This window comes from Lissotriton helveticus, chromosome 12 (assembly GCF_964261635.1).
Source record: "Lissotriton helveticus chromosome 12, aLisHel1.1, whole genome shotgun sequence".
Lineage (NCBI taxonomy): Eukaryota > Metazoa > Chordata > Amphibia > Caudata > Salamandridae > Lissotriton > Lissotriton helveticus.
In genome coordinates this window covers 260,853,401-260,997,579 of record NC_136073.1, presented here as the reverse complement: position 1 = coordinate 260,997,579, position 144,179 = coordinate 260,853,401, and the positions used below count along the sequence as shown (strand labels likewise).

The 144,179-nt window shown below is 47.8% G+C and overlaps 1 long non-coding RNA gene across 1 annotated transcript; it reads left to right on the top strand.

The window, feature by feature from the left end:
- The first annotated feature begins 8,782 nt into the window (after positions 1–8,782).
- LOC144797715 (uncharacterized) lies at positions 8,783–10,928 on the top strand. The gene is made up of 2 exons (XR_013603449.1): positions 8,783–8,886; positions 10,741–10,928. It is a non-coding gene; the product is annotated as an uncharacterized LOC144797715 (long non-coding RNA).
- The last annotated feature ends 133,251 nt before the right edge of the window (positions 10,929–144,179 follow it).

Here is a 144,179-nt window from a genome sequence, read left to right as displayed (position 1 = left end):
AACTACCTACAGTGCACACCCTAAGTTATACAGTATAACATGTGTTTTAGTGATGGAACGCCTCTCCATCGCTGAGCCTTTTCTATACATGTGTGGTTTTTTTTTGCTTCTCTTTTTCTCAGAATGAAAATCAAGTTGACAGCTGCAATTTGAACAAACTGCGGGTGGTAAACCAACATGGAGCTTTAGTTATCTCATGCAGTAATTACTAAGGCTTCGATCACTGTGAAACATAGGTTACTGCAAATTAGGGGCAGGGATGGACTGAGATGCCAGAGCTTAAAAAGAACCTCCTGAATGATTCTGCAGCTCTGCTCAGTCAAGCTCAAGTCAGGGTCTTGCTCGGAAAGAGAAGTTCACAAAGTCAGTAACAATGGAGCTTCATAGATACAATAAATTATGTAATGGATATCAAACCATCAACAGACACTGAGAAGCCTATTCACAAACTGCATTTGCAGTATTCAGTAGTACTACAAAAGTACTACTAAACACTCAAAACACTATTCACAAACCTACGAGTGTAAATCTCCACTTCCACCTCTCATTTTTTCTATGGGACAGCCTCATACAATTGATGAACTCAAAATAGGTTAAAATATTGTATAATTAAATAAATATGTTTTACATTTAGATTTTGGTACATTAAATTGCGTTTATTTATATTTTAAATTATTTAATTTAGCAATAATTATTACTTGGTTTTATTTTAAGTCTGTACCGTCATTATTTTTATGGGAGGGTTTTACTGTACCAAAGGTTGGCCATCTATGGTGCTGGATTTACTACTGCTTAAACTCATCCACTGGTAATTACTCTGGGTGCCATTCCGGTAAACTGATTATTTGCTCTCTGTGTCATAACAGAGACCAACTATATGCAAATCAGTATTGTTTTTCCTCCAAAAAGGATCATTTATGTTCTGTCTAAACAAGAACAAAAGAAATCCCAAAGCAGTTTCTGTATTTATGGGCCTCAACAGTGGCATGTATCTGGAGTCCTATTGCACAGCAATCACGGGACTCACGTCTGGATATACGTTATGTTATGTTATACGCACTTGTAGAGCACATGGCTGACCCAGCAACAGGATGTCCCAGCTTTAAATCAAACAGAGAAGACAGGCGAGGAAACTAAAGGTTGGAGAAAAGCCATGTCTTCATCATTTTCCTGAAGGCCCAATGGTCTTGACTGCTGCGGGCAGCAAGAGGAATGGAATTCCAAAGGGCAGGTGTGAGTGCCCTAAACGAGCGCCCCCCTGCTCTTGTCCTGTGCACCCGAGGGACACAGGCCAAACGCAGATCTGCGGAGCGCAAGGCTCGGGCCGGGACATACAGCAAGCACAGCTTGCTCTAAATTTGCGGACCTAGGCCATACAGGACCTTGTGTGTCGTACACAGAGTCTTAAAGTAGACTCTCTGCTATGTAGGCAGCCAGTGGAGCCAGTGAAGAAGGTCTGAGACATGGCAATACTTAGGTAGTGCAAAGAGCATGCAGGCAGCCTCGTTCTGTGCCTGTTGAAGTCTTCTGTTCAAAACTTTAAGAACGCCAAGTAGTAACCTGTTGCAGTAATCTAGCCGAGACAGCACAGTGGATTGGACAATCATCTGTCAGGTGGGTGCGCCAAAAAATCCCAAAATGTGTTTCAGGCTGCGTGAGAGACCAAAGAAAGTACCCGCCATTGTCTTAGCGTGACCTCAAACAAGTGGGCGCCGCCCACCAATACTCCCAGGTTCTCGACCACGGATTTCGGTTGGGGGGATTCCAAGGGCCCCGGTATTGCCCCATAGATGGGTATCTCGGCCCACCAGGAGCACTTCTGACTTGGTGAAATTCAGTTGCAAATAGTTATATGCCATCCATTCAGAGATGGCCATAAGGTCGACTTGGAATTTTGCCTGATCCTCCTTAGAGTTGCTGGAAAAGCTGAACACCAAATGGGTATCATCAGCGTATGATACCAAGGCAATGTTCCGGGCTTCAGGCAAAAGGGCCAGAGGGCGGACATAAATAATAAATAGAGTGGGGCTCAGGGCAGATCCCTGAGGAATGGCACAGCAGAGAGGGTGAGCATTGGAGGTAAAAGGGGGAGCAGAGACCTGGAAAGACCGATTGGCCAAGAAGGACGAGAACCAGGCAAGGGCCTTGCCATCTACCCCGATCTCCTCAAGCCAATGTAGCAGGATCCTATGGGAGACCGTGTCGAAGGCCTCACGAATATCCAGCAGGATCAGTGCTGAGGTTCTGCCCTCATCCAAGGCGGACCGTAACGTCTCTGTGACTGCAAGTAGTGCAGATTCTGTGCTATGTCTAGGGGGGAAGTCGTTTTGTGACATGTCTAGGATCGAATTTGCTTCCAGGTATTGAGTCAAGATGGTGTTGACATATGACTCCCTGATTTTAGCAAGGTACGGGAGCAGAGATATTGGACTGAAGTTTTCCAGCAGAGACGCAGCCAGCGTTGTATTTTTTTAACAGCGGGATAACTTTGGCATGTTTCCAGGACTTGGGGATCACCGCCACTGACAGTGACCTATTAAACACCTCCCGGCCCTCCGTTAGGAGGCAGTTATGTAATTTTTAAGCATGGGCGTAAAATCCGTTACGCTCGCGGATTTTTCGTATTTTCGGGGAATCCGCAATCCGCGAACTCTCGCGGATGCGGCGAGAATACGCAAATCCGCGTGAAGCGGATTTTTTGTTTGTGTTCGCACTGCTCGCGCTGCTCGCGGTCCGCGGCGCGGGCAGGAACAATCTCGCACTAGCGAAAGTACAAAAATTACTTAGTAAAGGAAGTGGCCCAGTCTCCAACTTCCTGTTCCTGTCCAGCAAGCTCCTCCCATAGGGGTGGGGTGAAGGAAGTGCCCCAGTCTCCAACTTCCTGTTCCTGTCCAGCAAGCTCCTCCATTTCCTGGCCACTTTTCGATCATTCTTGACTGGGAAGGATTACTTTTTGTGGTTGCTGCTGGATATTTGGATTTGAGGCCTTTTGGATTACTTTTGGATTCGAATTTTGATTTCACAAAGAAGTAAGTTGATGTTGTTTGTTTGTGGTGATTTTTGTGTGTGTTGTTTTTTTTTCGACTTTTTGGGGGGGAAAATCTGCAAGTTCGCGAGCTGAGGATGTTTTTGCTTGTGTTCGCACTGCTCGTGTCCCGCGCAGCAACAATCTCGCACTCGCGAAATTGTAAAAATTACAATTCTGCTGCACATGAATTGAAAACCACCAGGCTTATTTATGGGTGCATGGATGATACAACTGTTTTGTTGAAATTATTTTTGTTAACATGATTCTGGCCAGGGCATGGATGACATTGGATTGTGCTGATTTTGTGTGTTTTAGGACTTTTTGGGGTGGTGTTGGGGGCTTGCTATGGGGGTGGGGGCCATTTTATTGTCTGGTCCCGTGTGGGTGGGGGTCTAGGGGCCATTTGTAAGTTGTGTGCTTTGTGCCATAGGCCTGCACCCACTGTGCTCTGATGTCATCCATTATGCCCAGGGGGGCCCAGAATCGGTCTGTTCGCGGTTTTTGCGGGTTTTTGCCACGTTCGCGCCGTGAAGCAACAATCTCGCACTCGCGAAATTGTAAAAACTGCAATTTTGCACCGGAAAACCACCAGCAGGCAGCATAAGCCTTCTGAAAATGGATGGATGGCATTGGATTGTGGTGATTTGATTTGTGTTGTGTGTTTTCACTTTTTGGAGTAGGGGTTGGGTGCTGGCTATGTTGGTGGTGGCCATTTTGAGGCATGGTCCTGGCCATGTGGATGGGGGGGTCAAGCGGCCATTTTGAAGGCAGGCAGTGAGCTTTGAGACATAGGCCTGCACCCATTGTGCCTTGCTTTCACCCATTGTGCCCAGGCGGAGTCAGGGGTACATGAAAGCACAACCCTCTGTGTGTGTGCTCTCTTGGATCAATGTTAAATTCCTGTTTCCCAAAAATTTAGCAAATCCTAATTTTGAAAATTCCATATTGTGTGGTGTGCACGTGTGTATTCATAAATGCCTACTTGCTAACTGTTTATTCAAGCGCTACATATGCAACATTTATATTTACTGATGTTCCTCTGTCTTCGTTTGCGTTTAGGTGCACAAAACTACGCATCATCGTTGAGCATCAGTGCCAGGAAGAAGTGCTGCTGTGGCCTGTTGTTCCGACATCTGAAGAAGATGGCTCCAAAAAGAGGTGCCCGTAGGTCCTCTTCCAAGAAAGATGTCTCTACTAAGGAGAAGAAGAAGCAAGTGGCACCACTTACCAAGGCGACTGGTTGCTCAACCAAGAAATTTTTTGGGCAACAACAACAAAAAAAACAAAGGCCCACCAAGAGTGCTGCACAGGTAGCCTGTTTAGTTGTTGAATCACCAACGACCAGTGATGTTGGATCATCGCAAGAAAGTAGCAGCACGCCATCAACACAGGTTTTAACTCATCTCACAAGTACTATTCAACAACCAAAGCCGCAACAACAACTGCATGGGCTACTAGTACAAGCAGAAGTACATGCGCAAGGAGCTGTCCAAGAAGGAGCTGTCCGAGAAGGAGCTGTCCGAGAAGGAGCTGTCCGAGAAGGAGAAGGCCGAGAAGGAGAAGGCCGAGAAGGAGAAGGCCGAGAAGGAGAAGGCCGAGAAGGAGAGGTCCATGGAGACTTGCAAGTAGAGGTCAGTGAAGATGGCCATGGAGCGGTGCAAGTGCCCACAATGGTTGTTCTTCCAGAAGTAGGGGCACAGGAGGAAATTGACTTTGGAGCCGGGGTATCATGTCAGGAAGACGAAGCCACTCCTCCTGATGATTCATTTTCTCCCAGCTCCCCAGCAAGGAAAAGATCAAGGAGGGTGTGTAGAAGTTCCTCTTCAAGCCCCGCTCCATCAGATGATGATGTGGATCTAGATTGGCAAGCATCTCTGACGTCTGAGAGGGAGGCACACCATGAGCTGCGAAAGGTATCACATGGTAAAAGGAAGGGCCCCGGAAAGCTCATACTTATGGATCCGAACGTCGGACTTGATGAAGTGGTGCATTCTGATGTTGTTGAAGAGGATGACAGCAATGACCTAGTCATCACACATGTCAGTCCAGCCACACCGGCCATGCAGCAGACAGACATTTACACCCTATCCCGACGTCATGCTGAGCGTGACCCTGGCGACGTGCCACTGGTAGCACCACCAACGCAGTCAAGTAGTACCACAAGTTCAACAAAACCTACAGCTCCCATATTTTCTCCCCAGAGGGGGACTCCATCCAGCTCGACTCCCTCAAGTAAGGTTGCTGCAATAATTGCACAACCCAGTAGATGTCTGCAAGGCTCATCCACCACTGCTTCATCTGGCATTGGCAGCAGTATCACCTCGTGCGGCAAAACCAGAAGTTTCCAGTCCCCAGTTTGGAACTTTTTTAGTGTCCATGAAAAATATGATAACATAGCCGTTTGTTGCATTTGTAAGACTAGCGTTAGCCGTGGTAAGACTGGTACCAACTATGGAACCGGAGGCCAGATAGGTCATCTTGAAAGAAAGCACGCTGTCGAATGGTTTCCGCACCTAGCAAACGTCAAGGGAAAGCGATCCCAAAGGGCAAGTGGCCAAAATATACCCATAGTAGGTGTTTCATCTGAAGATGATGGGGAGGTAGAAGAAGCGTCAGACATGTGTCCGGTTGCACCCAGTACCCCTTGCAGCACCACACCCTCCGTAACACATAGCAGGCACACTGAGAGTCTGGGAGACACACCAATGCGGAAAATGTCAACACTGATCAGAAGTGGGTCGAAGAAGGCATCAGCATCATCCCGTAAATTTGTCCAGCGCACCATTTCAGCCATGTTCTCCTCAGATGCGCAATTTCAACGCAACCACCCAACTGTACGCCTCTATAACACTAAGCTGGCAAAAATGCTAGCGGTGGACCTTCTCCCTTTTTCGTTTGTCGAAGGTGTGGGTTTCCTTGAACTCGTGGCAACATTGGCCCCTAAATGGAAGGTTCCTAGCCGGTACTATTTTGCCAGGGTTGCTGTTCCAGCACTACACAAAGAGGTGCTTGAGTTGGTGGGGGCAGCTTTGCAGAAGAGTGCTGTTCACACTATACACCTGACAACAGACATGTGGACCAGTTGCCAAGCCCTTGATTACATGTGCATCACTGCACACTGGGTCTCTTTTTCAGGGGTTATTAAACAGATAAATGCAGGTGGTGACTTGGTCGAGATTTTTAAGGGTGCTCGTAAACATGCAACATTAGCCATGTTTGGCATGGAGAAAAGTCATACTGCAGTCAACATTTTGGCTGACTTTAACAAAAAGGTCTTGAAATGGCTGCGCCCAAGACATTGCAAGGTTGGTTATGTTTCTACAGATAATGGCAGGAATGTAGTTAAGGCCATGGAGGACGGTTTCTATTTCAGAGTGCCGTGTTTGGCGCACTGTATCAACCTTGTTGTGCAAAATTTTTTGAAAAAAGAACTTGCAGTCGACAAAACACTGACCATCTGCAGAAGAATATGCACACATTTCAACCATTCTTTTAAGGCCCGGAAGGAGCTGAGGCGCAAGCAAAATGAACGTAGAATGCCAGTGAAAGCACTTATCCAGGAGGTGGCAACACGTTGGAACTCAACCTTCTACATGCTTGAGCGTCTGCATGAGCTGTTTCCAGTAGTCAATGAGTATTTCTACAACCTGGGTGGTGATACGACAGGAATGATGCTAGCGGTGGAGCAATGGCAGCTAGTTAAAAGCCTGACAGACATGCTTCGGCCTTTTGAGGTCTTCACGCGTGACGTGAGCAGGGAGGACTGTTCTTTGAGCAAAGCTATCCCACTGTTGCTGAAGCTCGAGCACCAAGTCAAGGTGGTGTCTTCACAATTAAAGGACGTTGGAAAGAACGAAGCACATGAGTTGGCGCAGAGATTATTACAACGCCTAGTTAGCAATGAACGGCTTGTAAATATCAAGAAACAACAGCACTACATTTGTGCTACTATTCTGGATCCACGTTACAAAAAGCCATTGTTTGGCAAAGTAATAATTCCTTTTGAAACATCGGATGTTACAGAGTACAAAGGTTGGCTAGCTCAGTCAGCCATTCGTTTTGAAATAGAGCGGAAGGAAACTGTAGGAGAAGACAGTACTACTAGTGAATCAGCAGGCGATCAGGCGTCCCAAAAAAGCACTTCACCATCTGTGCCTGTGGCAGAAGTGAGTGACTTTCCCTCTGAGCCGTTAACCACACCAGCAACCGTATCATCTGCACCAGGCGCATGCGATATGTCTGAAGCGAGTTGGCTAACTCAACTGGGGTTTCCTGGTCCTAGAAAGGACACAGAAGTGCAAAGTACAGGAATCCGGGAGGACATTCTTTCAATGGTGCAGGCCTATCTGGATGACTCAACAGAGGTCAATATTACAGAGGACCCATTGGCGTATTGGCATGGGAAAAGAAAAATATGGCGAGAGCTCACCAACCTGGCTATCAATTACTTGTCTTGCCCACTCGCAAGCGTGTCTTCAGAACGTGTTTTTAGTTCTGCTGGTGGCATTGTGACTTCCAAAAGGTCCCGCCTCTTGCCCGCAAATGTGGAGCGGCTCACCTTGATAAAGATGAACCAGCACTTCATACCACCAGATTACAGAGTACGAGAATGCACGCAGGAAGAAGAGGACACCGCCCTACCCGAGGAAAGTTCTCCTCAGTTACCAGAAGTAACCCCGACTGATGATTTAGCAGAGTATGAGGACGAGTTCTGCTTCCCTGACAGCGAGTTCTGAAAATGACTCAATCATTCATTCATTAATTGTAAATAGTCCTCCTTATTCACTTTTATTCCTGTGTGTCTGTCTTTCTTTAGCAAGTGCTTCATCACATTCCCAACAAAACTGTAATCAAATCAACCAATAAAACAACAAGCCCATCAACAGAACTGTCTTGATTTTGATGCCGCAGCATTCCTCAGGTTCACAACAGTTAGTTGACACGAACTCAGTCCTGGTCGTCTATCCTGAGTCCTCCTCCTCCAGACTCACCCTATCCATTACCCATAATGCTGATGCCTGGATTCTGCACAATGAAGAAACTTACTTAACGTTGACGAGTCCCCCACTGTGAATTCCAGGTGGAGCCAGCCCTCAAACACAAATTACAGGTAAGATAAGCGTTTGGATGGGAGGTAGTATAATGGAGTATTTGGAGAGGCGAGAGAGTGACAGTGGTACTAGCAGCAAAGTCCTAGGGCTCTTGAATTAACAAACTCTGTGACAGGCATTTACTTAGGAAAACATTTGGCCTATTGCACGTGAACGTGTAGGCGTTATATTGCTCGCTTGCCTGTCTCAGGGGTGCTGTCTCTGGGGCTTCTAGGTTTTAGGGTTGTGTCAGCACCGCTACCACATTTCTAATGTTGATTGCTTTTGATTTGCAGAAAATCCACGCCGGGAAACTCCAGTTGTGGCCCTGCTGCAGAACGCGTTAGGACTCTGTGAATTCCAGGTGGAGCCAGCCCTCAAACACAAATTACAGGTAAGATAAGCGTTTGGATGGGAGGTAGTATAATGGAGTATTTGAAGAGGCGAGAGAGTGACAGTGGTACTAGCAGCAAAGTCCTAGGGCTCTTGAATTAACAAACTCTGTGACAGGCATTTACTTAGGAAAACATTTGGCCTATTGCACGTGAACGTGTAGGCGTTATATTGCTCGCTTGCCTGTCTCAGGGGTGCTGTCTCTGGGGCTTCTAGGTTTTGGGGTTGTGTCAGCACCGCTACCACATTTCTAATGTTGATTGCTTTTGATTTGCAGAAAATCCACGCCGGGAAACTCCAGTTGTGGCCCTGCTGCAGAACGCGTTAGGACTCTGTGAATTCCAGGTGGAGCCAGCCCTCAAACACAAATTACAGGTAAGATAAGCGTTTGGATGGGAGGTAGTATAATGGAGTATTCGGAGAGGCGAGAGAGTGACAGTGGTACTAGCAGCAAAGTCCTAGGGCTCTTGAATTAACAAACTCTGTGACAGGCATTTACTTTGGAAAACATTTGGCCTATTGCACGTGAACCAACACGATGACAGTGTTCAGTTAAATGAAATTACTGCAAAACCACCACCCACCCAGCTCAAAAGTAGTAAAAAAACAGGTATGCTCAGATAAAGTTTGAAAAAGTATATTTATATCCCTAACAAAATAATCTCCCGCAAGACCCTCCCTAACCCCAACAAATAAATAGTCCTCAAAAGTCCCCAAAAAACCCAACTCCCAATTCCCACCCCCCAAAAGTCTCAAAAACAGGGGCAAGGGACACTCTATGGATGCAAGCTGTTAAGTTTGGCCTCCAGGGCATCATGCTTTAGGGCCAGGGCATCATATTTTTCTTGGAGGATGGCTTGATCTAGGCGGAGGCCCTCCACCACATTCTGATATTTGGTCCATTTCTGGACCTCCGCCTCTAGGTCGGACACTCTGCGGAGTGCACGGCGCAAGCGACCTTTAACAGTGCTGCGAGGTGCAGCTTTTGCTGCTCGGCGGTGGCGTCTTCCGGCACGGCTCCGGTTTGCTGGAGCACTGTGCTTACCGGTAGAACGTGGGGTAACAGAGGAGGATGTAGATGTTGTTAGGTTTGATGCACTGGAGTGCGTGTCGTCCCCCTCTAGTTCCACCAGTCGCCGATATTCAGCAACAGTTGCTTCCAGCCTCCGTTGCCGGGCCAGTACAGCCAGCATACTCCTCGTTGGTTTGGAGGTTTTAGTATTGCCAACTACATGAAGAAAGAAAGACATAATCTGTAACCAATGCTCTTTAAGAATATGATTAACACAAAATGATTCAGCAGGAAGTTGTGTCACAGTACAACTAGCAACTAGCCAGGGCAGTACAAAACTATTCAGGCCAGTATCATGGGCGTCCGCAGGGAGGGGCGCTTGAATCACCATTTCCCTTCCCACAACTCACTTGTATCCTTGGTTTGGTGCTCTTTCATATGAAAGAGATCTGGCAGAAGTGAGTGATTTTTCCTCTGAGCCGTTAACCACACCAGCAACCGTATCATCTGCACCAGGCCCAGGCGATATGTCTGTTTCCCTCCCTCTCTCTCTCTCTCTCTCTCTCTCTCTCTCTCTCTCTCTGTCTCACTCTTTCTGTCTCCCTTTGTCTCCCTCTACCTCGCTGTCTCTCTCTCTCTGTCTCCCTCCCTCACCATCCCTCTGGCTCCCTCCCTCTCTCTCTCTCTCCTTCTGTCTTCCTCTCTCTCTGTCTCTGCCTCCATCTGTCTGTCGGTCCCAGCCTGCTGTAATTACCATATTGTAATTTGTCACTGGGCCACCACTGAATACACATCATATCCTATCTAAGAGTCAGATAGTACCTCCATGATCCAGCTTACCTGTACTCGCCACCGCCACCGTCTCCTTCCTCACAGTCTGTACTTCTTGCTCTTGGTCCGACTCCTCTAGCGCCGCCTCCTCCCCAGATTGACCCTCGGACTCCGAGTCACTGATGACCACCACATCTGAGCTGGCCCCGCCACCAGATGTTCCACCTACAAAGTAGATTTAAGAATGTTAGATTACACCACTCCACTAGTATTTGGTCTATGAATGAAAAAATGTGAAAACAACAGAAAAATTAATTGACTGTCTACTCTAGTCTAAAGTAAAAATGTCCCTCCTTCCAGGGAAAGCTGTTGTCTTGCTTCATTTTTTTTGTCACAATTGTTGAATGCTTGCTTAATTTTAACACACACTATTTTTCTCTGAACAGACAGAAACTGGACTTCTAAGGACAAGAGGAACATCAACTTCAAACCAGGTGAAAGCTCGGCTCGACCACAAGAAATGTGTACCAATCCAGTACTCATCAACTCAGCACCAAGCACTTTTCCATTTCCAACTAACTTTATTTTCATATATGTGTTTACTTAAACTTTTAATAAAGCTTTTAAACTTGAATTGACTCTGTGGTTTTTAGTCCTCCAGAGAGTCCAGTCTAGAGTGACTGAGCGAAAAGTTTTGCAATTTTTGCAAGGAGGAGTCTGTGCTGCTGACACTACCAGGTTTATTTATACAGTGTGCCAAACACGCCACTCTGAAATATTATTACTCTGGTCTTTGCTGTCCATAGTTCGGTTTGTGGAGAATTGTCCCTGCAACAGTTGGATTATTGATTTTGCTCCTATCTAAACCCTATTTCGAAACAATTAAATTAGGAATGCTTGGACAACAATAGGTCCTCTATATTTAAATGAAAACTTACTGGGGCCAGCAAAGGAGCACTCGCCGCCCTGGCCTGCATCCTCCTCCTTTGGAGCCACTGCTGCATCAGATTTTTCGGTCCGCTTGCCCCTGGGCGGACCTGACGTACAACATGAAAGAAATAACAGAAAACATTGATGATTGCTGCTTGCCGATGTCCTTGTCAACCAAATCAAACATTTAGAAAGAACAAGAACCTACTATTTCATCCAAAAAGAGGGCTACAAAGGAAGGACTGCACCTGAGCCTCTACTCTAGGGGCAGATTTACAAGCCCCTTGCAGCTCTTTTGCTCCATTCTTGCGTCAATTTTGTGACGCAGCGCCACAAGAGAGGCGCCATGGTGTGGCGTATATTAACAACGTGACGCATATGGGAGATGCATCCCATTCTAAAACCCTGCGCCATTAGGGAGCATTCCATCGCAAGGGAGGGCGTTCCTGCGCAGGAACGCATGCTAAAAGTGGCTATGGGGAATATATAAAATTTCAATCAGTCATTTAGGACAATGATGCGTCACTGAAACCCTGCGCCTGCATGAAGCAGACTTACGGCTTGACGCAGCATTGCTGGAGCTGCGCCATCGTTGCAACGCAACTCCATCAAAGAGCCGCCTTTACGGCACCGATGCGTAACGCTTCGGTGACGTTTTGGGACCATGGTGTGCCGCATTGTAAATACGGCGCACCATGGGTGGTGCTGCCGTGCCACACACTTTGCAGGGATGCGCAGGTAATTGCTAATCTGACACTTACGGGCATACTTACGAGTTCTGAGCTGGACACCTCCAGATGTGCACCAGAACAAATACGTAACGCAAAACTAACCTTGCGTCACGGCAGATGCGCCGCTATTACAATGCGGCAAACCCTGGCGCAAGGGTAGGCAGATGCGTGACGCATCTCGTGACGAAATAGGGGCGCATCTCTAGAGTCGCGTCGCGGGCGCAATGCAACTATAGCAGTGCTCAGGGCTGCCCAATACTCTACATACCGCATCAGTCCTTACGCCTGCTTCAAGCAAGCAAGCAGGCATAAAGAATTGACATAGCAGCATCGCGGAAGTGCCTGCGTTAAATCTTGTAGATTTCACGCAGGCACTTTTGCGAGGCACACATCTGCCTGACCGGCACCCCCCACCCCCCACTCCCCCCCTGCGTGGGAACGCACCCATTGAGGCGCAGGCCCAGGCATTCACGTGGCGCATCTCCTTAGATGCATCACGTTGTACATGACTCACAGGGATGCGCCACGTTTACGTCGCTGTGCGTCAGGTAAGGCAGTGTAAACGTGGAACAAGGGGCTTGTAAATCTGCCCCTTTGTGTCTAGCATTACGCAGTTCTGTAAAATACACTCATACTCAGCCCAATTAAATGAACACAAAATAGATAACAAATAAGCAGTGGCACCGGCACAGAGAAGGAGAACAGTGCACCTGAAATGCACAGAAGATTTTGAAATATTAATGAAAAAATTGCTACTACTACTCACCAAGACCGGGGACCTCCACTCCCAGCACGTCTAGCAGGTCACGCTCTCGGTCAAGGATGTCGGTCCAGCGGTGGGTGACCTGATTGTAGGTGCGCTGGACCCCCGTGATCTTAAAAAGGGCCCGGCACACCTGCCCCCACCGCTTCCGTCGCTCCTGGCTGTTGGTGTAACCAGCAGCAATCCTGCCGCCTGCCGCGATGGTCCTGGGGAGACGGCGCTGCACGTAAAAAACAAGTGCGCCCACCTCCTCAGGGCTGAAAATCTCCCGGGGCACCACCATTTCCGCCCTCAATCGACCACACGGGAGCCGGGCACGGGCTGCGGTGCCCGTCTTGGGCAGCTTCACAGCTGTCTTGACCATGTTCTGGGCAGGTGTGAGCAGTAAAGAAGAGACAAAATGAAAAAGAATAAGAGTAGGGAAGAAGGAAAGTAAAAGTTTAAAAAAGTAGTTCAAAAGTAAACAAAAGTAGCCTAAAACACTAAAATATAGATCTAGAAAAATACAGGGATAGAAAATAAGTTAAATAGATCAAAAAAATATTAAAACAAGCAAAGGATGGCAGAGATATAGAGAGGATAGAAACACCATACCCAGACACATAGGAATGAATGAAAAACAAGATGGCGGCCCGATCACGTGCGCGTAAGTAAGTTCGCACGCGATTTCTCTCGCGAACTCGTGCGAACTTGTATTCGCACGGCGCGAGTCGCGCGAGATTACACTTAGCGGGCGGAAACGGAAATACGTCACGCAAACAAAATGGCGGCGCCCATACTCAACCTTGAGGTAACTCGCACGAGTTTGCGGCCTCCACGGGCCAGTTCGCACTACGACGCGCCCCGCGAATAGGGCGAAATTACCGAAAAACGAGTTTTGCAAAAGCAAAACGAACGAGCAGGTGCAAAAGTTCGAGCTCATCATTTGTAACCATTTACCTGTAGTGCTTCCTGAAGGGGCCCTCCAGAATCCGGTTGCCTACTTGCAACTATTGTGTGACCCTGCTCTGACAGTCACAGAATAGTTACAAGTATGCCATTGCATCCTGTTAAAAAAAATTATTTACATTGCATTTGCAACAAAAAGGAAAGGGAGCAGACAAGCAGGTGCCAGCCTTCATTAATGTCAGTTGGGGCAGGGCAGGTGTTGTTGTTTGCAAAACTTAAAGCACTTAGCAGGTGTTTGTTCACTCAGTGGTCAATCAGAGGGTGTTGTGATGACACTGAGGGTGGCATGGGTGTGCCAGCCAGAGGGTGGCATGGGTGAACCAGAGTGCCAGTGTTGACAGAGGATGGCAGTGCTTTGCTTTGCCCCAATAATGTACACTGGTGAACTAGAGGGTGATGTGATGACACAGAGGGTGACATGGGTGAGCCAGAGGGTGGCATGGGTGACCAAAGAGAGTGCCAGTGGTGACAGAGGGTGGCAGTGATGAAGAAAGCTTAGCAAACAGGCTGGGCACGTAGAAACAACAAGTTCGCTAAACTGGCAACCCGACAAGTAAGTTCGCAATTTGCGAAATAGTACAAAACCCTCGCGAACTTGCAGAAACCCGTGCGAACACACACACCCCCAAAAAATCCGCTAATCCGCGAGAATTCGTGGATTTCGCGTATTTTCGCAATCCGCGAATACGCAAATCCGCAAATTCGCGGATTGCGAATCCGCAAAATCCGCCCATGCTTAGTAATTTTCTAAAGAGGTCTGGTTTCAAAGGGTCATCAGGGGATCCTGATTTCACTGTAGCAGACAGGGCCTCCATGTCTTTAGGGGACATGGGCAGGAGATCCTGTAAGGAGAGAGATGTAGCGTCCGTGAGTGGATTTTCCCAGAAACCAGAGGAAGCCTTCCCCGGGCACAATGGCTGTAGCTGGGTTCCACCTTGCTAATAAAGAATTTAGCCAGAGTCTCGCATTGTGAGTTGGAGGATATGAGGCCATTGGCAGCAGGCGGGAGTTTTACCATTTCTTTTGTGAGGGAAAAAATGGTTTTGGTTGGATTGCTGCTAGTAGTGATCGTGTTAGCATAGAACATTGCCTTGGTCTTCCAGACCAGTTTATGGTATACTTTAACTGCATTCCTATAGATTGTCTTTGCTGTAAGATCATAGGAACTTCTCCAGGACTTCTCCAGGCCTTCTAGGATCGTACATTTTTTCTTTTCCTTAATCAGGGACTCCGCATACCATTTATGGGGTTGAATACCCTTGCATTGGGTCATTCCTTTGTTGCCAGGATACAGCAATCTAATGCTTTATTGACCCATTCCCAGAAAGCAGCGTCAGCTGCCTCTATAGCTGATGGCCATTCTGGGCGATTAGAGTTTAGAGTGGCTGTAAAGATGGTTTGGTCTCATTTGTGCCACAGGCGCTTCATTGAAGGAGGGCAAATAGATTGCAGTGGGGTGCCTTCTAAACAAAATCATAGGGAGATGAGGGAATGGATCACTCCAGACCATAGGGAGGGGGGGGGGCTTAGTTTCCAGAATTTGGAGATTCGAAAATACGGGGTCAAGGAGGTGGCCTGCTACATGTGTTAGCTGGCACGCAGCCATATCTCCCAGGAAATTGATGATCTCCTGGCACTCTTGGAGTTCCAGGTGTAAGTTAAGGTCCCCTATGATGCTAAAGTTGGCTGCTTCTAGGATTAGCGTGGATGCAGTGTTAGTTAGGACTTCTTAAAAGTCTTTCGAGGGCGCCGGTGGGCGATAAATAAGCAGCCCAGATAGTGTAAAGGTTTGCATACCCCTCTCACTTAGCACATCCCAATGATAAAACAGTAATTAAGGTGATTACACATTGTTCTATTCACTGTAACACTACAGAGACCACCAGCCTTCTGCAAATTAAGGTTAGTCCTACTCAGGTAAGAACAGTCCAGTCCCCTTTAAAACAAGAACAAAAGTTACCCCAGATATGCAGTGTGCTCACTCACTATCTGAATTACTGTGACAAACCAAGGATTGCCCTCACTGATCCTAAACTCTAGTGCTGTGCTTTTCAAAGAGCCAATAAAAAAGTATGTCTTGTCATTCAGATGTTCCCTTTCCCCCCAACAAAGTACTTTGTTGCAATCTGAGACTGTCTTGTGGCTATTTTGTGGTGGTTCTGTAAGGCAGCTGCCTACTGCCTACTACGGCTTTGTAAAGTACAGACCATACTGACACAAACTTGTGCATGGGGTATACCCAAGATATGGGGCTAGATGTAGGTAAAAAGGTTTTACCGATTCTAAAATACTGAATTTTACCGATTCGGTATTTTACCTATGTAGGTAATTATACGGTATTTTTTACCGAATCGTTAAGATTCTGTAATTACCGAATCGGTATTTACCGATTCGGTAATTGCCATTCATTCCTATGGGTCTGGAGGCCTATAGGAATGAATGTCAATTACCGAATCGGTAAATACCGATTCGGTAAAATTGTGAAATAGTCATGGGTGGCAGGGTGTCACTTTGACACCCTGTTGCACCCCGGATTAGTGCTTGTGTGCCATGTGGCACACATACATGCCCTTAGGCACAGGTGTAAATGCACATATTTGCATTTACATAGGAATTCGTTATTTACCACCAACTAATAGTTGGTGGTAAATAACGAATCCTTAAAGCCCTCATTTCAAAATACAGATTCGGTAATTTTACCGAATCGGTAAATTTACCGATTCGGTAAAATTACCGATTCGGTAAAATTACCGAATCTGTATTTTTTCATGCCCTACATCTCAGTATCCAAATACAGGTCGGTAACGGCCGAAAATCTGTATTTTCGGCCGTTACCGACCGGTATTTGGATACCTACATCTGGCCCTTAGTTACATATTATCATTATGGTATCATACCATCAAAATACTCTCTAGTTTATCTAGCCATCAACAGGATAAAAACAAGAAAAGCATCAAGGGGATGATAACTTTGGGCATTGATTTGCTGTAAAAACTGCAACATAACATCAGGCATCCTTCTTAATTCCAAGAATTAGTGGAGAGTTAGCCAAGCCTCAATGACACTATGCTACATCTTTGGGATATCAGAAAGCATCACCCACATCTTGTCTTAAGACTGGGGGATCAGTTTCCCCCATTCTCCATACAGGGTACCACTATGCCTCACTAACAATGAATTACGTGGTCCTCAATGACACACTGGACTACCTATGGGATGTCAGGACTTCACTAACACTCTAAATTACGTTTTGAATATGCTATATCAACAGTTGTATTGTGCATATTATTGCAGGACTTCGCCATACTGTCCGGGCTAAAGGTAAATATTGATAAGTCCTGCATATACTCGTTCAGCTAAGGGAACCACGATCCGGGCCTTACTTTCAATGATAGAAGAGTGCAGTGGAGAGAAGACACGTTTCGCTATCTGGGTATCCGGATCTACCCCCAGCCAAGAGATCTATTTGATGGGAACCTAGGTAGGGCATTGACGGCAATCAGGTCACAGATGCAGTTCTGGGGCACACTTACACTTGCCGTAATGGGCAGAGTGGCACTTGCCAAAATGGTAATCCTCCCAATGCTCTTATACTATTTCACAAACCTACCTGTATATATCCCAGCTTCCTTCTTCGCCACATTAGAGAAGCAGGTAAGAGACTTCATCTGGGGCAACACTAGACACGAGTGACACTAAAACAGCTGACTTACCAACAGACGAGGGGGGTTTAGCAGCTCCTTGCTTCAAACACTACTGCCTAGCCGCTCAGCTGCAGTGGATAGCACGGTGGCTGTCAGACCGGCATCGTGTGGACACAGCGACCACACAGTCGCTCTACCTCACCATGCAATACTTACATGTTATGGAACAGGGTAGACACCTTACACTTTGGTTCACAGCTCGCTCAGAACCCATGCGGCGGTAAGTCTGGATTTGCGCTGCCACAACTGGGAGCAAGACCTAGGCTGCCAGTTCGCAGACACGGAGTGGGCTTGGGTGCTAGAGAGTCCGACACGTATCCTCAGGAACATGCGGTTTCGACAAATACAGTTATACGTAATTCACAGGGCTTAGCTCACGCCTGCCAAAATCAATCAGTATTTCAATTGCGAGGATGCAGCATGACCGAGATGCGCTAACCCGGTTCGGCACATATTGGAGCGAGGTAGCCACTTTATGACGCACATGTACAGGACGTGAGTTGCCTTTCAAGTGGCCAACGTACTTACTACACAAATTCTGTAGAAAACCCAATACCAAAGTAACATCCAGGTTCCTGGACTTAGGAATGGTGGTAGCCAAGAGGTCGATAACCAAAAGGTGGAAAGCACCAGATTCCCCACATGCACAGGCATGGCGTCAATCATTGCTAGCGTGGGCCAAAGTAGAAAGCCTCGCCATCGGGTGTGAAGAAACCTTCGGTCTGCATCCTGGTACCATTGCAATATATTGGGACGCACTCTTGGCTGAGCTGCAGCGGAGTGTGGATGGGGTCGTAGGGACTCCTCTTCTGAACAGCCCAAAGGAAGGCACCCCAAACACATTCCACAATCGCGTATCCACCGCCGACACTTTGAAGCAACCCACAAGACCAATGTAGGGAAGTGGGGGGGGGGGTAACCCAGGCTGAGCTAATGTTTCAAATCTTCTTTTTTTTTCTTTGTTTATCTATTAGTACCGATTGGACACTCGCACTACCCTGTGTTTTTTTCTTCTATATTTAAACATAACCAACTGTAAGTAGCATTTGGTATGCAATGATAAGTATTGTTTAAATGATGGTAACGTTTCTATACTCGTAGCAGCTGTCTAGACACGCAGGGTAAATGTACAACGATCTAGGATCAGAATAACGGTTATATTACCACCTGTAGCGTACCTGTGACTTGTGTATATGTAACATACCAAAAGGGTTTGCTAAAAGAATAGCAATGTCTGTACATGCAAATTCTAAAAAAAAAACTTCAAAATTCAATAAAATAGATTTTTTTTAAAACTGATGTATAGTTTGTGGATGTGCAACTTTTGTGCAATCAACATTTATGGCACTCAGTTACCCGTTGGATATCAAAACATTCTGGAAAATTGGAAATATTTGTGGGACAGCAAAACCTCATTAACACCTATTAACTGTGGTACATTATAGCTTCATCTGCACTTTACTATGTAGGAAGACTGGAGGGAAGAAAGAAGATCCACAAAGATACTCACAGTTTCTCGTCATGCGTCAGAGGTATTCAGAAAGACAGGTGTGAAATAAGTGTCTCACTGTCACTCTGTATCAAAAGGGGTACCAAGCAGTGCTGAAATTGTCCAGGTGGTGTGCACAAGCACATCAATTTTGTGAACTGCAACTTATTTTTCATCATCAGACCATGACCTAGTGAGAAAGGGGGGAGGACTATTAAGATATAGGAAGTGTTGTGGGTGTTAGAAAAAAAAGATGCATAAGGCAGAATAAAGAATATAAAGACGTGGTCTTCAGCAACCCCAGGATTAAAATGGTGGAATTAAAACATTGGGCCCCTGCACTTTTCCTTTAAACAAATTAAGCACTAGGTACCAAAGAGTCTCACAGACACTCTTAAATTACCTGTGGTAAATCAATGATCCCAAGTAAACGCCTGATACCTTGTGGGACATCATAGTCTCCTAGTTACTTTCAATGACTTGCTTATTAGGGACCATCGCTGATATACAACAGTTCTCTTTACCCAGGCACGAGTTGCTAATAAATCACCAATAATAGGCACTTCTGCGTGAGCTTTGAGACGTATAGCAATATCGTTCACTGGATGGCACCAATAGGATCTTTAGGAGCCAATAGATTTCACGTGGGATATTCAGAAGCTTCACAGATACTCTAGGTTATATTTTAGGGCATCACTGATAGTATTGAATAACCTTGAGGATATCAGAGCCTTATTAGTTGCCTTAAATAAAGGCACAAAAAATCAGAATTACCAACTCGACTTTTTAGTCTCAATAAAATGTGCATATTGGTCACCCTGCTTTACCTGTGTCTTGATGTCCCCAAAGAGTATATACAGTCCAGTTTGTTTATCCACACACTTACTAGCTGCTTATAGAGTCACTGTAAATACTCTCAACTTTGTCAAAAAAGGAGTTATACATTCAGAAAGCGATTGCCCGAGAGCACACAATTTGGCCAAATGGGGAGGCTATAATTAAAAATAAATGGCATTGTCATTTACAATGCCAATAGCTTAACCTCTTGCAAATGCAAGATCTATTGCATTTGCACACACACACACACACACACACACACACACACAGCCACACACACACAGAGACACACACACAGAGCCACACACACACAGAGAGCCACACACAAACATACACAGAGCCACACACACACACACACACAGCCACACACACACACACAGCCACACACACACACACACACAGAGCCACACACACACAGCCACACACACAGCCACACACACAGAGACACACACAAACACACACACAGAGCCACACACACACAAAGCCACACACACACAGCCACACACACACAGCCGAAAGCTGGCATCCCTAAACCTACACACAAACACCCTTAATGCATTGCACTGAGCAGTAGATTAAAGTGTTGAATAACTGTAAAGCACCCACAGCTATTCCATTGCTGGGCGCTATATAAAACATGTTAAATATATAAATAAAAATAGTTAACCGCTGCAAACAGGTCACTTTCTTTTTTGGGGGGTATTTCTCAACGCCTGCTTCTGAGTTTAGACAAAGGCACGCATTTTCTTGCATTCTCCAGTCTTAAAATTCCAGGCTCCCTGCCTCCATACCCCCTGGGGCCAGGAGTGGTTGGGGGGCTTCCTTAGTCAATTGTACAGGACACTGAAACATCCCACGCGCAAAACGTGCACCGCAGCACGGGTGTGAGAAAGGGCAGTGTGTTCCTGCTCTCTACACCTGGGTTATAGCTGCAAAAGACATGCCTTTGTTTCATAACTACAGGCAGGAGACCTGACAAGCAGGAGCCGGGCAGATGTGTAGCAGCTCGCAAGGAATTCTGGAAAATCAAACACCAGAAGCCCAGGGCTGATAATCACAATGTGCACTAAACACACACAAACACACTGAAGGTGACTCCTAGATTGTGCTGCCCTAAGCAGGGACCAGCAACAAATGTCTCAGGAGCCAAACACACAAAAAGAAAGGGCAGCGCCTGATATGGAGGCTAAGTCCCCAACTATGCACTGCCACAACCCCAATTTTTGAGAGCCGAGTGAGGCGAGGGGTTGGCCTCAAGTTACACAGTGCATGTCAAACTTACTTTCCACAGACGTTTTATGGGCTGGTGGACTCAATCTGGAAATCTAATCCTTCGTTCCTTCTCATGAGACCACCGAATCACAAAATGAGCAGATAAAAATGATGTAAAATACAATGTGGACTTTGCAGTCTCTCGCCTATACTTGTTGATTTTACAGGGGTTTTCCAATCGCCCCCCACGTGAGTCACAACATTACAGTGCCCCTCTCATCACCTTTTAACTGGCAGTGTGGCGCACTGGCTCATTCTCTGAAAACACTGCATGAACCGGAGGGGGTGCACTAGGAAAGGGTGGAAAAGCTTAAAATTATTTCCAGGGGCTCCCTCTGGAAAACCGCTAGGCCGCCCATACTCCTAAACTTTCCCATCCTGCTGCCAACTCAGCCCGGAGTTGCACCTCGGTTTCACGCACCATGGAGGCTTCCTGGCGCCCCTTCTTCTCCTCTCATACCCCAGAGCAGCAGCAGAGAGCGTGTCCCGGGGCTCCGAGGCCCTCTCCTGGCCCCGCTCCCTAGGCAGCGCCATGTTGTGGTCCCCTCAGCTCCCCCTGACTCACCTTGGCAATGGCCTTTCTGTACCTGGTCACCGCCTGCTGGAATAGGCTGGAGACCTGTAGGTTGCCGTCCCCCCAGGGCACCACCACCCGGGTCTTCACGAAGCACACAGGGACTTTTATGCTGCCGGTGCCGCTCCCCGGAGCAGCGCGGGGCCGGCTCAGCGCCACCTCCAGACGCGGCTCAGCAGGGCACCCGCCCTGGGCACCGGCATGCACGGCCAGCCCGAGTCCCCAGCCGCAGCCAGGGAAGGAAAACAACGGAGATCCGATGAAAGTGCTGCAGTAGCGCGGCCCGGTCCCTCCCGCGTGCAGACTCGACTCCTGGCCGGCCTCCGGAGGCTCCACCATAATGTAACGCAGGTTACAAGACGGGGGACCTTCTCCCCGTTTTTTGGAAAGGTGTGGTGTCAAAAGGCCATGCATATTTGTGCCTTCTTTAGCTTCTATCACATAAAAGAGCAGGGCACAGTATAGATCAGGTGAATGATGCCTTCTGAGCAAGAAGTTTGCAAAAACCGACTAAGTAAGACTTGGAAACAAGTGCTCGCCGTGTCTGTAAGCCCCGTCCTTTTGCGATTGGGGGAGTGTTTTTCTTTCTCCCTTCTCCATTGGCTGGAATGTAAACAACCGGCGTGTTTAGGACTGTTGTTGTGACATTTCAGCCAATGGAGAAGAATGAGAAAGAAACGAAAAAACACACCACTCAATCCGAAAAAGACGGGGCTTAGCTGGAAAAAATGACGTCACTAAAACCTCTTCTCCAATGGCTGGCCTCCGTTTAGGAAGCCAGCCAATGGAGAAGAGGGGCGGGGTTTACTCTCGCTACTAAGAAACATAAAATCTTGCCAGCGAGACTGCGCATGCGCAGCCTACGCTAGCCGAGACCTAAAACCATGTGTTCTAGTTACACGGTTTTCAACTGCCTCACTAGACCACAGCTGGGGTGGCAATGATTTTGGTGGCAAAGTGAATGGGCCTTCCTTTTTCAGGTAAATGTCACTACGCTGTTGGCCCTGCTAGGAATAGTGTTTATTTGCAGCACATTTTGGGGAAGCGATAAAGTCAAGATCGAATGTCAAGTGTCTAACTTCCATCCTTAAAACACACCCATAGTGGCCAAATCGAATTCTGTTGACTTGCCACTTTGCTACGAGTCCTTTCAATAATTTTTTTTATAGCACTCAATCGATTACTTCTATGCTCTCTCAAAATTTTCATAAATAGGAAAAGGGGCATCACTAGTTTGCAAGACCTTTTCGCTGGATCCTGTGGCAGTAGGTGTTATTTTGAAGTATAAGTGGTAGACATGGGAAGGCTTAAAACCATGCTCTGGTTCACTCCAGGCATGTAAGAAAACCTCACAAATTTAAAAGTCCCCGAATAGTGCCGAGATTTGCTAGAGTATGTCTGCTGTTTTTTTTTGTTTTATTCAGGAACAATTCTAATAATCTGGCAATGTTAAATTAACACAACGGTAAAAGAGGCATCGTTTCACACACGTGCCGCGGAGCAGGACAAGAAAACGGACAGTAAATCTTTGCCCTCCTCAAACATTCTACAGCGAAGCTGGAGAGGGGCATATTTCAACTTCAGAGGGCAACGACTCACCTGTGACGCAGTTCACATAAAATGGCGGTGCTTGAAAACTTCCCTAGTCATCTCTGTGGTACAAGCAGACATGCCAACACTCCCGATTCAGGCGTGAGACTACCGATTTCAGGGCTAGTCTCCCGCCTCCCGATTCCTGCAACCAAAAACCCGATTCCTCGGAGTTTCAGCTGACAGCGCTTGGTATTGTGTAAAGTGCCAATTCTTCCAGCAATAGTCAGAGTGACCATGCAGGGGCTCTAGAAGGAGTGAAAAATCAACAAAGCGTCATTAACAAGTGAATGGTCTTTTAAAGACCTGTGAAGTAGGGGGGGGGGGCGGCCGTGTGTGTGCACAGGAAGCTGTTTCAGCCCAGGCTGTCACAGGGGGGGGGGGGAGGGGGGAGCATGCACTGCCAGGCCAGTGCACAACACTTGCATCACCCTCTCTCTGCCTGCCATTGCGCTGCATGCTTCGGAAAGGTAAAAAAATACGTGCATTTTGGGTTTCAAATGTCCAATCCTGCAGCAGCACACTTCCAAAGCCCATACATGCCAGTAACCCGATTCAAGGCCCCATTCTCCCGATTTTTTTTTTAATCTCCCTATTTGCTCTTCTGAAATGTTGGCATGTATGGGTACAAGCAGTGTATATGCCCTACTTTGACCTCCGCAGGACACGCAGATCTCACATATGACGTGCTTGACGTTTGTTTTCTCTCCCTTCCTCGGCTACCTGATTACCTGCAGCTGGCGGACCTCTGTGTCAGCACAGCGGCGGGTTGGAATAGAAGCCTCAGTTTTATATTCCTCTTACCATTAAATTGCTTCCCGAGTAATGGTTTCCATGGAGATGAGGCCTGAGGCTGGCTCGATGCTGTTCAATGTATGTCTATAAAAAAAAATCCTTAAAAATTATATAAAAATTAAGGTAGGCCAGAGGAGTTTTATTTGTAGGAATGAGGTGCCAAGAGATTATAGAAAATTACCCGAAAGTGTTTTTTGCAGATTTCAGCTTGCATGGACACAGTTGAGTCAAACGCAATGAAACAAGCATTGGCAATAGCAATAGGTGAGGCTCGAAAGGAATATTGCACGGTAATGTGAAGTATTACAAGTAAATAGCATGGAAATAGGTATGTATTTACGTGGAAGCAAAGAACTGTAAAATAATATTGTGTAGATTAAAAGGTAATTTGACAAATGCTCTCTCGACATAAAAATCCATCTAGGTTAATCACTGCCCTCCTACCATTTATGCGGCTGCCAGGGAAAACAATATAAATAATTTCGTTATCTAAGACACTTTAACATGCATGCTAACATTTTAGAAGAGGACAGTGTGAGTTTTTAAGACAATAATGAGGAGAATGTATTTCCCCCATTGACTTCATAGCTGCCAAGGTTTCAAATGGATATATGTGTGACATTTTGATAATTTCAGTGTAAATATGAGTGACATTTCAACAACTATGAGTGACACTTTCTCACGAGCAAAAGCAAGCAATGTGATGGAAACATATAAATATTCGAAATTACATCCAAATGAGCAACGAGAAATTCTATGAAGATCTTAAAACTGCTTCAAAGCACCAGAAATGGAAGGGCACTAACCGGAGACAGACTGTGTGACTGCAGTTCTCAGTAACAGAGGGCAGACAGGCACTGCAGCTGCTCAGAAGAACTCATTGATCTGACCATTCATGACTGCATGCTAGCCTAAAAAGCTAATTTTATAGCTTAGAATAGCAAGTGCAACTAGGAGATTAAACCATCACTCAGTCCCAGGCATAATAAGGTGCTAATGCAATAAGGTAAAAAACATATATACGGTTTCCACCTTTTGTCCCTAAGTTGTAAATGTGTACATTTCCACTGAGATGAGACAATCTTCTAGCTTTGTCATTTATAGGATGACCACTCCCATGATAATTGTACTTGTTACAATCACTGCCTCTCTGCTTGACAAAGAAAACATAAATGCTGTGTGCTCCTGTTTACCATCTGCGCGGAGTGCTAATGGAATGCTTCCTCCTATCGCTTCTCCCGCACTCTTGTGAGCAAAATCAAGCTACGCAGTACTTGGAAAAAGAATATATCAGAATTTACACCCATTTGAGCAATGAGAAACTCTACGAAGATCTTGAAACTGGTGCAAAGCGCCTAATCTTTGCAACATGTGTGAGAAGTTGGCCTGGCATATGCTGTCCACTATTCTAGTGGGCACCTTGCACCAGTCCAAACGACCCTTATTGATGGTAGGTTTAAAGACAACCTTTATAGAAAGCTATCCTATGGTAGCTGTGGAGAGCAGCTTCAGGCTAAGTCTTGAAGGAGTGTAAAGCAGCTTGTTTTACCAGTCTATAATCTCGTGAATGACCAAATGAAAAGAGAACCACACCAGGTATATAAAAAATATATATGTATTTATGGAGAAGTGTGGCTCACTGGTTAGAGGAGGCAGACCTGGAAGCAGAGGTCAGCCCAGGACCAGGGTTCAATTCCCGGCTCGGCGGGGTCTTGAGTCCTAAAATGTCCATGGACTCGACAATTCTCGCTCCGGTGCCTACTCGATTCATGGGTTCACACTCTGCGACTCTGGGCAATAGCTTGCTTAATCTCCACAACGGCCCCTCGCGGCGGGATGCCTGGCTTTCACCTTGCGGATACCCTGCCGGGGTTATCTCACAGGGGAATACCAGGACGGGTTCCCTAAGCAAGCACTTAGAAACCGCTTGGTGATTTGCGCTATATAAATTCCTGTACATTTATTCTAAACACACCCCTCTAGTCTCTTTATGAGGCTAGAGGTAAAAGTACACAAGTTAAACTTAAGTAGCACACAGTAAATTAGTACAGTATACGTTTTGCCCTAGGGGCCTCACAAACCATATACTAAGAAAGTGGTATAAGTACGGCTGTGAACATAGAGACAAGGCCTAGGGCCTGTAGAACCGCTGGGGCAACCAAGGTAGGGACGCAGGAGACCCACGAGGGACGTGTGCAGTGTCAAAACACAGCCTCGAATCACCATTGACTTCTATGGATAAAGTTACGGTTAGATTTTTAAAGAATAAGGACACTTAGGAGTGGACTAGGAACAACACCTTCAGTACTGAACAGTTTGAGAGTCAAGACCCACGGGAGCACCGAAGTACTCGTGTTACCTCACCCAGGGAAGCCGGGTGCATAGGTGTCTTTTCGTGTCGGGTTTCGTCATCGTTTCCTATGGAGAGCTGCAAAGAAGTGCTGCAGGGGACCAGATGAAAAGTGTCTGGATGGATCCAAGGGTGGATCGAAGATCTGAAGAACCTGAAAGCAGAGGGGATAGAGTCTGGGTCACTAGCCAGTGAACAGGAAGGCGACAAGATGATGCCAGCCGATGTTGGGTGATTTCAGGTGATGCAGGTGAAGCTTGACTCTTCAGCCACGAGGTCCAAGAGGCGTCAACGACAACCAGGAGTTGGATTCAAGCTGTCCCACATTGGATGTTGAATGCTGCAGTGTCGGTATCCGGATTGGACCCAACAAGCCTTGGCAACAGCAACCCACACAGAATGCAAAGATTGGCTTCGGAGCAGACAAGCAAGGTCTGAGGGACTCACCACTTGGAGGGGAGTCAGGGCACGTCTGGAGCAACCAGTGAAGCCCAAGAAACAAAAGAGTTTCCTTCGTAGGGACCCACCAGTCGACAGACCAGGGATGGTGAAGGGGCCTCGAGCAGAAATGCAGGAAGTGGGCCCACGGAACACTTGTGGAGTGTAGGCCCTCAAACTTCGGTGCAAAAGGTGCTCAGGGCTTGGACTACAAGTAGCCCCATGCACAACTTCGGGAAAGCTCGGGAAGTTGATTCACTAGCAAATGTGCTGGTTGTCCAGGAGTTCCGGTCCCACGTCTCTCGTGATGGCTACAGGTCTCAGCTCTGCTGAGATCTCCTGTTGGCTTCGGGGATGTTTGGAAGTCCATGTCCTGTGTCGCAGATTCTTTGGGATCTGGCAGGAGCCTCGAAAATGCAGACCGGCCAGATGCTTCTTAGGTGCCTGTTTGAACAGGGGAGTCACTCCTTGACCCCAAAGGAGATCCTTCCATCTTCTGGTCAAAATAGAATGTCGAAGTTCCAGGATATATGTTCCAGGAAGATGGCCGCCTGGTAGAAGCCCTACACCGGAGCTCCCAGTGCTGGGGATCCCTGTATGAATTATCCCAGATAGCACGCATCGCCATCGTGAGAAAACAAGTAACTGGAGTATGAAGAGTAACTGGTTTAACAAAAAAGTAACTGGAGTGTGAACTGGAACTGGGTTTCTCACCTACCTGAACTGTTGGCAAGCGCCGGCGACTGGACACCTACAATCTTCACCGGAGCTGTGGCGGAGCCCTGGACAGTGGGACACCTACAATCTTCACCGGAGCCGTGGCGGAGCCCTGGACAGTGGGACTCCTACAATCCTCACCGGAGCTGTGGCGGAGCCCTGGACAGTGGGTGAGAGCCTGCCGTGGATGCAGGCGTAACTGCACGACGCGACCGACTTTGAATTTCCGACTGCCGGCCAGAGTTCAGGGGAGAAAACGCTGCCTTCCTCTGCCCGAGCACACCGCTCGCGGGGCGGGCGCCTCGAGACCGTCTGAAGGGGCTGCGAGCTCGGACGTGCAGCAATGAAGACATTGTGAGGCGCTGCCTGCTGGCTTGCCGATGCCGGTGGGCTCCGTGAGACGAGGCTGAGCGGAGCGGCCGGGAGCAGCTGACCCAGCCCCTGAGTTGGAGAGCTGGGTCGAGACGGCTCGAGACGGAGCTGCAACTGGCTTCCCCCTCTCGCAGAGAGCCGGATAGGCTAGGTGACAGCGGAGCAACCGGGAGCCCCGGGGCTTGAGGGAGAAGAAGGGCGGAGGGTCGGCTGGGGGCCCCTGGATCAATCGCGCTGTGACGGCGCCAGGAAGAATAGGAGTTTACTAGCCCCGCCCCCCCCCCAGGATAAGCTCGAAATAAAAAGACAAACAATCACCCATCATTGGAGCTTCATCGTGTTTAATAAACAATCAACGGGAATAGTGGATTTGACTCAGTATAATTGGGTATAATGAGTCTGATTTGGACAGCCTCATTGCAGCCTGACTATCCTGAAGGTATTTACAGGCACACTTTTTAATCTCTATCTTGAGCATGCCGGCGCTACACTCTCTGCCCTAAAAGATACAAAGCTGTGGTCTGCTTACAAGCTATTTCAATACACAAAAGGGGGGGTCCCAGGGAATGTTTAACGACCTTCCAATGCTACAACCCTGATACTGAATTATTTACCAACCTAAGAATAGCAAGGGGTCACAAAAATATAATTGAAGTGTGTGTGCCTTAATCACTAAAGAAAAGTGTTGTCATCAGATCAACTCGCAACATCTGTCAAAGGGTCTCTCCAAATATTCAAAGAGTTCCCATCAGACTCCCATCCTGTACCGCCCTACATCATTTGGGAACCTTCAAAAATGCATCTGGGAGATTGAGCACCCAGTGCCAGATTTGGCAAGACTCAACCAAATCACTCACATCAGTTCCAAACTTGTTGTATTCAATAGTAGGTATCAGGAAGTAGTTGAAAAGCAGTGCTCCCACAGACAGCCCAGAAGGACGTCTGGAGTACCGACGGACAGAGCGGTGCTCCGTGTTACCTGAGCTGTGGCCAGGTGAGGGGGGCGACATTCTCCTACAGATTGGGAGAATTCTCAGGTGATATTTACTTTGATTATCACTTTTTCGTATGATTTAATTCACATCATCACTTTTAGCAGTAGCGCAATTAGGTCCTGATGAAGCAGCAAGGTGACCCATGGGCCCAATGATAGTCTGCAGAAACATGTCGACCATTTTTTCATCTGTGTAGTTATTTGTTAAAACTACCGTTTGCACTGTTTTTAATATTGAGGACAGGGAGGTATCCATTAAACATATTTTCCTCCTCTTACTCAATTTTAGCCACCACACCTCACACATTTTTTGGTTTACTTTAATGAGCACTGTTTTTCAACTACTTCCTAATACCTACTATTGAATACAACAAGTTTGGAACTGATGTGAGTGATTTGGTTGAGTCTTGCCAAATCTGGCACTGGGTGCTCAATCTCCCAGATGCATTTTTGAAGGTTCCCAAATGATGTAGGGCGGTACAGGATGGGAGTCTGATGGGAACTCTTTGAATATTTGGAGAGACCCTTTGACAGATGTTGCGAGTTGATCTGATGACAACACTTTTCTTCTGCTTACAAGCTATTCACGCGGCATGGCGATCCTCTTACTTATCTCACTCTCCTTTACCTAAAATGGCGGGGGCCATATACCGGAGCCATAAATCGCCTCCACTGCCCACCGAATGACCGTGAAGCTGCATACCAACGTGGTCGCAGGTCACCATAACAGAGATAAGGCTCCCTCCTCGCCTCCTGAACAGCTTGAAACCTAATCTCTCTCCTCCCCTCCTAACAACACAGAGGATGGACTAACTCGACCTGCCCCGGAAAGGGAAACTATCTCTCTAAGGCACATCAACAATAGAGAAAGGACTACTTCTGGCTCCCTATACGCTTCCCTGGTGGCCATCTTTGAATAGTTCTCCACTGGAGGGGCCATCTTAGACTAGTCATCCATACCTACTGCCCACACTATACCACTTAGACTTAATGCCCCGCAACCACACAAATCCCTCCACCTCTTCTACCCACGCCTCTTCCGCCATGGAACGCTTGGGCGAGCACACCTACAAAATCATATACCCACCTGAGCTCACCAAAAAAAACGCCAAACGCTACAAACACAATTTTCTGAAGGCACACCCCGAATTACCGTGTGTGGACACTTATTTTTCACTGACCAACGGAGACACAAACAACGATATCATCTTTTACACTCCACGTAGAGCACAATGGAGGAAAGCGTTCCTCTCCACTCTCACTATACACACCACCAATAAATCCGCTCATGGCCTAACTCTTTCTATCACACCATCCCTAGTCTTCCCAGGCAGAGCCACAATCACCATCTACAACAATGGGACCATTCTACTCCAAGCCACTGACAGGAACCTTGACCGACTAGACAACCTATTCCCTACCTTCTTAGAACACATCGCCAAACGGCGGACCTCCACTCCGCACACATCAAGCTGCACAACTCCCCCCAACACTAATCCTCAAAATAACCCGCCTTGCCCATTGCAACACCACCCCTCCCATCCCCCCAGTGTTATAGTTAGTCTCACACCTGACGCTACCCCCCCACTCGCCTCATCCACAGACGAAGATCATTCCCCCTCATACATCCAACTTACCCCCACCCACCCTTCCCCCCATCTCACACCTCATACGAATACAGCTGAATGCAATACCACCCGGAGTATATCTCCCTCCCCCCGCGGCAGATCCTCTTTCCTCTCTACCCCCCCCACTCTCACCCCCCACTCCCCCACACTCCCAACTAGCACCCCAGAACTTGCTTCCCCATACAACAACATCCCACCTCCTCTCTCCCCCATTACTCAGCCCCCGCTTCCTTCTTACCACCCCGATTATCTTCGACCTTCACTCATCCCTCAACTCACCGACACAACACAAATATATGTTGTAGAGTTTCGTCCAGGGTAATCTGAAGTCCTAGGGCCTGGGTTCCTATACTTATACTAAGTTTAGGGGATGGACTAACTCTAAGGTCCCACCTATGGGAGGACCTGGGGAGGGGGTGGTTACACCACTTCCCCTTTGTCCAGTTTCGCACCAGAGCTGGGGCTGAGTGCCCCAGCAACCGGTTTGAACTGGGGTATGCACAGGGACACCTTGTGTGCCACAGGCACTGTCTGAAAAGCATTCTCTGAATGCACCCACCCTGCCCCAATACACTAAAGCCTGTCTGGGGAGGTGGTTACATCTTCCTGGACAGGAAACCTATTGTCCAGGCCTCCCCTGCTGGAGTTTCATCCAGCAGCAGGAGGTCAGACTCGTGTCTGTGGCAGCAGCATCCATTTTGTGATGCTGGGGTTCTTTCTAACTATTACCGGTCAGGTAAGTGTGTACATGTCTTCTCCCTCTAGAAGGGTGGAATGCTACCCCCGCCGGGGGGGGGTAGTATTCCAAAGTGTTCAACACTAAACACAACATGTTTTTGATGCAGCCATTCCAAAGTTGGCATTAACCGCGTGGTTATAATGCACTTAAGAGTATATGGTATGGCTGTATCACAGAACAGCTATAAGGAAGGGATTCCGAAAGCTGCAGAGGGACTCAGCTCATGCTTGGGCACCCTCTCACACAAAACCAAGCACTCTGCCTTCAGGGTTGTCAAGGCCTGCTTATAGGTTTTGAATGTGTCTGTATATATAGGTAGATATAGGTATCCTATATCTAAGTAAGGGGTACAAGTACCACCTTACCCAGGCTGCAAAAGCAGACCTGTGGTGCCATTTTTGAAGGCTTCCCAGAGGTGGCATAATACATGCTTCAGCCCCTGGCAGGCCTCTGGAGTATCTATGCCCTTGGTACCTAAGGTACCATATACTAGGGACTCACAAGGTAACTCAGTAACCAATGAGGAGTGTACCTAATGTAATTGCAATCAGTTTAGAGAGGAAGCAGCTAGGCTGGGGTCCTGGTTAGCAGGGCCCCAGCCAGACAAAAGTCGATAAATCAGTGAAACACAGCAAAAAGTGGGGGTAACCATAGTAAGCAGATCCTACTCTCCTACACCCCCCCCAACGTAGGGACATTAAACTAACCATGATCAGTTGAGTCTTCATTTTCTAAGTGGAAATATCTGGAGAGTCCATCTGCATTGGCATGGTTACTCCCAGGTCTATGTTCCACTGTATAGTCCATCCCCTGTAGGGAAATGGACCACCTCAAAAGTTTGGGGTTTTCACCCTTCATTTGTTTTAGCCATAAGAGGGGCTTATGGTCTGTCTGAACCGTGAAGTGAGTGTCAAACAAGTATGGCCTCAGCTTCTTCAGAGCCCAAACCACAGCAAAGGCCTCCCTTTAAATAGCTGGCCAACGTTTCTCTCCAGGGGTCAGCGTTCTGCTAATAAAAGCTCCTGGCTAGTCCTGACCTTCATCATTCAATTGTGACAGCACAGCCCCTACCCCCAACTCGGATGCATGTGTTTGGACAATGAATTTTTTGGAGTAGTTAGGACTTTGCAGAATTGGTGCAGTGCACATTGGCCTGCTTCAGGTCATCAAATGCCTTTTGACAGCTGACTGTCCACTGAACTGTCTAGACATTCTTTTAGAAGTTAAGTAAATGTCTTTTGACAGCTGACTGTCCACTGAACTTTCTTAGGAATTCTTTTACAAGTTAAGTCATTCAGGGGTGTCACAATGGATCCATACCCCTTGACAAATCTTCTATAGTACCCAGTCAGGCCCAAGAAAGCTCTGACCTGAGTCTGGGTAGTGGGAGCAACCCAGTCCATGATGGTCTGGATTTTACGCTGCAATGGTTGAACTTGGCATCCACCTACAAGGAGGCCCAAGTATACAACCTGACTCTGCCCTATCTGGCACTTAGTAGCCTTGATAGTTAGGCCTACCTTTTGCAGGGCCTCCAAAACATTTCTTAGGTGGACCAGGTGATCCTCCCAGGTGGAGCTAAAGACAGCAATATCATCCAGATAAGCTGCACTATAGTTTTCGAGGCCTGTTAAGACTTTGTTCACCAACCTTTGAAATATGGCAGGTGCATTAATCAGACCAAAGGGCATTACCACAAATTGATAATGTCCAGTAGGGATTGAGAATGCCGTTTTTGGCTTTGCATCATCAGCTAGTCTGATCTGCCAATTGCCAGCTGTTAGATCAGATGTGCTCAGAAATTTGGCAGAGGCCAGCATGTCTATGAGCTCATCTGCTCTGGGAATTGGATGGGCATCAGTCCTAGTGACTGCATTGAGACACCTGTTGTCTACACAAAACCTCATCTCTCTCTTACCACCCTGGGTGTGAGGTTTGGGTACCAAGACTACTGGACTAGCCCAAGGGCTATCTGAGGGTGTAATACCTCCCAGCTCCAACATATTCTGGACTTCAGTCCTGATACAGTCCATGACATGATCAGGTTGCCTGTAAATCTTATTTTTAACAGACTGTCCCCAGTGTCCACTTCATGAGTGCACCAGGTAGTCTGACTTGGAGTCAGTGCAAACATATGTCTAAACTGATTTAGAACTTGTCTGCAATCAGTTTACTGCTGGTCAGTGAGGCTGCCTTCCAAGGCTACTCAATCAACTGATCTATCAGCAGGGTTCTGTGAGAGCAGGTCTGGGAGAGGGTCACTCTCTCCCTCCTGTCCTTCATCAGTAGCCATGAGCAAGCCCAAGTCTGCCCTGTCAACATATGGTTTCAATCTGTTGACATGAAGCACCCTATGGGGCTCCTGGGAGTTCCAAGATGTACCAAATAGGTGACTTCTCCCTTTTGTTCAACAATAGTGTGGGATCCACTCCACTTGTCTTGGAGAGCTGCTGGGGCCACAGGCTCCAACACCCCTACTTTCTGTCCTGGCTGGTAAACAGTCAGTACAGACCTTTGGTCATGCCCGGCTTTCTGTAATTCCTGACTAGCCTCAAGGTTTTTAGTTGCCTTTTTCATGTACTCAGCCATCCTGCAGCGGAGACCAAGCACATAGTCCACAATATCCTGTTTAGGGGGTTTGAGAGGTAACTCCCATCCCTCCTTCACCAGACAAAGTGGTCCTCTGACAGAGTGTCCAAACAGAAGTTCAAATGGGCTGTAGCCAACCCCCTTCTGAGGAACCTCCCTGTATGCAAACAAAAGGCAGGGTAGCAGGATGTCCCATCTCCGCCTGAGCTTTTCTGGGAGACCCTTATTCATACCCTTTAAGGTTTTGTTGAATCTTTCAACTAAACCATTGCACTGTGGATGATAGGGTGTGGTAAATTTATAGTTCACTCCATATTCCTTCCACATTACAGTCAAGTAGCTGGACATAAAGTTTGCACCTCTGTCAGATACTACCTCCTTAGGAAACCCCACTCTTGAGAACACTCCCAAGAGGGCTCTTGCCACAACAGGTGCTGTAGTGGTCCTAAGTGGAATAGCTTCTGGGTACCTAGTGGCATGGTTCACCACCACTAGGATAAACCTGTGCCCAGATGCTGTCTGAGGATCCATTGGTCCAACAATGTCAATCCCCACTCTTTCAAAGTGAACACCCACCACAGGTAGTGGTATCTAGGACGCCTTTGTAGTGCCACTTGCCTTACCACTGGCTTGACAGGTTACACAGGAGCGACCAAACTCCTTTGTGTCTTGTGGGGCCAGTGAAAATGAGGGACACCTCTGTCCCATGTCTTGTTCTGGCCCAGGTGTCCTGCTAAAGGAATATCATGGGTTAGTGAAAATATGAAGCCACCGAACTTCAGAGGTATAACCAACCTCCTGGCTGCACCAGGCTTGGGGTCTCTACTCTCTGAGTACAGGAGTCCATCATCCCAATAAATCTTATGGGTGCCACTAGCATTCCCAGCAGCCTCAGCAGCAGCTTGCTGTCGTCTGAGGGGTTCAAGAGAAGTGCAGCTCAGTTGTTCTTGACTCAGATCTGCCCTGGAAGGGCCCCCTGTCCCCAAGAACTCCACCTGATCAGCCTCAAGCTCCTCTGGGACAGTTCCTTCTTCAGGCTCACAATCATCTCCCTCAAGAGACTGATCATCACTCTGAGGAGTCAGGGGGGAAGGCACTGCCTTAACCCTACTGATCCTTTTCTTGGAAGGCACCTGGTCCATTATTCCGGAATCCAGGGCCTGTCCTGTGTTTGACTTTTTGACTTGTGACCTAGTCACTGCAAGGACATGTGCTGAGATTCCTAACATTCTTTCATGTGTCCTAAACTCCACTTCAGACCAGGCTGAAGTCTCAAGGTCATTTCCAAGCAAGCATTCAACAGGGAGGTCTGCACTTACCACAACCTTCTTGAGGCCAGTTACCACTCCCCAGGAGAAATTAACAACTGCCAGGGCATGGGTGGTCCTGACATTGCTAGCATTGATCACTTGGCAAGTCTTACCAAGTATAACTTGTCCAGGGTCCAAAAAAGTCTGGTGTCACCATTGTGACACTTGCCCCTGTGTCCCTGTAGGCCAAAGCCTCTTTCACATTGATTAAAGGTGTTTGTCTGTACTTGCCCAGATTACTGGGACTCACAGAGGAGGACATATCCATGCCTCCATCACAGACTAAAACAGCTTGAGTTGGAACTCTGACTAGGCCAGAGCCCATCTCACATCCCAGGGCCAACCCTACTACACCCTTCTGCTGAGAACCACCATTTGTAGCTGAATTAGGGGGGGACAGTTGCCTTAGGGACAATGGTGGTGGGTGCTGCAACTTTCTTGGTGCAGTCACTGGTCCAATGGCTTTTCTATTTACAGACTTTCCACCATGGTTTTCTTGGGCCTTCTTTCCTTTTCGAAGATTGGGAATTCCCACCATTAGAAGCTTTTTGGAGACCTTGTAAAGACTTCTGGTCTTTACCCTTCTCCCCACCTTTTTGATCTTGCTTCTTTTAGTCACCACCTTGGTTCTGTACCTTCTGCTTCACCCTGGTTCTGACCCACTTGTCTGCCTTCTTTCCCAATTCTTGGGATGAAGTCAGATCAGAGTCTACCAGGTGCTGATGCAACAGCTGATTTTGACAGTTATTAAGGATCTGCTCCCTCATGATCAGATTATAGAATCCTGTATAGTCACACACTTTACTGCCCAATAATCAGTCTGCCAGAGCCTTAGTAGCACAATCTACAAAGTCAACCCAGTCCTGAGTCTGTGTCTTCTGAGTATCTCTGAACTGTATTCTATACTGCTCAGTGGTTAAGCCAAACCCATCTATTCACCTCTGTTTCCAAACACCTGGCTCAACTGCACTGGCTCCCGGTTAGGAGTCGAACCAAGTTTAAGTCCTTATGCATTGTGTATAAGGCAGTAAATAACATAGGACCAAAATTTCTCAGTGACTTCCTCAAGCCTCTTCCAACCCCCAGAACCTTACGTTCGAATACTGCTCACCTGATTCAAATCCCCAGAACAAGGAAAGTTAACTGGGGAGACAGACGTTTCATCATTGCAGCTGCAAAGCTATGGAATTCTCTCCCTCTTAAAATAAAAACTAGTCCTACACTGATCATCTTCAGAAAACAACTAAAGACATGGTTGTTTTCTCAGTGACTCATTAGCTACGGCTAACATAAAATTACTGCATCAAAATCTTTAAAATACTGGGACTAGACTTAGCTCACAGCGCCGAGACACCCATGGGTAATTGCAGCGCTTTAAAAATTGCACAAATAAATAAATAAATAAATAAATCTATTAGAGCACTCTTCTGGACCATGTAATCATCAGCATCCTCTTCTCTGACAGTGAGGCGCATGTCTCTACCTTTGTCTGCAAAGGAGAGCCACACGACTGCTGCCCACTGCTCCTGGGGTACCTTCTGTACTTTGCAGACCCTCTACAGGGCAGTAATCCATTTGTGGATGTCATCCCCATCCTGATAGGGAGGGACAATCTTGTTAAGGTTTCTATGGTCATAAGACCTATCCCTACCACTAGGGAAATTGCTCTTTCAAGCTGTAGGGATTCCCTCTCTAAGGCTACTCTGTCTCCTTATTCTCAGTTGAGCTTCTTCCATTCTCACCTGATGCTCTCTCTATTCCTGGGAGGTACCACTCCTATGAGAAGAGACAGAGGACCCTATAGATGTCCCAGAATTATTAGATTCCACTGAAGGTGATCTTGGTCTTCTGGGCCCACCACCAACTCTTCCTGGGGGGACAAAGATTGGGCCATCTTGGCCTTCCTCATCTCCAGTAGGAGCTGGGTTTTCCAGGTCTAGGTCATTGTCACCTGCCTGGTTTTCATCAGTGTCTGAGTCTTGGTGAGGTAACCCACCAGGGTTCTCTTCCTCTGATGTACCCACACCATTGCCTACCCTTACAGGCTCTGTAGCCTGTCTAAAGTCATCAAGCAATAATGCATCTATGAGGCGTTGAGTATTGGATTCTGTCCTGTCTACAGTTTTCTCATGGCACACAGAGCCCTTAAGTCTTGGAAAGGGAATGAGTGACACTTAAATGTCTGCACTTGGCAGATATCTGGCAGAGACCCACTATGTCCAGGCCTTGAAGACATGGCTAGTGAGGTGTGGTGTATGCACTACCTACATTATTTGTTTACTTACTAAACCTCTCTTGAGTTGTAGAGAGGGTGTGCTAAGCCCTTGACACACAACTCTAGGTTCAGTAGAACTTACTGTATTTTAAGCTTGTATTATATGTACTTATGGTACCTTTATTGGTTTTTCAAATGATCAACACTTGAGATTATCTGGTAAAACAATGCAAGCTGGAATCCCACACCCGCACACCAATGTGAGAAGTTGGCCTGGCATTTGCTGTCCACTATTCTAGTGGGCACCTTGCACCAGTCTAAACTACCCTTATTGATGGTAGGTTTAAAGACAACATTTATAGAAAGCTATCCTAGTGGTAGCTGTGGAGAGCAGCCTACAGGCTAAGTCTTGAAGGAATGTAAAGCAGCTTGTTTTACCAGTCTATAATCTCATGAATGACCAAATGAAAAGAGAACCAGGCCAGTATATATAAAATATATATGTATTTATTCTAAACACACCCCTCTAGTCTCTTTATGAGGCTAGAGGTATAAGTACACAAGTTAAACTTAAGTAGCACACAGTAAATTAGTACAGTATACGTTTTGCCCTAGGGGCCTCACAAACCATATACTAAGAAAGTGGTATAAGTACCGCTGTGAACATAGAGACAAGGCCTAGGGCCTGTAGAACCGCTGGGGCAACCAGGAACCACCCAAGGTAGGGACGCAGGAGACCCACGGGGGACGCTTGCAGTGTCTAAACACAGCCGCGAATCACCATTGACTTCTATGGAGAAAGTTACGGTTAGACTATCAAAGAATAAGGACACTTAGGAGTGGACTAGGAACAAACCCCTTCAGTACTGGACAGTTCGAGAGTCAAGTCCCACGGGAGCCCCGAAGTACTCGTGTTACCTCACCCAAGGAAGCCGGGTGCATAGGTGTCTTTTCGTGTCGGGTTTCGTCATCGTTTCCTATGGAGAGCTGCAAAGAAGTGCTGCAGGCGACCAGATGAAAAGTGTCTGGATGGATCCATGGGTGGATCGAAGATTTGAAGAACCTGAAAGCAGAGGGGACAGAGTCTGGGTCACTAGCCAGTGACCAGGAAGGCAACAAGACAATGCCAGCCGATGTCGGGTGATTTCAGGTGATGCTGGTGAAGCTTGACTCTTCAGCCACAAGGTCCAGGAGGCGTCGACAACAACCAGGAGCTGGTTTTGAGCTGTCTTATATCGGATGTCGAGGGCTGCAGCGTCTGTATCCGGATTGGACCCAACAAGCCTTGGCAACAGCAACCCACGCAGAATGCAAAGATTGGCTTCAGAGCAGACCAGCAAGGTCTGAGAGACTCACCCTTAGGAGGGGAGTCAGGGCACATATGGACCAATAGGGTAGCCCAAGAAACAAAAAAGTTTCCTTCGGGGGGGACCCACCAGTCGACAGACCAGGGATCGCAAAGGTACCTCGAGCAGAAATGCAGGAAGCGGGCACACGGAACACTCGTGGAGTGTAGGCCCACAAGCTTCGGTGCAAAAGGTGCTTAGAGCTTGAACTAAAAGTAGCCCAATGCACAACTTCGGGAAAGCTCGGGAAGTTGAGGCACTAGCAAATGTTAAGGATGTCCAGAAGTTCCGGTCCCAAGTCTCTCGTGATGGCTACAGGTCTCAGCTCTGCTGAGATCTCGTGTCGGCCTCGGAGACGTCTGGAAGTCCATGTCCTGTGTTGCAGATTCTTAGGGATCCAGCGGGAGCCTCGAAAATGCAGACACCTTGTGTGCCCCAGGCACTGTCTGAAAAGCATTCTCTGAATGCACCCACCCTGCCCCAATACACTAAAGCCTGTCTGGGGAGGTGGTTACATCTTCCTGGACAGAAACCTATTGTCCAGGCCTCCCCTGCCGGAGTTTCATCCAGCAGGAGGAGGTCAGACTCGTGTCTGTGGCAGCAGCATCCATTTTGTGATGCTGGGGCTCTTTCTACCTATTACCGGTCAGGTAAGTGTGTACATGTCTTCTCAAACAGCCATTCCAAAGTTGGCATTAACCGCGAGGTTATAACCCACTTAAGAGTATATGGTATGGCTGTATCACAGAACAACAATAAGGAAGGGATTCCGAAAGCTGCAGAGGGGCTTAGCTCATGCTTGGGCACCCTCTCACACAAAACCAAGCACTCTGCCTTCAGGATTGTCAAGGCCTGCCATAGGAGTGACTTATAGGTGTATATGTGTCTGTATATATAGGTAGATAAAGGTATCCTACATCTAAGTAAGGGGTACAAGCACCACCTTACCCAGGCTGCAATAGCAGACCTGTGGTGCCATTTTGGAAGGCTTCCCAGGGGTGGCATAATACATGTTTTAGCTCCTGGTAGGACTTTGGGATACCTATGCCCTTGGTACCTTAGGTACCATATACTAGAGACTCACAAGGGTAACCCAATAACCAATCTGGAGTGTACCTAATGTACATGCAATCAGTTTAGAGAGGCAGCAGCTAGGCTGGGGTCCTGGTTAGCAGGGTCACAGCCAGACTAAAGTCGATAAATCAGTGAAACACAGCAAAAAGTGGGGGTAACCATAGTAAGCAGATCCTATTCTCCTACAGAATGCATTTTAACCCTTGGTGCTACTTTATGGTGATTCAAAACTGCTACTAGGCAAAACTCTGATCTTTCTCCAACAGGAACATTATCAGTTAACTTTGATGTTTTTATTGTTGTGGGAAAACCGCTGGACCTACAAGTAACTCTTCAGCAGGAGGTTTCACACCCATAAGTTATGTCTAAGCAAAGCACCTCTTTCCCCAGGTGCAGCTGAACCATAACTAACAAAAAGATCTCTGTGGCAGAACCAATAACCCACTGAGCTATCTACATAAAATACAGTTTGGTTCTTTGCTGCAGACATGTTAACCCTCTGCACTACTATATGATGAGTCAGTTCAAAACTGCCACTAGAAAAAACTCTGATCTCTCTCCAGTAGGTCTTTGACTTACTAAGAATTACTATCAAACTAAAATTATCCGGTGTATGCAAATCCTCTAGAAGCAACAGCACCTTGTTACTGAAACCACATAAATTCCATTCAAAGAAAATTCGCAACAGAGGCTTCTCGGGTATTGCCTCAAAAATTTGGAACCCCCTTCCACCTGAGATCAGAATGATTCCCTAAACTGCATTTTTCAAAAATGAAGTTAAATCACTTCTTATGAATCAATTCCTGCCCTGTGTAATACAATTTGACTCAAGATCTACACTCATGACTACCACCAGACTGCCAGACCATATCTACAGTTTCATTAACTTGTCCTAGAAGTGTTACTTCACACAATTCGTTAACTTACAAAGCTGATTTCTCTCCTGATTGTTTTGTTGTTTGCTTGCCTGTGTTTTGCTTCCTTTGTCCGAGAGATATCACCCACCGCAACTCGTTAACTCACACAGTTGCTACCTCTCTTGATTATGTCGTTGCTTGCTTTCCTGTTTTCCCTGTTTCCAATAATTTGTAAAGTGGTCAGATACCCTCACAGGTCATGTTTGCGCTATATAAAACCTTATAAATACTAAATCAGTGCCGGGAAAATGCTTGCTGCCTCAGGCTTATACCAGTCTATGGAATCACAATATCCTGGGCTAAAACAGACACTGTGTCCATAGGCACTGCCTTCTTGGCTGAGACGGTAGAGCCCCAGCCCCCAACCTGCATAAAGAGACCCTGGAAAAACAGTGGGACACTGACACATCTTGCCACTCATGAACATTGAAGATGACTTAAAAATGGATCGTGACTACATAAATGTTTGAATATTAATTCAATTGTACTCGAATGTTAGGCTTGTAACATAATAAAACTCACTTCAATAAGGAAAACTATCAAAAATCAACTTTTATAGAATTATTGTCTATTGTGTCATACTATTAAAGCAGCTCTCCTTTTTCATAATGAAACCCTTACGCTTGTATGAATTTAAAAAAAAAATCTTTTTATTAAAATAACAGGCTCTAAAAACCAGTTGCATACTGTAAAGCATCGGATAGTATGTGGACATACAGAAAGCAGGTTCATGCATAATACAATTCCGACCATTACGATCTGCATACAAAGACAGAGATACATACATATCATTAGCAGGTTTCGGAGACAGGCTGGGTTTCCAATAAATCCCCCCTGTACATTCTCCACGCCGCCATATTTTCTCCTATTTCTTGGGACACCCTCTACTTTTATATATCACTTTTTCAGCACTCTGGCACCAATCTAGGTCCTTTTCCCAGTCTTCCACCGTTGGTAAAACATTACTACCCCAAAGTTTCGCTATATTTCTTTTGGCAACCATACTCGCTAATGCCAGCCAGATCTTTTCCCACTTAGGCCATGTAATGTCACTCGTAACACCTAAGATGTGCCATCGGGCCTCCAGTGTAACCTCAGTGCCAACCACTTCAGACATTATGTTCGCCAGTCTGGACCAGTATGTCCGGATCCTGGCGCAGTCCCACAAAATATGGAAGAAGGTTCCCTCCTCTCCACAGCCCCTCAGACAGAACTCCGAGTCAACGTACCCTATGCGGTATTGTGTCGTGCATGGGGTGTAGGAGCGGTGCAGGTTGCGCAGCTGGACAAGCCTAAACCAGGCGCGGATTGCCACTTCCCTGGGACTCTGTAGGGCCTCCCTCAAGTCTTCCTCCAACAACCCAACCTCGGACTCCCATTTTTCACGCAGAGGCCCCAGGGGATCCTCTATATTATTGATTAGCTTTTTGTACGTGAGGTAAATGGCTTTATCTATCATGGGATCAAGCAATAATCTATCTTCCAGTGGGGCATATTCTGGTAGTTGTTCCCCGTGGTGCAGATGTTGGTATAGGGAATGTCAGAGCTGCTGATAGTAAAGGAACTCCCCCTTTCCCATTTGGAATTCTGCCTGCAGGGTAGTAAACTCTAGCATGTCCCCTCTTTTCCAGACATCGCCCAACACATCGATGCCAATTAGGCTCCACTTGCGAAGGCCCTTCAATTTAGCAACCTCAGGCAGATAATTTCCAGCCCATAGTGGGGTTTGTGCTGTAAGCTTCGCTTCCCAACCCAGCAGTTTAGTCGCCCGCCTCCACGTCTCCACAACTGCGGCCATTTGAGGTAGCAGAGGTGGACCACGTCTACCTTTGCGGTAAAGAGCGGCCAAGTAGGTATCTTCCCCAAAGACCATGCGGTCCACCTTATACGCCGGCTCATCCATCGGAGCGAACACCCACCCATTAATGTTGACTAACTGTGCTGCCCAGTAGGAGTGCCTAATGTCTGGGATGGTGAGCCACCCCTCGTACATCCCAGCTGAAGCTTCTTCAGTGCAATTCTCGGGCATCCCCCTCCCCAAAGAAGTGTGCGCTGCTCTGATTCGATCGCCCGGAAGATCTTCTCCGGAACTGGAAAGGGAGCACTTTGCAGAGCATAGAGAAAGCGAGGAAGGGCCATCATTTTGAAGAGGACGGCGCGTCCCATCAAGGAGATCGGGAGAGTTCTCCAATGCTCGACGTCCCCTCGTAGCCTCTCCACTTGAGCGTACACATTCAAACGCATGAACTCCTCCTTTGATTTTGTGATCCAGATACCTAGGTAGCGGAAGGGCTCTTTCCAGACCAGCCCCCGACATCCCTCGGATAAGTTCGGCGGAGGTCCTACCATCAGATGACCTAGAGACTTGTCCCAATTAATGCGATAGCCGGATTACTCGCCAAACGTGCGCAGGATCTGCATGAGTCTATGGATAGAGTCAGCCGGTCTTTGGACATAGAGTAGAACATCATCAGCGTATAAAGATATACGCTCTTCCCAGCCGCCCCCTAGGTCAATACCCCACACTGTGGGATCCGTCCTTATCCAGGCCGCCAATGGCTCCAAGGCCAAGGCGAACAACGTCGGGGAGAGCGGACAGCCCTGCCTCGTGCCCCGCCATAATTGAACCTCCCTAGAGAGGGTACCGTTGACACGGACCCTCGCAAGCGGTGCAGTGTACAACAACCTCACCCATGCTCGAAAGTTATCACCAAAACCCAGTTTGGCCAAGACCGTATATATATAGTGCCATTCAATACTGTCAAAGGTCATATGGGCATCCAGTGACAGTAGGGCCGCTGGTACGTTCGGGTGGTTATACACCGTTTGAAGCACCCCAAACACGCGTCGTAGATTAAGCCTAGTGTTTCTGTGCGGAATAAAGGCCGATTGTAACATTTTCTTCCATTACGAGACAAAATAGGGGGTTGTGTATAGCATCTGAAAATATGACATGTTTTTCCTAGACGTCACAACATCTGATGCGACACAGATGACCACTAGTGCTGGGGCCAGCAGTGCGGAGGGGTCCACTCTGGATGCGGCGGCGCCAACAGGAGGAGCTGGGGGGGAAGACTCAGCGGCGGCGGACGGTGGTAAGTTATTATACTCCTTACTTATTGAAATTTTTTTGAGTAGGATTGAATGACCGCCCCCAGTGTGGTAGCTAGGATTTTGGCAAGGACTAAGCATGGGCGGAATCTGCGAAATCGCGGTCCGATTGTGCGAAAGCGAATTCGCAATCCGCATAATTCGCGAATTCGTGTGAAATTGCGAATTTTGGGTTTTTTGCGTGTTCGCGGGGCTTTTTGCATGTTTGCAGGGCTTTTTACGTGTTCGCGGGCCGCTTGCACGGCGAAGTTACCCATGCGGTCGTGTATGGGCACAGCACCCTCTGGTTCACCACTGCCACCCTCTGGTTCAGCACTGTCACCCTCTGGTTCACCACTGCCACTCTCTGGTTCACCACTGCCACCCTCTGGTTCATCACTGACACCCTCTGGTTCATCACAACACCCTCTGGTTCACCACTGCCCCCCTCTGGTTCACCCCTGTCACCCTCTGGTTCAGCACTGTCACCCTCTGGTTCAGCACTGTCACCCTCTGGTTCACCACTGCCACTCTCTGGTTCACCACTGCCACCCTCTGGTTCATCACAGCACCCTCTGGTTCACCACTGCCACCCTCTGGTTCACCCCTGCCACGCTCTGGTTCAGCACTGTCACCCTCTGGTTCAGCACTGTCACCCTCTGGTTCAGCACTGTCACCCTCTGGTTCACCACTGCCACTCTCTGATTCACCACTGCCACCCTCTGGTTCATCACTGCCGCCCTCTGGTTCATCCCAGCACCCTCTGGTTCACCCCTGCTGCCACCCTCTGGTTCAGCACTCACCGCTGCCACCCTCTGGTTCATCACAGCACCCTCTGGTTCACCACTGTCACCCTCTGGTTCACCACTACCACCCTCTTGTTCACCACTGCCAACCTCAGGATCATCACTGCCACCCTCTGGTTCATCACTGCCACCCTCTAGTTTGCCACTGCCACCCTCTGGATCATCACTGCCCCCCTCTGGTTCATCACTGCCACCCTCTGGTTCATCACTGCCACCCTATGGTTTGCCACTGCCACCCTCTGGATCATCAATGTCCCCCTCTGGTTCATCACTGCCACCCTCTGGTTCATCACAGCACCCTCTGGTTCACCAGTGCCACCCTCTGGTTCATCACTGCCACCCTCTGGTTCACCACTGCCACCCTCTGGTTCATCACTGCCACCCTTTGGTTCATCACTGCCACCCTCTGGTCCACCACTGCCACCCTCTGGTTCGCCACTGCCACCCTCAGGATCATCACTGCCACCCTCTGGTTCATCACTGCCACCCTCTGGTTCATCACTACCACCCTCTGGTTCACCACCGCCACCCTCTGGTTCATCACAGCACCCTCTGGTTCACCACTGACACCCTCTGGTTCACCCCTGCCACCCTCAGGTTCAGCACTCACCACTGCCACCCTCTGGTTCACCACTGTCACCCTCTGGTTCACCACTACCACCCGTCTTGTTCATCACTGTAGATTATGGGGGGAAGGCACACCTGCCCAGCCTCAACTGAGATGAATTAATTTAGGGCTGGTTAATGTGTCACTGAATTTGTGCTTCAAGTCTGGCACCTGCTTCCTTAGCTGTAAGTGCTTCCTGTTGCAGTTATTTTTTTTACAGGAGCATTGTGCCATACTTGTAACTATTCTCTGACCCTGCTTTGAGGGTCAGAGCAGGGTCAGAGAATAGTTGCAAGTAGGCAACTGAACTCTGGAGGGGCCTCTCAGGAAGCACTACAGGGAATGGTTACAAATTAGCTTGAACTTTTGCACCTGCTAAGTGCTTTCTGTTGTGCAAAATTCTTTTTTCTGCAATTTCGCGAGATTCGCGGGGCGCGAAATCGAACTCGCAATCCGCAAATTCGTGCGAATTTGCGGATAGTTTTTTTTGCGTGTTCGCGGGTTTTTTTGCGTCTTCGCGGGCCGCTTGCAGCGCAACGACCGCGAAGTTACCCATGCGGTCGTACATGGGCGCGGCCATCTTGTGCGCGTTGCGTATTTCCGGTTCTGGGTGCTTGCTGCGTGCTCGCGTTGTACGCGTGGCGCGTTTATGGGTTCGCAGGCGTTTTTGCGTGCTCGCGGGAGAAATATCGCGCGAACTTACCCACACGGTCCTCTAGGGGCGCGGCCATCTTGTTTTTCATTCATTGCTATTGTTTTTGGGCATGCTACCTTTCTATCCATCTTACATCTTTGTAATCCTATGTTTTTCGGAACTTTTTTTTGCTTTTTTTTGCTTATTATCTATCTCTACAATTTCCTACATCTATATTTTGTGTTTTTTTTTACTTTTTGTTACTTTATTTTTTTCGCTCTCTCTCTTATTTTTTTTCACACCTATTCTTCTTTCCTTCTTCTTGTGCCCAGGACCATGGCTAAGGGAGCGGACAAGGGCAAGGGGAAGGGCCCAGCACCCCGTACCCGGCTCCCTTGCGGGCGTTTGAGGGGGAGGAAGTCCAGGCCAGGGAGATCTTCTCTGCGGTGGAGGTGGCCGCCTTGATTGTTTTTGTTCAAGTCCACCTCCCTAAGACCGTGGCAGCGGGTGGGCGGATTGCTTCCGGTTACGCCCTCCGGGAGCGTCTCCAACTGTGGGAGAAGGTGTGCCGGCGCATGTGAAAGGAGTCTGGGGTCCGGCGCACCTACCAGCAAGTGACGCACCGGTGGAGTGACATCCTGGACAAGGAGCATGACATGCTCGACCTGCTAGGATTGGAGATCCCTGGCCTTGGTAAGTAGCTATTTAATAACTACTTTTTTTCCTTCTGCTCTGTTATATTGCTAATCTATTTTTTCCTGAAGAGTACGAATGCTGCTGATTTGATTACATTGCAGGTAAATTAATGTTTAAATAGCATCTGTCATTGCAGGTGCTCGCCTGGTTATTGGCGTTGCTACTATGCTTACTTGTTTGCAACTTTTTAGTCATTTGAGAGCATTACTGCGTAATGCTAGAGACAGTAGACTCAAGTCTAGTCCTTCTTTGTACTCCTACTGCTGCCACTTTGAAGAGATAGTGGTGGATTGATAGGTTGAGTATATTATTTATTACTTGTTATAGGACATTTGTTAGTGGTCTGCAATCATGATGACGGACTGTGTCTGTCACGCGACGTCTTGTGCTGCTGAGTGATGGCAGTTGTAGTAGAACCTTTTTGTTGTTGATGTAGTTAGTGAATTACATACCTTTCCTATTAGACGGTCTGCAAATCCTGCAATACTGTACTACTATCCTCCTAGTTGACTAGATCAGATGCAATTGTTGTTAATTTGTTTCCCCAACATAATTTTAGATTGTGTTCAAAGAAATCAAATATTTCCAAAAAAACATTCATCCAAGTTGTGTTTCTTTATTTCATGATCACCAGCAACTCCCAGGGGCAAGGCGCCAGCGGCGACTGAGACTCCGGTGGCAGAAGGTGGACAGGATCAGTCCCTTGCAGGCTCTTCTGCTGGCCCCAGTAAGTTGTTCTATTCTTATATTAATACTTATACTTCCCTAACTTTTACAGCTCCTATTCATTACAAACTGTTTCCTAATAATTCTATGTTTTACAAAATAGTCTTTGATCTTCTTCTAATGTAGACTACTTTCTACATTCTTATCCGCCTCTACCATCACTCTCTGTGCTACTACTATTTATGATTATGAGTCGGTCTGTGTAGGTAGCTAAGCTTGCCCATTCGGCAAACGGTGTGAAACAAAACTCTGACACAGCAATAGCTCTAGGCACTGAGTACAGTCCTCTGGGTTGCCCTTGCTGTCTGTTCCAGTCTTCTTAATGTAAGTGCTTTGACAATTTCCAACAACAAAATGTCATTGTTTACACAAAGTAAAAGGTAGCAGTTGTCTTTTTGATTTGAGAGGAGCACATCCCATACTGCTAGTGTTTCAGGGACTAATTTGCACACAAAGAAGTATGGACAAGATAAATAGGACATTGTTGATGATAGGTGTAGTTCGACTTTAGACATACCTCAGACCGAACAGAAGTTGAACCCCTAATCCCCTGACCGACTATCTAGTGTGTCTGACCAATGATTTTACGACCCAGAAGAACAGAAGAAGACTACCGCCGAGTCCCGGCCTATCTGAGTCACTGAAAGAAACATGACTGCCAAGTGCAGTAGTTCAAACCTTTCTGCTCACTCACTCGTGAACAAAAACCACACAGTGTTTGTTAGTTTTAAAGTTTTATTTTCAATTAAGAAATGAAAACGTTATTTCTTTATTTTTAATTGCGTAGTATTCTGAGCGAGCAATGGTGGTGGATGAAGATGATGTTAAAGTTCAAACAACATTCCCATGAATGAAATTAGTATGACTCAAACTTAATATTAGTTAACAGACACATGACATTATTAGAATAACTGTGCAGGAGCCCCCATCTTCTTTAAAGTACTTAAAGTACTGCTGGTGATGACTTACTAGTAGTTGGTGAATCGTCTGGCAGAAGGGCAATGGAATCTTCTTTCTGTAATGAGAAAAATGGTGCACGTTAAGCAAGCATTCATCAGTTGTCATAAGAAGAAGTGTAGCATTTAATGGAATAAGCATATAAAAGGTTAACACCCTCCCCAAAACCGTTACTTTTTTTCAATCCCAGTAATAAAAAATGTGTTATGTAACATTTTCTTCCATTACGAGACAAAATAGGGGGTTGTGTATAGCATCTGAAAATATGACATGTTTTTCCTAGACGTCACAACATCTGATGCGGCACAGATGACCACCAGTGCCGGGGCCAGCAGTGCGGAGGGGTCCACTCTGGATGCGGCGGCGCCAACAGGAGGAGCTGGGGGGAAGACTCAGCGGCGGCGGACGGTGGTAAGTTATTATACTCCTTACTTATTGAAATTTTTTTGAGTAGGCTCGCAAAGGAGTGTATGATGTACTGTACAGTAGTACACAGTACACTAGTATAAGTACACTGTACTGTTAAGAACATTTACTAATTTAGAACTACTTTTTGGGCTATCACGGAAAAGACAGTCAACCTTGACTTGTAATAGCAATAGCGGCGGTACTTCTCTGGTAACCAATGGCCCCCTCTATTTCACTTCAACTCAGCTGGCAAATTTTTATTGTGAAGCCAAGGCATATCAGATGTAGTTTAGGGATGCGAAGAACGAAAAGTTAAAGAAGGGTGAAACGAAGGACGAGCAAGTGTTAATATTTATGACTGTAAAGAATGGTTTTGTTGAATGCAATTCAACATAAGAAGACAGCGGTTTCCAAAATATAATGAAATGGGTGTTAGTTGGTTGTTGACAAAAAGACATTTTGGTACATTTGAGACATTAAGAAGAATCATAGACGTACTTTGGAAGCCTGGATGTTGTCTTCTTTATCCTCCTCGTCGATAGCAGAGGTGTATGATGTAGTAGAGCAGACGCTCAGTGGATGAAGTATGGCCAGTGGCAGTGCCACCCCTATAGAAAAGTAAGAGATTCCTATCTCCACCTGCATGTACTGCTTAAAGTACTGCGAGTCTGCATCATTATGGCCTGTGTCTGTATTTATTGGGTAAAAGCTGAGTGAGCTGCCATTATGGCTGCTACCACAAGTTCACGTACCAGTAATTTCTTTTGCAAAACAAGAGAAAAAAAGTTAAAAAGGCCTTTTTTTAGTAATCTCTGACTATGTATGTAGTAGTGAGTCCACCCATAGTGCTGCTAGTGGAATTCCTGAAACTCACAGTAATGTCACAGGCTTACAAAGACGGCGGAAAGATACATGCCAAAATGTTATACTGTGTTTGCTACTTGCTGGTGTTACTGAGTGTCAACTTTCCGTTGAATTATTTTGACTTTATGTTAAAGACTATTGGCTACAGTATTTTTCTTTCTTTCTTCATAGATGCTACTCCCAAAAAGCTCACCCGCAAGGAGATGGCTGTCCGGGCCACAGCCCGTAAGCTGGAGGCTATTTGTGCCGAGTATCGGTGGTTGTGGGCTCAGTTAATGAGGAGACATCAACCTCTACATCCTCCTCCACTGCCCCCGGGTCCACCAGCCAGAAGCCTCCAGCCAAACGGAGCCGTGGCCCGACAGCCTCCCGCCGCCGCCGCACAGCAGCACCAAAATCAGCACCCCCCCCCCCCCCCCCCAGGTCCTGGATGGTTCGTGTGCGCTGGCTACGTAGAAGAGTGGACTACCTGGAGCGGTTGGCCGAAAAACATCAGCTCCAGCTCCGGGTCCTCTGCAAAGAGCAGCGGGACATGCAGCAACAGCTTGCCAAACTACGCCACCGGAGGAAGTGACTGTCCCTTGTCCCTTTTTTAAAGACTGTTGAGGGGGTGGGAAAGGGGACTTCTGGACTTTTTGACATTGGTTGGGTTAGGGAGGGGGGTGAGTTCGGGTAATTAATTTTATTGTTGTGCTGAAAACAACACAAATATATATTTCTTAATAATTATTTTTCTTACAAAAAACACAGTATACGTGTTCATATATTATTTTGTGTGGGGGTTGGCGGTGGTTACTGGACGTTTGTTTTCTTCAAACTTACCAGCATGAATGAAACATCTAGTCCTGAAATGTACCAAAATGCAAGTAACTGAGTTAGTAAATTTAGTAGCCCTACTACTGTACTTTACTAGTAGTACTGTCAGTCTCTGCTCTCTTCCCAACTTAGTCCTCCTAGCCCATTATTCTACTACCTCTCCAATATGCTTATCTTACCTGTGATTTGTGTTTGAGAATCGGGGTAGCCCCAGGGCTGGCTGCATTGCAAATGGTGATTAAGGTTGGTTGTTGACTTGAATCCTCGACGGATGCAATATCATTGTTGTGCTGGTAGCAGTAGTGGTACACACTGGCAGTATCACCATATGAAAAAAGAGGAAATTAAACATTGAGTGGCCTGAGCGTAGCATTAGAAACAGTACAATAGATAGTACGGTACAGAACAGTGCCCTAAATTGTAGCCTAAGCAGTGCCAACGTAAGGTAAGCATTAAGCATTTGATTGTTCACGTCGTGTAGGAGGAGGATGTTCTTATCATTCCACGATGGCGCACATGAACTTCTGGTTGCTTTTACCTTATCCTCCCCAGCAAGTGTGTGGAATTTATTGTTGTTGTCAGTCACACCTCAATGAAATACCACACAGCCCGGGGGAAGAGGGTTAGGGTTTGAAAATTGGATGGGAATGGGGGTTTTTGGGAAAGTTTGGTAGAGAGGAAAAAAAACACAGCATGGACAGCCAAACAACAAATGAAGAGAAACAAATCTTTGGATTTGAAGATATTGATAAATCTTTAAAGGGACATAAAGGGAGTGCACTACTGCATGCCAGAAGTTGTTTACTAAATGGATGGCTAGGTTACTGTAAAGTAGTACTACTACTTACTGCAACTTACTAGTAACTAAGAAGAAACAAGTTGACAGTACAGGGCTGCAGTCATTACGCAATTTCACTTGCCTCTCTGCCCTCAGAGAGAATATACACTTAGAACATTAAATTAGTGTTAAACATAGCAAAGAGGTATCAAATAGCTGGAGGGATGAATTTGAAGCAGAGATCAAACAAACCCAAGTCACACTCGTAGAAGTAAGTTCAAGTTCACAAAAATATAATTTAAAAGATAAGGAGAATTTTGGATACTGTTACTGTTTTTTGTAGTTGTCCCGTTGAATTTGTGAAGTTGATGCATCCAGCCATTCCTCTTATTCGCGGTACTCCTTCATTCCATCTGATGCTCCGTCGATCAATCTTGGTGACCAGACACACTGTCCACTGCCTGCCTGATGCGGATTTGCGGATCGCTAATTGTAAGCCTGAGTAGTACATCGATGGCACAGGGTAAAAGCCTGCCTGTAATTGATGATGGAAAAACACAACAGTAAGTGATAAATACACCTCGGAGAAAAAAATATATAAGGCACGCTGTGTAGTGCAAAAATTATACTTTCACTTTCAGAGATGACAATCCCCAAAATCTAGAACACCCCATATTACCCTCCCAAAAACGTGCAGAATACTGCTGCTACCTCGCAGAGGCCTAATTTCAAATCGTGCCAAAACGCACTCAGAAAGTATGCTCAAAACCCCCCTTTCCCACCATGGATTTTCTTCAAACCACTTGCAATCAAAATTAGACATTCCAACAAGTGTTCCAAGACCCCAACCAGTCGTAAAAATCCAGAACACCCCCAAACACATGCAATACAATACTGCTAACCCTAACGAGCCCTAAGTTAAGAATAGTGCCAAACGCTTTCTTTAACTAGGCCAAATCCCCCCTTTCCCACCATGGATTTTCTTCAAACCACTTGCAACCAAAATTACACATTCCCACGAGAAACCAGTTGCAAAAATCTAGAACACCCCCAAACACATGCAATACTGCTGCTAACCCAAACGAGCCCTAAGTTAAAAAAAAGTACCAAAACGCTTTTCACCATGGATTTTCTCCTAACCACTTTTATCCGGTATTAGACCTTCCCAGCAATGCCCCAAGACCCACCAACCCCACCCGCAAAAAAGCAGAACACCCCCAAACAGGCAAAAAGCAAAAATGGAAAATCTCATACTTGGAATATTTTCGGCCTTCATTCAATTCTGTCCAAATGCGCTGTGCAGTTAGGCCCTAACTCCTCTTTTCCACCATGGATTTCCTGAAAAACAAATGCAATCAACATTAGACTGTGCCAGCAGTGCTCCCAGACCCCAAAACCCACCCACAAAAACCTAGAAGCCCCCCAAACAGCACTCCAAAGACAAGCAAGTGAGCAAAAAGGTTTTCACCTCCGATTTTCTCCAAACCACTTTTACCCGGTATTAGACCTTCCCAGCAATGCCCCCAGACCCGTCAACCCAGGCGAAAACAAGTAGAAGACCCCCAAACAGCCAAAAAGCAAAAATACAAAAATGGGGACTTAGAAATTTTTAGGTACATTTCCAAAATCACTCCACGCGCGCTCTGCAGCTAGGCCCTGACTCCCCTTTGCCACCATGGATTTTCTTCAAACCACTTGCAATCAAAACTATCCATACCCAGCGTTGCTCCAAGCCCCCCCCAAACCCCCAAACACCAGGAACCCCCCCAAGCAGGCCCCAGAAAACACGAAAGTGAGCAAAAACTCTGTAAAGTGAAAAACTTTTACACCACGGATTTTCTCCAAAACACTTTTATCCGGTATTAGACCTTCCCAGCAATGCCCCCAGACCCGTCAACCCAGGTGAAAAAAAGTAGAAGACCCCCAAACAGGCAAAAAGCAGAAATACAAAAACGGGCACTTAGAATTATTTTGGCCTCATTCGAAAATCACTCCATGCGAGCTCTGCAGCTAGGCCTTAACTCCCCTTTGCCACCATGGATTTTCTTCAAACCACTTGCAATCAAAACTACCCATACACACCGTTGCTATAAGACCCCCCAACCCACCCCCAAACACCAGGAACCCCCCAAACAGCACCCCAAAAACAGGCAAGTGAGCAAAAACGGAAAAAAAATTTCACCATGGATTTAGTCCAAACCACTTTTATCCGGTATTAGACCTTCCCAGCAATGCCCCCAGACCAGCCAACCCAGGAGTAAAAAAGTAGAAGACCCCCAAACAGGCAAAAAGCAAAACCGGAAAAACTCACACTTATAAATATTTAGGCCTCATTCCAAAATCACTCCATGCGAGCTCTGCAGCTAGGCCCTAACTCCCCTTTTCAACCATGGATTTCCTGAAAAACAAATGTAATCAAAATTAGACTGTGCCAGCAGTGCTCCCAGACCCCCGACCCAGCACCGCAAATCTAGAACACTCCCAAAGAAACCCACAAAAACCTGCAATACTGTTATATTCAAAACATGGCAAATTGCGCTGTTCACAAAAAACAAACAGCAATTGGTTTCAACAGAGACAGACAGCCATTCCTGCCCACTGCATGCCATCTTCTCATTATTCATTACCTGTTCTACTTTTTGTCCGCATCTTCTTCGGAAAGTGAGGGCCCACAGGGCAGCCTCTCCTGTAAATTTCAGAAGTAGGTCTGTCAACATTCAGCAAGCATGTAGTCAGTCAGGTATTTCAGTCCCACTTGAGGGGACTCGTCTGCGAAGACAAAGTTTGTTTTTTCTCCATAATCCATCCGCCTTGAGGGAAATGGATAGGGGGAGTCTGGAGGAGGAGGATAGAGGAGCATGATTGAGTTGTGAACTTGTAAACATCAGGAATGCAGACTGCGGCACCTTCAAATCAATAAGGAAAATAAGATGAAGACAGTGCTGATGATGGACTTGTTGTGATTAGGTGATTAGAGTTTTGTTATGGTAAAAGTAGCAAAACAAAGAAAGACACACAGGAATAAAAGTGAATAGGGCTAGCAGATGGCGGCCGCGATGAAGCGGTGGAGATGAGCGAGCAACCCTGGTTCTGGCTGGAAATGCTGTGTGGAAACCTGCACAAATCGGCAATTTATGTTTAATCTCCACACAAAAGTTTGCTAAAAGCTTTCTTCTGCGGGGGCCAGTACGCTAGGCTGAAGGAGGAGAGCGGAGCGGAAGAGATCGGCAGTTCGGAGAGCAGGGAACGACTCATGTTCCTGCCTCTTACCTGCCGCGGGCACATTGGTCGATTGCTCCGGGAGCTAACGCTATCGGTGAGAGCGCTGACATTGGGAGGCAAAGCTTATGCGGAGGGGAGGAGCACTGTGATACGGAGCCCGCGAAGCCAGCGAAGCCTGCGGAGCAGGCAGGAGAGCCCCGCATCGGCAGGAGATTCGCGAGGTAAAGGCGCTAGCGGGAATAAAGGTCGGAAAAAAGCCATGGCACCGAAACCTAACACGATTTCAAAAGCAGCCGCGAAAAGGAAAGCCGCCGCCTAAGCTGCAGCAGAGGCCGATGAAGAAGACGCGCAGAAGATGAAGCAGACGCCTCCGGTAAGGAAACAACAACATGTGAACAAAGTTAAGCCGGCTGTTACCCCTATTATCAGTCTGTTAGCTAAAATGGGTACAGAAAAGGACTCTAAGACTGGCGCACTGACTGTGAAGGTAGGGCAGGAGAAAGTGGCCACAGGGGGTATAGCAGGAGTGGATTCTGAGGGGGGGTAGTCATACCTCCCTCCTCACTACCGGAGTTAATAGCCGAGCCTCCCTCCAGCTTAGTAGAGACCAACCTAAAGACTACTGGGCAATTTAATGAGCCGGTATCAGAGAATGAAGCAATAGAGGCTCAGGAGGTGGCAGGGACGAGCTCAGAGGCTGCAAATCTAGGCTTAAATGAGTCAACAAAAGATAAAACGGAATCTGCAGTATCTCAAGAGAGTGTCTTGGGAAATATGATGAACTATCCTGGCCATGGAAAATTAACTGACAAAGACAAGGATAAGGAAAAGCCCCCTAGCGAATGCTTCTTCTCCGTTTCAGAAGGGGGTGAGTGGTCGGAGGAGGACGATAATTCGTCACAGGAAGGAAGTAACCTGGATACAGAAAGTGAGCCAGAACATCCTCATACATTCGCAGCTAGACCACCTGCTGGCACTAAAATCCAGGAGCTTAGCTGGGACCACTCGTCAGCCACTCCGTTGCTTGGGAGCCCACATGTGGAAGCCGCACAGATGTCCCTCTTAGAGGTAATACACAAGGAGATCCTTGCACACAGGGAAGAGACTCGTCAGGACAGCCGTAAGGCACAGGCCGCCGTTAGGAAAATGCAAGGTGCTGTAAGAAAACTGTCTAAAGTGTGTGTCAACTTAGGCGACCGAGTGACAAACTTAGAAGAAAGAGTGGTCGCGATGGAGACGGAGTCTGCGGAGGCCATAACTAAGGTGGACGCCCAAAATGCCCAAATAACGGACATTCAATGGAAGCTGGAAGATCTGGAGAACCGGCAAAGGCGGAATAACCTCCGAGTGCTAGGGGTACAGGAGGAGGCAGAAGGGTCGGATGCGAGAGCATTTGTCATTAGGCTCTTCGAGCAAGCATTTGCAGATTTACCAGGTTGGAACTGGGCTGAGGAAGTACAGCGAGCTCACCGTATCCCTTTTAAGCCAAAAAAACATACAAAGGAAGGGGACAAGCCTAGAGCGATATTGATATTCTTGGGCAACTTCCTATTGAGACAAGCGATATCGGAAAAAGCTAGACCAGACTCAAGAAAAGCTGTTGGGGAGATATCGTTTTTTGTCAGGCCCGACTTCTGCCATATAACAGTTGAGAGACGATGGAGGTTAAGACAGTTGATCTTACCCTTTCAAGCTAAGAAGATGCAGGCTTACTTGATCAACCCGGCACAGCTGAAGATAATCAATGCTGGTAGAACATTATACTTCACTTCGGAGGTGAAAGCTAAAGAATATTTGGACTCTCAAGGGGCATGAGTCAGTCGAAACAATCTGTTTCCTCTGTTTTTCCTCTCTTTTTTTTTGAGTAATATATACAATGGTATATTGTCATGCCCCGATAATATTGTTTACAGGTTTACAGGCTAAAAAGCACGGTATTTATGGCTGTATGAGGTATGTGTGCGGTTATCCTACGGGATTTTGCTACGAAGTCAACTATTGCCAGTTCTTCTGGTTTTTTTTTTATCCAGGGCATGGATCTTAGGAACGGCTTTTGAGAAATTTCATCTCCACCGCTTTAATCGACTCTCCATCACGTGCACAGACCAGGTCTGAGCGCCTTACTTGAGTGGGTGTGTGGGTGGTGGGTGGTGCTGGGGGTGGCAAGGGGGGAATGGTGTGGGGGTGGGTGGGAGAATGGGGAGAAGGGAGGGGGAGGGAGGGGAGGGAGGAAAAAGTAAAAAATGAGATGTTTTTGTATAAAGAGGTTTTTGGTTTCAGTCAGGGAGCCTCAACAACAAGAATTGATAATTCAAGACTTTGTCCTTTATATTATCAGGGAAAGATAATACAAGTCTATGCCACACATTAAAATTTGTTCTATCAATGTTGCTGGATTAAATGATTGGAGGAAGCGCCAGAGACTGGGTCACTTTGCCAGATTTAATAACTTGGACATTCTTTGTATGCAAGAAACACACTTGCCATGGGGTAATAAAAATCTATTAAATATTAGAGGCTATGAGATATTGGCCTGTTCATCTCAAACCTCAATGGTCAAGGGGGTGGCCATCCTTGCTAGACAAAGTCTAGGTGGGGCAAAGAGAGTGAAGGCGGATAGCTCAGGCAGATGGGCGATAGCAGAATTGATCCTGGGATATACGCTGTGCACCGTGTACGGCTCAAACTACGATGACCCGGAAGTCTTTGATATCCTAGAGGAAGAGCTAGTAGACTGGCCGACCCCGATCATAATGTGTGGGGATATGAATATTTCGGTCAATTCGAATATGCTAGGTAGCTACTCAGGATCTAAGCCAAAAGTGTTTAGGTCGTTGACTTCGGTTATGAGATCGCATGGGCTTGAAGATGTGTGGAAGGTGAAAAATCCCACTGAACTGGGCTTTACCTATTTCTGTTTCCCGCATCGAAAATATTCTAAATTGGATTATTTTCTCCTCTCTTCAGACAAGCTCTCTAAAGTCAACATAATGAAATTGCCCAAATATATCTCTGATCATAATCCACTGATTTTAACATGTGTGGTTGATAATGTTGAAAGGCGACAAACAAATTGGTCATTCGAAAGAAAGCTTCTTGCAGACGATAGATTTGTGAGACATATAAGGCAATGGGCTAAGGAATTTTATGAGATAAATAGGTATAGCGCCTCTCGCAATATAGTTTGGGACACGTTTAAAGCGTCTCTGAGGGGGGAGACAATAAGCTGTTCAGCCAGATTGAGGAAGGAGGATAGGATGAAGGTTGAAACCCTGATCGGGGAGCTGGGTACAGTAGAAACACAACATATTAAAGAGATAGAGCAGGGGGTTGATGGTCAGGCAAGTTTAAACAGAATGGCCATCATTAAGACTGATCTCCAGGAGGTAGTGACACAGAAGGAGTCTAGAGAATATCAGTCCTCTAGGGCGAAGCGCTACGAGACGGGGGAACAAGCAGGAAGAGTGTTAGTACTCCGGATCAGGCAGGAAAGATCAGGAAATCTGATCTCCAGCATACAGGAAAACTGGACTGAATATACTGATCCAAAGGAGATTTTGAGAGTATTCCAGACCTTCTACCAAAATTTATATGATGAAGAGGGTGGGGGGGGGGCAGTACAAAGTCCAATCCTCAAAGATGATGGCCCAGAGTTAGATGAAAGAAGTAGGGAGATGCTGGAATGTGATCTGACTCTGAATGAGATAAAGGTGGCGCTTCAGGAACTAGCAGCTGGTAAAGCTGCAGGACCTGATGGGATTCCCCTTGAAGTTTATAAGTGTTTAGAGGAGGAAATTGCCCCAATACTGCTGGATCTATTCAATGGTATAGTGTATTCAGGGTTAATTCCCGAAACCTGGAAAGAGACAAATATAGTCATATTTCACAAAAAAGGCAAACCCAAGAACATCCAAGGCTCATATCGTCCGATTTCTCTTATTAATACGGACACCAAACTATATTCCAAGGTTTGGGCGAAGAGGTTGGGGAGGATCATTGGTCATCTGGTCTCCCCGTGGCAGCATGGGTTCGTGCCAGGTCGGGGCACTACTGACCATATAAGACGGGCTATAGCACTATTCGATGCCCATGCTGCCACGGGTGGGGATATGGCCATGATCCTTCTCGATGCTGAGAAAGCATTCGACCGTGTGACCTGGGAATGTCTGTGGGGGATCTTGGCAGGTATAGGGTTTGGGAAGAAGAGCTTAAAGGCAATCAAGGCAATATATAGTGACCCGATTGCCAGGGTTATGGTTATGGGTCAATGCTCGGATAAGATAATAATTAGAAGGGGAACCCGGCAGGGGTGCCCCTGCTCCCCGATTTTATTCTCGCTGTATATTGATCCTTTGATCCCAAAAATGTTTTTGTCCGAACAGATCATTCCGGTGACATTAAATGGCCACACTACCAAACTCCTGGCATACGCCGACGATTTGGCAATTATTACAACGGCCCCCCAACAAGCTATGGCCGAGATATGTCAGCTGGCTAAGGATTTTGGGGTATTGTCAGGATATCGCCTGAATGAGGAAAAAACTCAGATTATATGTACTAATAATATTATCAAGCTGGATCAAAGATACGTGGAATCAGCAGTGTACCTGGGGGTAAGGGTGAATGCTAACGTGAATAAGATTATTGCGGATAACTATCTCCCACTGATAGATTCAATTGAAAGGGAGCTTAAGAGGATAGACGTATTACATTTATCATTGATTGGCAGGGTAAATGTATTGAAAATGACTATGTTTCCCAAGCTGCTTTACCTGTTTCGTGCCATACCATTGTTATTGGAAGAGGGGACAATTAGGAAAATTGAAACATTATTTATTCGCTTCATCTGGCAGTATGGGAAGGTTAGAAAATCGATTGCCCGTATGTCTCTACCACTTGAGAGAGGTGGCCTGGCGATGCCTAACATTGGGCTATATCATTGGACGTGTTTGTTGGTTCAAATGAATGTATTGTTTCAATGTGACCTGGAGACAGTAGAATCCCAGCCTGAGGCTCAAGTACTTCCCACCATTTTCGAGCTCTTAGTGGGAAGGAAGGGGATAGGATTGTTGATGTGTCGAGTTGAAAGGAGGTACTATAAGAGAGCAAGATATAAGATTTTGATGGGTGCATGGGGAACCTGGAAGCTGGTAATGGCATTTTTGAATATCCCAAAACTCCACGCTAATATTGCTTTATGGAAATCTAACATCTTTGCCCACGTAGGCCAAAACATAAATAGCCGTATGTGGAGGGAGCAGGGAGTTAGGCGTCTAGGGGACGTTATATCAGGTAATGAGATTCTCGGCTTTAATATACTGCAACAAAAATCTGGTCTCCCAATGAGTCATTGGTTACTATATGCGCAATTAGCTCAAACAATTCGCTCATTTAGGCCTAAGCTATCTCCTTTGTTGAGCTATCCAATTGTAGAATATTTGAAAAAGGGAGGCAGTAAAATTAAAATATGTTATAATAATCTTCTACAGGAGCTGGAGGATGACATGGAAAAGACAGAAACCACCCTAGCTCAAAAAATTGGTGACCCAGATGTGGACCTAGATTTAGCCATAGTACTAAATAAAAAGATTTTCCGGTCTTCAAATCTGAGGGCCCAGCATTACAAGACCCTTTTTAACTTATATTATACCCCTTCAAAAATGTTTGCCTGGGGAGTAAGAGATAATGATAGATGCCCTAGGTGTAATACGGGTCCGGCAGATTTACTCCATATGTTTTATAGGTGCCCGAATCTGACACCAATTATTAGGGTGATACAGCTATTTTTGGAGGGGCTGCTAGAACAAAACATCGTTCTATCCCCTACCGTGGTTTTAATGGGCACGGATGGTAAATGGAAGGCAGAAGGTGCGGTGGAAGCCCTGGTTTTCATATCTGTCGCTGTATTGCGCTTATTAATTTCCACTGGATGGAAAGATAACTCTGCACCTACTTTCCAACAGTGGTTAACACGGCTCTTAGGAATGCATAATATAGAGGAGTGCCTGTATGAGTTTAAGGGTAAGAAAACCCGTGAATTGGGCAAAAGCATATGGGCACCGGTCAGAAAATGGAGGGAATCTAGACACTGAAATATATAAAACGATTTGTATATAAGACTCGACGGTCCTCATGCCTACTCTGGTGTACGTTTTAATTTTTTATCTTGTATCATGTATTTTTCTCTCCTAGCCACATCGTTTCTCTATTGCTTTTATATGATATTATATTACATTCTATTTATTGTTGTTGTTGTACTTATATATTCTGACTGTGTAATGAATTGATATATGTAAAGACCTCTTTTTACCTCGAATACTTGAAACATCTCAATAAAAATGAAAAATAAAAAAAATAAAAAAAAGGAATAAAAGTGAATAAGTAGGAAAAAAAGGAAGTAATTTTCAGGCCTCGGTGTCAGGGAAGCAGAGCTCGTTCTCAAAGTCTATGAATTGAGACGGGAGTAGGTCTGGTGACCGAGAAGAACTTCCGTTGGCGTTACCTAAGTCGGTGTCCTCTTCTTCCTGCGTGCATTCACGTATTTTGTAATCGGGTGGTATGAAGTGCTGATTCATCTTGATTATTGTTAACCTCTCCACATTTTTGGGCAAAAGGCGGGTCCTTTTTGAAGTAACAATGGTGCCAGCAGCACTGAAAACACGTTCAGAAGACACGCTTGCGAGTGGGCAAGACAAATAGTTTAGAGCCAGGTTGGTGATCAGTCGCCACTCAGAGCTTTTCGTATACCAATATCCCAATGGGTTCTCATTATGACAGACCTCTGTTGGGTCATCCACATAGGCCTCACCACCGACTTAAGGTTCTCCAGGGTTAAACCACTTTTCGTACCATCTGCGACCTTTGCATCAGTGGACCGAGCAAACCCTTGCTGAGTTAGCCAATCCCCTTCCGACAATATTTGTTTGCGGCCTGGTGCAGGTGAGGATGATGATACGGTTGCTGGTGTCGTTAGCGGCTGTGAGGGAAGGTGACTCCCTTCGGCCACGGATTGAGAAGTGGAACTTGACGCTGGATGGCCTGCTGATTCAATTGTACTTGTGCTGCCTCCTTGAAGGTTCTGCCGCTCTTTTTCGAACCGAGTGGCTGACACAGCTAGCCAATGTTTGTACTTTGAAACATCTGCTTCATCAAAAGGAATGAATGCTTTGCTAGCCACTGCCTTTTTGTACCGTGGATCCAGAATAGTGGCACAAATGTAATGTTGTTCTGTATGTATCTTTGTAAGCCTTTCATTGTGAAGTAGGCTCCTTAATAACTTCTCCGCCAAATCATATGCTTCTCACATTTCACCATCATCTCGGAACGTTGAAGACACCTCCTTCAGTTGGTGCTCTAGCATGCGCAACAATGGGATAGCTTTGCTCAAAGAACAGTCCTCCCTGCTGACTTCACGCGTGAAGAGCTCAAAAGGACAAAGCATGTCTGTCAGGCTTGCAATTAGCTTCCATTCCTCCAACTCTAGCCTCATCTCTTTGTGAGTAGAACCCAGTTTATAGACATACTCATTTATTACCTCCCACTGCTCAGACAGACGCTCAAGCATGTAAAAGGTTGAGTTCCAACGTGTTGCCACCTCCTGGATTAGTCCTTTGACTGGCAGTTTACGTTCATGTTGAAGGCTCCTCAGCTGCTTCCGGGCCTTAAAAGAATGGCTGAAATGTGTGCAGATTCTTCGGCAGATGGTCAATAATTTGATGACTGGCGCTTCTGTTTTCAAGAATCCTTGCACCACGATGTTAATACTGTGCGCCAAACACGGCTCTCTGAAATAGCCACCTTCCTCCATGGCCTTAACTATATTACTGCCATTATCCGTGGAAACATAACCAACTGTGCAATTTCTTGGATGCAGCCATTCATTGACCTCCCTGTTAAACTCCTCCAAAAGGTTAGGTGCAGTGTGAGATTTCTCTATGGCAAACATGCCTACTGTTGCATGTTTGCGAGTAGCTTGAAAAACTTCCTCTGTGTCAACATCTTTGTGTTTTAACTGTTTTTCGTCCCCTGCAAAAGAGACCCAGTGTGCATTGATGCACATGTAATCAAGGGCTTTGCAACTGGTCCACATGTCTGTTGTCATGTGGATAGTGTGAACAGCACTCTTCAGAATAGCTGCGCCAATCACCTCCAGCACATCTTGATGTAGTGCTGGAACCGCAACTCTGGCAAATTAGGACCGGCTAGGAACCTTCAATGTAGGGCAGACTGTTGCCACTAATTCTAGAAACCCCACCCCTTCCACGAAAGAAAAAGGGAGAAGGTCCAGCGCTAGCATTTTAGCCAGCTTTGCGTTATACAGACGTACCGTTGGGTGGTTGCGAATGGTGGGCTGGATCATTTTACGTGATGATGATGATGATGACGTCTTCAAACCAGTTAGGTCCATTGATGTAGTTTTTCGCATAGGTGTCTCTCCCACACTCTTACTGTGCCTCATAGATATTGCAGGGGTAGAGGGTGTGGGCGATACCACTGCAGTGCTTCTGCCAGTAGAACTGGGTGTACCAGAAAAAATGTCTGTCGCTACTTCATTTCCCCCCTGCACGATCAGTCTCTCGTCATCAGATGCAATATCAAGGGATACATTTGGATTTGTTTTTCTTTTGCCTTTCCTCGATCTTCCTCATGTGTGCTTCCCAAATGATAGTGTGGTGTTGCTTGAGATGACCTCTCTGGCCTCCGGTACCATAGTTGGTACCAAGCTTACCCCGACTAACTAATGTTTTAAAAATTGAACAAACAACCATGTTTTCCGCCCTTTGGCTAACAGTAAAGAAGTCCCAAACTGGGGACTGGTGATGTCTGCTGAAGGTGGAGGTGCTACTTTGACTTTCAATGCCAGATGAAGTGGAGGATGGGCGTGGCTGAATTTGTTTCTGTTGTTCACTTACAGCACCACTACTTGAGGTCGAGCTGGATGGAGGTCCATGCCGCCCCTTCTGACTAAAAAAGATGGAAGCTGTAGGTCGTGTTGGTGTTGTAGTTAACGGTGGTGGTACCAGTGCCGCGCCGCCCATATCCCGCTCAGCAGCCATTCGGGATAGGGTTAAAATGTGTGTCTGCTGCATGCCCGTTGGGGATGGAGTCACGTCTGTGATGAGTGGGTCGTCGTCAGACTGTTCATCAGCAGCAGAAGACACCACTTCTTGTTCGTCGTCATCACCCATAGGTCGTAGCTTTGCGGGAGCCTTCCTTTGAGGCTTAGCTACCTTTGTCGGCTCATGGCATGACTCACTCTCAGACTGCATGGCTGGGTTCCAATCACGATCAAGGTCATCAGAATGAAGGGGGCTTGAAGAAGAACTTGTAGTAGTAGTAGGATCCCTCCTTGACCTTTTTCTTGCTGGGGATCTGGAAGACAATGGATAATCATCATCAGGAAGAGTGGCTTCCTTGGATGATACCTCCTCTTGAATATCAATTTCCTGATGTGCCCCTACTTCTGGAGGAACAAGCGTTGTAGGCAGTTGTGCTGCTCCATGAACCTCTAGTTGCACCTCTCCATGCACCTGTCCATGCGCCTCTCCTTGCGGCTCTACTTGCGCCTCTCCTTGCGGCTCTACTTGCGGCTCTACTTGCGCCTCTCCTTGCGGCTCTCCTTGCGCCTCTCCTTGCGGCTCTACTTGCGCCTCTCCTTGCGGCTCTACTAGCGCCTCTCCTTGCGACTCTACTTGCGCTTCTCCTTGCCTATGTACTTGCGCTTGTACTAGTTGCACGTGTGGTTGTCGTTGCGGCTGTGGTTGTTGAACACTCGTCAGATGAGTTACACCCGGCGTTGATTGGATGGTACTTTCTTGTGATGAGCCAACATCACTGGTCGATGATGATTGAACAACCAAAGTGGCTGCCGCAGCAGCACTCATGGTCTTGGACCTAACTTGGCGTGGTGGCACCGAGCCCAATGAAGCGGAGCTGCTGCTTCCAGCTTGGTCCCCGGCAGACACCGCCGCTGCTGCAGGCGTAGTTTTTTTTCTCCCAAAAAAGGTGTCGGTGGGCACACCAGTCTCCTTGGTAGGTGGTGCCACTTTCTTCTTCTGCTCCGTCTTACTGGCAGTGGCACTCGCAACTTTTTTCGCTGAGGCGCTACGGCCACCTTTCTTTGGGCCCATCTTCTTCAGATGTCAGAACAGCAGGCCGCAGTTGCACGAGTTGCAGAGTTGTCTTGTCTGTGGCCACACATGACGTCGCATGACGTTGTGCTGCACACACCGCTGCAGGACTTCTTCCTGGCACTGGTGGTTCTCTTGTGCACCTAAAAGCAATAGAAGCCAGAGGAACATCAGTTAAACACCCCAAAAAGTCGAAAAACACACAAAAATCACCACAATCCCATGCCATCTATGCCCACAATGATGTTTAAATTCAAGACACCCCACAGAAAGACTAGGCCCATGCACCACTGAGTACCCCTGGGCATAATGGTTGAAAGCAAGGCAAACTGGGTGCAGGCCTGTGCACACTGCCTGGCTTCAAAATGGCCCCTTGACCCCCACCACATGGCCAGGCCCTGCCTGGACAAGCCCTCAAAATGGCCCCCACCCACATGGACAGGCCCCAACAGCACCCAAAAAGTCAAAAAACACATATAAATCACCACAATCCAATGCCATCCATGCCCTCAATGATGTTTAAATTCAAGACACCCCACAGAAAGACTATGCCCATGCACCACTGAGTACCCCTGTGCATAATGGTTGAAAGCAAGGCAAACTGGGTGCAGGCATGAGCACACTGCCTGGCTTCAAAATGGCCCCTTGACCCCCACCACATGGCCAGGCCCTGCCTGGACCAGCCCTTAAAATGGCCCCCACCCACATGGCCATTCCCCAACAGCACCCAAAAAGTCAAAAAACACATATAAATCACCACAATCCAATGCCATCCATGCCCTCAATGATGTTTAAATTCAAGACACCCCACAGAAAGACTAGGCCCATGCACCACTGAGTACCCCTGGGCATAATGGTTGAAAGCAAGGCAAACTGGGTGCAGGCCTGAGCACACTGCCTGGCTTCAAAAGGGCCCCTTGACCCCCACCACATGGCCAGGCCCTGCCTGGACCAGCCCTCAAAATGGCTCCCACCCACATGGCCAGGCCCCAACAGCACCCAAAAAGACGAAAAACACATATAAATCAACACAATCCAATGCCATTCATGCCCTCAATGATGTTTATATTCAAGACACCCCACAGAAAGACTAGGCCCATGCACCACTGAGTACCCATGGGCATAATGGTTGAAAGCAAGGCAAATTGGGTGCACGCCTTAGCACACTGCCTGGCTTCAAAATGGCCCCTTGACCCCCACCACATGGCCAGGCCCTGCCTGGACCAGCCCTCAAAATGACCCCCACCCACATGGCCAGGCCCCAACAGCACCCAAAATGTCGAAAAACACATATAAATCACCACAATCCAATGCCATCCATGCCCTCAATGATGTTTAAATTCAAGACACCCCACAGAAAGACTAGGCCCATGCACCACTGAGTACCCATGGGCATAATGGTTGAAAGCAAGGCAAACTGGGTGCAGGCCTGAGCACACTGCCTGGCTTCAAAATGGCCCCTTGACCCCACCACATGGCCAGGCCCTGCCTGGGCCAGTCCTCAAAATGGCCCCCACCCACAATGCCAGGCCCCAACAGCACCCAAAAAGTCGAAAAACACATATAAATCACCACAATCCAATGCCATCCATGCCCTCAATGATGTTTAAATTCAAGACACCCCACAGAAAGACTAGGCCCATGCACCACTGAGTACCCATGGGCATAATGGTTGAAAGCAAGGCAAACTGGGTGCGGGCCTGAGCACACTGCCTGGCTTCAACATGGCCCCTTGACCCCCACCACATGGCCAGGCCCTGCCTAGACCAGCCCTCAAAATGGCCCCCAACCACATGGCCAGGCCCCAACAGCACCCAAAAAGTCGAAAAACACATATAAATCACCACAATCCAATGCCATCATGCCCTCAATGATGTTTAAATTCAAGACACCCCACAGAAAGACTAGGTCCATGCACCACTGAGTACCCATGGGCAAAATGGTTGAAAGCAAGGCAAACTGGGTGCAGGCCTGAGCACACTGCCTGGCTTCAAAATGGCCCCTTGACCCCCACCACATGGCCTGGCCCTGCCTGGACCAGCCCTCAAAATGGCCCCCACCCACATGGCCAGGCCCCAACAGCACCCAAAAAGTAAAAAAAACACATATAAATCACCACAATCCAATGCCATCCATGCCCTCAATGATGTTTAAATTCAAGACACCCCACAGAAAGACTAGGCCCATGCACCACTGAGTACCCCTGGGCATAATGGTTGAAAGCAAGGCAAACTGGGTGCGGGCCTGAGCACACTGCCTGGCTTCAACATGGCCCCTTGACCCCCACCACATGGCCAGGCCCTGCCTAGACCAGCCCTCAAAATGGCCCCCAACCACATGGCCAGGCCCCAACAGCACCCAAAAAGTCGAAAAACACATATAAATCACCACAATCCAATGCCATCATGCCCTCAATGATGTTTAAATTCAAGACACCCCACAGAAAGACTAGGTCCATGCACCACTGAGTACCCATGGGCAAAATGGTTGAAAGCAAGGCAAACTGGGTGCAGGCCTGAGCACACTGCCTGGCTTCAAAATGGCCCCTTGACCCCCACCACATGGCCTGGCCCTGCCTGGACCAGCCCTCAAAATGGCCCCCACCCACATGGCCAGGCCCTAACAGCACCCAAAAAGTAAAAAAAACACATATAAATCACCACAATCCAATGCCATCCATGCCCTCAATGATGTTTAAATTCAAGACACCCCACAGAAAGACTAGGCCCATGCACCACTGAGTACCCCTGGGCATAATGGTTGAAAGCAAGGCAAACTGGGTGCAGGCCTGAGCACACTGCCTGGCTTCAAAATGGCCCCTTGACCCCCACCACATGGCCAGGTCCTGCCTGGACCAGCCCTCAAAATGGCCCCCACCCACATGGCCAGGCCCCAACAGCACCCAGAAAGTCGAAAAACACATATAAATCACCACAATCCAATGCCATCTATGCCCTCAATGATGTTTAAATTCAAGACACCCCACAGAAAGACTATGCCCATGCACCACTGAGTACCCCTGTGCATAATGGTTGAAAGCAAGGCAAACTGGGTGCAGGCATGAGCACACTGCCTGGCTTCAAAATGGCCCCTTGACCCCCACCACATGGCCAGGCCCTGCCTGGACCAGCCCTTAAAATGGCCCCCACCCACATGGCCAGGCCCCAACAGCACCCAAAAAGTCGAAAAACACATATAAATCACCACAATCCAATGCCATCCATGCCCTCAATGATGTTTAAATTCAAGACACCCCACAGAAAGACTAGGCCCATGCACCACTGAGTACCCCTGGGCATAATGGTTGAAAGCAAGGCAAACTGGGTGCAGGCCTGAGCACACTGCCTGGCTTCAAAATGGCCCCTTGACCCCCACCACATGGCCAGGCCCTGCCTGGACCAGCCCTCAAAATGACCCCCACCCACATGGCCAGGCCCCAACAGCACCCAAAAAGTCGAAAAACACATATAAATCACCACAATCCAATGCCATCCATGCCCTCAATGATGTTTAAATTCAAGACACCCCACAGAAAGACTAGGCCCATGCACCACTGAGTACCCATGGGCATAATGGTTGAAAGCAAGGCAAACTGGGTGCAGGCCTGAGCACACTGCCTGGCTTCAACATGGCCCCTTGACCCCCACCACATGGCCAGGCCCTGCCTAGACCAGCCCTCAAAATGGCCCCCAACCACATGGCCAGGCCCCAACAGCACCCAAAAAGTCGAAAAACACATATAAATCACCACAATCCAATGCCATCATGCCCTCAATGATGTTTAAATTCAAGACGCCCCACAGAAAGACTAGGTCCATGCACCACTGAGTACCCATGGGCAAAATGGTTGAAAGCAAGGCAAACTGGGTGCAGGCCTGAGCACACTGCCTGGCTTCAAAATGGCCCCTTGACCCCCACCACATGGCCTGGCCCTGCCTGGACCAGCCCTCAAAATGGCCCCCACCCACATGGCCAGGCCCTAACAGCACCCAAAAAGTAAAAAAAAACACATATAAATCACCACAATCCAATGCCATCCATGCCCTCAATGATGTTTAAATTCAAGACACCCCACAGAAAGACTAGGCCCATGCACCACTGAGTACCCCTGGGCATAATGGTTGAAAGCAAGGCAAACTGGGTGCAGGCCTGAGCACACTGCCTGGCTTCAAAATGGCCCCTTGACCCCCACCACATGGCCAGGTCCTGCCTGGACCAGCCCTCAAAATGGCCCCCACCCACATGGCCAGGCCGCAACAGCACCCAGAAAGTCGAAAAACACATATAAATCACCACAATCCAATGCCATCTATGCCCTCAATGATGTTTAAATTCAAGACACCCCACAGAAAGACTTGGTCCATGCACCACTCAGTACCCCTGGGCCTACTGGCTAGTGTGGCTTTATAGGCACCACAAAATTAAAAAAAAAATCCACATATAACAGTCAGCTAAAATTCCATGACATAAATGAGATTTAAGTTCAACCAAACTCACAGAAACAGTTGTATCATGCAGCCATGACGAACCCTGGGCCTACTGAATACTGTGGCTACCCACATTATATATTTTTTTTAAGTTGTGAAAAAGTTTTAAAATTGTAGTTGCAGCAACTGCAATGCCCCAAAGAAACAACACCAACTTACTTGTAAAATCTCAAATCCAAAAGTGATCCAAACTCCAAAGTCCAAAAAGTCCTCAAATACAAATATCCAGCAGCAGCCAAAAAAAGTAATACTTCCAGCTCCACAGCCAAATGGAAAGTGACCAGGACATGGACAAAGCACTGGGAGGAGCCTGCTGGGCAGGAACAGGAAGTTGGACACTCTGGGGCACTTCCTTCCTCCCACCACACCCCAAAAAATGGACTCCTCCACCAAAAAGTGCAGCCAAATGTCAATGTGAGGAGTTATACTGATCAAAATCATCATTTTCACAAGGTTTATGCTTCCTGCGGTGGATTTCTTGTGCAGAATTGCAATTTTTGCAATTTCGGGAACGAGAGCTGTTCAAATCTCCCGCCAGAAGTCAGCTGCGCGCCGCATCTACGTGTTCGGCATTGTTTACTCCCCCAATGCGTGATTGCGTGCATTTATGACGTACTCGCATTGTCAAACTCTCGCTGTGCAAGATGGAAAGCTGCGATAACGTAATTGCCTTCGAAAAAACTCTCGCGATTACGCAGCAAGATCGAAAATGGCGCAGCACACGCAAAACCGGGAGAAAACAACTCTGCGGACTCAGATTCACGGTAAGTCAACGCGCGTTCGCGATATTGTATTTTTCAAGCGTGACCAAGCAAAATAATTCGCAGCTTGCGAATTTGCGGATTATTGGGCAAATTTGCGTGATTCGCAGATCGCGAAATCATCAAAAATCCGCAAATTCGCCTGCGAAACGGATTTTACGCCCACGCTTACCAAGGACCTTGGTTTCATAATTAAGTGAGATGGGCCTATAGGAGCTGCATAACTCCTGTGGTTTGCCAGGCTTATGTATCACCACTATTTTTGCAGATCTAAGATCCTTCGGGAGTAACCCTTCCTGTTTGGTCTCATTAAACATTTTTAACATATGGGGTTCTACCCTCCCCGACACACACCCGAACGCCTCTGCTGGAAACCCATTAGGGACCGGCGCTTTCCCTGCCTGTAAATCTCCCATAGCAGCCTCCACCTCCTCCACAGTAATGTCAGATTCTAGGATATCCCTATCGTCAAGATCTAGTGTAGGTAGGTGGGTGTCGTGCAAGAATTCATCACACTCCCATTCCCGTCTCTCAGTGTGCGTCTGATAGATATTGTATATGCCTCATAATATTGCTCAAACGCATCTGCTATGCCTATTCCTGTGTCCCGTGTAGTCCCGTCTGGTGTTTGGATCCCAGGCACCCAATAACAGTCCCTGTCGCGCTTCTCAAGCCAGGCTATCATCTTATTAGCTTTATCTCCCAAGTCATAAACACGCCTCTGCGTGGCAATAGCGCGCAATTTCGTTTGGTCGGATATCACGTCCTTCAGTTCCTATTCCTTAAGTCGCAGCTGATGATGTAGTTCTTGTCCCTGCTCCTGTGTCTCACCCCTGGCACCCTCTAAAGTGAGGAACTCTTTTTCCAGACTATCGATTTGCGCATGTTTTTCCTTTCGGCGTCTACCCATCTCCGCCTGCACAAAGTCTCTGGCAACGGTCTTATAGGCCTCCCAGAGGGTACATTGAGATCTGACGGAGCCCACATTATCTGCAAAATATTGTTCCACTCGCTCCCTGAATTTGTCTTGAAACTCGTGGTCCGTAAACAGGAATACATCCAGTCGGTGGGGTGTAGACCAGGCCCTCTCGGGACCCCCTAACTGCACCTCCACCAGGGAATGATCAGATATACCTCTGGCTTTATGACTACTATTGTGAAAGAGGCCCATGTGACCCACTTGTGTAATCTATCCTGGACCCCGAGCCATGCGCCGCGGAGATATGCGTGTATTGTCTAAAGTGGGGGTTATGCGCCCTCCATAGATCCACCAAACCCATTGCATGCGCAAAGTCCTTGAGATGGTGTACTCCCCCATGGTCAGGCAGGGCCGTGGTCCTATCAGTGTCCCTAGCCATCACATCGTTCATGTCCCTTCCCCCATGATCAGGATCCCCTCTGGCATTTCCAGTTACAATTTCCCAATATCTGGGAGGGTTGTGCTATGTAGTTTTGGTGGAATGTAGACAGAGCAAAGATTAATCGTTTGACCCTCCCATCGTCCAGTAATCGCCACATAGCTCCCCAAAGGATCCAGCCACTTACGCCCAACCACCAATTGAAGAGAGTTTTTAATGAGGATCCCGGTTCCCCAGGATCCAGTAGTGAAGCCTGCGTGGGCCTGCAACGTGTATCCGAATCTGTCAACGGCCTTATAATGATTACCTATCAGGTGCGTCTCCTGGAGGAAGACTATATCTGGGGCATGCCTATGGAGATATTGGAGGACCATAGTGCGCTTTATCTTATTCTGCAGACCATTGATGTTCCAGAATAGTATGTTAACTGGCTGTTTTTTTGGTGTAAGCATCATAAACGTCAAGTAGAAAGAGCCTCTGAGATGGTTGCCCATCCCCAAAACCACCCGCCACGCAAGCGCCCACCGTTAATGCCACAGGAGCCAAAAGAACAATACCTTGCATAAACCAAAATGCATAAAACAAACATTCAACTTCCCACCCGCAACCCCCTGTGCCCGCCCTCCTCCCTGCTATCCTTCTTCTCAGGCCAACATGACCCGACTTTCCCCAACGAGCAGAGCGCCTGTCGCCCATAAAACAAAAACTTGGGGGGTGTGCGCTACAACCGGTTAGTCGCTCTGAGGACCCCGCCCAGCCCTCAGCATTGTAAGTCTAGCCGCTATAACATCACTTCCTAGGGGAGACAGGACAGTAAGTATAGGTAGTTCAGCCAAATACATGGATCATCCTCTCCCCCCAATTATACCGTGTCTGCTGTACCAAGTCTGATAGGGACCCAGCGCCCCTAATGCCATTCGGTCAGGCTGAGCTCCCTGCAATATATCAATGTCCCAGCAGCTTTACACACAGGAGAAACGTTATACTTTACATGCATCCCATCTCGATACCACTGCCAGGCCAGGGCACCCTCCGTGCCCTCATCCATCTCCAGGCGAGGCAGACAGACTCTGCGACCTGGACCTGGAGGGCGAACGAAGTCCGTCTCGTAGCAGTCCCTCTCTCTCTGTCAGACCCGTGGAAGAGGTCGGGGAATGCACTTCAGTGTTTCTCTAGCTGTCTCCCGGACGTGGACTTTCGGGTTGGTTTGCGTTCTCCTCCAGCCAGGCTTGGGCGTCCTCCCGGAACGCGAAGAAAAAGGCTTTCCCATTATCGAGAATCTTGAGACGCGCCGGGAAGAACATCATGTATTTAATGCCACGATCTCTGAGCTCCTTCTTGACGCCATCAAACGTGTGGCGCTCCTGTTGGACTTTAAGGGTAAAATCCGGAAAAAATCGTATGGTGGCGTTGTCGATCCGGAGGTCTCCATGTTGTCGAGCGGCCTGCAGGATGGCGTCCCGGTCCCTATAATTAAGGACCCGGGCAATAATTGTTCTCGGAGAAGCTCCAGGACGTGGGGGAGGAATCGGTGCCCTGTGCGCTCTTTCAATAACAAAAAGCTTTGAGAGTCTTTTGGGCTTAAGGTGGTTTAAAATTATGTCCTCATGGAACAGGTCAACACTCGGCCCTTCCATTTTCTCTGGCACTCCCACCACTCGAATATTATTCCTGCGGGCCCTTCCTTCCTGGTTCTCCAGTCTGGTAGCTGTCTGCTTCTGTTGGTGGGTCAGCTGATGGACCCTCTCTTCCAACATCTTGGTGGTTTGCTGAAGCTCAGCAATAGATGTGGCATTCTGAGTGGCCTTCTCTGAGGTCTTATTCAGATCCGCCCGCAGAAGAGTCATTTCTAAGGAGACCTTATCAATTTTAGTCTCTAGTGTCATACCCAAAGTTTGTATGGCCTGCATGATGGAGGCCTGGGACACCTCGGCAGCGCCGGCTGACCCCCTGGGGGCGGCCTCCTCTGTTCCTCCCGCCGAGGCCATATATTTGTCAATTTTATTAGTTTGCGTGGTGGTGGACTTCTTAGGTTTCATTGATACAGCTGACAGGACCCACGAGATGATTGAAGGAACACTCCACACACTGTTTCCACTGTCCACCTGCTGCCGCACCGCCGGGTTGCCCGCCTGCCACACAAAGCTGTCTGTTCCGGTCCGGGTGTGCGCCATCGTGGAGAGTACAGTGATCTGCGATAGGATAATCTGCCCCTCTGGTCCACGAGTGCTTGGGCACAAGCTGGCATCCCACTGTCCCCGGCGCAGCTTCACGGAAAATAGGGCGCTAAGTTCCCGCTTCCCTGAGCGCTCAGATCCGACACCCAGCGATCCTTGTCCTTTGCGCCGAATAGACTGTGCGCCGACCAATGGTACCGCCCGCACCGGGGCTCGTCCTCCCAAGGAAGCTGGCCTCGCAAGGGGGCCCTCTCAATGTCCCCCGAGATTTACTCCGAGGATGCAGAGAACCGGGGTCCGCAGCGCCGTACCGTTATTGATGGGAGGGACAGTGGTAGACAAGACGCTCTCTCCAGCTCCTCTGGTGATCTTCTCCAGCCATTCAGCAGACAAATTCGCCACTCCTGTCCCCACGAGGGTCAGCGCCCCTCAGGGACCGCCACAATGTAGAGCCTGGAGGATCCAGTGTAGGCAGCAGCCCATGGCACAGAGGCGGGAGCCCTCGCCGCCTCAATGCGCGAGCCCCGCAACAAGGCTTCAGACCCCAGCGCGGGATCTCAGCACCCACTCACACAGTCCAGGCACTGGCAGCTCTCTGGGTCTCTCCCTGGTCCGGCCCTCCACATTCCCCGGGATCCGGCGCCGACTCACCGCGACAGCACCTGGCCCCCGCTGGAACTCGGGGCCGGTGCTCCGATCCTGGTTCCTGTTGCGTGTGGGCCGCAGAGGGCCTCGCCTCCACCGGTCGACACTGCGGTGCTTCCCACGATCGGAGACAGACCGGTGCTACTCTCCCCGGCTCCGAAGCACCTCCGACAGCAGAATCTGCGGTTTGCATAAACCGTGCGGCTGGATTAATGCAGGATATTTGGGGCCTAGGGCACGTCCTCAGTAGCGCCTCGGAACTATGCGGCCATCTTGGTTGCCGCCAGGCCACGCCCCCCACGCTTGTATGAATTAAGTAATTCCATATTGACTTTTCTCATAGAAAGATTTCACTAGCAACTTCCCATTATATGAACGGTTCGGTGAGAGGGAGACTTTATATCTAACAGTTTCGCATGAAAAACATCAGCTTTCCACTCCACACTTGGTAGAGAGCTTCTACAACTGGCAGTCTAAGACAGCTCTCAAGTGGGCGCTCATTGCCTCTCGGCAGCAAACAGAAGGCAAGAGTGAGGGTAGACAAGATGCCAATCCTGCAACGCGATTGCAGTCAGAGGGTGTCTAATATCAATTCCACTGCCCTTGGAATCTCTGTGAATGAGTCCACGTCACATCTTCAGATGTCTGCGCTGCAACAGCCAGCCCACGAATCTGCCTTGAAACTTTATTTTCTTGCACACAGAAAAATTCACGATTGCACATGGGGGTGAACCAGGGCCATGATCAGAACATCGAGTCAAGCTTTGCCTCACATCCAAAGTTTCTAGGCATGGATGGCGAAGCATGGAGGGCAGAGAGTTCAAAACAGCTTTCAAAATACAGATCTACCCCAAAGAGACGGAAGGACAAACTGCTTGCACCTTTTGATTAAATGTGTACACAGAGTTATTTTAAGATCAGGTAATTATCCAAAAGAATGTTAATCTTGGCTCACATACGGCGGACACTTCATACACAGCCTCCATTCTGCCACTGGCTTGGCCTGGTGATACCTCACCTCGCCATCAGACAACAACAGGGTTGGAATGGGCTTACAAATTGGCCCGGGCATGCTAAAAAAAAGTGGCCCACATTTGCATATTGCCTGTCTGCAAACCACTGCTTCTGCGAACTTTTATTAAAAAAAAGGGGGGCGTGGGTTTACAAAAAACACACTGATTAGTTTACACTGGTGAAACACACCTGAAAACAAGTGAGGCCACTTTTGCTCAGGCCCCCTGCCCCCCTCAATATGCATACATTAATGGTACGGCCCAGAGAAAGAATTAAGTGACACCTCTGCCCGTTGATAAAAAGGGAGGTAATGGATGCCCATTTGCCTCCAGAAAGGCCACTCGTTTACCCAGTGGGCCGCTGGCAGCATCGAACAACGCAGAAACCGCCAAAATCGGCCGCCCAAGCTACTCAAAAAAACAGCCCACAGCTGGAATTTCGATACCTGCCCCTCGGGAATTGCTCAAGTGCCCGAGTTACCAATCCGACGCTGCTATCTAACATCAGAGGTAACATCAGAGGCCGGCGGGCCGGTGCGTGTCCATGACCTGTGCAGAGGAAGTGCTCCTTGCTTCGGCGTGGCCTGGTGGTCGGCTGGTGTGGGCCGATGTGTGCGCTACTCTGAGGTTGGTGCCCCATCCATTACTGATGGGGCGGACTGGAGGGTACTTCACCTTTGCCATACAAGCACATTTCACAAGGTCCTGTGGACGGCCGCAGCGGCGGCCGGTAGTCGGAGGCGGGCGTACTACACAGCCCAGCCAGGCCCCGGTGACTGCAGCGGGATGTCGGGATAGCAGAAAACCCTGAGGAGAGGTAAAGGGACAGCTTCCTGGCACTGTTGACATTGGTCGGGGCAGCGCAACCTGCTTGCCCCTGTGGAAATTAGCACCACAGGGGGGGCCCCAATGGTAAGGCGGTTTCTGGTGGCCTACCTGAGCAGGGGGCCTCTTGAACTTTGTGGGTTTCTCTACTGTGCTCTGTCGTACCTGAAGGTCACTTACGGGCAATCCAGGAGAACGCTGGGTCCCCCTCTCCTTTGAGTATACACGCGAGTCATCCTTCACGTGGACCAGAGTAGAATTCCTTGATAGGTAGGGTTCTGCCCCTGCACCTTGCAATCCTTGGCCCCCCCTCTTCCGGCTAATTGGTGCCAGCTGACCTGCCTCACATTGGAAGTTCCCCAGCCAGTGGCGAATTGACTTGCACTACTGTGCCATCCATGACCAGTGGCGCACGGGGTTCTCCCACTTCAAGCGCGGGATGTGGAAACACTTTTCCCCTCTGGGACTTGCTCCATTGGGGTTGCCCCATACTGGGTGCGACTCATGCCGCTGTTGGTGCTGAGCTTGGCTTGTGGCCCAAAGGTCCGCACTTGAATGACTGCAGTTACCCCTGATATCTGCATGGGGAGGAATAAACAGGCTGGGTCTCATCAGGGGAAAACCATGGAACACTGTACGACCCCAGCACCTGCTTTACAGCGCACCACACGTCAGGCCACTGATAGTGGTGGAAGCAAGCTCCGTAACTTTCTGCTGAAGAGCCTACTAGGGCAGAGATACTGGCGGCCATCCAGGGCTCTAGGGTGGCACTGAAACACACAATTGAGACTGTGGCCCTAGAGGTCAAACTGCTATGTACGGACCTCCGTAAGGTCTCCTATAAGGTCTGTGTGACCGAGGTTCTATTGAGGAGCTCCAAAATGAGGTAGCTACTTTAAGGAAGCAGGTCACCCCAGTCATACCCAAACTGGGGGCCCTGGAGGCATGAATAGAAGATGCAGATGAACATTCCTGATGCAACAATGTGTGCCTGCTGGGGTTCCCAGAATGGGCAGAGGGGACTCCCATGAACACTTTGTTGAAATCAGTGACAACCATGAAACCTTTAGGTCTGTCCCCCATGTTTACCATTGAGAGGACACACCGGGCACTGGTGGCCCGCCTCAACCTGTGGTGCCGCTGTGAGCCATAATTGCCTGCATACTGAACTACAAAGACAGGGACTCCATCCTCCCAGCAGTCAGGGACACTGACACTGCCAGGTTTGAGAACCAATGGATTTCCATCTACCGCGACAACACCAATAAAGTGCAGGGGCCTGTAAATTGATCCTGGAGGTAAAAGCCAAGCTTCGTTCAATGGGCCTGCGATATATGTTGTTGTACCCAGCCAGATTGAGGGCATTGTTGGGGGGCAAATCTCACTTTTTTGATAACCCCAAAGATGTGTGGCATTGGTTGGAGGTCTGAGACAAGGTGCCTACAGGGACCATGGAGATCCGTGACTCTGAGGCCGACTGGCATGTGTGGTCCCACCTGGAGGGCAACTGAGGTGAACGTACCTGGGGCGGGTGATCCCATGACGGGAGTGGCCCTACTAGAGTTGTGATGCAGGAGGATGGTACCATGACATTAGCTTCCCTGGAACAGCAGTTAGAGCCGGAGGAGGGGGTGGGGTGGCTGCTCAGGTGGAGCCACTAATACAGAACGATTCTGTCATTTGAGAAGGTGCTTGAAGAGCTGCATATGTTCTGTTACTCTGTCTAACTCTCAGTTTCCTCACACAGTGTGGGCTTTCTTCTTTCTTTCCTGCTGCTCCTGGTTGGAGGGGATGTATGCAACAGGGATTATTGAAATGGAAAGTGAATTTTTGACATGATGCGTCATGTTCGCCTCGACGGGCAAAGGCATTGTATTCAGTACCGGGGGGTTCTGGGATGCCTCCCCGTGTTAGTAGTAGGTAACCGTGGGCGCAAAATCCGTTCCGTTCGCGGAATTTGTGGATTTTTGGCAATTTCGCGGTCCGCGAATCACGCGAATTTGCCCAAAATTCCATAAATTCGCAAGCTGGCTGATTTTTTTGCTTGGTCACGCTTGAAAAATGCAATATCGTGCGAGCAGCGTTGACGTACCGTGATTCTGTGTTCGCCGAGTTGTTTTTCTCCCGGTTTGCGTGTGCTGCGCCATTTTGGATCTTGCTGCGTGATCCAAGCGAGAGTTTTTCGACCTCGATTACGTCATCGGGGCCCTCCATCTTGCACAGCGAGAGTTTGACAACGCGAGTACGTCATAAGGGCCTGCGATCACGCATCGCGGGAGTAAACAATTGCGAGCACATAGATGCGGCGCTCAGCTGACTTCCGGCGGTAGATTTGAACAGCTCGCTTTCCTGAACTTGCAAAAATTGCAATTCTGCACAAGAAATCCACCGCAGGCAGCATAAACCTTCTGAAAATGTTGATTTTGATCAGAATAACTCCTCAGATTGACATTTGGCTGCACTTTTTGGTGCAAGGAGTCCATTTTTGGGGGGGTGGGAAGAAGGAAGTGCCCCAGAGTCTCCAACTTCCTGTTTTTGTCCAGCAGGCTCCTCCCAGTGCTTTGTCCATGTCCTGGTCATTTTTGATTTGGATCTGGAGCTGGAAGGATTACTTTTTGTGGCTGCTGCTGGATATTTGTATTTGAGGACTTTTGGGACTTTGGAGTTTGGATCACTTTTGGATTTGAGATTTTACAAGTACGATGGTGTTGTTTGTTTGGGGCATTGCAGTTGTGGCAACTACAATTTTAAAACTTTTTCACAACTTAAAAAAAATATATATTGTGGCCTGTGGGTAGCCACAGTATCCAGTAGGCCCAGGGATAGTCATGGGTGCATGATACAACTGTTTCTGTGAGTTTTTTTAAACTTAAATCTCATTTTGACATGGAATTTTAGCTCACTGTTATATGTGTTTTGTTTTTTTTAATTTTGGGGTGCCTGTAAAGCCTCACTAGCCAGTAGGCCCAGGGGTAGTGAGTGGTGCATGGACCAAGTCTTTCTGTAGGGTGTCTTGAATTTACACATCATTGAGGGCATGGATGGCATTGGATCGTGGTGATTTATGTGTGTTTTTTGACTTTTTGGGGTGGTGCTGGGGCCTGGTCATGTGATTGGGAGCCATTTTGAGGCCTGGTCCAGGCAGGGCCTGGCCATGTGGTGGGGGTCAAGGGGCCATTTTGAAGCCAGGCAGTGTGCTCAGGCCTGCACCCAGTTTGCCTTGCTTTCAACCATTATGCCCAGGGGTACTCAGTGGTCCATGGACCTAGTCTTTCTGTGGTGTGTCTTGAATTTAAACATCATTGAGGGCATGGATGGCATTAGATTGTGGTGATTTTTGTGTGTTTTTCTACTTTTTGGGGTAGTGTTGGGGCGCAACTAGAGGCACATGGAGCGGCACAACTGCCCAAAATGCTTCTTCCTCCAGAAATAGGGGCACATCAGGAAATTGAGATTGAAGCGGAGGTATCATCCGAGGAAGCCACTCCTCCTGATGATGATCCATTGTCTTCCAGATCCCCAGCAAGAACAAGGTCAAGGAGTGCTACTACTACAAGTTCTTCTTCAAGCCCACTTCCTTCTGATGACCTTAATGTTGATTGGAACCCACCAATGCAGTCTGAGAGTGAGGCACGCCATGTGCCGACAAAGGTAGCTAAGCCTAAAAGGAAGGTTCCCGCAAGGCTTTCACTTATGGCTGATGATGACGATGAGCAAGAAGTGGTGTATGCTGCTGATGAACAGTCTGAGGACGACCCAGTCATCACAGACGTCACTCCAGCCCCAGCGGCATGCAGCAGACAGACATTTTTACCCTATCCCGAATTGCTGCTGAGCAGGATGTGGGCGGTGTGGCAGTGGTACCACCACCAACGCAGTTAACTACTACACCAACACGACCTACAGCTTCCATATTTTCTCATCAGAAGGGCCGGCAGGGACCTCCATCCAGCTCGACCTCCATTACCTCAAGTAGTGGTGCTGTAAGTGCACAACAGAGTCGAATTCAGCCACGCCCATCCTCCACTTCATCTGGCATTGAAACTGAAAGTAGCACCTCCACCACCAGCAGACATTTTCAGTCCCGAGTTTGGGACTTCTTTGGTGTTAGCAAAAAGGCAGAAAACATGGTGCTTTATTCGATTTGTAAAATAGTAGTTAGTCGGGGTAAGCTTGGTACCAACTATGGTACCGGAGGCCAGAAAGGTCATCTCCAAAAACACCACACTATCCAGTGGGAGGCGCACCTAAGGAACATCCGGGAAGCCAAAAATAGAACTGATCCAAAAGTATCAAACTGGGGCACCACTGGGCCTAGTGAGACTCTTGGGGCTGACGCTGCCTATGAGATAACGAGGCACAGTGATCTGCGTGTTGGGTATACACGGAGTGAGCACATCACCACAGTTAAAAGCATTGCCCCCCTGACCAGCGCTTTGCATGTTGCCCTAATCGCCCTAGTGCCTCTGGCTGAGTTCAGTTTGGATTTTCTTTGTGATCCGGATTTTGTCAGGTGTTCCCAGAATTCATCAGATACTGCCTCACTTTCCTTGTTGTGCCATGACTTGAGGGCACAACATTGAGGGGCCAACTGCATACTTTTTGTATGATGCCCGGTGGAGCTACCTCGCTAGCTATGGGGGAGATTGACTTTGGGCTCCCTCCTTTGACTATCACCTACCCAGCCGAAGTTCGGGCTAACGCGCCGCGTCTCTCCTGACCTTACATTCCCCCTCCCCCTTCCCCCAACCCTCCCCCTCTCCGCTTCTACTCTTTCCAGCTTCTGTCCTCTGCCCTCACATGCCCTTGCCCTTTGTCCCCAACCTGTTTTTCTGTGAACCTCTTCCCTCGCCACTTTAGACCGAACTATTTTGTCTGATGCCAGATGGAGCTACCTGGTTTAGCTATAGGGGAGATGGGCCGTTTATTCCCTCCTTGGTCGTCACCTACCCAGTCGGTCTTTAGACAGACCTCCTTTCATCTCTACGGTTGTCTCTTTCCTTATCCTCACTTTCCCTCCTCCCCTACGCCCCACTACTTTCTCTCTCCTTTCTCTCCTCCCCAAATTGTATTGCTGTTTGTTTGATTTAATGTTTACTTGTTGATCTTTTTCTGGTATATTGTTGAACCACATTGTTGCACTTCCTTTCGTCTCTCCTGTCGTCTCCTACCGCATCCTCCCTCTATTTATGTCTCTCCCTTCCTCCTCTCTCAATGTTTTGAGACTGAACTATTTTGTCTGATGCCCGATGGAGCTACTTGGTTTAGCTATAGGGGAGATGGGCCGTGGATTCCCTTCTTGGTCGTCACCTACCCAGTCGGTCTTTAGGCAAACTTCTTTTCGTCTCTCCTTATTGTCTCTTCCCTAGCTCCTATCCTCTCTCCCCTGAATCTCTCCCCTTGCCTGCTACTCTGCCTACCCCCCTGTCCTTTGTGCCCTTTGACCAAGCACTCCTTCACCCCTTGTTGGGGAAAGATTCAATATTTATACTCTGGAGTCTCACCGAACCTGCTGAGTGAGTCCACTGCGCCAAGGGAGCCACTCACACTTGAGGTATGGTATGGCACCCCTTGCCAAAGCACTCCCTCTCCCCTTTTTGGGGAAGGATCCAGTATGTAGGCCTTGGAGTCTCAGAGACCCCTCTGAGAGAGTCCACTGCTTAAAGGGAGCCTCTCGCAATAGAGATAGGGAAGGGATACCACTTCCCCTGGGATCACAGCTTACTGGACTTTGGACATTGCATTGACTCGTCTACCGGTTTGTGTCCCCATCACCCTTCCCCTCTTCTCCCCATGCTGTGTCTCTCACCCTCCCCTCCTCTTTCCCGCCTTCATTATCTGTCTACTTCCCCTGCTCCAACCCCCCTCACCTGAATCTCTCACCTTGCCTGCTTTTCCCCTTATGTATTTGTGCTTATTGTCTATCTCGACCTTACAAGTAACTATGTTGCCATGCTCTAAGAACCGTGTAACCTTTGTAAAGATGTATCCTGTAACTATGATCTGATGCTCATGTAAAGCGCTCTGATACCTCCGGGTCTAGCTAGCGCTCTATAAAACTTTTAAAATAAATTAAATAAATAAATTGCACCTGATGATGACGAGGGGCTGATCGTGCATGGGGGAAGTCAAGAACCGACCAACATTTTTTCTGGTACACCCAGTACCCCTGGCAGCAGCACTGCAGTGGTAGCGCCCACCCCCTATACCCCTGCAACATGTATGAGGCACACTAAGAGTCTGGGAGAAACACCAATGCGAAAAAGTACATCAATGAGCCTAACTGGTTTGAAGAAGTCTGCATCATCATCATTACGTAAAACGGTCCAGCCCACCATTAGAAGCATGTTTTTGTTGGATGCGCCATTTGAACGCAACCACCCAACGGCCCGTCTGTATAACGCAAAGCTGGCTAAAATGCTAGCGCTGGACCTTCTCCCTTTTTCTTTCGTGGAAGGGGTGGGTTTTCTAGAATTTATGGCAACAGTCTGCCCTAAATGGAAGGTTCCTAGCTGGTCCTATTTTGCCAGAGTTGCTGTTCCAGCACTACATCAAGATGTGCTGGAGGTGATTCGCGCAGCTATTCGGAAGAGTGCTGTTCACACTATCCACCTGACAACAGACATGTGGATCAGTTGCCAAGCCCTTGATTACTGCACACTGGGTCTCTTTTGCAGGGGTTAAAGACAAGTTAAAAGCAGGTGTTGACACGGACACAGTTTTTCAAGCTACTCGGAAACATGCAACAGTAGCCATGTTTGCCATGGAGAAATCTCATACTGCACCTAACCTTTTGGAGGAGTTTGACAGGAAGGTCTATGAAGGTCTAGGAATGGCTGCATCCAAGAAATCGCATGATTGGTTATGTTTCCACGGATAATGGCAGTAATATAGTTGGGCCATGAATCATGGTGGCTATTTCAGAGTGCCGTGTTTGGCGCACAGTATTTTTTTTTTTTTTTAACCTTTATTTGTAGCAAAGCAGAGTACAGAAAAGGGCCTACAACCATCCCGGCCGGCCACTAGTAAGGCAAAACATTGCGAGCGATAAACATCATGGCAACAATGCAAGGCACAGGACAATATAGTTACAATACAGAATTTGGATGCGGCATATCAGCTCGAGTAATTCAAGGCACAGGATAATACAGTAATAGTACAGAATTCGGATGCAACATAGCAGCTCGAGTAAGGATATGAAAGGTTCATTTTACTAATAAGGAGCAAAAAGAAGCGTCACGCAGTCACACGCATTCCCACGATAGTGCGTAAATCAGGATGGATGAAACAGTGTCTATACGATGAGGGGGGCCCCCGGGGACAAAATATACAGAACAGGAGAAACAAAGGCACAGCCCCAGCATACCACAGGCCAAACCCACCCTTCAGCGCCATACACACCGCAAGAAACACAGGCAACGACGACAACTGAGAAAAAAAAAGAAAAAGAAGAGGGCCATAGTAACGAACACAAACATACACCCCACCCGCAACCCCCCACCCTGCACACCCGCAGAAGGTCATGGCCTACCCCCCAGCCCCGTGCCTGTCGCCCTAATAGAACCCAAAATATAGAAAGATAGAAAAGAAGGAAAACAAAAATAAAAAGAGAGAAACGGAGGAGGACCCCCAATGCGCCGCTCGGCCCCGGCCTGCCCCAACACTACGAAAATCCCAAAAAGGAGTCAATACCACAAAGAAAAGCAATAGAGCCTGGGTACAGGAACAAAGAAATAGCAATCACAGATATCCACGACACCGCCCGTCAACAATAAAGCAAATAGAGGACAGGCCACCTCAGCCCTGACCCTGTCTGATAAGAATACTGCCTGAAGTTCTATCAATAGGCAAGGGGAAGCACAGTCTCGGAGGTCCGAACAGGAAAGGCGGGTCCGGACGGAACATGGCCATAAAAAAACATAATAATTCAAAGCCCCCCAAATACAGACAGTAAAGAGAAGGCAGCCACAGCGCCGGGCCCATGAACTTCCAAAAGCTGACACAAAAGAACAGCATCCAGGAGGAAAAAGTCAAACAGTTCGGCCATGGTCACGAACCCCCGAGGCCAGTCCAAGACGGAAAACAGCGCTCCACTCCCAGCCGCCAGGCAAACATGCGCCCCGAGGACAAAGTCATACAGGCCATCAAGACGGCCAACACGGGCAAAGAAGGCAGGGCTCCAAGCGGTCTGAGCAGACTCCGAGGAACCAGAGCCTTCCCCACAGAGGCAGCAGCATGGTCAGCGGCCGACTCCCGGAGTAGGACCACGGCCGACATGGGTAGCGAAACAGCGATGGCATCCAGTCCTGTACCCAGAACTCGGGCATTGCAATCAACAGTCTCCTGTAAAGTCGTCAAGGCAGCCAACACATCTCGGGGTGTGAACTCCGTCATTCGATGCGGGCATCCCTGTCCCATCTCTGCAACAGCCGCCCGGCCCGGACGGGAGCCGCGAAGAAAGGCGCCAGCCGCCATCTTGAGCCAATCGGCGCCAGTCCCCTGCACAGATCCAGGGAACGGGCCGCACCGTGGGGGCACCGCAGGATGCATCTCCAGGACAAACAAATTGTGGGGCAGGGTCCAGAAAGGAGAGCCACCGAAAGGCTAAAGTCCCGCCGGGCCCCGGGAGTCGCCTACCTATATCAGAGCGATCTCCGGTTATGCCTGGGCAACAAACTTTGGGGAGGGGGCAGGAGTCAATCGCCCCCTCCGATCCCACGCCGCCACTCTGTCCAACGAGGGTCCACGTCGAGCAGTCCATGTCGGTACCGCTGGCAGCAGCCGGTCAGAACATCGGCCCCCACCGGCGAGGCGCCGCTCCACCCTCGACGGCCGGCGAAGCTGCGGCCGAGGCCGGAGGCTCCGCCTAATCAACGCCCCGGTCTCACCATCACACGGGCCGCAAAGCAGACGGGGAGATTTCTCAGGATTGGCGGCACGTAGGCGCTCCGGAAGCAGATGGTAGGTGTTCGCTTTCTCTACGGAGTCAAAGGAGGGCACTTTGGGTCAGGATATTCGGCAGGATAGTCATGTGGGGTAAAGGGGCTCGCGGAGCCGAGCGACTATGCGGCCATTTCAGATGGCTGCTTGGCTCCTCCCCCTGGCGCACAGTATTAACATTGTTGTGTAAGATTTATTGAAAAAAGAAATCACAGTCAGCAAGTTACTGACCACCTGCTGAAGAATCTGCACACATTTCAGCCATTCTTTTAAGGCCCGGAAGAAGCTGAGGAGCATGCAACATGAACGTAGACTGCCAGTCAAAAGACTCATCCAGGCGGTGGCAACACGTTGGAACTCAACCTTCTACATGCTTGAGCCTCTGTCTGAGCAGTGGGAGGTAATCAATGAGTATGTCTATGAACTGGGTTCTACTATGAAAGACATGAGGCTAGAGTTGGGGGAATGGAAGCTAGTTGCAAGCCTGACAGACATGCTTCGTCCTTTTGAGGTCTTCACGCTTGAAGTCAGCAGGGAGGACTGTTCTTTGGGCAAAGCTATCCCATTGTTGCGCATGCTAGAGCACCAACTGAAGGCGGTGTCTTCAACGTTCCGAGATGATGCTGAAAAGCAAGACGCATATCAGTTGGCAGAGAGCTTATTAAGCCGCCTAGTTGACAATGAAAGGCTTAGAAAAATACATACAGAACAACATTACATTAGTGACACTATTCTTGATCCACGGTACAAAAAGGCCGTGCCCAGCAAAGCATTCATTCCTTTTAATGAAGCAGATGTCTCAAAGTGCAAACATTGGCTAGCTCTGTCAGCCACTCGGTTCGAAAAAGAGCGGCAGAACATTGAAGGAGCCAGCAGAAGTACTACTGAATCAGCAGGCCATCCGGCGTCAAGTTCCACTTCTGAATCTGTGGCAGAAGGGAGTAACTTTCCCTCACAGCCGTTAACGACACCAGCAACCGTATCATCATCCTCACCTGCACCAGGCCCAGCCATATTATTGTCGGAAGCGGATTGGCTAACTCATCAAGGGTTTGCTCGTTCCAGTGATGCAAAGGCCACAGATGGTACGCAAAGTGGAGCAACCCTGGAGAACCTTGAGTTGATGGTGCAGGCCTATCTGGATGACCCAACAGAGGTCTTTATTAATCAGAACCCATTGCTGTATTGGTATAGGAAAAGGCCTCTATGGCGACTGATCACCAACCTGGCTCTAAATTATTTGTCTTGCCCACTCGCAAGCGTGTCTTCTGAACGTGTTTTCAGTGCTGCTGGTGCCATTGTAACTTCAAAAAGGACCCGCCTCTCGCCCAAAAATGTGGAGAGGTTAACACTGATCAAGATGAATCAGCACTTCATACCACCAGATTACAAAATACGTGAATGCACGCAGGAAGAAGAAGACACAGACTTAGGTGACGGAAGTTCTTCTCTGTTAGCTTATTCACTTTTATTCCTGTGTGTCTTTCTTTGTTTTGCAACTTTTACCACAACAAAACTCTAATCACCTAATCACAACAAGTCCATCAGCAGCACTGTCTTCATCTTATTTCCTTATTGATTTGAAGGTGCCGCAGTCTGCATTTCTGAGGTTCACAAGTTCACAACTCCATCATGCTCCTCTATCCTCCTCCTCCAGACTCCCCTATCCATTTCCCTCAAGGCAGATGGCTGGATTACGCAGAATAAAGAAACTTTGTCTTCGTAGACGAGTCCCTTCAAGTGGGATTGGAATTACTGACTACATGCTTGCTGATTGCTGACAGTTACTTCTGAAATTGACAGGAGAGGCTGCCCTGTGGGCCCTCACTTTCAGAAGAAGATGCGGACAAAAAGTGGAACAGGTAATGAATAATGAGAAGAAGATGGCATGCAGTGGACAGCAATGGCTGTCTGTCTCTGATAAAAGCAATTGCTATTTTTGTGCATGAAATGAATCATATGTCTTCTGTTATTATTTAATCTTTTACACACTAATAGTCTACTCTGCTTTTTTATACCTTGTTTAATTCAAATTGTACTTCAACTGCAGGGGCCACTACGTTGCATTTTCCAATATGCAAAATGTCCTTGGACTTACTGTTTGCCAATATACCATGATGATTGATTAAATAATATATCTTTTTTCTTTACAGTCACTCACTGGGATGGATGGATCATCACCAGCGTCGGTTTACGGAAGAACTATGGCCAATTCGTGAGTGGAAAAGAGGTAAACCAGTCTACAACAACTAGTACAGCAGAACTACATGTCTGTCTAGTCGTGGTATGGAGTGGTCGTGGCAGTGTAGTGTTGTTATGCCAGGCAGAGTCCAGACAGCAGTTCATGTAAAATTGGGGCTGTGTGGCTTGCTGCATACAATTAGATATGCTTTGTCTGTCTGTGACAAAGAGCCTAGGTATGCTACATCAGGTTGCTTCACTCAGTGGTGCCTGCCTTGACCGTCTGCATGGCCCTGCCGCAAGCATGGTCCAAAAATCTGTTACGATCGCGAAATTTGCTGTTTTTTGGCGGCAAATTCGCAATCCGCGAATCTCGCGAAATTGCTGAAAATTCACCAATTCTTGAGCGTAACGGATTTTTGGCCCATGCTTGCGGCAGGGCCATGCAGACGATCAAGGCAGGCGCCACTGAGTGAAGCAACCTGATGTAGCATACCTAGGCTCTTTGACACTGACAGACAAAGCATATCTAGGGTTTAGGGTTCAGTGTGGTTTACTAGGGTTTTTGGGTTTCATTTGGTAGGGTTCCCGCGGAGTCTAGGGCTCAGGGCCTGATGCAGGCTCGTTCATAATGATGTTGGCAAGGTTTTAGGGGGGTTTGGCATTTTTTGGTCCAGAATTGGCCGAATTTTGGCCTTTTTTGGTGTTTTGCGGGCGCATGTGTTTGGGTGAAAACTAGCAGTCGTACACCTTCCAGTGGATCGATTTTGTTCTGCCTTGCTGAGATTCTTGGGAATCGCTGGAACAAGTGTCCTGGTAAGTTTCAAGAGGATCAAAGTAGCGGAAGTGCTGAAAACAGCAATTTTTTGTTAACGCCGCAATTTGCCATGTTTTGGGGATACCAGTATTGAATGTTTTTGGGGGGCTGTTTGGGGGTGTTCTAGATTTTTGGGGGTGGGTTGAGGGGTCTGGGAGCACTGCTGGGAAGGTCTAATTTTGATTGCAAGTGTTTTGAAGAAAATCCATGGTGGGAAAGGGGTGTTTGGACCTAGTTGCAGACAGCGTTTTGGCACGATTTTAAGTTAGGCCTAGCAGTATTGCATGTTTTTAGGGGGCTGCTTGGGGGTGTTCTAGATTTTTGGGGGTGGGTTGAGGGGTCTGGGAGCACTGCTGGAAAGGTCTAATTTTGATTGCAAGTGGTTTGAAGAAAATCCATGGTGGGAGAGGGGGGTTTGGGCCTAGTTGCAGACAGCGTTTTGGCACGATTTAAACTGAGGCCTAGCAGTATTGCATGTTTTTGGGGGGCTGCTTGGGGGTGTTCTAGATTTTTGGGGGTGGGTTGAGGGGTCTGGGAGCACTGCTGGGAAGGTCTAATTTTGATTGCAAGTGGTTTGAAGAAAATCCATGGTGGAAAAGGGGGGTTTGGGCCTAGTTGTAGACAGCGTTTTGGCACGATTTAAACTAAGGCCTAGCAGTATTGCATGTTTTTGGGGGGCTGCTTGGGGGTGTTCTAGATTTTTGGGGGTGGGTTGAGGGGTCTGCGAGCACTGCTGGGAATGTCTAATTTTGATTGCAAGTGGTTTGAAGAAAATCCATGATGGAAACTTTTATTTTTTTTTAGCAGTATTGCATGTTTTTGGGGGGCTGTTTGGGGCGGTTCTAGATTTTTGGGAGTGGGTTTATGGGTCTGGGTCTGGGAGCACTGCTGGGAAGGTCTAATTTTGATTGCAAGTGGTTTGAAGAAAATCCATGGTTGGAAAGGGGGGTTTGGGCCTAGTTGCAGACAGCGTTTTGGCACGATATTAAGTTAGGCCTAGCAGTATTGCATGTTTTTGGGGGGCTCTTTGGGGGGGTTGTAGATGTTTGGGAGTGGGTTTATGGGTCTGGGAGCACTGTTGGGAAGGTCTAATTTTGTTTGCAAGTGGTTTGAAGAAAATCCATGGTGGGAAAGGGGGGTTTGGGCCTAGTTGCAGACAGCGTTTTGGCACGATTTAAACTGAGGCCTAGCAGTATTGCATGTTTTTGGGGGGCTGCTTGGGGGTGTTATAGAATTTTAGGGGTGGGTTGAGGGGTCTGGGAGCACTGCTGGGAAGGTCTAATTTTGATTGCAAGTGGTTTGAAGAAAATCCATGGTGGAAAAGTCTTTTTTTTAGCAGTATTGCATGTTTCTGGGGGGCTGTTTGGGGGGTCTAGATTTGTGGGAGTGGGTTTATGGGTCTGGGAGCACTGCTGGGAAGGTCTAATGTTGATTGCCAGTGGTTTGAAGAAAATCCATGGTGGGAAAGGGGGGTTTGGGCCTAGTTGCAGACAGCGTTTTGGTACGATATTAAGTTAGGCCTAGCAGTATTGCATGTTTTTGGGGGGCTGTTTGGGGGGGATGTAGATGTTTGGGAGTGGGTTTATGGGTCTGGGAGCACTGCTGGGAAGGTCTAATTTTGATTGCAAGTCGTTTGAAGAAAAGCCATGGAGGAAAAGGGCGGTTTGGGCCTAGTTGCAGAGAGCATTTTGGCATGATCCGCAAAAATCGCCCATAGTTACTAGTAATTAATACTATCCTTGAAAAGGAGACTCAGAGTACGCACTTTCGAAATGATGATTATATGTAATACTGTCATCTCTGAAACTGAAAGTGTCATTTTTGCACTACACAGCGTACCTTATATTTTTTTCACCGTGGTGTTTTAATATCACTTCCTGTTTTTCCATCAACAATTACAGGCCGGCTTTTACCCTGTGCCAAGGAACAAACGATTAACTCAGGCTTACCATTAGCAATCCGCAATTCCGCATCAGGCAGGCAGTGGACAGAAAGATCTTCCTCCAGTGGTGGTTCTGCGAATACGTGGGACGGTGCCGAGGGCGAGGCTGGCGGAGCAGAGCCGGTGGGTGGGCGTGTAGAACGTAAGGCGTTTGTTGAGGTATTTGGGGCCCATGTCGTGAAGAGCCTTGGGTGCGTGGGTGAGGAGCCTGAACGTGATCCTCTTGCTGACGGGAAGCCAGTGCAGGTCTTTTAGGTGGGCGGAGTTGTGGCTGTGACGGGGGATGTCTAGGATGAGTTGTGCCAAAGCGTTCTGTATGAGTTGGAGTCTTTTTTGTAGTTTGGCTGTGGCTCCAGCGTAGAGGGCGTTCCCGTAGTCCAGTCGGCTGGTGACGAGGGCCTGGGTGACCGCCTTTCTGGTATCGGTGGGGATCCATTGGAAGATATTTCGGCGCATGCGCAGGGTGTTAAAACATGATGACGAGATGGCGTTGACTTGTTTGGTCATCATGAGGGTGGAGTCCAGGATGAATCCCAGGTTGCGTGCGTGGTCCGTGGGAATGGGGGCGGTGCCCAGCGCATGGAGGAGTACCACGAATAAGAGGAATGGCTGGATGCATGCAACTTCACAAATTCAACAGGACAACTACAACATACAGTTACAGTATCCTCTTAACTTCTCCTTATCTTTTAAATGTTATTGTTGTGAACTTGAACTTCTACGAGTGTGACTCTGTGCGTTTGTTTGCTCTCTGCTTCAAATTCATCCCTCCAGCTATTTGATAAGTTTCTTTGCTATTTTTAAAACTAATGTAATGTACTAATAACTATAAGTGTTTATTCTCTCTGAGGGCAGAGAGGCAAGTGAAATTGCGTAATTATAATTATTACTGCAGCCCTGTACTGTCAAATTGTTTCTTCATAGTTACTAGTAAGTTGTAGTAAGTACTACTGTTCAGTAACCTAACCATCCATTTAGCAAACAACTTCATGCATGCAATAATGCACTTCCTTTATGTCCCTTAAAAGATTTATGGATATCTTTGAATCCAAAGATTTATTTTTCCTCATTTGTTGTTTGTCCATGCTGTGTTTTTTTCCCTCTCTCCACAAAACTTTCCCAAAAACCCCCATTCCCATCCAATTTTCAAACCCTAACCCTCTTCCCCCGGGCTGTATGGTTTTTCATTGAGGTGTGACTAAATGACAACAATAAATTCCACACACTTGCTGGGGAGGATAAGGTCAAAGCAACAGAAAAATCATTCTAATCAGAATTTCATGTGCGCCATCGTGGATTGATCATCAACAACATCCTCCTCCTACACGTGACGAATCGAATGCTTAATGCTTACATTGCTTTGTCCTTTGCCTTAATACTATTTCTTATAGTAGCCATACTCCACCCAACTAGTACTTAGTTATCTTTTGAATACTTTAGAACTGCTTAGTCTACAATTTATGGCACTGTTCTCTACCGTACTATCTATCGTACTGTTTCTAATGCTACGCTCAGGCCACTTAATGTTTCATTTCCTTTTTTTTCATATGCTGCTACTGCCAGTGTGTACCACTACTACTACCAGCACAACGATGATATTTCAACAATCCAGGATTCAAGTCAACACCCAACCTTAATCGTCATTTGCCATGCAGCCAGCCCTGTGCCTAGCCCTATTCTCAAACACGAACCACATGTAAGATAAGCATTTTGGGGAGGTAGAATAATGGGCTAGGACTCGGAGGAGAGGAGAGACTGACAGTGTCACAGTAGTACTAGTAAAGTACTAGTAGGGCAATTGAATTCACTAACTCTGTTAGTGGCACTTTTGTACATGTTTGGACGTTTAGATAATTCATGCTGGTAAGTTTGAAGAGAGCAAACGTACAGTAAACCCCGCCCACCACCACACAAAATAATATGAATGCGTATACTATGTTTAAGTATGTAAAATAAATGAATATATTTCCCCTAACAAAAATAAACTAACCCAACCCACCCCCCTACCTAACCCCAACCAATGTCCAAATGTCCTTCAAGTCCCTTTCCCCAACGCCCAATTCCCACCCCCCAACAGTCTTTAAAAAAGGGGCAAGGGAAAGTCACTTCCTCCGGCAGTGTCCTCCTGTGGACAGTATTATACACAAAGTGGGAGACCCAATATACCCTTGAGGGCTTGGGCTATATAAATGATAAGGTAGGGGATGCCTTCAAGGGGTTTATTTGACCAAATATTTCACAAGTTTTGAAAAAATGAATAGCAGGCCTAAATTAATTTAGCCCAAGCTAAGCAATAGCAAGTTACTTTATGAATTTACAGTGACTAATATTTAATTAAATAGAAAATTACAAATTACAACGAACAAAGGAGCACAGAAACCGGTGTATATAGAAAAATATATTCACTTTATATATTTGAGAGGGTACTAAAGTGTATATAAACAATGTGACGAGAAGGAAAACAGTACAGAATCAAAACACCTTCACTGTAACATTTTGTAACACTTTTCTTCTTTGTTAAAATTGAATACAAAAACTAATAGAAGAAAAAGCATGGGTCGACGTTTCGGTCTCTATCTTTTCAATACTGAGACCATCTTCAGGACAGTACAAATATACAGAAGTTGACCCCTGATATCAAGTGATAGCAACCGTATTCGAGTGTATCATACAGGTTTACTTAAGTAGTTTAAAGTCGGATCTTTGTTGTTTCTCGAAGGCACGCTTTCCTTTCTGGTTAGAGTGATGCTTTCAGCTCTCAACAGAATAAAATTAACTGGGATTTTTAATAACTCGAGGAGAAAAAGTTTATCTTTTTTTGAGGCCTTGTTTTCTTATTGGCACATTCTGGGATCAGTCAGATCAATTTAGTTGAAAACCTTAGGAAGGGCAAAGGGCTTCACAGACTCAAACGGCAGCGATTTGCAAAGAGTTTCCCACACCTCTTTGCGGAGGTCCGGGAACTGGCGCTGTTGCTTCTCTACCAATCGCTCCAGGTAGTCAATCAATCAATCAATCAATCAATCATGACATTTGTATAGCGCGCTACTCACTCGGAAGGGTCTCAAGGCGCTGGGGGAGGGGATACGTTACTGCTCGAACAGCCAGGTCTTGAGTTGCTTCCTGAAGGAAAGATGGTCCTGGGTCAGCCAAAGGTGGATGGGGAGGGAGTTCCACGTCTTGGCTGCCAGGTAGGAGAAGGATCTTCCTCCGGCGGTGGCTCTGCGGATGCGTGGTACGGCGGCGAGGGCGAGGCTGGTCGATCGTAGCTGGCGGGTGGGCGTATAGAAGGTCAGGCGGTCGTTGAGGTACTTGGGGCCCAGGTCGTGGAGAGCCTTGTGTGCGTGGGTGAGGAGCCTGAACGTGATCCTCTTGCTGATGGGGAGCCAGTGCAGGTCTCTCAGGTGAACGGAGATGTGGCTGTGACGGGGGATGTCCAGGACGAGTCATGCGGAGGCGTTCTGGATGCGTTGGAGTCTTTTCTGCAGTTTGGCTGTGGTTCCGGCCTAGAGGGTGTTCCCGTAGTCCAGTCAGCTGGTGACGAGTGCCTGGGTGACCGTCTTCCTGGTCTCGGTGGGGATCCAGCGGAAGATCTTACGGAGCATACGCAGGGTGCTGAAGCACGATGAGGAGACGGCATTGACTTGTCCGGTCATCGAGAGGGAGGAGTCCAGGATGAAGCCCAGGTTGCGTGCGTGGTCCGTTGGCTTGGGAGTGGTGCCCAGGGCAGGGGGCCGCCAGGAATCGTCCCAGACGGAGGGCGATGATCCCAGGATGATGACTTCCGTCTTGTCTGAGTTCAGTTTCAGGCGTCTGTTCTTCATCCACTCGGCGACGTCTTTCATCCCTTCGTGTAGGCTGATTCTGGCGGTGGCGGGGTCGCTGGTGAGGGAGAGGATCAGCTGGGTGTCGTCGGCGTAGGAGATGATGTTGAGGTTGTATTGTCGTGCGATGGCTGCAAGGGGGCTCATGTAGACGTTGAAGAGGGCTGGGCTGAGTGATGATCCTTGTGGTACGCCGCAGATGACTTCGGTGGCCTCAGATCTGAACGGGGGAGGCGGACTCTCTGGGTTCTTCCGGCGAGGAACGAGATGATCCACTCCAGTTCCTTCTCTTGGATTCCGATGTTGCTGAGGCGCTGTATTAGGGTGCGGTGGCAGACAGTGTCGAACGCTGCGGAGAGGTCCAGGAGGATGAGGGCTTCTGTTTCCCCGTTGTCGAGCAGGCATCTGATGTCATCGGTGGCTGGGATGAGGGTGGTCTCGGTGCTGTGGGTGGCTCTGAAGCCGGACTGCGAAGGGTCGAGGGATCCATTTGTCTCGAGGAAGGCTGCGAGCTGTCTGTTGACGGTCTTCTCAATGACTTTGGCAGGAAAAGGGAGGAGCGAGATGGGGCGGAAGTTCTTGAGGTTGGTGGGGTCCGCTGTAGGTTTCTTCAGGCGTGCTTCCAGCTCTCCGGGAAGGTGGCGGTGTGGAAGGAGGTGTTGATGATGTCCCGCAGATGGGGTGCGATGATGGAGTCGGCCTTGTTGAAGACGTGTTGGGGCCAAGGGTCGGTTGGTGATCCGGAGTGGATGGTTGTCATCGTGCGGATGGTGTCTTCGGTGCTGATCGGGGTCCAGTTGCAGAGGGTGGTGGTAGGGGGCGTTGGTTCGGTGGGTGGGTGCGTGGTTGGTGCGCGAAGCTGTTGTGTATATCGGCAATCTTGCGGTGGAAGAACGAGGCGAGTGAGTCGCAGAGGTCTTGCGAGGGGGTGATGTTGTTGTTTCCGGCGCTGGGGTTGGAGAGCTCTTTGACGATGCTGAAGAGTTCCTTGCTGTCATGGGCATTGTTGTCCAGTCGTTCTTTGAATGCTGTCTTCTTGGTGGTGCGGATCAGCTGGTGGTGCTTGCCGGTGGCGTGCTTGAGGGCGGTCATGTTGTCTGTGGTATGGTCGTGGCGCCAGGCTTTCTCAAGGGTGCGGCAGTTCCTCTTGGAGTCCTTGAGTTTGTCGGTGAACCAGGGGGTTTTCTTGCTGCCGGGCCTGTTGGGAGGGTTCTTTAGTGGTGCGAGGTCGTCGGCGCAGGCGGTCAGCCACTGTGTGAGGTTGCTGGCTGTTTCGTTGGGGTCCATTGTGCTGGCGGGAGGGTTCTGGCTGAGGGAGGTGGTGAGCTGCTCGGCGGTGATCTTGCTCCAGTTCCGGCGAGGAGCCTGTTGTGGGTGGTGGTGGGTCGTGTTTCTCCTGAAGCTGAAGTGGACGCAGCTGTGATCGGTCCAGTGAAGTCCGGTGGAGTGGCTCAAGGAGATGTGCTTGCTGGAGGAGAAGACGGGGTCAAGCGTGTGGCCGGCGTAGTGGGTGGGGGTGTTCACCAGTTGCTTGAGTCCGAGGTTGGCGAGGTTGTCCAGCAGGGTGGTGGTGTTTCTGTCGTTGTTGTTCTCCAGGTGGAAGTTGAGGTCTCCTAGGAGGATGTAGTCTGAGGAGGAGAGGGCGTGCAGGCTGATGAAGTCTGCGATGTCTTCGCTGAATTGTGTGCGTGGTCCCGGGGGTCTGTAGATGAGGTTGCCTCTGAGGGTGGTCTTGGGGTCGGTGTGTATCTGGAAGTGGAGGTGTTCGGCGGCAGCGAGGGTGTCGTTGGAGTTGGTCGAGATGTGGATGGTGTTCCTGTGTACGATGGCGATGCCTCCTCCGGTCTGGTTGACGCGGTCTCTCGGATGATCTTGTATCCGTCCGGGATGGCTGTGGCGATGTCGGGCGCTGAGGAGGCTTTCCTCCAGGTTTCCGTGAGGATGGCGACGTCTGGTGATGTTGTGTCGAGCAGGTTCCGGAGTTCGACGGCGTGTCTGTGGACGGAGCGGGTGTTGAGTAGGATGCACTTGAGGTGGTTGCTGCTGGTGCTCGGCTTGGCGGGTGCGGTGCAGGTCCGGTGGTAGGTGAACTTGCAGGCTTGGCAGGTGAAGGGTCCGTGGGTGCGTTTCGGGGTGGCTCGGTAGCAGGCGGGGGTTCGGCCGGTGTTGAGTGCGTTGAGGGTTGCGGCATCGTAAGTCCGTCGTGAGGTCTGGCGTCGTCGGGGGCCAGGGGTCCTGCCGCTGGGTGAGGTCCTGGCGTGGACGGGCGCAGACGGGCTTGCCTTTGGCACGCCTTCGGCGCACAATCGGTGCTCCCGCTGCGCGCGTCCGCTGCGTGGTCATTCTGGGGGCGACAAAAGAGGGAAGGAGGGGAGGAGGGGTCAGCCGGGAGGCGGGAGGGAAGAAGCCAATGGGTGTGGGGGGGCGGGGCGGCACGGGAGGCAGCGGTGGGAAAAACGGGGCTGAGGAGCCCGGCGGACGAACCAGGAAGAACTCACTCACTCACTCACTCGGGGGGGTACAGAAAAAAAGAGAAGGAAGCAGGCACATGGGGCACACAATAAAGGCGCAGGCAGTCCAGGCGGCGCTCGTGCAGGGTGGGAGAGCGCCGATCTGGAGGGAGGAGCAGGCAGCAAGAAGACTGACAGGCGGGGCTGCAGCGGTGGGGAAGTGACCTACCCGAGGGTCAAGGGTCACTGTCTCCGCCGCGCAGCGTACTCCTTAAGAGGGAAGGAGGGGTCGATTGGGAGGCGGGAGAGAAGAAGCCAATGGGGGTGGGGGGGCGGGGCCACATGAGAGGCAGCGGCAGGAAAAACGGGGCTGAGGAGCCCGGCAGACAAACCAGGAAGAACTCACTCACTCACTCACTCGGGGGTACAGAAAAAAAGAGAAGGAAGCAGGCACACGGGGCACACAATCAAGGCGGCGCTCGTGCAGGGTGGGAGAGCGCCGATCTGGAGGGAGGAGCAGGTGGCAAGAAGACTGGCAGGCGGGGCTGCAGCGGTGTGGAAGTGACCTACCCGAGGGTCAAGGGCCACTCGCTTTTGGAGGCGGCGCAGACGTGCCATCCAGGCTCTGGGGGTGGCAGCTGTTCTTTTTGCTGCTGTGCGGCGGCGGCGGAGGGAGGCTGTCGGGCCACGGCGCCGTTTCGCTGGAGGCTGCTGGCTGGTGGACCCAGGGGCACTGGAGAAGGATGCAGTAGTTGTCGTCTCCTCCTGCTCCCGAGCCCACAGCCACCGATATTCGACAAAAATGGCCTCCAGCTTACGTGCCCTGGCCCGGATAGCCATCTCCTTGCCGGTGAGCTTTTTTGGAGCATCTATATGAAGAAAGAAAGGAAAATACTGTAGCCAATAGTCTTTAACATTAAGTCAAAATAATTCAACAGAAAGTTGTCTCACAGTAACACTAACAACTTGCAAGCACAGTATAACATTTTGGCATGTATCTTTCTGCAGTCTTTGTAGACCTGTGACATTAGTGGGAGTTTCAGGAATTCTACGAGCAGCACTATGGACTCACTACTACATAGTCAGAGAGTCAGAGACTACACCAGTCTTCTTTTTTTCTCTTGTTTTGCAAAAGAAATTACTTATACGTGAACTTGTGGTAGTGGGAATAATGCCAGCTCACTCAGCTTGCACCCAAGAAAAACAGATACAAGCCATGATGACACAGTCTCACATTACTTTAAGCAGTATATGCAGGTGGGGATAGGAAGCTCTTACTTTTCTATAGGGGTGGCACTGGCCACACTCGGTTACATCAAGGGCTACTGCTCAATGTAATTTATATTTCGCACTGACCCCCCGGGTCTTGACTACTACAAAAGGAAAATGAAGATTATTCATTTCTGATCATATATCCTGCCGATCACATGCTCTTTGCTTATATGATGGATGACTTTAGGTGCTTTGTTTTGATAGATTGAGTGAACAACAGCAATAGTCCACCCATGACACAGCTGAAAGAAAATTATTAACATAGGGAGTGAGTGTGGTGGTACCCATAATTGCCGGAGGAAGGGACTTGACTTGATATAATGTCAATTATACAATACATACACAATATATGCTGTGCTTGCAAAGTAAACTACTGTACTGTTAGTCAAGGTAGTATTCAAGGTAGTATTTAAATTTTATGAACAATCACAACTTCTAGTATTTGGATTTCCTCAGCTTTGCTACTCTGGCAAGGACATGCTGTTCAAAGTAACACTGTTCATCCGCAGAGCGTCTGCTCTAATACATACACCTCTGCTATCTATGAGGAAGAAGAAGATACCATCCAGGCTTCCAAAGTAAACGTCTATCATTCTTCTTAATGTCTCAACTTGTACCAAGTTTACTTTTTCTCAACAACCAACTAACACCCTTTTCATTTTATTCGGTAAACCACCGTCTTGACTTGCATTTGAGTTTGACCCAAATGATATATTGCAATGCACACCACACATGCATTTTCTGATTCACCCACACAGGCAGTCATCTTTTCTTTCTCCTCCAACCATCCTTGCTTCAAGCAGCCATGCATCTGATTCCTTCCTATCAGCCACCTCTGCCTGCATTCAAAAACACGTATCATTCTTTACAGTCATAAATGTTACGACTAGCTCGTCCTTCCTTTCACCGTTCTTTCCCTTTTCGTTCTTCACATCCCTCAAGATCATCTGATATGACTTGCCTTTTCCGAGTATTGAAGTTTAAACTTGTTTTTAATAAAGTCTTCTATGCCACACTTTCTCCGCATACTTGCACAATAAAAAAGAATTTCCTCTCACCTGCTGCTCGAGCAGGGTTACAATTTTCACCTTTTGCTCCAGCGCCATTTTGGGTGAGGACTTGCCATTCTTGGGTGCCATTTTGGTGAGCCAACAACAAAAAGGTTCTACTACGACTTCCAGCACTCAGCAGCACGCGATGTGACAGACACAGTCCGTCATCATGATTGCAGACCACTAAAAAATGTCCTACTACTAATAACAAGTCATAATATACTCACCCTATCAATCCACCACTATCTCTTCTTCTTAGTGGCAGCAGGAGTATAAAGGAAGGACTAGACGTGAGTCTCTAGTCTCTCTAGCATTACGCAGTTCTGTAAAGTACTACACTCATACATATTCAGGCCAAATGAGCACAAAGTTGCAAACAAGTAAGCATAGTAGCAACCCCACTGAGGAGGCGAGCACCTGCAATCACAGAAGCTATTTAAACATTATTTTACCTGCAATGTAATCGAATCGGCAGCATTCTTGCTCTTGGGGGAAAAACATATATTAGCAATATAACACATAGCAGAAGAAAACAAAGTAGTTATTGATTAGCTACTCACCAAGGCCAGGTATCTCCACACCTAGCAAGTCGAGCAGGTCCTGCTCCTGGTCGAGGAGGTCAGCCCACCGGTGCGTCGCTTGGTCATAGGTGCGCCGGACCCCCGACTCCCTACGCATGGCCCGGCACACCTTATCCCACAGCTGGCGACGCTCCCGGAGGCCATACCCTTGACCGGGCCTGCCCCCTGCTGCCACGGTCTTCGGTAGGTGGGGCAGAACATAAAATATAAGTGTGGCCACCTCCACCGCGCTGAAAACCTCCCTGGCCACTACATCCTCCCCCCTCAATCGCCAGCAAGGGAGCCGGGTACGGGGTGCGGGACCCTTCCCCTTCCTCTTCCCGGCTCCCTTTGCCATGGTCCTGGACAGCTGGAAAAAAAAATAGGAAAGAATAGGGAAAAAGTAAAGAAAGGAAAAGAGTTAAAAAAAAGTAGCTTTAAAGTAACCAAGAGTAGAAAACCCCCACAAAATATAGATGTAGAAAAAGAGAGGGATAGACAATGAGTAAAAATGATCCCAAAAAAGTTCAAAGAAACAAAGGATTGCAAAGATTAGGGGAGGATTGAAAGAGCATGCCCAGAACCATAGCAATGAATGAAAAACAAGATGGCCGCGCCCATTGAGGACCGCGTGTGTAAGTTTGCGCGATATTTCCCCCGCGAGCACCCAAAAACGCACGCGGACACGTAATAGCGCCCCACGCACATTGCAAGCTTGCAAATAGCACCCGGAAACAAAAATACGCAACGCGGACAAGATGGCCGCGCCCATGTATGACCGCATGGGTAACTTCGCGGTCGGTGCGCTGCAAGCGGCCCGCGAACACGCAAAAAGCCCTGCGAACACGCAAAAACAAAAGCCGCAAATTTGTGGAACGCGAATTCACGTACCGCGAATTCGTGCATTTCGCCCATACTTAGTGGTAGGCCACAGTTGGGGGGTAGGGGTTGGGCTGTGAGGTCTCACAGCAGGAGATACATTGGATTTGCAGTATCGTAAGTTGCTGATATGATGCGAGCACAGCACCTGGGTGCTTGTGAATACACCTGTCATTCCCGGACCCACATTACCTATAATGGACTAGACCGTTTTTTTGGTGGGAGCTCTGGATCATTTCCGGCTAATCGCGGTGAAGCATTTGGGGTGATTGTACTCAGATCATGCCCCAGCAAGCATTATTGACTCTGGCTTAGGGGGATAGAAGGAGTGGGTTCAGGTCCCGGCGAATGCCCTCTGATCTCCTTACGGATGTAGTTTGCCGGGTGGAGTTGGCGACAGCTTTGGAGTCTTATCCAGAAGCAAATGGGGGACTATGGACACTAGAGCGGATGAGGGGGAGGTGCTCAAAGAAGTAGTTAGGGGAGAATGTATAGGGACCATCTGCGAGGTTCAGAGGCTACTAATAGCAGATCTTAAAGAGCAGGCGGTATGGTTAGCCAACCTGCAGAAACATGAAGTGTACTCGGCGGACGTGCGCACAAAAATTCTAGGGGTACACAGAGAAATGCAGACACTGCCCTTAAATCTTACGGTCAGTAATTACATAGAGAGGGTGATAAATCTGGCAAGCTCCTGGCTTGGGTCCTCAGACGTGAAATGGAGATACTTCCCATTTTGCACATCCAGAACGTATGTGGGTAGTTACAGACCCAGCAACGTGACACATTGTCAGCCCTCTTGGACTACTTAAAAATGGTGTACCGGGCTGGCCTGACTGACCCAGAGGGAGAGACAGATAGATTTCTGGCTGGGGGTGAGCTTCCCCATTTGCGACAAGACTTCATGCAACAATTAGAGGGGGACCTCTCAATAGAAGAGTTGGGTGCCGCCATGAAAAATCCATAGATCCAAGGCACTGAACGGAGACAGGTTTCCAGTGGAGTTTTATCAAACCTACTCTGCTATTCTTAAGGAGAAACTACTGAAGGTCTTTCTTGAGGCAAAGGCGAAGGGTATCCTCCCACTGACCATGCAAGAGGGGATAATATGCTTAATGTTGAAACCTGGGGGAGTCGGCAGACCCTTCCTCATACAGGCCCCTCACCATGCTTAATACATATCTCAAGATTATGCAAAATACTAGAAACTAGATTGAGGGGGGTAGTCCATGAGTTGGTCCATGAGGATCAATGCGGCTTCATGCCGGCACGTAGCACTATGCATAATTTACATAGGCTTACCCATGTATTGCACGATACCTTGGACGGAGAGAATGAGACGGTTTTGGTTTCCCTTGATCTGGAAAAGGCATTTGAAACGGTGGGACGGGGCTATTTAATGACAGTGCTGTGTGACATGGGGTTCGGGCCCAATATTTGTGCCTGGATACAACCACTGTATATTGAGCCCTCTATACATATCAGGGTGGATGCTTTCTGAGTCATGGATGGTATGAGAACCTGGCAAGTGTGCCCACTTTCACCCCATCCTTTTGCGCTAGCAATTGAGACTCTTGCACTGTTACTGTGCAGGTAACACCACTTATTATTTCTCATCATACACAGACGACATGTTGGTGTATGTATGATCCCCGGAGAGCCTGTTTCATTCCTGATTCAGTTTCTGGCTTCTTTCAGCAGGGCTTTAGGCCTTAAGATCAATGCTCGCAAATTGCTTTTGTTCCCTCTGGGTGGACTATTGGAAAACATATGGCCAACTACCTGAAGTGGGTCTTCGTTGGGAATTAGACTAAGATTAAGGTACCGACTGGTTCTGGTGTCGGATTCGAGGAAAGGGACATCAGGGCTGCTTTTGGCTGTCAGTTGCTGGTGAATTGCTTTGTAGCACGCTACTGCTATATCCGAGTATTGAGTTTTTAAACTTGTTTTTAATAAGGTCTTCTATGCCACACTTTCTCCGCATACTTGCACAGTAAAAAAGAATTTCCTCTCAACTGCTGCTCCAGTGTGGTTACAATTTTCACCTTTTTGCTCCAGCGCCATTTTGGGTGAGGACTTGCCATTCTTGGGCGCCATTTTGGTGATCGCACTAGTGACGAGTTGGTCCACACTTGCTGCCTATTTAACTTGGCAATGCAAGCGCGCAGCGACTAAGATTAAGGTACCGACTAGTTCTGGTGTTGGATTCAAGTAAAGGGACATCGGGCTGCTTTTGGCTGTCAGCTGCTGGTAAATTGCTTTGTAGCAAGCTACTGCTATTTCCGAGTATTGAGTTTTTAAACTTGTTTTTAATAAAGTCTCTATGCCACACTTTCTCCGCATACTCGCACAGTAAAAAAGAATTTCCTCTCAACTGCTGCTCCAGTGTGGTTACAATTTTCACCTTTTTGCTCCAGCGCCATTTTGGGTGAGGACTTGCCATTCTTGGGCGCCATTTTGGTGATCGCACTAGTGACGAGGTGGTCCACACTTGCTGCCTATTTAACTTGGCAATGCAAGCGCGCAGCGACTAAGATTAAGGTACCGACTAGTTCTGGTGTTGGATTCAAGGAAAGGGACATCGGGGCTGCTTTTGGCTGTCAGCTGCTGGTGAATTCCTTTGTAGCACGCTACTGCTATTTCCGAGTATTGAGTTTTTAAACTTGTTTTTAATAAAGTCTTCTATGCCACACTTTGTCCGCATACTCGCCCAGTAAAAAAGAATTTCCTCTCACCTGCTACTCGAGCGGGGTTAAAATTTTCACCTTATTGCTCCAGCGCCATTTTGGGTGTGGACTTGCCATTCTTGGGCGCCATTTTGGTGAGCGCACTAGTGGCGAGGTGATCCACACTTGCTGCCTATTTAACTTGGGCAATGCAAGCGCGCAACGACTAAGATTAAGGTACCGACTGGTTCTGGTGTTGGATTCGAGGAAATGGACATCTGGGCTGCTTTTGGCTGTTAGGTGCTGGTAAATTGCTTTGTAGCACGCTACTGCTATTTCTGAGTATTGAGTTTTAAACTTGATTTTAATAGAGTCTTCTATGCCACACTTTTTCCGCATACTTGCACAGTAAAAAAGAATTTCCTCTCACCTGCTGCTCGAGCGGGGTTACAATTTTCACCTTTTGTTCCAGCGCCATTTTGGGTGAGGACTTGCCATTCTTGGGTGCCATTTTGGTGAGCGCACTAGTGGCGAGGTGGTCCACACTTGCTGCCTATTTAACTTGGGCAATGCAAACGCACCAGAGGCAAGCCCGTCTGCGCCCGTCCGCGCCTCAGACGTGCTTAGTGCCAGCCATGCTGCCTGTTCAGGCTGCGGGAAAGGCTGCGTGACCTATTCAAGAGAACAGTTACTGGATCTAGGTAAGAGGGCACATATCGATTCCGCCTATCGGCGGCCCGCCAAGCATGATGCGAATAAAATCTTGATATGCGATCTGATAAATAGCCGGTCGCTAGTCAAGCATCATGTGGAAGTGTCAGTTTTGATTGAAGATATGAACCTGGATGCACTGTTCCTAACAGAAACTTGGATCAGCGCTGAGTCCGCGGTAGAAGTAGGATTTGCCTGCCATGCCGGTTATAAAATTCTGCATAATCCAAGAACAGAGGGCAGAGGAGGAGGGGTTGGAGTGATCTTCAATGAGGAGTTTAATTTTGCTCCCCTGAAGGTCGATGATGTTGCCGGGATGGAACTTATGGGCTTTACGTTGCAGGAACCTAGAGGCAGCCTGTTCACAGGAATGATTTGCTATAGACCCCCAGGGAGTGCTATGCAATACCAATCATTTCTAGATATTATCATCACTCCTTCATTAGCACATTCCAGAATGATTATTCTGGGAGATTTCAATCTATGGGAGAACGGCACCTTGGAAATCATTTGAGAGATTTGAACGATACCTGCGCTAATTTTAGCCTTCAACAACTGGTTAAATCCCCGACCCATCAGGGAGGACACACTCTGGACCTGCTGTTTGCCAATCCTCTGGAAACTGAAGTATTAAACATAACACCTCAAAATTGGACGGATCACTACTTAATCCATTTTAAAATTACGCTAACCGGTCTGGTGGATCATTCTAAATCATCAGTGGTCTACCGGAAAGGTAGGGAGTGGGCGAAGTTAGGAAGGACTAGTGCTCTTTTAACTCTCCCCATTGTCAATCTCTTTTGCGCCTCCACCACAGTAGATGAGAATTACAGCATCTGTCATAACTATATCACATATGCTCTGGATCAATTTATCCTGATAAAAAAACTAAGAATCAGAAATAAAACCTCAGCACCGTAGTACACTGATGAATTGAAACAGCTACATTTATTATGTAAGAAGGCAGAGAGGAAATGGAGAAGGAAGTACCTAGAGGTGGCTAAGCAAGAATTGAGAGTAGCACAGATTAAATATAAGGAGCTTATCCTAGAGTGCCAAGCTAATTTTTATGCTAACTCCATTTTACAAGCCTCTAATGGTACTAAAGCACTTTTTAAGATAGTAAGGGACCTTTCTGCCCCAACCTGCTTGAGCAATAAGGTAGTGGCCTCGCAGAAACTGTGTGATGAGATCGCCCTCCACTTTACGGATAAAGTGGCCAAGATTGTTCTCTCTTTTCTGGACAACAAAACTGCCGCTCAGGATTCTGCTTTACAGGCAGCAAAAGGAGATTTGGGACAGTCATGCACCCTGGATAGCTTTCAGATCTCACTTTTAACACCCTGGCGCAAAGCGTATCCTCAGGATCTCCTTCTGACCCCTGCCTCAAAAAGTGTGGAAGACCTATGGTCAAACGACCTTCCCCAGGTTACGACGGATATGCAATCAGTCCCTAGAAGAAGGTACTGTTCCAGAGGGATGGAAGCAGGCGGTGGTGACACCCCTGATTAAGAAGCCCTCTCTGGATCCGACAAATCCGGCAAGTTTCAGACCAATCTCTCTCCTTCCTTTCCAAATTAAAATCTTGGAAAAGGCTGTAAGCAGGATAATAGTTTTTGGGAAGAAAATCATCTGCTGGACAAGGACCAGTTTGGGTTCCGGCCCGGTCACTGGACGGTGTCAGCTCTGACCACCATGATGGATAATCTGCGTATGCGGGTCGACAACGGGAGTGCCACTGTTTTAGTGCTTCTCGGTATGTCAGCCGCATTCGACACTGTGAGCCACTCAATCTTGTTAGAGAGACTGGAGAAAATTGGGGTGAAGGGACGGGCCTTGCAGTGGCTGCAGTCCTATTTGACAGGGAAACAACAGGTGGTAACCTTGGCACCGTTTTCATCCCGCAAATCTCCAATAGTCTATGGGGTTCCGCAGGGCTCTGCTATCAGCCCCATTCTCTCTAATATTTATCTGCAGCCTCTGTTTCCCATTATCAAATCGTTCGGGGTTGACTTGGTCAACTATGCGGACGATACGCAACTGGCGCTCTCTATGGAAGGGAAACATGCAGTTTCCATGGATACGTTTCAAGAGTGCATTCGACAGACTGCAGGATGGTTACGGAAGAACTCCCTGCAGTTCAATGGGGGGAAAACTGAGGTGCTGTATTGCTCCTCAGCGAAGATGCTCATATACCGGTGGAGTTTAGGCTTACCCCCAAGGAGGACCCGCTGGCCCCTGCTAACACGATACGCAATCTGGGGGTTCTGATAGACAAGAATCTCCAAATGGAATCGCAGGCAAATAAGACTGCCAGCGTATGTTCTGGTCTGATACGTATGTTGCGTCGGATACTTCCAATTCTACCCAAGGACTCGCGTTCCCTTGTAGTAAGAAGCACAGTGCTGAGCAGACTGGATTACTGTAATTCCTTGTACTTGGGGGCCCCTCAGTACATCTTTCAGGGGCTGCAGAGAATCCAGTCTGCAGTGGCAAAGCTGGTGCTGAATAGGCAACGCGGCTCATCATCCACTCAAGCCTTAAAAGAACAGGAAGAAATTGAGGCTTTGATAAAAGCGATTGAGGATAACCATAGCGCAGTGGAGGCAAAAACTCTACTAGACAAAATAGAGAAGGAGAGCCAAACCTTTAAAGACACTACAATTAATTTCAGGACCAACAAATTTGAGAAAGACGTGAAGTCATTTAAAATTGAAACAGTTTACCCCTATTTAAGAGAAGACTACTATTCCCAAATTGAATCACGCCAGGCCCTTTCCCAATATCAAGGCCGCTCAAAGAACCGATTCTTAACGTTCTCAGAAAGCTCCTCATCTGACTCAACTGGTGACTCAGATTCACGAGAAAACACATCCAAAAGTAATAACTCTTTTTTAGAGAAAGGCGAGGCCAGAAGCAGAGTAAGGTTCAAACCCCAACCACAAGCATGGGAAATGAGTACGCGGAAAAACGATTACAAAACATAGATGATTCCGCCATAATCAATCTTTCGGACAAACAGTTGTCCGCTCATGAGAAATCAGTTCTTGAACTGGGCGTAAAATTTGTTCCAGTTACTCAAACAGATTTAACAAAACTCAAAATTGTGGCCCTGGAATTTTGTAGAAAAATAAGACTTAAGGCTTTTTTCTACAATAAAGAAAATATTAGAACTTTAGAACCATCTAGTCTCTCCAATAAATCTTCATTTGTTCCTCCATCCTTTTGTATCCCTAAAGAAATACCAGCCTATGAGCAAACGGTCCTTTCATCGATCACACAATTGGAAAATAAAAAACAATTTTTTAAGAGGAATTTCACGAAAGAACAACAGACAGCAATCATGGACTTACGAAATGATGACACAATAGTTATAAAACCCGCGGATGAAGGGGGAGGACTAGTTGTATGGTCCAAAGAAAAATATATCCTTGAAGCTAAAAGTAAAATCACAAATGATGAATGGTACAGGTTATTGAAAGAAGATCCCACTAACCAGATACAGAATGATGTCAAGATTAAAATCACAGAGGGCTTTGACCAAGGGATTCTAGGTCCGAAAGAATTTGAGTATTTGAATAAAAAGAATCCCCGCACCCCGCTAATTTATTTTTTAACAAAAATCCATAAAAACCTGTTGGAGCCGCCTGGGACACCGATAGTCTCAGGGTGCGACTCAATTCTAGAGCCAATTGCTAAATATGTAGATGTTTTTTTAAAGCCGTTCATGAGCCAAGTAACTTCTTATCTGAAGGACACAACTGATTTTATAAATAAAATCAAAGGGTTTCACTTCAATGATAATCAAGACCTCATGGTGTCCTTTGACGTCAATTCGCTCTATACCCAAATCCCTCAAGAAGAAGGACTTGAAGCAATGGAATTCTTTTTAGAAACCAGACCAAAACCACAAAGGGTCCCGACAGGATTCATAATTGATTTGGCCCAAATAGCACTAAAAAGAAACTACTTTCGGTTTATGGATGCGTTCTACGTGCAGGTGAAGGGAACCGCCATGGAGTGTCCTTATGCTCCAGAGAGGGCGGTTCTCTTCATGGCACTGTACGAGGAGCGCTTCATATACCGTAATAACCCTTACCTGCAATACATAACTACATGGTATCGTGATATCGACGATATCTGGTGTCAGTGGAATGGTTCAGAAGAAACACTCTCCCATTTCTACGAATGGTTAAACATGCGACACCCAGATATAAAATTCAGCATCACCTACAGTCGCGCACGCCAGACTTTCTTAGATGTAGAAGTTTTTATACAAGGCCAGAAGTTGACAACGACACTGTATAGAAAAACCACTGATAAAAATACTATAGTTCACTATCGTAGCTTTCAACCGCGAAGCCTAAAGGCACATTTACCATATGGACAACTATTGCGCATTAGACGCAATTGTTTCAGAAAAGAAGATTTTTTGGCACATGCAGAAATTTTGTGTAACCAGTTAAAAAACAGAGGTTACCCTCACAAAATGTTAAAAAATGCCACAAAGCGTGCATGGTACACACCTAGAGAAGAATTACTCACCACAAAGATTAAGAAACCTCTAGACAGACTTGTTTGTGTTTCAACATACGGTCCACACACAAACAAATTCAAGGCAATCATTTAAAAAAATTGGCACCTAATCTCTAATTTAGAGATGCCAATAGGCAAACCATTGTTTGCTCGTAAAAAAAAACAAAAGTATTGGCCAGCAAATGATCTGAGCAGACCTGGATAGGCCATCAGTCAAAAGAGATTTACATTCCTTGTGGAACATTAAACCTGTAGAAGGACACCATAGATGTGGTACCTGTACATTGTGCGCTAGCACTATAGAGGGATCAGTGTTCGAATTTAAATCCAAGAAATATTGTCACAAGGAATTTACGAATTGCAAAAGCCGACATGTAGTGTATGCCATTATACGTCCGTGTGACAAATTGTACATAGGAAAGACCAGTCAACAAGTAAATCAAAGAATGTCGCAACATCGATCAAGAATCAGACAAAAGGTGGCGACTGCCCCAATGGTACAACATTTCTTAGATAAAAGCCATACAGAAAAAGAATTTAAATGGACAGTGCTTTCAGGCATAAAAATTCCCCCGAGGGGAGGTAATGTAGATACTATCCTGTTAAAAAGAGAGGCATATCTCATTTTAGAATACAATTGTGTGACCGAGGGTCTTAATGATATGTCAGAGATACAACAAATAATTAGATGGGCCCGCTGTACTGACCACTGGTATGTTTAACAATCACCGGTAACATTGACATTCACGAACAAGGCATTAATCTACAGCTTAGAGCAATTTTATGTACAACAAACATCATGGAGATATATGCACAATGTAACTATTTTTATCGACAATATATTTGTAGAAACCACAAGTCCCATAATTCTTGAAAGAAGATGCAGAGCATCGCGTTACACGCGATCGCTCGCCCCACTTCCTGTTTATGTTTTTTGGGTTTTTTTAAACGCCGGACCCACGCAGCGCTGCCACACGCATACGGTTCCCAAAGCAGACAGGTGCCGGTTGAATTCAGAGCACGAACAAAGGCTTCTTAAAGAAGGTAAGCCTTGCGACAAAAAGCGATCCATTTAAAACATAACCCAGAATACAGACTCTGTCCAAAGATACACCGTTCCCTTTACTTTATGTATACAGGAAAAACAAACAACCAAAACATCAAAGCACAGGCGAACTAATAATGAAATTAAGGAAGTGAAGAACAGATACGCGTGCAACCGGCGTGCCCAAGTAAGTCCAGTAAATAACTTTAGGGGTTCGTTTTTATTATAAGTAACAATAATGAAATTGTATATTCAATTACATTATTTACCCTGGTTTTTCATTATAGTAATGTTTCAATTGAGTCTTTCGTCCATTTCTTTCAATTTGCCCACAGTGAAGTTAGCGCCTCCCTCGTAGGAGCCCTCTCTGTACTAGGGACTCCATCCACACTAAACCCTCAACAATGCGATTATTGGATCGATTCACATAGGATCCCTTTCATTTATTGGGATTCACGATTTCCCACACAGGTTCCTTCTCAAAATGGGAATCGTAATTTGTACGAATTTCCTTTATTCCCAACTCGAGCACAGACAGCAATAGTGCGGCGGACGGAGTCTTTTATTTATGTCTGTCAATCCTTTTTTTGTAGTAAGCCCCGCCTACTAGGTAGCCCTCCAGGTGAGGCAAGATATTTAAATAACCCGCCATCCGGGTGTCGGTTGATCATTACCCGACATCCGGACAGCCGCTTCATCCGTTTCACGGAGTGCGCATTCACTGGGCATATCCTGCCGACGTCAGGTGAGAATCGTCTTCTATTCCGCCGCCTGTACTCGAGAGAGCTCTCTTATAGCCTTGCACCAGCCGAGACTATATTAGATAGTACACGATAACAGCGAAGGGTGCACATACTGATAGTTTATTTGTATTTTGCAGGTCCGACATCCCGCAACGGATCCTGACATTTTAAAATTTCACTCTGTTTGTGTATTTTTTCTAACTGGATCTAACCCGACACCTGTACAGCCGCATTATTCGCGTTTTAGAGTGCGCAGTTACTGGGCATATCCTGCCGTTGTCAGGTGAGAATCTTCCTCCATTCCGCCTTTTCCACTCTAGAGACGTCTCCTGCAGTCTTGCACCAGCCGAGACGATGTTAGCTAGCACACCCTATCAGCGAAGGGTGCACATATTGACAGTTCAATTATATTTTGCAGGTCCGACATCCCGCTGCCGATCCTGACTAATTTTAACTGGTTCTAACCTATCTCGAACATCATAACTCCACTGTTGAGGTATTGACTATTGACATTTTCTAGAAACATTGTCTTTATAAATAGTTCAATAACAGAGAGATATTGTGCATGCTTTCACATTGTGTACGCTTGCACCTAGGGGACCACTGCTTTGCATTTTTAAAGCCTAATCTTTCACGTGTCTTAGTCCCGTTCGTTAACATTTGTTTTTTATCTTTTTCATAATCCCAATTTTTTGCATCATCAGACGCATTGAATGTTTGCTATTTTACAATTGAACCATGCTTAAACTGCGATATCATGATAGACATCTAGTAATGTATCTATATCTGCCTTCAGGTTTTTTACCGCTTTGGTCTGAATGTCGTGATTATCGCCTTCGGCAGCAACATATAAGAAATATCCAGGTTCAGAGATATCACTCTGTAGGTATATTGAATTACTTTGTACCCCTTTTTTTGTGCCTTATTAATCTTGACACGACCGTAGGATAGAGAATAAAATGGACTTTTCTCCACCTTTTACAGATCCGTTTTTCTATTCGGGCATTTATATGAACTTCTACCCGACAGCATACACTATTTAGGATTGCAGTCTACGTATATTCACATCAGGTATTAACATGCAGTGTACATTACCTTCTTTCGGCCCTTGTATTCCCTAAACACGTAGAGAGCCGACTAGCTAGCCCCTTTTATTTTGTAGATCGATCTTTGGCAACTGTAATTGTGTGATTAAAACCTAACAAATGCCCTTGGCTGCCTACATCGATGGCATCACTTGTGCTCAATTTATTCACTTTTTTCCACACTATTGGGAATATTGGGATGATATTATCCCCTGTTTTCTCTCTATCTAGATTCAATTTGGTCCATATATGTTTTTACGTATGAGCTTTGACCGAGCAAATCCCTGGTCCTTATGAAGTAAGTTGACAATGTATCATCAGTATAATTGATTGCATGACTCTATCAAACATGTGACAGGCAAAAATGTGTTATTAATTTTTTATCCAATAGACAATGCGTGTGTTGTACTCTCTCATTATTAGCCGATATGTATCAATCAGTGAACATAAAATAAACAAAGTTTTTTAGATCACCGAAAACCCCCCCCGCCTCAAGGCAATTGTATTAGCTGTTATGATGTAATGGTCTTTTTAAGTCAATCGAAATATGCAACTGTAGATTTTGTTACTGCCACATTTAGGAACGTAAAATGTCCGGTTTCTCATGTTATGTTTCTGTATTATTTCAGATTGCTTTGTGGCTCCTGAAGAAGGCGTTAATTCGCCGAAACGCGCGTCGAGTACTGTATTGTTATTTCGGTTGGACACCCTTATGATTGGTGTTCCTTTTATAAATTGATACTGTAATTTGTTTTTAAATGTAATTCCTGGGTTGTGATTTTTTACCATTATATCATTTAGTTGTTATTTTCATTGAATATTGTATGTGTTTATTGTTTACACCAAATATATGTGTGTTTTTATTAAAATTTGATGATTTTAGATCACCCCTACAGCTATTCAATTGTCCTTGACTTGGGTTCCTTACTTGTTTATTTTTGAAAGCTTCTGACTGCCTAGGCATTTTTCGCACACACATCTGTAGTCAGTGTCCTGACCGGTTGTTGGCTTCCAGGGGTACCGCTCCCAGGTGGGAGGGTGCAGAACTCTGGAGGGGGGTGCAGAGGGACGGTGTCCTTACTTCTGACCCCGGTGGGAGGAGAGTGTGTCGCTGCTACGCCGCTGGCGTGTGCTTTGTCTAGCCTGAGACCTACTGGGCCTGTAATAGTGGAACTGGAAGGGGGTGCAGAAGGACGGTGTACTTCTGACCCCGGTGCAACTTGAGGGTTTAAATACTAGGTTGGGAGATTAGGAAACTTCTAGGTCAAGAGGAATCTCTACCAAATTGGATCAGCTGAAGAGACTGAGGGGGCTGCCCTTGCTGTGTGTTCTGGGGCCCACCTGCAGTTTGTTGTTTCCACTAAGGTAGAGGAAAGGGGGCTTTGCTGTGTGCTGTGCCCCCCACCTGCTTGAAGAGGGACTGTGCTGTGTGCTTTGTACCTCAGAAGTGGAATAGTTTCCAAGTGATAGACCAGTGACGGAGTGAGGTCCTGATCTGGTAGGAGAGTTGTGTTCTGGTGAGTGCTTCCCTGTGAGGGTTATTCCTTCACCCTGACGAGAAGCAAGGGTCCCTACTTGGTCTAAGGTACTTACCTCGGCCAACTAGAGACCCCCAGTTCTAACATTGGTGGAGTAGAGGTAGGGTGGGGCATTCTTGCCGTGACCTCTGGTCAGCCTGGGGGTGTGGTCCCTAGGTTGTAGGATCAGTGGTAGTGTAGCTACACTGAGAGAGAGAGTGGAGATTGGCTATTGTGTGCCAGGGGCTTCTGCCCCCACTCTGTGGATTGGTTAGGACCTGTGATCTTTGGATGGCCTAGGGCCTGGTCCTGGCTGTGGATGACTAGTGTGTACCAGTGGGGTATCCTAGTTGTGCCAGACAGCTTTTGTTGAGGGAAGTCTATGTGGGTTCAGAGTGGCGAAAAACTGGAAGGTGGCCCTGCCCTGCAGGCCCGTGTCTGTGGTTTTGTCGCCCAAAGCATTGAAGCCCATCAGTGTAGTGATTGGTCTACCCTGCGTTTTGGCTGGAAGGGGGATGTGTTGGACCCGGTCCTTTGGGCAGGTTCACCCCGTGACTTTTTGCTTTTTCCTAGCCTGTTTTTGGAACCTGGATTGGTGATTTTTAGGCCTCTGCGCACTTTTTCACTGTGGTACAGTGTAAAGTGCGTGTGCTCTCTGTGTATGGATGGTGAGTGACCTGCCCTCCCATAGGAATGAATGGGGAATATGTATGCCCATGGTAGATTCCTGATGCATGGGGAGTGCAGGGTCGAGTTTGATATGTGTGAACTCGTGGTAAGGAATGCTGCAGAATGGTATATGCGGCATGGTTGTGTCTAGTCTAGAAGCGCCACTTTTAGAAGTTGGCATAATTGTGTAGTGAGTCTGCTGGCACGTGATTGGCTGATGTGCCTGGGCCTGCTGGTAGATGGACTGTCTGGTGAGTAGGATGGGGTCTGCAGGTCCCTGGAGGAGGGGGTCTGAGTCAGCCGTAGATGAAAGGCCCCCATCTGCTGTCACGGATGGGAGGGAAGAGCTCTGGTGGTGCCGGGCTGTGCCTGGCAGCCCACCCTGCTGCCTCTCCCTTCTGATGGCCCACTGTCACCTCTGACCTGAGGCTGACAGGGGAAGGAAACCAGATACACCCAGGGCTTAGGGCTCGCTTACACAAAGACTTCAAAAGACTTCAAAGCCTTTTCTGTGTATAAGAAGGGGCTGTGTTCCCTTCCAATTTGTTCTTGTTTTCTGACTTGAATCTGCCAGGGGCGTGCTGCTGCTTGGGCTCAGGGGACTCCCTGAGTCCTGCCCAGCCCCTGGACTCCTGATGGACTTGCCTGGATTCCTGGGGGACCCCTCTGCCCTGCCTGGGCGGATGGGGGGACTTGGCTTTGCCCCCTGGGAAACTCTGGGGCCTTGGCAGCATGGAGAAGCTGCATTTCCCTGGGGAAGAGCGCTGGAGCTGTGTTCCTAGCGCCTGGAGGCGCTGTGCTTCCCCTAGAGCGCCTGGGAGCGCTCTGCCTGTGGTCTAGCGCTTGGGAGCGCTTCATTTTCCCCAAGCGCTTGAGAGCGCTTCATCTGGACTGAGGGTTCATGCCCGTATTTGTTTTAGTAATTACGAGTGCCCACCTCGATTTGCCCGCGGAAGAAAAGCAACCACGAAGGGGCCGCGACCGGATTGGCCGAGACCCGAAGAGAGCCGTGCTCTGATTGGTCCTTCGAGGGGGGCCTGGTCCAGGAGCGGCGCTGTGAGTGGCTGGCTCCTGGAAGCTGGAGAAGGTGGAGTGGAAGACCCCCGAGGTAAAGAGGCGGCGAGGAAGACACGTGGCGGCCGGCTGACAGGGCTCCCGTGTGCCGAGGGAGCCCTGCCGAGAGAGAGAAGTCTGGCGCCGGAGCAGCGAGGCTCCCATGTGACCGGGAGAGCCCCGCCTTCGCCCCCGCGAGAGGAGACTGACTCCGGGAGCCTTGCTGGCTCCACCCTGGGTCCCGGTCCCGAGACGGGGGACCGGGGAAAGCGAGGAGAGTCTGCGAGGAGCAGGAGCTCCGCAGATGCCGCCGAGGCCCGCCCCCGCCGCACAGAAGAGCCGGTGAGTGAAGGGCTGCGGGGGAGGAAGCTCCGTGCGGTGCCGGTCGAGGCACCGAGTAAGGGCGGCCCCGAATGGCAGTGGGTCGCCCCACCGGGGTTACAGAGCCCGCGAGGGGCTCTTGAGGGCCCGCCTTGCTGGGTGTTGGTGCCGCTTCGGGGCACAGAGTCAGGGCGGCCCCGGTTGGCAGCGGGTCGCCCCAACGTAGTCTAAAGCCGAGAGAGGCTCGGGGGCCAGGTGCCTGATGTCGAGCCCCCGAGGGAGGGCTCCAACGACCCCCACAGTTGTTCTAAGAGCCTGCTAGGCTCAGGGGGCATATTTGTTCAGAGCCTGGGTGCCTCCAACATTGCGCAGTGTCATGCCAGAGCCTGTGTGGCTCCAACGTGGACCTAGCTGTGTGTAGAGCCCGTGGGGCCCCAGCGTGGCGCAGTTTGCACCTGAGGGCCAGTGAGGGCCCGGGCACAGTTTTGATGATTCTCCAGCTGCCCAGCAATTAGTGGGCAGCTGCACCGTTTAGGCGCAATTTCAGGAGAGAGTCCCTGTGTGGGACAGCGAGGGCACAGTGGTGCCAGGCCTTCCCAGCTGCGTAGCACTTAGTGCCAGCTGCAACGTTTAGGCCCTTGTGAGTGTTCCCAGGGGCCCAGCAAGTAGTGGGCCCCTACATCGTTTAGGCCCCTGACATTGAGACTCAGGGCGTTCTAGCCCCAACAAGGCCAGTTGGCCTAGGGACTGCCACAGAGGGTGGCTTATGTAGGTTTTGCGCAATTGTATGGTTCTTGCACCTCTGAATGTGATTTCTTGCATCATGTCTTATTCCTGCACCTCTGAATGTTTTTAGACATCATGTGACTATTACGCTACTGTATTATTCTGGTACCTCTGAATGTAATTTTATTGCATCATGTGCTTTATTCTTAACACCCCTGAATGTGTAGGTTTATACATTATGTGTTTCTCTTTACTACTCCTCTGAATGTATATTTATGCATCATGGGTAATGTGTCCTTTCTTAGACCCCTAAAACGCTGTGTGCTACTTAGGTGGTTTTCCTTTACTACTCCTCTGAATGTGTTTCATACATCATGGGTAATGTGTTCTTTCTTAGACCCCTAAATGCTGTGTGATACTTAGGGTGTTGTTCTTTTTAGTACAGGTGGGCCTAGTGAGGTCCTGGTCCCCTGCGTGACAGTCTCCTAAGGGGTTTAGGGTTGCGTAGGTGGTACTTACCTGCTCCCAGTAGTTACTGGATGTGATCTATAACTGTTACTTTGTGTTACAGTGAAGTTTATATACTTTTATTCTAATTACTGACAAGTATTTCTATATCTGCAAAGTGTTGATTCAGACAGTGGCCCATGTGGCCCTGTCTTGTAAATAATCCCTTGTGAATATTGCCGTGCCAGTTGGCACAATGTACATGTGTAATTTCTATCTGATATGTTTTGACAATACAAAAGTTATTTTATATAACCTTGTGTGGAGTCTCTTTTGTGGTGTACCTAGGATGTTGTTGCTGTTGTGCGCTGACGCAAATGCTTTACACATCGCCTCCGAGTTTAGCCTAGACTGCTCGGGCCAAGCTACCTAGAGGGTGAGCAGGGGTTATCTTGGCGTGTGACTTCCTTGCCCTGACTGGAATGGTGGTTTCGGCCTGGCTTTGGCGTCAGCCTTAGCCTACCCGAAATAGCCGGTTTCTAACACTTAGGCATTGTCTCAGATGTTGAATCATCAGTATACATTTCATTTGAATTTTCTCAGTGGATTGTCGCTTGGAGTTGAGCTCCAGCCATTATATCATAATCTGTGATTTGGTATTCATCAATGTTTTGATCAAGTTGAGCAATATGTTTATTGATTGTATTAATTGTTTTATTACTTATAGGTTTGATAGTGGTCTGTATTTTATCTTTTCCCGTTTCTAAACCCATTGACATTATTGATCCAGTTGGATCCTTCATAAATTGAAATTTGGCCGTTTTTTTACCAGATTTCTCGAACATCCGTGCTATTGGAGAGATTAGTGTCTGATTTATTCCAGTTGCATTTGATTTAACCTTTTTTGACACCATAGATTGGTGATTTCGCTTTGTACGTTTTGTTGGTTGTCCTGATGTCCTCACCTTTCCAGAACGCATACTTCCGTTATATGATCACTTTATGACTTCTAACTCAGTATTTTCCTCGTAATCACACTCCACTATTCTCTACTGTTAGTAACCAATTTTCAAGACGTGTCCACCAAGTTGGTCCGCCAATAGTTCTTTGGTTTTTAGTTAGTACCCGTGACCAAACGTACTAATTCACCAGCTCCCCAGCCTGTGTGCAGTTTTTCTTTTTCTTTTCCTGCAGAGGGGTCTGTCTGTTACGAGGATAAGACCTCACCTCACCTGGCGCGTCTCAGGGAAAAGGAGGCACCGCTCTATCCGTCAGTACCTCTTGACGGTACAGGAGCCGTCTAGGGAGGTCAGTTGTCCAATGTGCACTTGAAAGGTCTGGACGCATCAGATCTTAGAATGGCTTTACCCATTCTGCATAATCTGGAATGTAAGTTCTGCCAAAATGGAGGAAACCCAATATTGATTAGAGTTTCTTCAATGTGTTCCGTGGTTGCAGAAGAGCACACTTACCTAAGAAAGGTGTTGCATGGCTTCTGCCTTCACTTGACAACTGATATCCCAAGAACAGGACACTGAGATAGGCAATTTTTGGAAATTAAATACATAGCCCAAGTAAGCAAATGCCAAAACTATATGATCTACCCTAGTCAAGTGAATTGAAAAGTCATCATCCATTAATATTATGTCATCGACATAGGACAATGTCTGGTCGTAAAAATCTTGGAAAACACAGGGCTATTCTTTTACCCTTTGAGCAATCAACGGAACTGCTTTTGAGAACCTAGGGCGCTAAATACAGTCAAGTACCTGCTTACAGGGTGCTATGTTTTGGAAGAAAAATCCATTCAAGATATCTAATGTTGTTTTGTATTTCTTTCACACTATATTGTTCATCAGTGGTGCGCTGTGTGCGTTTTGTACAGCGAATGCACATGTAGAGGTGTTCAAGTGTCTGTAAACTAACACTAAACAATAAGAATGGTCTGGTTTAATTACAGAAACATAGAATTATACACAGGTGAGGTGCAACTTTGTAGTACACATTGGCATTCAAGTTTTGTGAGAATCTCTCTAGCTTGTTTTTTATCCTAATTTTTTATGGGGTATTTTCGTGTGGGGTTCAACTCACTGGGATTATGTAATAAGGGGAACTTTCATCCCACCCCACATGGCTGCGGTATAACATTGAAGGTTTTGCTAAGGACCACCCCTTTGCATATGAATGTTTAACTACATCTGGGACGACATCAGAGAAGACGGATAAAATTACTGTTTCTCCTTTGGGGCAATCCATAACAAACTCTGTTGGTCAATCCTTTTCAGCCAAGAGAATGCCATAGCCGAATGACAAGCTCTCCAAAAAGGGAAAAATTAAGGTATGTTGTATATCCCCCTCCATTTGGAGTTGCAATTCATATAATTGATGTAGGACACTCAATATCCTATCCGATGTTTCCACCTGGATATAGTGAAATCTGTTGTGCTGTCCGGCATGGTCAGAGAACACTACCCGCAGCAAAAGCACTGTTCTCAATATCCGTGGCATGCTTGACTTTAAAGTCAGCTGCCTTCTTCTTTTTGAATTGAGGCGTGAACTGTTTAGGTTTGTCTTCCTGTTTTATTTTTGAGTCAGAAGAGATTTGTAAATCCTTATTTGGTTCCAAGTTCTTCTCTGACCTATGCTCCGATCGTCCCCATCTTTCAGAGCATTTTGCGGGTAAATCCTGAAAGAAACAAGAGGAACGTGTATCAGTATCCTGATACTTATCAGTCATTTTAAAAGTATCAAAGTTACGCAAATGATAGCCTTTTTCAGTGGACTCCTGTTCAGGAGATCCACCCCGTGATTTAGTCTTTCTTTATTTTTCTTATTATACCACTTCTTAGTAGAAGAGTCTGATACCTGCTTTGAGTTATCCTTTTGAGAATTAACCTTAATTTGTGGTTTACTTGGCCTGGCTCCCAAATTACACCTACCTATCGTTGTATAGGTTTCCTCAATAATTTTGGTTATTTGTGCTCTAGCTTCAGTATTATAGATAATGAGGGAAACTGCCAGCCCATTCACATTTTGGCTTCACCAGGACCCCTTCCCTGTGTTTCTCATTCGGCCGTTTAAACAAAGCCCCTTCGTGACCCGCATTTCACACCCTTTTGGATTCTTGCCCCTTTATCGCCACTTTCAGATGGTAGGGGGAGGTTAGCCACCGTTCCCTCTAGGGTCGGCTGTTGCCTCCCATGCCGCTGGTGCATATTTCTATACGAAAAGGTCAACACCACATTTCGTTGGCTTAAGGGCTTTCTCTACCTTCTTCTGAACTGACTCACCTATGTACTGATTTACACAAATAGTGCACAATGGAGTTGATTCTAGTAAATGCCTCTAATCGTACTGATAAAATCCAAAATATAAAGATATACATCTAACAAAGAGAAAATGTGCACCCCATACTGGAGAGACAAATATAGATGCTTGCAGAAATACACACAACACCATCATGGTAATGTCAGTACCACTGGGCAAACCTCCTATTTTTCACAGTGGCCACTATTCCACTGTGGCAAGAAAATAAGGAAGCGACTACCAACAGAGCTCAGCAGTTTCTGCTACTTTTCGTGTGTACCCTGCGGCAACTAGGACCATTAGCTATGTGGCTTTGGTTTGGCACAGACCACTTTCCATTCATCAGTGGTTACCACTCACTCTGGACTTGGACCGGGTAGCGCCAAGGACCAATTTTCAACAATTTGTCCTCTGTGTAGTTTTACACACCATTAGTATTGGAGACATCCACTTATTCATACTGTGATAGAGGGCTAGACAATGTTACATTTACAGAATGGTTTGTGTATGCCACATTGAAGAGGAATAGAACCACCTCAAGCAAAGGTCATGCAGGGATAGAACAGACTCAAGATACATACACCAGAAAAAAACTCACCACCACATATAGATATGTACACCGGACACAAAGCACCCACTTCTGCAAGCAAAGCAGAACATGCATTAGTAACAGTTTGCATACACCACACTCAATCCAAACAGAATCATGTCAAGCATTAACTAAGGAGAGACAATCACTCCATAAAAAGACTCACATAATATGGGTACCAGAGAAAACTCACAACCACAGATATATATATGTGCACCAGAGGTAAATATGCTCAGACCCCGCAGTTAAAGCATTACATGAAGCAGTTTATGTATACCAAACTAAAGATAAAGGAAAACTCGCAAGCACACATCAAGCAGAGGCAATCTCTCACAACTAGACTCACATGAGACATACACCAAAAAAAGACTCATCAATTCATACAGAAATGTATGCAAGATACTGCAGTCTCCCACGTCCCACAAGTAAAGCAGCACACACATCAGCAACAGTTTTTGTTCATCATATCCAAGACCAAGCTACCAGAAAGCCTACGCAAGGAAATCGCCCTTCTCCCATTTAGGAAACAACGTAAGACCCCCTTATTCACAGAGGCCTGGGAACAATATACACTCTGACCAGGTGTACTGTCAGGTAGCTGATGGTGGGGTTTCAGCCACTGTCTCTCTTAGCGCTAAGAGACCTGCTGGTGATTACGCGCTTCATAAATCCCAATTAACATAACATAACATATATATAAGTGTACATCCAGTGCTTAGTTTGAGCCGGTGGTTGCCGGTGCGGGCCACTGGCACTCATTTTTGGGGACCAACAGTTATTTTTCTGCACCAGACATTTACAGAGAGTAAGAAAAGGAAAAAACACAAAACCTAAAGGAGGGAGAGAAAGAAGGAAAAACTGTCTCAAAGGGAGACAGAAAGACCTGCAAGAGTGAGATAAAGGGGCAGAGAGGGTCATTAAGTGGATTAAACAGGCATGAGATGGGGGGAGGAGCTACGCACCTGACTAACATGGCCGCGTAGACCCTCGGCTCTGCCGAGATCATCCTCCGGCCCCATAAATCCTCCACACTATCCTGACCCCCAAGCCTCGTATCTGACACCGGAGGTCAAGCGGAGCGCATACGGACTTCTCTGGGGCCCCAGGGACGCTGTGGCGCCTGCAGCGAATTTGGGCCTGGACAGGTGGTGAAGCCGGGGACTGGAGTGTGAGTCCCGGCCGCCCCCGAATGCAATAACAATGGCGGCCCGAACCGGAAGTCGCCGGACGGGCCCGCCGGAGGAGACATCGCCGAGAAGGTGGGCGAGCACATCGGGTGCCGCGGTGGCTGGATAACGAGCTGGGTGAGAGGCTGAGGGCCTGGATCCTGCGGGGCCCTTGAGACTGCCGGAGGTGGGCAGACAAGATCCTGGGCTGACGTAGGGGGTGTGTGAAGATCGGCAAGGCGCGGTGACCCCCCTCTCCCCCTGAACTTACTACTAAGGCCATGGTGTGGTGCGCTTCCGGGAGAGATCTGGTGTATGGTGAGACACCCTGTGTAGATCGGAGGCCCCGGCTCCCATACCCACGAGCTGGCTAACGACTAACATTGCAGCAGGCGGGCATATTGAATGACTGAGTTGCCTGGCTGAGAGCAGAAAGAAACTCGGAGGCAAATTCAGCATTGTGTATACAACTCGCCCGAGGGAACGCTGGTAGGTGGAGGTGCGCTGGTGCTGGTGGCGGTTGATTGCGACTGGGAGGCGGAGTGTGCTGGTGACCCCCCCCCCTACTGGGAGACCTACCTGAAATAACCTGCTAGGGGTATATTGTACCTGGGACCCGGGAGCAGTGTGCTTGCTGGCACCAAGAAATTGAACTACAAACCAAGCGGTCCTATACACATTACAGGGAATGGCATCCAATCAAGATGGGGAGAGGCACTCCTCTAGGGGGGCAAGATCGCTAAAACCGATACAGTCAAACAAGCTTGACCGCTACACGCTACCGAAGGGTTCGCCAGCAGGCCTGGGGTCCTCGACTGTCACGGCTGAGGGGGTCACCGGATCATGGGGGAGAGGTCACGCTACAGGACATTATGGCTGCCATAGATGGTGTTAAATCCTCCCTTGCACAGCAAATGGTGACACTGGACACCAAGCTGGACACAGTCTCCATTGAAGTTAACCTCATAAGAGCAGACCTCACTAAAGTTAATGAGAAGGTTAAATCACTGGAAATTAAAACTTCCAGCCTGGTAGATGATGTGGCCCAACTGCAACAAGATGTACGTGTGCTTAAATCCTCCCATGATCTGGCGGAACGCAAGCTGGACGAATATAAAAGTAGGGCCAGGCGAAACAACGTTCGTATCTTGGGGGTGCCGGAAAGATCGGAGGGCCTCGCCCCAGATCTTTTTGTGGAAGACCTTGTCCTTAAGCATCTTCAACCTAAAGGCCTCAGCAAATTTTTCACCGTCGAGTGTGCCCACAGGGTTCCAGGGGGGAGGCCGCGTCCCGGGGCCCCGCCACGTCCCATGATTGCCAGAGTCCTAAACTTCAGAGATAGAAACGCTATCCTGCAGGCTGCACGGTCCGGGGACCCTATCCGGTATGAAAATGCTACCCTCTCCTTTTTCCCGGATTTTACAGAGGCGGTCCAGAAACAGCGACGCAACTTTTTGGCTGTTAAGAAGAAACTGAGAGAGAAGGGGTTGAAATATGCCATGATGTTCCCGGCACGTCTAAGGGTGGAGGTCAATGGGAGGGTCTGTTTTTTTGACAACCCAGATGCTGTGACAGATTGGATAGACACTCTCCCTCAAGACGGAGCAGGAACGCCGGACCGCTCAGAAGAGCGTGAAACTGTGGAACTTGAATAATACTGTTTATAATTTTGGTGTGTGGCTGAATCTGTCAGGTATCATTGGCCATAGGGCCATGGAACTGCCGTGAGATTCTTTAGTAGTTTGGGGTGTTGTTGGGAGTAGGAGCTTGGGGGGGATTTACTAATATTAGACCGGGGTCTGGGGTGGGGGCGCTGAGGCAGAACCCTCCCTCCCTTTTTCTTTTCTTTCTTTAAATCATTAGGGGCGACAGGCACTCTCCATCTTCTATGGGCAGTTTGAAGCCCAGCGGGCAGGGCAGCGGGGTGGGGGGATTATGGGGGAGGAGGTTTGGTTTAATTGTTGATTGGTTTGTTTGTTGCATTAACACAAAATCCTGTTTTGATAGACGAAATGTGGGGGCGCACTGGACGTACAGGGTGGACGTTGGTGGGTAATGACATAAAAGTATTAAGTTGGAACTTTAACGGGTTAGGGGATAAGATCAAAAGAAGGGTAGCTCTTCAATTCCTTAAAAGGCAGGCACCGGATGAGGTCCTGCTTCAAGAGACGCATCTTATTGGGAAATACAAGTTAATTGCACATTCCGGGTTTACGTCAAGCTCAAGGGGAGTGGGGATCTTGATCCGTAAAACATTTCCGCTGGCAGTGTCCTCCACATGGGAAGATGGGAGGGGTAGATATATTGGAGTCTCGGGCATGTGGGAGGGACAACATATAACCTTTTTGTCTGTTTATGTTCCGCCGGGGTTACAAGGCACAACACTAGCAGATCTGGGGACGGTCCTACTTTCGCTCCCTGAGGGGCTATTACTCTTGGGAGGCAACTTTAACGCAGTTGTCTCTGGTGTGATGGACAGGAATCCCCTGTGAGACACGGGGAGGACGATGCGGTGGCTGCTGGACTTTATAGACGCAATGGGACTGGTCGATACTTGGAGGTTACTACACACAGATCAAAAACAGTACACTTTCCACTCTGGGGCACATAATAGTCTCTCGCGCCTGGACTACTGTTTGGTCCCAGCTGCACAAGCTTCAAATATAGCGGAGGTTACACACTTAGCCAGAGACATATCAGATCATTCTCCACTCTGGATTCACATTGTCATAACCCGGGGCACGGCGGGAAGGGTGGCTCCAATAAATCCATGGTATTTGCGTAACCCCAAGACCCGCAAAGACCTCCTCGCTAAGCTAGATGATTACTTTGCCAACAATGTGGGTTCGGTATCTTCACCTGGGTCCCTATGGGAGGCCTTCAAGACAGTTATCAGGGGCCACGCAATATCTGCAATAGCGGGAACTAAGAAGGAGAAACAGAGGGAAGTAGTGGAATTGGAAACTGATATCAGCAAACTAGAGGGTGATCTGGAGCAGGAAGTTACACGGGCTAAGCTTCACCAGCTAAGCCTAAAACAGCACGACTACAGGGCATTGGTCACCGACAGAGCTATGGCTCTGGGTAGAGAGCAACAAGGCAGATTGTACGAGCTGAGGGACAAGGCAGGGACGCTTATTGCATGGCTGAATAAGAGAGATTGGGCTTGCCGGTTGGACCCTGAGCTCTTTGCAGAGGAGGGGACGTGACGTATTGAACCGCAGGAGATAGTAAACGCATTCGCTGCGCACTTCCAGGCTGTATATACATCGGCATCTTCCTGCCCGGAAGTTGATTCCCACTTATTGCTCCGAGATATACAACTACTGTGTCTTTCCCTGGATGATCGCCAGTTTATGGACAGTGAGATGATGGCGGACGAGATTGCCCTGGCCATTCGTTTGTTGAACTCACGTAAGGCACTGGGCCCCAATGGGCTGCCCATTGAACTTTATAAGCTCCAACCTGATAAACACGCGCCTTATTTGAAGGAAATGTTACGGAGTCCAGGGAGGCAGGGATTCTCCCTAGAGATCAGAGAATTGCGTCAATAGTAGTGATCCATAAGGAGGGCAAGATTAAAACAAGCTGTGCCTCCTACAGGCCCATTTCACTCCTTAACGCCGAGCTAAAGATCCTAGCCAAGCTCCTGGCAAATAGACTGGTAAAAGTCATTAGCGATCTGGTGCACCCCGATCAGTCGGGCTTTATGCCCCATAGGAACACTGCTCTAAACTTGCGCAGACTACACGGGTGTTGGCCAGGGCTCACACTCTACAGGAGCCAGCCATAATTGCGTCACTTGATGCAACAAAGGCATTTGACACAATAGGATGGCCTTACTTGTGGGCAGTCTTGGCGAAGTTTGGGTTTGGCCCAGGGTTTATTGGATGGGTGCGTCTGTTGTACTTGGAGCCGTTAGCTCAAGTAGTAGTGAATAATAGAGCTTCGGCTCCCATCTTGCTGGGACGGGGCACCCGTCAGGGTTGCCCACTGTCTCCTCTGCTTTCCTCTCTGGCTCTTGAGCCCTTGGCCGCCTGGATATGCTGGGAGTCTTCGATCAGTGGTCTGCAGTGGACCCCTAACTGGGAGGACCATATATCACAGATGATATATTGCTTTACTTGACCTCTCCGCGTAAATCTCTTATTGTGATCTTTGATGTCCTGGCTTCCTTTGGGAGAAACAAGGGGCTTTCCATCAATTGGGGAAAATCCCTGCTGTATGTATTGAAAGGAGACCCCCCCTGCCCCTCTAAGAAACTGTCCTATACAGGTTAACAAAGAGGGCTCAAATATATGGGAATTTTTGTTTCATTGGATGCCTCGCTTAGATATGCCCGAAATCTTCTTCCTCCTCTCCAAAGACTTAAGAGTGATGTTACCAATTGGAAGAAACTTCCTCTTTCACTGTTGGGAAGGGCAGCCCTCTTTAAAGTGATGGCCCTCCCTCGTCTTCTTTAAACCCTGCAAAATACCCTGGATGTGGTGCCATCTAGACACTTTGGTGAGAAAGAGAGCCTACAGCGGAATTTGTTGTGGGTGGGTCGGCCCCGTATCACTTTGCAGAAATTAACACTCTCCTGGTATGATGAAGGCATATCCCTCCCGGATATCAGAAGATATTACTGGGCGTCTCAGATGGCCGTGATCAATCATGGCACATATGGACGGATTGATGACCCTGGGTATACCATGGATAAATGGCTTCTCCCTGGGGGTAGGTATAACAGAGCCTTATATTCATGACTTAATAAACTGGCATTAACGGGGCTGACTAAACACTCAGTCAAGGTTTGGCACGTTGCCACGGGTGCTCTGGGCTGGAAAAACAAACTGACTGTGGCCACCCCGCTGTGGGATTCGAAACAATTGGGCTTGCTCTGGAAGACGAAAGGCTTCGACAAGTGGGATCTCATAGGAATTTTCACGATTAAAGATATTTGGGGCAGGGGGGGAATTAAATCATTTGAGGATATGCAGGCAGAATATAAACTTGCGGAGTCCGAATACTTCCGGTATGGACAGATTCGTCACTCCCTTCTCTCCGTGCTTCCCGGGGACTCAGAGCCACCAGAGGCGTCCCCCCTGGAGAACAGGATACTAGATGGATACCTACCCGACAAAACTATCTCCTTGATTTATAAGAAATTGGTCAATCACAAACCTGATCCTTTGGAAGCGCTGAGAGACAAATGGACACAGGATGGAATAGAGCTGGATGAGGAGGATTGGCAGACAGCGGTGTCCTCCCCTAGGGAGGTCGCAAGTCCTGCCCGCTTGCGATTAGTTCAGCTCAAAATTCTCCACAGGATTTACATCACAGGACTGAGGTTGGTGCATATGGGGCTCTCAGATAGGGGGCTATGCAAACAACAATGTGGTCAAGTGGGTACATTTATGCATATCATCTGGGAATGTGAGCTTATTAATACATATTGGCGCAATATACACGATACCATACATAAAGTCCTTGGGGTCGCTCTCTCACTAGAGGCTAGGAGGTGCTTACTTAATATCTGGGAGCCAACTGATTTGAATACCTCGCAGATGAAATGGGCTACTCTGGGATTCATGATTGCTAAACGAAATGTTGCTCAACTGTGGGGTGCTAGCCAACCACCTACCCTGGAAGTGTGGGAAAATAATTTGGATTGGTGCATGTTTAGGGAGAAAACTGCGTATCTCGCGAAGGGATGCCCTCGAAAATGGTCATTGATTTGGGGGCCTTGGAATGACTACAGAGGGGGAATTTGTACACCACCCCTGTCTGCTACTTTGGACGACCCCCCCCCCCTTCCCCGTGAAGTTCCCATACAAGTATGAATGTTGTTTAATTTGCTGCCCCTGATGTGTATCCAGATGCTTTGATTGACCCTCTGTAAAGCGTTTAAATGATGCTTTTTCAATAAAAAGAGTTATAAAAAAAATAAACATGAGGTGGATTTAGGATTACTAGTCGTTGTATTTGATGCACCAACATTGAATAACATCGACCGCAGGCTTCTGAGTATAGTTTTGGACAGAAGAACTCTTTCTTTTACTAATTAAGCACTGTGTGCATCAGAGACAAACTACACACACATGCAGCAGAGGCCAGTCACTCATATAAAAGAGACACACTGCCACACATTTCTTGGCCAGGGTGGCCTAGTAATTCCAAGGAAAGATCTTTATACCTACCTTCAAGGTACAATTAATAATTAATCTGCAGAGCTGGGACACAGAATGATTTCCCCATCAATATTTTAATACCTTCGCTGTTAATTTTATTCTCTCTATCAGAGTGTGTCTGCAGAAACAGCGAAGAAGAGACCTCTGGATTTCAAATGAGCTACGAAGCTTCACTGTTTACTTTTTTGCAAGTCGGAAAAAACTAAGATCCTTATGTATTAACACATTCCCCCATAGACACAGCATGGGTAAAACCATTTGATACACCGGGCCATAAATTACTTATTCCAGAAAAGTAACAACCTTTTCATCTATGGTGCATTTAAAACATGCAGGATCACATATGTATTTTAGTGCATCTACTTTTAAATGCCTAGAATTTTCATAAATGAATGGCTCTTCACCTTTTGACTTTTGTGTCCCCTCGAGTGAATTCCTACTTGAAGCTGGGAACCCCACCCTTAGCAATTTCTAAGATTTTAATCTCGAACAATGCACAAAAATGTATACACCAAACAAATGCACAAATTATCAAATATTTTATTTAAGCCACAAACAAAAAATTTACAAAAATAGAAATTTTACTTGAAAGTTTGGTGAATATTGACTTTGCATATTTAGGCAAATATTCAGTTGAGTAAACATGCATGAACCAATTTTTAGCATGTGTTTGGTGCGGTCAAAACCTATGAGCAATAAAATGTAAAATAAGTACTGCGGGTCTGATTCACAAAGATTTTGCTACGAGAGGGTGTTACTTAATTTTGTACTCTCATGAATTACTTTTGAATTTAAGGTGTAACTGTGATTAATTCTAGATTATTCCTGGCATTCGGAAGTACTCTAAGAATTTTCCAAAAGTAAATGAAACCAACTTCTTTGTGAACCCGGTCCTAACAATTAAAACATTTTTTTTGAAAGGGGCGGTAGGGAAGCCAAGCAACAGAAGTTAATTCTTGAATGTGGCACAAAACACTTTGAAGGGCATTATAGACCAGCAAACCAAAAAAGATTGGCTTCCACAAGCCAAGACCTGTACTTTAAAATATCTATCCTCCCAAAGAAGTAGCCTGAGAGTCTGTGAGGATCTGAGGAAATATCTTTCATCACAGTAACCAATCTACTGAAAGAGGAGATACCAACATCCAGTCAATCCCTACAGAACTAGAAAGGTTGAAACAGGTACTTTAAAATCCATCCTGGAAGTCAGAGATAGCAAGCACAGACTGCGAAAGCTAGAGTTAAGAGCTTAAACACCGACACACTCAGGATTTGATCAGCCGTGTTCTGCACAACCCAGAGATCCCACTGTGACACAAAGGAGTGAGCTCTCCATGGATATATACACAACAGTGTTATCAGTGTAAACCTAGGAATGCGGACATCTGTAATCTATGGATTATTAAAGGTATCATATTCAGTTTATACCTCTGAAAAACAGGGATAAAATATGCCAGGGTGTCAGTAGACGAGTGGAGGATGGTTTCTGTAGCTGCCACAACTTTTATTGATCATCTTGTTCCACATAACGTGTAGGCAGTTGAATGAAGAGATTTAACTGCCGGTCCAAAATGTTTGTGCCTTGTGTGCTCCCCACTCTGTTCTTCCCTGCTGACATCTCTATCCTTGCTCATCCCTGTAGCACTCAACTCTGGCATCAACCACATAACCATTCTCATATCACATTAACTCTGCATACTTCTCTGCCAGTTGTACATCAGAATACTATAGCTAGAAATATACATTAATATATTGTGTCCTAATTATCGTTTACAAAAATACTCTCCCATTGGATGTAGATTTGCATAGTAACTCCAGAGGGGTTAGCTATTTCTAATAGGTATTTAGAGAGAGAGTATTTATGTCTGGTACCTGAACCTTCTGTCAAGCATTCATCCTCTCATTGCTCAACCTCTGTAACTACGTCCGAGGGTATCTAGGATTGGGCAGATAAAGAGACAAAACAATCAAATCCAAGAGTATTCACCTTTAAGAAGCACTGGAAAATCCATAACAATCCATGTCTTTGTAGAAACAGCATTTTCCACTAAATATAGTGCAGAAGACAGGAGCTTAACTTGTGCACCTGCAGCGCAGAGGGCCCCCTACATCTCCTGGGGGTCTCCAACCCTTCAAGATGGCCCGCTATTAAACTGAAGGCCAATGAATATCTCTAAGATACAGGAGATTCAGGGTCCCACATCACATTCTGCAGGGGGCCGTCATTTTGTGTTACGCCACTTCCACAACAGGCCCTTTTCATTTACTAGATTCCACCTGAGTCGACATGGCCTCCGCTCCTCCTCAATGTAGAGTTCCCCCTTTTAATCCTGCGTATGTCTATTTTGTATTTTGCCTCAGATCTTCCTATGAATCTTGAGTGCATTCCAGAGAATATCGATTTTACTTAGATCAACTAATATACAACATATAATTTCTAAATAATAGAAGAACGATTTGATTTTAGGAAGCTCCCCGTGGCATTTCATCAGTTTAACTTCTGCCTGGTAATCGTCAGGTGTTGTTTGTTGTTTGTGTAGTGTAATTGTTCTTCATCAAATATTACGAAGTTCCCTTGACTAGAGGGGGAGAGGAGATGAGGGGGAGATTGGGGGGGGGGGGAAAGAAGGCAAATGGAGAGCCCCAGGGAAAGCGAAGACGCTGTATAGTCTTCCCCTGGGGTCGTTCGCGCGGGGAAGGGCCAGGCTGGGGGAAAGGATGTGGTTTGGGGGTGGGTATAAGAGTGCAGGAGAGGAAGGCGACTTCCTCTTCCTGCATTCTAGCATTGTCGGGTGGGATTAGTTTTGAAGGCCACCCACCCACCCTACAGTTATTAGGGTTTGGGGGTAGGGTTGGCAGAGCGTGCCAGTTTAGGACGGGCTGTAGGGTTGGCGGTATTTGGGAGGGGTGGGGGAGTCACTAGTGGGCGCACCCACCTCTCGTGGGGGGAGGAGTGAATGATAGGGGGCGACTGGAGGCATGAGAGTAGTGCCAGGATGCTAAGAGAGATTGGAAGAAAGGGATGAAGAACGGAATGGGCCATGGAGTGGAATGGAAGGAGAGTCCGCAGTGTATGAAGCTTGAGTTGATGTTGGGGGGAGATTTGTTGTTGATTGTTGTATTTTGGTTGTATATGTTAGTGCAGCCTGGTCCTAATAATATGGCCTTTTCCGCTTAATATCAGTGTGGCCTGTTTATTGCGCGATGTATTATTATATAATAAATAAGCTGAAATACAAAATATGCTATCCAGAGGGAGATTTCTGTTGGCTGCTGGTACTTTATGGTGCCAACCAGGCGCGCAACACCCATTGGACATAAAGGGCTTCAGTCCCCCCCATTGCGTGTGGCAGCCCGGAATGAGACAGCTTCCCGGGCACACACACAGCCGCACCCAAGCACTTCACAGGTCTTTTAAAGACCATTCGCATGTTAATGAGACTTTGGTGTTGTTTCGCCCCTTCTAAGAGCCCCTGCAGCTCCACTCTGCCTATTGCTTAAAGTTTCAGCCCCCCTCCCGAAATTTTTTCTTAGCCCCCCGAAATGTTATTCTAGTTGTGCCTCTGGTGCCAACTGTAGTGCACATACACGATCAGTTGGTATACCTGCAGAGACTGCATACATGGAATAATGACAGTCCAAATAGGTCATTCCAGAACCACGCCTGTGTACGGTCCGTTTTGGAAATAAGTTGCCCTACACTACACTAGCAATCTGTGAGGACATACCTACGCTTCCTCTACCAATCGGCTGTCTCTCATCAAGTGCTTAATTTGAGCTGGTGGAAGCCACTGGCTCTCATTTTTTGGGACCGGCACTATTTGTCCTCATCAGACATTTACAGAAAGCCAGAAGGGAAAAACACACAAAGGGGAAAGACGGAGGAAGAAAAAGATGGAAAAACCATCACAAAGTGAAAGTGCAGGAGCCTGCAAGAGTGAGATAAAGGGGCATGGGGTGTTTGGTGGTGGAGTAAAGAGGCATGAGGTGGCTTCAAGTCTATGCAGCCTCTGTATTTGACGCATTGTCATTTAATAGTGCTGGCAGCCATCTTCTGGGCAGAGTTTTGGGCACCAGCACTCATTCTTTTACAAATTAGGCATTGCTCTCGTCCATAATGCCTCAGACATCATAATACATTGGCCAGCCATCATATAATATGTGGCTGTAGTAGCAGCAACTTTGCTTCTTCAGGTAAGGCCCCAGTACTGGTACTGGATTTGCAATCATGAAAGACAAATGCAGGTCAGATCTGTACCTCCTCTACCTCTTCTTGATATGTTATCTACATCCTCTAACCTTTTTCTTATCCTTGTTCTTCAATCCTCTTCCTCGCTCCTTTCTGTCCACCACTGAAACACTGCTATGGACTAGAGCTATATTGCTATACACACGTATTTGCCCAGAGCCTCCACTATTTCTCAAAGCATTGTACCAGAAAACATGATTATATCACAGTGTGGCATCTGCTGTTGGTGCCCAACGCTATTTGGATGACGGGGTAATTTTCTATGCAGATATCTATGGCTACACCAGCAGGGGCTAATGGTTGTCCCAGTAAGCATCAAATGCGGTCCAGTCTCTAGGGTGGGATAAGGTGGTAAAACTCTATTTCGCACTGGATGGGAAACATCCTTACACCAGTTCTACTGGTGGCACTCACAAAGCTGCAATAAACTTGCATAACAACACTACCACAGTAAATAAACGGAACATGCAGATCAGAACGCTTTACAACAAAATACTGCAGCTTTACCAATGGCCAACTATTCTGACTGCAGGAAATGGCAATGGTGCAAGTGAACTTCTGTGGTCATGTACATATTAGTACATGTTATGCTTGGACTGTCTGTATAGGTGTATGCAACTTTTAGAGCGCAAACCTGGCTACAAATTAACTGAGCAATGTACATAAAAGCAGGTTAAAATAGAACTAGGCAATCATTTTAGAGCCACTGGGTTAGGAGCACGAAGGGTAATACTAATATGAGTGGTACATGTAGAAAGGTGAGAGAAAAAATAAGTTACTTACCTGTACACTGTGGTCCTCGTGTATTGCTTTCTTTCATAGATTCACATGCTTAAATCTTTCCAATTGTCATGGTGGGAGCCCCACTGTATTTAAAAAACAAGCAGTACTATTTAAGTACAATAAAAGACATAGAGAAGCAAGTGACATTGTTAACCAATCCACATTGTTTTAATAGACCCAAACTTCAGCCAATTAGAAGCAAGACCATGGACCACTTCTCCCTTGCCGAGCTACCATACATCAGACTCAGTCCTGCCAAGTACCACGCATCACCGCACTTAAATGCATTGTCACTCATTTATAGCGCCTCCTCAGCAAGCCGGAGCCGAGCGCTGCTAATTACACCACACTGACAGAGCAAAGCTCTTAGCTGGCAGCAGCTTGCGGTAGGCTTGGGGGCTGGCTCCGCTCCCTTAACTGACTACCATGTAAGACATTCACCTGACACCTCGGTGGGGCACATCTGAGTCCGTCAGGACGTCATGAAAGTCATTGCACAATCACTACTGCCGATACAGTCTGCTAGGACATACTGTCTGTGAGAAACACACCTATTGGCCTCAGGTAGGTTTGGCAAAGTTTTACTTTGAGAGTCAGCGCAGCCGGGAGCCCGCCACTGCTGCAGGTCCCACCGCGTTGAGCCGTGCGGCCCGGAAGGGGCACAGCAGCGTAGTGATCACATGTGACTGACCCCTGGCAGACCGCTGCCGCCGAGTGGTGGTCAGGTGCCTTAGCACTGCAGCTTGGCCCTAAGGCATGTGACATTCAGCTTTAGAGCTTGGCAGCTAAATAACAGAGTGAACTAGAGGAATCAATACAGTCCAAATAATTTAACAGAAAAGGTTCACTACACTGTCACCAAAGGGAAATGTCTGAACGACTCTGGTCACATCTATCAGCATTTGGAGGAGATGGATATGCTAGAGTGGTCTTCATTCATTGCAGTAACAGCTCAAATATCTTCTTAACAAAATCTTTTTTGTCTACACAATAAGGATAGCTATAGGGTTCTATATTGCATGCGAGGCAGAATCAAAAATGAAAAAGAATAACATGATCCATTAAAAAAGTAATTGAAGTCGTTGGAGAATTAAAAATGCAGAATCAAATAGAGAGGGTATGAAGCAGTGCATTCTAACAACAAAGAACCCAAAATAGCACAAACAATGACAAACAAGCATTGGCACAGCCAATAGCTCTCACCCATGGTGCGGCTTGGCTTTGCAATGCTTATCCCCCTGACACTCCAACCCCCCTCCAGTGCCTGAAGCCATGAATGCCACATGAGTCGAGTTCCCTGAACCGTGGCGCTGCCCGGGGGGGGGGGCGTCACAACTGGCCCTTATCATCCGTCATGGCTCTCGCTGATAAGTAAGTGTCACCCATCGAACCTAATTTAAATGACAAATTACTTTTAGAGGATCTCTGAGCATCATCATTCAACTTGTACTGTAAGTGAAGTTACAGGTGCTGAGCTCTGCATTGTAATCACTAGTCTGTCTGCAACAGTCAGTCTAAACAAAGTTGTAATTGTCTCTAATATTATTTTATTTACTCTTAGAGGAGATTTACTGTCTGTAAGTAAAGTTACAGCGCCTCTGTATTGACTGCAGTCACTGTCTGCCAGTCTATATCATGGTTACACATTTATTTATCAGTATGATCAGGTTACAAGGGCACTAGGTTAGTGTCCTAACAGTTCTGGTGCTTTGCAGCTGTTTTAAGATCTTCTTAGAGTTTCTTGTTGCTCAAATGGGTGTAATTTCTGATATTTATATGTTTACCTCATCTTCATTGCTTGATTATGTTCGTGAGAAAGTGTCACTCTTGATTGTTGAAATATCACTTATAATTCAGCTGAAATTACGAAAATGTTACACATAGCAATCTGAAACCTTGGCAGCTACGCAGATTTAGAATACAAGTGTGAATATATAAGTTTCCATGAGGTATAAGAGTGGTGAGCATAAACAGGGAGGTGGGTGGGTCGCATGTGAATCTATGAAAGATATCAATACTGGACAACCCGTAGTGGCCTCATATTTAGGCAGTAGTTTGGATGGAGTTAATGGGTGGCACGAGGATACCATCCCCAATATTGAGTTTTACACCCTCACTGAGTGGTCTTTCTTTTTTGAAAGGGAGTAGCCAACTGTATTATTCTTTGCACTCTTTCTGCAGTCGTGTAAGCTTTGGCGACTGTTGTGGCCAGAATGGCACCAAGAAACATCAACGATTGGGTTGGAATGAGAGATTACTTTTTCTAATTAAGTTGGAGGCCCAGAGACTTCAATAGTTGCCAACACGCCATGGTAGAGTCTTTAGTAGAGTAGAATGTGAATCTCTTGGCCAACCAGTCGCTCAGGTAGGGGAATGTCTCTTGCAAATACAGCATTCTGAAGGGTTGCTTCTTTATATAATTTGTTTAGCTGGCAGAGATCCCAGACCTGTCTCTATTTCCTGGACTTTTTCTTTATGAGGAAGAAGTTTGAATAGGAATGTTTGCTGCACTGCCGGAAAGGAACTTTCTCTACAGCTCCCTTCAAGATAAGCACAGAAATCTCCTGTTTTAGGAGAGTGAGGTATTGATGCACTCTCTTGGGAGGAGGATGATAGGGGGCTTTTGGACAAATTCCAGGGTGTGACCCTGATGTATGATGTCAAACACCCATTTGTCCATGGTGATGCTCTTCCACTGGCGGCAAAAAGCAGTGAGGTGGTGGTTCTTAGGTTGACTGTGGTGGTATGAGGTGACTAGTGCTGAAGAAATGTCATCTTGAAGTATCTAGGGTGCTTCCCCCAGCTGGAGGCTGCTGTCGATCTGTCTGTCTAGAGTTTGCCGTTTTGGAAGCTCTGTAATGCTGTTGTTGCCTGGTGTAATGGGGCCGAGATTTCTGCTGTGTGTACGGCTGATATCTGTACCAATGGTTAGAGGATCTGTGAGTGTATTGTCCTCTTCCTCATCCTCCATGAAAGGACTGAGAAAGCCTTTATTGCAGCATTCCGAGAGAGCGTGCTGTATCCGTGTCAGCATTGATGGCCTGAAGGGTATACAACGGTAACCACGCATTTGTTATAACGCGGTACCGTTACCACGCTACTTTTACCACGCAAGTCGTTACCACGACTTGCGCTGGGGGACGCTCCAGGATAGTAAATAGTTTAATTTACTATCCAACTCCTTTCCCTAGAGTCCACGGGGACTGGAGTTGGAATAGTAAATTAAAAAATTTACTATCCAGCGCCCCTCCACGCAAGTCGTTGTAACGACTTGCGTGGTAAAAGTAGCGTTGTAACGGTACGCGTTGTAAAAGTACGCGTGGTACCGTCATACATCCGGCCTGAAGGGCATCATCCACGTGCTTGTCGAATTAGTTCTCCCCATCAAAGGGCATATTCAAAATCTTGACCTGGACCTCAGGGTGGAATTTGGTGGTCTTTAACCAGCCCTGTCGGAGCCGAACTGCCGCACCCGCCATCTGTCGGTGGATATGTCCAATATCAAAAATCTCAGACGACGCCCTGGCACCCTCTTGCAGAACTTCTTTTGATCCTTCATCTTGTCAGCAGGAAGGTGATTGAGGAGGGATGCAAGATTAGACCACATTTGGCAGTAGTAGTGATTCAGAATGGCCAATGCATTTGACACTCTTATGGGCGTGGCTGCCATTGCAGCAAAGCATTTGCCTATGGTGTCGAGTCTTTTGCCTTCCTTATCTGGTGGAGCTGAACAAGGTGCAGAAGGATTTCTGGAGCGTCGCTGTCCCACTTGTATAACCACTGAATCTGGGTGTGGATGCCCTATCAAGCAGGCCGGTGCGGTGTAAGGGGCCTTATATTTTTGTGTATCCGAGGAACCACAGCAGTGACTGAAGCTGGGTTCCTCATCACCTTTAAGTCTTCTTCCCATATATATCTGGCAATGGAGACAGATCTAACAGAATTCCTTGCAAAGTCCTTAAAAACGTACTGAAAACATTCTGTAAGCGTGATTGAGAGAGGCAGATCTAATCTCTTGGAAGCACGTTCCAGTAACTCGTGATACCTCCAATACCCTCAGGAGGAGAACTTGCTGGGGAAAGTGATGGTGATGACGGAGAAACATAGTCATCTCAATCCCGATCCGCTGTATTTTGGTCCTGAAGTAATTTTCCTTCCTGAGGATGATCATCTGGATCGCTGTCTTTATAATCATCTCTGATGGTGATGGTAGGAAATACAGATATGACCTCTTGCGTATGAACAGGCATGGGCCTTGTAGGCAAAGGTACCATAGCAGGTGCCTCTGTGCGACCTAGAGTGAGAGGCACATGTGCTTCAGAAAAGAGCTTATAATAATCATTTAGCTTGTGCCTTAGAGCAGTGACCAAAGAGATGGGCACTTCAATAGTATCTCCCCTTGAGCCTTGTGGCTCTTCATAGGGCTCTTCATAAGGAAAGTGCCATTGGAAAGCGTCATATCAATGGGATATGGGCTGTTGGCAAGCGTGAATGAATAGTCCCCTTCCATTACACTGGAATTGTCCTTGTCAGGATCATCCTTATTGTCTGTGTCCTGGCACTTTACCCTTAATTGCGAAGGGCTGTAAGCATGGATGAAGCGACAGTCATCACCATTGTTATGGAGATAGTCGTCAACTAAGTTCTCGTCGACATTGCTGCCCTTGACGACGGGTCCGTCGACAGTCTAATTTTCATCGACTGAGCATTTTTCTGTGATGATCTCTTCTGATCAGAGCCCAAAGAGGAGTTTTTAGAGACTGGTTTTTCAGCTCTTGATGATTCTTCAACATCCTTCAGTATTTTACGGTCTTTCACAGATGAGGTACAGCCTTCATTATTGCGTTTTCGCTCAGGTGGAGAGTGACTTGAACCCTTCTCCTCATTTGAACCAGAGTCTGATCTGGTCATTTTCATCTGGAGCCATAGTAGTAGCGTGGCTAATCTGTCCATATGAGTTTTGGCAAACAAGGTTCTGCAATGTTTACATTCCTTTGGTCTGTGGTTAGGATGTTAACAGTATAGGGACTCCTTATGGAGATCGTCAGAAAATAGTCTTGCCTTTCCATAAGACCTGCATGGCCTAAAAAGCCTTTTCTTAGATCCCTGTGAGATATTGAAGGTAAGAACCAGTACCTTAAAGCTGTAGTAGTCAAATGTTATCTTCCCTGAGAGGAAAAAAGGTCAAAAGTTCAAAAATTGTAAAAACTGAGCAGAGCTCAGAGAGACTCCCTCACACATGACGTGCGGTTAGTAATCTAAAATGGTCCAGGGCCTTACCTCTGTTTGGATGAAGTTTAAGTTTATTAAAACAATATGAATTGGTTAACAATGTCACTTGGTTTCTCTTTTAATGGGCTTAAATAGTAATGCTTGTTTTAAATACCATGGGGCACACACCATGATGACGGGAAAGATTCAAGCATGTGAATCTATGAAAGATTCAATACTAGAAAAAAGAGTATTCTTCAAGTGAGGTCCGGTACCAGGGATGTTACACAAGTTAAGACAGCTACCAGAAAAGATGGGTCTTCAGTTCCTTCTACAAATGGCTTCTACACCCAAGCTCCATGTTGTTCTATCTCGCCTGTTTGCTTTTCTCCCATGGTGCGGGCTCTTCTTGCCCATTTGCTTTTTACGCTCACCACCCGCACCCCTGGGATTGCTTCTCCCACCTGTGCCCTCCATCTTGCTTCCGCTCCCCTTGTGTCTGCCCCAGTTGTTTCGTCCATCCAATTAAAAAAAGCACTTTGGCATTTTTTATTTTATTTGTCAAATTAACTCTGATCAGTAAATAAAAAGAAAGAAAAAGCGCATGCATCGTGTTGTAGGCGCAGCTCCATCATAGAATTTTAAAAAATAATTCTTATTTAGCCATGATACACAGCATTGGGGAAGTTGTACAGCCTCACTAAAAACATTGGCAAACCAATAGGTCCCATAGGCAAGATCTAATAGCTTTGTCATACTTGTTTTGATGATGTTATTAACCACAGGCAACCCAGCAACAGAGTTTGCTTTCCAACACTACTGTTATAGCTTCTGTCCGCTTTAATGGGACATGTGTAGTGAACGACTGAGCTTCAGTGGGATAACACATTCATAGGGGCAGGCTGTTGGTTTTCAAGTTTGAAGCAGCTGTGTAATTTGTTCTGATGTGACGAGGCGGAAGGTTGAGATTGGAAGTAAATTCTGTCCTAAGGACCAGGATGAGGTATGAAAAGGGCTTCCTTTAGTGCTCATACAAGACAACAAATTTCACTGGTTTAACAGGGACCACAATTTTGTTCATTACAAATGACAAGTGGGACATTTTGTGATGTTATGACAGGCTCCTTGAGAAGGGAATGCCTTGGACTCGACCCTTTAAGCATAAGGGGTCTTAAAAGGTTTTAAAAGAGCTCCATATATTCTTTATCAGCTCATGATTTCTAGGTATGTAAATCTCCGTATATATTTTGGTCGTTTCTCTCAATTTGATTTCATGGGCAGTTTTGCTGTTTCGAAATTTTTCTGACCTATATTTATATTTGAGAAACTCAGGGAGACACAAACAATGCTGCCCACATATCCTTATTGTCCGAGGGGGGGTAGCTAGTAAACCCCATGTAAATGTCACAATACAACACAATAGGTGAGAGCTAGAACATAGTTGGATGGTGCTTCTCATTAGTTATCTATCTATCTATCTATCTATCTATAGAATAGAATAGATGTAAACTTGTAAAGCACGATTTGCTGCCCGGAGGCGTCCAAGCGCTAGAGTAACTAGAACCTACCAGAGAACAGAGGAGGAGGAAACTAGGGTTAAAGGGGGGAATTAAAAAGGAAGGTCTTTAATTGTTTACGAAACACAGAAAGGTTGGGATTGGCTCGGAGATGTAGTGGCAGGATGTTCCAAGTTCTGGACGCATTGTGGGCGAACGTCCTGCCGCCTGATCTGGATCTTTTTATTCTCGGAGCCACTGCTAGAAAGGTCTGGCTGGAGCGGAGGCTTCTGTTGGGAATGTAGTGAGTAACTAGGTCGCGAGTAATGCTGGGGCCTGTGTCCCAGAAAGCTTGGTGGGCTATGCACATTGCCTTAAAAAGAACTCTCTGCCGAACCGGTAGCCAGTGAAGGCTAACCAGTCCGCCCTCACTGATTGTCTACGAGGGATCTTGAGCAGTAAACGGGCTGCGCAGTTCTGCACTATCTGCAGTCTGCGCAGGGTGTACTCTGGGGCACCGAGATAGAGCACATTGTTAAAATCAAGGCGTGAGTGTATAAGACCTTGTATAGCTACCTGTTTGACTTCCATGGGAAGGAGGGGAAAGATTTTATTTAACATCCTCATGATGCCAAAACAGGTGGCAGATAGTTTTGTGGCCTGAACGTTGAAGGACAGAGATCTGTCCAGCCACACTCCAAGGCTCTTGATATTGTTTTTGGGGGCTGGAGGGGGACCCAGACACGGAGGCCACAAGGAAGGGGGGAGGCCAAGATCTGAGGGGCCTAGGAGCATCAGCTCCGTTTTGTCCCCATTCAACTTGAGGGATGATGAGGACATCCAAGTCTTCACCTCCGCTAGGTATTCTCTAAGCCCACCTGGCGCAGGCCGGCTTGCCTCCTGCGCCAGTGAGACCACCAGCTGCGTGTCGTCCGCATAAGAGATGATCTTAACCCCGAATGGGAGGACGACCTCAGCCAGTGGCTTCATATACAGGTTGAAGAGTGCGGGGCTCAGAGAGGAGCCCTGCGGAACTCCGCACTTTAGAGGTCTGCTAGAGGACATGGACTCACCTTCAAAGACTCTAAAGGATCTGTCCTCCAGAAAGGACTTAAACCATAACCAGGCTTTGTCCTTAATCCCGGCGCAGGACAGACGGTCCAGTAGGGTGACATGACTGACCGTGTCAAATGCCGCGCTTAGATCAAGGAGGATCACTGCCACTGATCCTCCTTGATCCAGGATTTTTCTAGCTTCCTCGGTGACCATGAGGAGAGAGGTCTCAGTCCCGTGTTTCGGTCTGAAGCCCGTCTGGGTGGGGTCTAGTAAGTGATGATTTTCTAGGAAGTTCACTAGCTGTTGATTGATATGTTTTTCTAAGACCTTGCTCACCCATGGGAGTAGGGAGATGGGACGGTAGTTACCCAAGTCCGACGGGTCTAAATTGGGTTTCTTGAGTAACGACCTGACCATAGCCTGTTTCCAGACGGTCGGAACAGTGCTGTAGGTAATGGATGCATTTAGTACCTCCTTAATAATAGGCAAGGTGATCTGGGAGGCAGCCATTATTACGTCAGGTGGAGCAGGATCGTCCGGTGAGCCGGATTTGACACTGTGCGCTAGTGATTCAAGGGTAGTGGGATCTAGTAGGGGAAAATGGGTCAGGGTGGGTTGAGGTAGATAGGGGGGGGGAGCTGGGGGGTTGATCGGTTGGATTGAGGAGTTGATTTTTTTAGGAGGGGAGGCCGAGTAAATAGTCTTTACTTTCTGGTAGAAGAACTCAGCAACGTTATTGCAATGAGTGACAGATTTTTTGGCATGCAGCGCAGGGGGGGGGATTAGTTAGCTTTTTGACGGTCTGGAAAATCTCCTTAGGTTTAGACTTGGCCCGCAATATTCTATCGGAGAAATAGGTGGCCTGGGCTGTTTTTATTTGAGCTTTGTACTCGCCAATAGATTCTCGGTAGCGGGTTTTATTGTCTGCCGAGTCATCTAAACGCCAGCGTCTTTCCGACCTTCTACATAGACGTTTCTTGTCCCTGAGAGCCTGCGTGTACCAAGGGGCAGTTTTGTGGGAGCGCTTCAGCGTAGTCTTGCTCATTGGGAGAGTTGCGTCAAGGGTTTGAGTGACCCAGTTGACATAGGCCTGATTTGCTAGGACAGGATCCTCCTGATCACGGGGTTGGGAGCTGGCAAGTTTGATAGACCAGTTATCAACCTCGAGACGGAACCAGGCTCGCCTGAGCCTAGAAGTAGGGGCGGGTGACACTGGTTTGAACGATGTCCAGCTGATAGGGACCAGGAAGTGGTCTGTCCAAGGCAGAGGGATTAATGGGCCGGCTAAGAGATCGGGACAGTTGCTGAAAACAGGGTCCAGCAGGTGGCCTTTAACGTGAGTAGGAGTAGTGACACGTTGGGTGAGTTGCAGGGCTGCTAGATCATCTGCCAAGGTGGCGGCTGTCAATCAATCATGCCATTTGTATAGCGCACTACTCACCCGGGAGGGTCTCAAGGCGCTTGGGGGGAGGGGTAAGCTACTGCTCGAACAGCCAGGTCTTGAGTTGTTTCCTGAAGGCGAGATGGTCCTGGGTCAGCCGAAGGTGGATGGGGAGGGAGTTCCAAGTCTTGGCAGCCAGGTAAGAGAAGGATCTTCCTCCGGCGGTGGCTCTTCGGATGCGTGGTACGGCTGCGAGGGCGAGGCTGGTGGACCGTAGCTGGCGGGTGGGCGTGTAGAAGGTCAGGCGGTCGTTAAGGTACTTGGGGCCCAGGTCGTGGAGAGACTTGTGTGCGTGGGTGAGGAGCCGGAACGTGATCCTCTTGTCGACGGGGAGCCAGTGCAGGTTCCTCAGGTGGCTGGAGATGTGGCTGCGTAGGGGGGCATCCAGGATGAGTCGGGCGGAGGCGTTCTGGATGCGCTGGAGTCTTTTCTGTAGCTTGGCTGTGGTTCCGGCGTAGAGGGCGTTTCCGTAGTCCAGTCGGCTGGTGACCAGTGCCTGGGTGACGGTCTTCCTGGTCTCGGTCGGGATCCAGCGGAAGATCTTGCGAAGCATACGCAGGGTGTTGAAGCACGATGAGGAGACGGCGTTGACTTGTCTGGTCATCGAGAGGGAGGGGTCCAGGATGAAGCCCAGGTTGCGTGCGTGGTCGGTTGGCTTGGGTGCGGTGCCCAGGGCTGGGGGCCACCAGGAGTCGTCCCAGGCGGAGGGCAAAGATCCCAGGATGAGGACTTCCGTCTTGTCCGAGTTCAGTTTCAGGCGGCTGTCCTTCATCCACTCGGCGACGTCTTTCATCCCTTCGTGTAGGCAGGTTCTGGCGGTGTCGGGGTCTCTGGTGAGGGAGAGGATCAGCTGGGTGTCGTCGGTGTAAGAGATGATGTTGGGGTTGTGCTGGCGTGCGATGGCTGCGAGAGGTTTCATGTAGATGTTGAAGAGGGTGGGGCTGAGTGAAGATCCTTGCGGGACGCCGCAGATGACTTCGGTGGCCTCGGAGCGAAACGGGGGGAGGCGGACTCTTTGTGTTCTTCCGGCGAGGAACGAGATGATCTACTCCAGTGCCTTCTCTTGGATACCGATGTTGCTGAGGTGCTGGACTAGGGTGCGGTGGCAGACCGTGTCGAACGCAGCGGAGAGGTCCAGGAGGATGAGGGCCACTGTTTCCCCCTTGTCGAGCAGGGTCCGGATGTCGTCGGTGGCTGCGATGAGGGCGGTCTCGGTGCTGTGGTTGGCTCTGAAGCCGGACTGCGAGGGGTCGAGGGATCCGTTCGTCTCGAGGAAGGCGGTCAGCTGTCTGTTGACGATCTTCTCGATGACTTTAGCAGGAAAAGGGGGGAGCGAGATGGGGCGGAAGTTTTTGAGATCGGTGGGGTCCGCTGTAGGTTTCTTCAGGAGGGCGCTGATCTCGGCGTGCTTCCAGCTCTCCGGGAAGGTGGCGGTGTTGAAGGAGGCATTGATGATGTTCCGGAGTTGGGGTGCGATGGTGGAGTCGGCCTTGTTGAAGACGTGGTGTGGGCAGGGGTCGGTCAGTGATCCGGAGTGGATGGTGTTCATCATGCGGGCTGTGTCTTCGGTGGTCACCGTGGTCCAGGTGCGAAGGGTGGCTGTGGGGGGCGTTGGTTTGACGGTTGGGTGCGTGGGTGGGGCGCCGAAGTTGTTGTGGATGTCGGCGATCTTGCGGTGGAAGAACGAGGCGAGGGAGTCGCAGAGGTCTTGTGACGGAGTGATGTCGTTGGTGCCGGTGCTGGGGTTGGAGAACTCCTTGACGATAGTGAAGAGCTCTTTGCTGTCGTGGGCGTTGTTGTCCAGTCGTTCCTTCAGGGATTTCTTCTTGGTGGTGCGGATGAGCTGGTGGTGCTTGCGGGTAGCGTGTTTGAGGGCGGTCATGTTGTCGGTGGTCCGATCGAGGAGCCAGGCTTTCTCGAGGGTGCGGCAGGTCTTCTTGGAGTCCTTGAGGTCGTCTGTGAACCAGGATGCCTTCTTGCTTCTGGGTCTGCTGGGAGGGTTCTTTAGTGGCGCGAGGTCGTCGGCGCAGGCGGTCAGCCACTGTGTGAAGTTGCAGGCTGCTTTGTTGGGGTCCGTTGTGTTGGCGGGTGGGCTCTGGCTGAGGGAGGTGGTGAGCTGGTCTGCGGTGATCTTGCTCCAATTCCTGTGAGGTACCTGTTGCGGGTGGTGGTGGGTCGTGGATCTTTTGAAGCTGAAGTGGACGCAGCTGTGGTCGGTCCAGTGGAGTCCGGTGGCATGGCTGAAGGTGATGTACTTGCTGGAAGAGAAGACGGGATCAAGCGTGTGGCCGGCGTAGTGGGTGGGGGTGTTGACCAGTTGCTTGAGTCCGAGGTTGGCGAGGTTTTCAAGCAGGGCGGTGGTGTTGCGGTCCTTGTTGTTCTCCAGGTGGAAGTTGAGGTCCCCGAGGAGGATGTAGTCAGTGGAGGGGAGGGCGTGCGGGCTGATGAAGTCTGTGATGTCTTCGCTGAATTGTGTGCATGGTCCCGGGGGTCTGTAGACGAGGGTGCCTCTGAGGGTCGTCTTAGGGTCGGTGTGAATCTGGAAGTGGAGATGTTCGGCTGCGGCAAAGGAGTCGTTGGCGTCGGTCGTGATGCGGATGGTGTTCCTGTGGACGATGGCGATGCCACCTCCGGTCTGGTTGATGCGGTCCCTCCTGATGATCTTGTACCCGTCCGGGATGGCGATGGCGATGTCGGGTGCAGAGGAGGCGTTCATCCAGGTTTCCGTGAGGAAGGCGACGTCCGGTGATGTAGCGTCGAGGAGGTTCCAGAGTTCCACGGCGTGTCTGTGGACGGGTGTTGATCAGGATGCACTTGAGGTGGTTGCTGCTGGTGTTTGTCTTGGCGGGTGTGGGGCAGGTTCGGAGGCAGGTGAACTTGCAGGTGCAGCAGGTGAAGGGTCCGTGGGTGCGTCTCGGGGTGGCTCGGCAGCAGGCGTGGGTCCGGCCGGCATTGAGTGCGTTGAGAGTGGCGGCGTCGTAGGTCAGTCGGGTCGTCTTGCCTCGGCGGAGAGGGCCAGGGGTCCTGGCGCTGGGAGCGGGCCAGGCGCGGACGGGCGCAGACGGGCTTACCTTTGGCGCACCTTCGGCGCTCAATCGGCGCTGTGTGGTCAGAAGGGGAGTCAAAATGAAGATTGAAGTCGCCTAGCAGAGTAAAATTAGAGGTGGTGCTGACTCTATCGGCCACACTTGAGGGTAGTTTTTCATGGAACTGCTTCGAGGGGCCGGGAGGGCGGTAAATAAGAGTACCTGAGAAGCAACTATTGGGCGAGAGTTCGATGTTAAAGCCAAGACTCTCACAGTCCGGGATGGTTTCAGAGGCGATTCGGCAGTGATATTGTTCCTTATAAATGATGGCCAGGCCTCCTCCTCTCCCTTTAGGTCGGTCTTGCCGTGTGATTTGGAAACCTGACGGGAGAGTATCTACTACAGCGGGATCGGACTCAGAGGTAAGCCAGGTTTCTGTCAGGAACAATATGTCATGTGGTTCTGAAATTCTGGACCCTGCTGTTATCCCGGTATCAAGATCCAATACCCGTGCCACAAAATATCAACGTACCAGGACGAATTTGGTGTCGACGGACCGATAATGATTAGGACATCATCCCTATGCATTTGCGTCATGATTGAGGGATGCCAACACCCCTAAACCATAGTT